General features: G+C 43.8%; 1 protein-coding gene across 3 annotated transcripts; it reads right to left on the bottom strand.

Annotated features, from left to right (window-relative positions):
• Positions 1-54,308: 54,308 nt before the first annotated feature.
• On the bottom strand, positions 54,309-113,742 carry SCRN2 (secernin 2). Of its 3 annotated transcripts, none has more exons than XM_069237510.1 (8): positions 113,541-113,595; positions 95,991-96,213; positions 91,889-92,070; positions 90,150-90,349; positions 89,072-89,287; positions 88,473-88,638; positions 87,283-87,463; positions 54,309-59,321 (listed from the first exon to the last, which is right to left on the bottom strand). In XM_069237510.1, the coding sequence occupies exons 1-8, from the start codon at positions 113,570-113,572 to the stop codon at positions 59,127-59,129; spliced, it is 1,395 nt and encodes a 464-aa protein (XP_069093611.1). In that variant the 5' UTR covers positions 113,573-113,595; the 3' UTR covers positions 54,309-59,126. The 3 variants fall into 3 exon arrangements, with proteins under 3 accessions (XP_069093611.1, XP_069093613.1, XP_069093612.1); XM_069237512.1 differs by lacking the exon at positions 113,541-113,595 and adding an exon at positions 113,646-113,742 and having other exon boundaries at positions 58,985-59,321; XM_069237511.1 differs by lacking the exon at positions 113,541-113,595 and adding an exon at positions 113,418-113,460 and having other exon boundaries at positions 58,985-59,321.
• Between the last annotated feature and the right edge of the window lie 30,437 nt (positions 113,743-144,179).

The following is a 144,179-nucleotide window of genomic DNA, read 5'->3' on the forward strand; positions in this document are numbered from 1 at the left end:
AGCTAGGAATCCCAGAACTAGGAATTCCTCTGATATTTGCTTGCTAATAACTTTGCCCTCATTTGACAAATCCCCACAAAACTTTGCAAACCAATAGCTCTTTCTATATTGGCTGATGATGGATGGGTTTGTGATGATTAGTCCAGGGGGTGCAAAGAAAGGAAGGGAGTCCTAAAACAGTTTTTCCACCAATGCATTTTCCATAGACTTTGTACTCATCTGTAGCATAAAATTGGATGAACACATTTGGCATAAATGTAGATAATGGTGGGCAGATTTATCCTTTTTGTATTACTGCTATCTCTGGCCACAGTAGGTGGTACTACTGCCGTGCATGGGATGACAAAACACAATATGATTGGTTAATGAAAGCCCTTCCAAAATAAAAAGGTAGCGATGCTGATTACAACACACTTTTGCTGTGTTGTGTGTTCCATTCTGAACTACAGAAGTTTACTGATGTTGTAGAGTATAGGGAGGAATCAGACATAGGGCCTGATTCTAACTTTGGAGGACGGTGTTAAACCGTCCCAAAAGTGGCGGATATACCACCTACCGTATTACGAGTCCATTATATCCTATGGAACTCGTAATACGGTAGGTGGTATATCCGCCACTTTTGGGACGGTTTAACACCGTCCTCCAAAGTAAGAATCAGGCCCATAGTACCTAAGTCTGTAGTGGTAGGGAAAGGTAGTTGTTTAGATGTATACCTTTTTTTAAACTTTTAAAGAGTACTGCAGAACTATTTAAAAAGTATCTATAAAGTACTGCAGTTGCAACTGCCCAGAGGAGAGCAGCCAGTTGGTGGCCATGACAGCCCACAGTAACTAGCCCTTGCAGGGGCTGCAACTGCTGACTTTACCTGGCTTGTGGAGGGATGCAGCTACTGAAGTCTTTATCCACACGAGGAAGCTGCATTTGTCGAAGTGTTGCTTGGCCCAATCATCGCTCTAGTGAGGACCTGCTAGCCTTAGTGCCAAGATTCCAACAGCAAGTACGCTAACTTTAGGTCTGCCTGAGACCACAGTAGGCCATGACTGCCACCTCTGCCCTTCTGTGCTGCCCCAGTGCCCAAGTTGGGAGAGAACTGCTCTCCAGCTGAGGGTGTGTGAACATGCTTAAAGGCCAGATGGCTGGGCCGACCTGCGAGTACTGAGCACTTCATTGTGGTAAGAACTTGAACTGAGACTATGCTCACACACACACACACATATATAGGGTGAGTGCGGGAAGAAGCAGTACGGGGCGCAGCACCAATTTGCATAACACCCAGAGATGCTAAATTGGTTTCTATTGATGGTTGTGTTTAGTATTGTGTTCTAATGTGTAACAAAGTACCTTTCTTTCTTGGAAGGATAAGCACTGGGGTGGACATTCATTATTGAATTACTGATTGATGGTTGAGCACCCCACGCTACCTCCCTGAGAAGCCTGGACTGCTCACCATCGCTTCCTCTGAGAGTGGGTGCTGAAGGGGTTGTATTTGATGACCCAGTTGGCAAAAAACATAGTAGGACAGACAATGAGACATCACAGGCAAATGAACTCAACCCCAATAGGTGAGGAACAATGTCCTCTAACTACTCTATACCCTCCTAACTAGGTCTAACACATTTCAAATAATTTACCTCGATCACACAGGTCCACTCAAATCAATACAGACATCTAAATACTCACTGGTAGCTGAATTTGACTATAGATGAATCATGCAAGCAACTTTAGTTTCTATATTTTTATCAGACAATTGTGTTGGACATTACCAGCTACCCGACCTGTGTGCAACGATAATTAAGGATCTCTGCCATTTTTGTACATATAGGCCCTCATTACAACCCTGGCGGTAAATCCTGCTTTCTGCCGTGCAGAAGACCGCCAACATACCGCTGCGGCAGCGGAATTCCGCTACAGGTATTACGACTCACAGCTCGGAATCCGCCACAATACAGACACCCACACAAGTCCGCCACACCAAAGGTCACTGATAAACTGGCGATACCAAAACCTACACCGTCAAGCCAACAGGAATACGCCCACAGTATCACGACCCACGAATCAACGCAGTGGTCTTTCAACCGCAGTAAACCATTGACGGTACACACCGCCGCGCTCCAAATACACACACATTTACAAAACACCACATTGGACAATTCAAAATACACACACCTGATACACATACACACACCACACCCACACACCCAATCCAATATAAAACACACACCCACAAACCCTTACAACCAAAATTCAGAAACAAGGCCAGAGAGAGAGACTACCTAACACAACACCAGCATCCACAGACACACAACACCATCACTCATACAACATCCACGCACCTCAAACAACACACACCAACACATCCCCTCACACATCACAACAGACAGCACCTCACACATCACCCACACCACATCATGGCACCTCAAAGACACCCCAGGTTCTCTGAGGAGGAGCTCAGGGTCATGGTGGAGGAAATCGTCCGGGTAGAGCCACAGCTTTTCGGATCACAGGTGCAGCAGACATCCATTGCAAGGAAGATGGAGCTATGGCGCAGAATTGTCGACAGGGTTAACGCAGTGGGACAGCATCCAAGAACACGGGATGACATCAGGAAGAGGTGGAATGACCTACCGGGGAAGGTACGTTCCGTGGTATCCAGACACCAGATTGCTGTACAAAGGACTGGCGGTGGATCCCCACCTCCTCCTCCACAACTAACAACATGGGAGGAGCAAGTCTTGGCGATCATGCATCCTTAGGGCCTCGCAGGAGGACTGGACTCTGGTAAGGCAAATCTTTACTACTTTATCCCCCCACCCTACCTGCATGCCACCACATACTGCCACCCTCACCCTCAAACCCATCACCCCAACAACCCACAGATACCCCACTAACACAACCCACACATCCCGAAATCAATCCCTGCATGGAACACCAATGCATGGACACCCATCACCAAAGGATCAAGATGACCAGCCCGGCCCATCAGGCACCTCAGGACAGTCGGTTCCCCTGACACAGTCACAAACCACCACTGAACCTCCCCCCTCAGGAAACACCGCCACAGCACCCACCCAGAGGGCCCATCCCTCTGTCCCCAGGACACGTCATTCAGCAGTGTGTCCACCACTACGGGGAACCCAGGCAACCCCACTAACACAGGATGATCAGGGACCTGGGGGCAGTGGCAGTGGGCACACGGTTCAGGGGACAGAGGCACAGGATAACAGGAAAGCTGGGAGGACTGCTGTGCGACAGGGGGAGGACAGGCCCAGGGAACTTACCACCATTCCCAGGAGACCATGGGCACGTTACTGGCCAAGTTTCAGGAGACCTAGTGGCTGCAGGAGGAACACTACCTGGGGATCAGGGAGGACTTGAAGTCCATCAACACCACCCTGGTCACCATTGCAGGGGTGCTGGCAGACCTTCTCAACACCAGGAGGGACACAGTGGCACACCAACGGGCCCCTGACACTAGCCTGGACGATGAACAGCCCTTCACCTCCGCCGGCGCTAGTGGAGAGGAGGAACCGCCACAGGAACAACAGGCCACCAGCACTCCACCCCCTGCAGATGGAGAACCATCCCGCAAACGGTAATCGAGATCCAGGAACAAGACAGAGAACATTGCCAAGACCCCCGCCAGGAAATAAGACCCCCCTGAATGTCACCCTTCTGTCCCACTTTGACACCCTGTCCACCTTAAACTGCCATTGTTCCACTTCCTATGCCTCATTGGACAATGCACCTGTGAAACAAATAGACTGGACTCTGCCATGGACATTCCTCCACCATCACCCCATCCCTTTTTACAACCCCCTCCACTTATTTGCACAGAAATAAACACACTTGAATCACAAAACAATCTGGAGTCAGTCTGTGCTTTCACAAATGTGTAATTTCAAAATCTCTGGAATATAGCAATGTCAATGTACTTGTTCACATATCAATGTAACACAGCTGTAGGCCAGCAGTAAACATAGCAGAGGGCGCAAAGTGGGACCCAGATCTGTGAAATGGAAAGACAAAGTAACAAGTCAGGGTCCATACACTGAGTGAAAATGACAGACTTATGCTAGCTCCAACAATAGTATGAGATGTGGGAAGCAGTTACATCTTCTTACCTGTGTCTCATTGGAAGTATTGCATGATGATGTTGTTTTGGTTGTCGACATCTTCTTCTGCCTCCTCTTCTTCACGGTCCACAGGCTTCACAGCTGCCACAAGACCACCATCTGGCCCATCCTCCTGCAGAAAAGGCATCTGGTGGCACAAAGCCAGGTTGTGTAGCATACAGCAGGCCACGATTATCTGTCACACCTTCTTCGGTGAGTAGTATAGGGAGCCACCTGTCAGATGGAGGCACCGGAATCTGGCCTTCAGGAGGCTGAAGGTGCGTTCTATAATCCTCCTACTTCGCCCATGTGCCTCATTGTAGCGTTCCTCAGCCCTTGTCCTGGGATTCCTCACTGGGGCCAGTAGCCATGACAGGTTGGGGTAACCAGAGTCACCTGCAAATGTCGAGGTTAGACACACACTAACCGTTAGGGACAACCCCATACCCAGACACCTATGTCAACTGTATTGGGACATTGGCCTCACCTATTAGCCACACACGGTGCCTCAGGAGTTGCCCCATCACATAAGGGACGCTGCTATTCCTCAAAATGTAAGCGTCATGCATTGAGCCAGGATACTTGGCATTCACCTGGGAGATGTACTGGTCTGTCAAACACCCCATCTGCACATTCATCGAATGGTAGCTTTTCCGGTTTCTGTACACCTGATCATTCCTGCAGGGGGGTAAAAATGCCACATGTGTACCATCAATGGCACCAATGATGTTGGGGATTTGTCCCAGGGCATAGAAGTCACCTTTCACTGTGGGCAAATCCTCCACCTGAGGGAAAACGATGTAGCTGCGCATGTTTTTTCAGCAGGGCAGATAACACTCTGGACAACACGTTAGAGAACATTGGCTGGGACATCCCTGATGCCATGGCCACTGTTGTTTGAAAAGACCCACTGGCCAGGAAAAGGAGTACAGACAGAACCTGCACTAGAGGGGGGATTCCTGTGGGATAGCTGAAATCAGGTCTGGCTCCAACTGGGCACACAGTTCCATGATTGTTGCACGATCAAGTCTGTATGTGGTTATGATGTGTCTCTCTTCCATTGTCGACAGGTCCACCAGGGGTCTGTACACCGGAGGATGGCACCATCTCATCACCTGCCCCAGCAGACGTGCCCTATGTAGGAGAACAGCGAGCAGAGGGTCATCCAACACTGAGGTATCACAATGTGTTATTTGCTGAAACTTTGGTAATTCGCAATGTGCTGGTATCTGTCTGTATTCCCGGCGTAGATAGGTGTGATGCAGTTATTATCCATCCCATGTGGCCCCCTGAAATGGCGGCTGCCTGACCTGTAAGGTGGGACAAGGGGAAATGAGGTAACTGCGCTGGCATTGTACACTGTCGTGGTGGGCAGTCGAAGACCGTGGCGCAATTCAGCATTGGTTAACATTGGGCCCTATGGGTCCTAGGAGCCAATGACGATGTACGCCTGCGGTGACGGTACGCACCGCCGTGGACGTGACCGCCATTTTCTATCTGTTCACTCACTTGATACCTGACCTTCAACAGGGGAGGACCTACACTGCAAGTGCTGCTGTGATCTGTGTCTGGAAGCGACAATGGCTACAGTGTCTGGGGAAAGGGCCTCTGCCTTTACTTCGGAGGAGTTGGAGAAACTGGTGGTTGGGGTCCTCCCCCAGTACACGCAACTGTGTGGTCCTCCAGACAAACAGGTGAATACACTGTGAGCATGCTGCGTGGGCAATGCCTGTTTTGAGTGGTGTGGATGGAAGATACATGGTGGGGGCTGAGGCCTGCATGTGAGGATGGTGAGTGTATGTGTGTCAGGGCATGGGTGGTAACTGGTGGGCAATGAGTATGACGGTCCGGACGGGTGAGTCATTTCCTTTCCTCCTGTACCTTTCCTCTAGGTCAGCGCCCACCAGAAGAAGGGTATTTGGCGTGCCATCGCCAAGGACGTCCAGACCCTGGGGGTCTACCATAGACGGAGCACCCACTGCCATAAAAGATGGGAGGACCTGTGCCGCTGGAGCAAGAAGACGGCGGAGGCCCAGCTGGGTATGGCCTCCCAATGTGGAAGGGGTGCCCGTTGCACCATGACCCCCCTGATGTACCGGATCCTGGCGGTGGCCTATCCGGAGTTGGATGGGTGCTTGAGGGCATCACAGCAGCCACAAGGGGGTGAGTACACTCTCATTCAGCTGACTCTGCGTGCATTATGAGGTGTCTGGGTGGGGGGGCGGGGGCTGGGGGTTCCCCTAGGCCAGGGCGAACTTGGTAGGCAAGGTCCCTTGTTAGGCAGGCTCTGTGGCACCCCAACCCCACTAGTGGTAACAGCCATCTACACCTAGTCAGGCTCCTGTGAATTCCAGGTGTGCAGCAATTGGGCTTAGGCCTCGTACCCCATGGGCATGTGAATTTGCTAGGAACTGTTAGTGCATGGCTTAGTGCAGAGGGCTACTCCCTGTGTGTTGTGTCCGCCAACGGTAGTGGTGTTGCATGCACTGAACATGTTTTTCTTCTGTCTTTCCACCCCTTTTTGTTTTGTCTCCCTGTTCTTGTGTGCAATTGCATCATCTGGCGGAGGAGCAGTGGCACCGGAGCAGGAGGGAGCTGCAACCTACTTGGCCCTGGAGGGTGAAGCAACGGAGTCTGAAGCCACCACGGAGGGGACGGAGGGCGAGGGGAGCTCCACGACGGGGACAGAAGCATACACCAGTGACAGCGGCGACTCCTCTGATGGGAGCTCCCTTGCAGTGGCGGGCACCTCTGTGCCCACCGCATCAACAGGTACAGCCGCCACCCCCCCTACCAGCACCTCCCTCCCAACAGCCCCTCAGCGTGTGTCCCGTGCCCGCTCACCCAGGAGGGTGGGTATCTCCTTCGCCCCAGGCACCTCAGCCCCTGCCCCAATCAGCCCTGCTGCCCTCAGTGAGGAGGCTATTGACCTCCTGAGATCCCTCACTGTTGGGCAATCTACCATTTTGAATGCCATCCAGGGTGTTGAGAGGCATTTGCAACAAACAAATGCATGCCTGGAGGGCATTCATTCTGGGCAGGCGGCCCAACAGAGAGCATTTAAGGCTCTGGCCTCAGCACTGATGGCAGCCATTGTCCCTGTGTCCAGCCTCCCCCCTCCAACTTCCTCCACCCCGACCTAATCCTCTGTACCTCAGCCTATCCCAAGCACACCATCAGACCAGCATGCACACTCATCAACACACAAGAGTGGACATGGCAATACCACAGCACCATACCCATGCAGACACTGCAACATCCACTGCCTCCACTGTGTCCCCCTCCTCAACGTCCTCCTCCTCCTTCCCTGTCTCGTCTCCGCTCACACCTGCATGCACTACATCCTCAGTCACTACCTCCATCATCAGCACGCCCATCACCACACACCGCTCACGTGCAATCACCACCCCCACTACCATGCACACATCCCCAGTGTCCTCTCTGGCCTCTTTTTCCGCCGGCCTGTTGGCGGTATTACTGTTGCATTACCACCGTCCGCCAGGGTTGTAATGAGGGCCATAGACATGCTTCAAGATGGCGCCCAAGTTTATAGGAAGCTGTTCACCTTAGTGGCATTTTGTCTATGTCTTCACCGTTTTCTATGTTGATTATTCTACATATGATGTGTGCCAAATGATATCAGTAAGTGATCAAGCCCCCGCAGATGGCCAAAACGCATCTGTGTTCAGAGTAAATGTGCATCACCCTCATTTGAGTGAGCATGTTTTCACTACTTGACCAGTTGCATGTGATTTCACAGCGACACACTCTCTACCCCCCCAGGGGTATCGGGCCCGATAAAGAGCACTTTGATGTGGATAAATACATATATATTTTAGAGTAGCGGTAGCCATTCTGTAGTTATAGTTAGCGTTACCAGACACTGGAATGTCTCTGATTTTTCACAATTAATAATTGCGTCCATTTGACGAATCTCCACTAAACTTTGCAAACCTATTCTTCCTTCTACATTGGTGGATGATAGTTTTGTGGTGATTGGACATGGGGTTGCCAATGTTCCCTCCATTTTTTTTTCCTCTGTGTGCGGCAGTTAAAGATCTCTGAGCACTGCAGCCAAGGCTGTGTGCACCAAGAAACTGATCGTGAATGCGAGTGTAGCGCTCAGCTGTATAAATCTGTGGCAATTACCACTCAACCTTTGTTTACAGCAATAGTGAAAACAGGTGCATTTCGCACACGTAGCTTCATTTCATAGGGTCTTGAGACAGTTTTGCAAATACAAACCCTTACAAGGACGGGCGCAGTGAATGAAATGGATGCAGTACCGTTTACCTGCGACTCTCTTCTGTAATGCCTACAGCGAGCTGTCACAGTATTTCCTAATAACACAATATTACCGGATGGTCACTGGACTCTGCTGGACAGGGGTATGTGCTCTAAAATTGCTGAGACCGTTCATAATAATAATAATAAAAACAACAATCCAAGTTCTCGAGCCCCTTAGAGCCTAGAGTTCGGGGGGAGTAGGATAACAATCTGTACAGAAATGGATAACAGGCCAGAAAGTTTCAAAATTTTCCACAAATCATTGGTTTTATAGCCTGTAAAGGGCCTACATCAATACACTTGATTTGCCACACTGTAGCCTACTTGACTGGCCCCATTGGTGTTACATGTGACAATTGGCACTTTACATTTAAAGTGTTAGTGATTGTAATATCTCCCTGGCTGAGGGCCAGAGGTGCCAAGGCCACTTATTTGTTCTTGTGACCCGGCTGCTGGTACTGCAAGTACGGAGAGCCTCGAAGTGCAGCGTGGTGGGAATTAGTTGGCTAATCCTACAACCCAACTTGCCTTTTTTTAAATAATGCCAGATGTGCACCTTTCTGATTCTAACCAGACAGTATGTCTTTCCTGGTGCAACAGGTTTGCACATGACGGTTTCCTCCTGAGGTCCACAAGCTGGCAGCCTTTTTGTTGAGGAAGGAGACCATCCACATGGAGCAGATCTGGTGGAGCCCGGGGTCGATGTCCAGACTGGGCTGGGAGGAGAGCAGGAAGCCAAGGGTGGTCCGGGTCACTCTCGGCCCATTCGTAGCCAGGGTCAAGGCGCTAGTGTACCTCTACAACCCGGGCTGGTAGCTCACCACCCCGCTGCTGGACTTGGGGTGGCTGGACAGGGACCCTTGCTGCTGAAGCTGTGCCTGTCCCCGTAGCGGATCCCGTACAGAATCATGTGAGGTCACAATCTACACTACCCCTTCTCTCACTCATTGTTAAGCTCCTGCAGCGCCCTCACTTCCTCATACTTTATAGATTGAGCAACTTTATGGCTGCTAAATCAAACTCAAGTTTTTTGTACAGTGGAGATCATGAACTTAAGTATTTTAAGGTGTTCTCACATGTAATAATACACAAGTATTGCCAAGGATCCAGTGGTGGAAGTGCATTAAAAAGAGTATGGGTACTGTAATGTTGCATGCAATTGGGCGGGGTCAGTGAACGTGGGGATGGGGTCTAAGGTGAGGCAAAAAAAAAAAATCTGTCTTTTTTTTGGTCTTTCACCGCCAGGTAGCTATATATAAAATAACATGCAGGTTAAATGAAAAATATGTTAAAAAAGTTGTTACTCAGTGGGAAATGCACCATAGTAAATTATGAAGCCTCTATTAGTTAATGCACTGCAGAGGTCTATGTGGAACCAGAAAGCCACAGAATTAAATCTTGGTTGGTGCAGTGGAGAGTAGTGACTTGTGTATTTTATGTGCTATTAGGTCACAGCCTGGGACAGAAAGCACAGGTAATATATAAGTCATTATTCTAAACTTGGATTACCCACAGTATAAGATAGACTGCTACAAATTGGGCAAAAAGTTTCAAATATAATGGTGGTTATAGAGATTTTAGTAATACCCAAACTGTACGTAATGCCATTTTTATACCTAACTGTTCCTTCAACACCTCGCCTGGGGTAGTAAGGTCGACATAAATACAATTACAATTAAAAGCACACTTTACAGCTCCATTATTAACTCTTTGAACTATCACTCAAAAAGAATAAATCTCTCACAAAGATTTGAGTGACTTGTTCAATTAAATCCAGTATGGGTTTGCAAGCATCTTTTACATTTGCAGTTTACCCTTTACATTTGCAGACTAACTTGTTGCACACATTTGCATTTCTTTCAGACAAGAAGACACCCTGGCAAGAAGACTTGCTTAGCTGTCTGCCTGGCTTTGGTTTCACAGCACAGGAGACTCACTGAATGACACTTCAGCGGAAGCATTTAAACTAGCAGAATTAACAGTCCTGGGACGACTGTCTTTTAACAAAAAGCAAAGGAACGGTTTTCATAAATCAAAAAAGTAGGGGCATGTCGTGCCCCTCCGATCAAGGCTAGTTCGACCTCTGCAAGTGCTGGGGGAAAACTGGAATGAAGAGAGACAAGACTTCTCTGGCACGGCAAACGTAGGTTTAATCACAAGGGCTGGGAGATGTGGAAGTCCAATAAACAGATGGTCCGGTACACAGAAGGTTTCTTTATTTGCGTAAGTGTTGGCAATTCAAGAAGCCCAATCCAGTCAGCAGATACAATGCGATCCCCATGTGACTCCCAAGACCAACTGCCACTCTGGCATTCCATGCACTATGTGACGATGTATTCTACATTCCATGAATACATCATCACATAGTTACTAAGTTTCCATGGACATAGAACATCCAGTGCCAGCACGTTACCACAGGAGACCCAGTCACCTCTGTAGAGCTGAAAAGCTGATCTCAAATGATTGCTTACAAGGAGCCCTTTATATAGTTACAAAAATGCTGACTTCATACATATTATCTTAAAAACCAATAACAAGTCACAGAATAAAAAGTTAATAATATACTTCCCCAAAAACATCAACGGCCATATGTATGACATGTATTTGCGGTCACAAAAGGTGAAAATCACCGTTTGCGTCCGCAAAATTGCCTGCTACAATGTACCATCCCTATTCTGAGAGTCGGTATCCAGTTAACGACTCGCAAAATAGGGAATGCAACTTGCAATTAGGAAGGGGCGTCCCAAGGGCGTCCTGAGGGCGTGCCTTCCCAATTGCAACTCGCAGGGGGTTTATTTTGTGACCGTTAATGCGGCCACAAAACAATCACAGTTAACACCAATTTCAAATTAGTACTAACCCATTCGCAAATGGGAAGGGGTCACCACGGGACCTCTTCCCCTTTGTGAATGGTAGCGAAAATATTTTTTCAGAGTAGGCAGTGGGGTACTCTGAAAAAATTAAAAGAAAACTTTTAATTTTAAGGGCTGCATTCCACAAAAAAAACCTGCTTTATTGAAAAAGCAGTCACAGACATGGTGGTCTTCTGATCCAAGCAGGCCAACATTCCTGTAAGTGTGTGGCCATTCCCAAATGGGTCGCAAATTGTGACCTGACTCATCAATATTAATGAGGCAGGTCCCTTGCGAGCCATTTGAGAATTGCAAACAGTGTGAACACTGTTGTACATTTTGATTTGCAATTCGCGAATGGTTCGCAAATTGTCGTACATCTGGCCCCACATCACTTGCATCCTTACACTCGTGACCTCTTCTCTAAGTTCCCCTTGTTGTATTCCTAAAAGAGCTTTGATAAAACATTAACCTTCCTTCCCTGAGTGTTTATTGCTGTGTTCCCAAGACTTCTTATATGACTCTGTATACTTTTGACTAAAGTTACCTTTGATCAATATTTTGTAAGTCACGTCTCTATTGACAATTAGAATGAAATAGGTACTTGTGCGCTGTGATCATAAACTCTTCAAGGCAGGTTAAACATGTTTTCCATTTAACTGAAACATGCTGAGTTATTTTCTGCTTTCTGGTGAACTCTCACCTAGTACATATAGTTCTACAATGCTCTTTACTGATGTCTGTGGTGGTGAGATTTCCTTGACTTTTTATTCTTTCCTTAACACAAGGATCACACAATTTAGTCAAGCTGGAAAGATGGGATTGAGCTCAGATTTTCTAGTTGCACAATCTTTTCCTGCTGCTTTGGGCTCAAATCTTGGAGGATGAAATTAGTGGTTGGAGGAGTGGCAGAATAAAACAATTTCTAACTTTGTGACAAGAATTTTCGATTCTACCATAGACACATACGCGAGGATTATGGTTTCTCCTTCTTTACTACTCAAAACAGCATCCAATGAAAACATTATAAACTTAATAACAAACACCACATATCCTGTGTGTCTAATCTTCAAACCACCCCGCTCTACCACAGTCCACCAATCATCTCCTCTTAGAGCCCCTAAAACAGTAAGACACCATCTTGACTGGCTCTTTTTTGGTGAATTCAGAGTCCAACCATGCACAACATGAACATCACTGAAACATCTAATCTGGGCAAAACCGGAAATCTTCCATAAGCACTTTGAAAAACGCTGTCCAGCATGGTGGAAACTCCAAAAGCTCCCAGGATAAATGTGAGCAAACTCAATTCACTCCTGTTTCTGATTCCTTTCCTGAAATCAGAAAACATTGCTTGAAACAATTCTTCAATTCAAGGGTGAGCAAAAAACATACCATAAGAATCACCTCAGTGACATATAAATAAATGCAATCAGAAACGATGTATTAAAAGAACATACATACATGAGCCAAATGGATGGGATAATCATTGCCTCTGTGTCCTTAATAGAATTGAAAATTAATGTTGCAAAGCTAGATAATGTTTTATTCTATGTCAAAACCAGAGGCTCAGATTATTCTAGTTTATAGCTGATTTACCACAACAGAGGGTGCATGAACAATAGGTTTATAATTAAACTGTTTAAACATAGAATAATATCACATTAGCCGCACAAACAATATCATCCAATCTGGAACCCAACACAAAAGTTTTGGAAGACAGAGCTCCTTTGGTTGAATGAGCACCATACATGCATACATCGATACCAGCCTGTCATGACCCATCTAACCCAATGGGCCAAAGTAGCGGCTGACACTGGTGTAAAAGGTTTCTGAAGAAATAACAACAGTTGGCCAAATGGATCTGTACGACAAACGAGGGTAATGTCCTTGTAAATTTTCAAACATTTAACCACACAAAGTTTTTGACTTGGTTTTTAGTCCTTCTTGCAATAATGAATGATGCACTCTCGGGCGAAAATAACATACCTGTTAAAACCAATGCTCAAACGTCAGAAACTCTCCTACTTAAAACAAGACATAGTAAGATAGACAGCTTAGCTGATAGCTGTTTTATAGATAATAAGACATTATTGGCCATTGTTCAGAGAGAGATAAAACGCAGTTCACATCCAATAATTGAGTATATTGAGGTTTGGGAGGATTAGACACTCTAATGCCTTTAAGCAATTTGCAGACTATAGGATGCATGCCTACCAGTTTACCATCCAATTGTGTGTGACTGCCAGATAAGGCTGAACTAAAATTGTTTAGCTACAACATAGCCCGGAAGAGGCACATTCAGAGAGTAAATTGATGACATCCTTTAAATCTGATTCCACATGATCCAAATCCAGTTGTAGGCAACAACCCACCCATTTCCTCCAAGCCGAAGCGTATCGCTTGTGGGTGGAAGGAGCCCAAGCCTGTCAAATAAAGTGGGCAGCGTCCTCCACAATTCCATGGATTTGGCTGTGTATACTGATATTTTCCAGGCCATAAGTGTTAGATGGTTCTGGAGAAGAAGGGGATGAAGCATTCCTGCAGGCTCTGATAGAAGTTCCTGATATACCGAAAGAGGGAGAGGAAGGGTCACTGATATCTCTAGAAGTACTGGAAACAAGGACAGGGACTTCCATATGGGAGGCATTACAAGCAGCGTGGCTCCCTGTCTCCTGACTTGGGCTGCCACTCTGGAAATCATAGCGAAAGAAGGAAACTCATAATTCACTTGTGCCACACAATCTTGCAGGAAAGCATCCATAGGCAATGCTGCTCGATGCGGTCTTCAACCATAGAACTCCTTCAATTAATGATTCAACCTGGAGGCAAAAAGGAGCACTTTCCAGAGGCCCAGGATCCGTTAAATCAGTTGGAAAGTTTTCTGATGGGAGTTTCCAATCGCTTTGATCCACCAAGAATCTAAAATTCCAGTCGCTATGAGGTTGTCTTTGTTTGGTAGGTAATTCGCTACCATGTGATCCGTTATTGAAGGAAAAATGCCAAAAGTCCTTGGCTATCTCTGTCAGCAGGTGTGACTTAGAGGCACATAGTGTGATGAAACAATTGTTCTTCTTGGGCAAGAAGGACTTGATTGCAAACATCCTGCCAGAAGCTCGAGACAATTGATGTGGAGGCTGAGTTTTTCTGAAGACCACTAGCCTCCTGTAGAGAACTCACCACACCTGGCACCCGATCCCTAATGGCTTGCGTTGAACCCTATGACCACACCCGGCATAGCTACAAAGATGGCTCTGCTGTTCCACGCTTCCACATGTTGCAACTACCACTTGAGCTCCGCTCTCACGTACTGAAGCAACAGGACTTGGCAGTCATAAGTCAGGCCCTGATGAAGGTAGCAAATCTTCATCCGCTGGAGTGCCCTGCAGTGAAGGGGGCCCAGGAAGAACGCTTGAATAAAAGAAGCTAGAAGACGCATTAGGCAAGCTACTGATCTCAATGATATTGTCTGGTTGCACAATGCAGACTTTAGCTCCTGTTTGATAGACTTCATCTTTGATGTTGGGAGAAGTTGGGCCTTCATTGAGTCAACCTGGAATCATAGGAATTCTGTCAGTTGCAAAGGTACCATCATTGATTTTTTTTAAATTGTTTACAAATTCTAACTATTGAAGAAGTGACGTTTTTTAGGAGAGATGCAGTAGGAGTGTATCCTTGGATTGAGCTGGGATGATCATATCGTCAAGACAATCATTCAGACCCCCAATTCTCTCATCTTTCGGTCACAAGTTTTAAAAGTTTTGTGAAAACCCAAGGGATCTATGACAGGCCAAAGGAAATGACCAGTTACTCGAACCACAGTGATCTCCACCGAAACTGAAGAAAATGTCTGTGTAGAGGAAAAAAGTCTTAAATCTAAGCGAACCATCCAGTCCTTCCCTTGGAGGAGGTTGCAAAGGGAGGTGAATCCCTTCCATTTTGAAGTGGCGATAAACCCCCATTTATTGAACTGTCTCAGGTTGAGTACTAACCTCTGACCCCCACCTTTCTTGTGAACCAGAAAAATAGTACTGCAGAACCTCTGGGATGAGGGCAAGAAGCAGCAATAGCGTGCTTTGCCAGCAGTTCTTGAATTTATGACTCTATAAAGCACATTATTTGTAGGGAAAATGGAGAGGAGGGGGAACAGAGGTCTGAACAGGATCTGCAAAAGTTCTATGTGATAACCCTGGACAGCCACCAAAACCCAAGCGTCTGAAGAAATTTTGGTCCATTTGTGAATTAATTGATGAAGTCTGCCCCAAAAGGAATTCCTGGAAAGGGGATTGCCTGCAAATTGAGAGGTGGAGGCTTGGTATCCTCAGTCAATACCTTTATAGAAGCGAAATCAGTAACACTTGGATCTGGAGGGGAAGAATCCAGCTTGGGAGTTGTCTTGTCCGTTTCCACAGTGTCGAAATTCGTAACCCCTCTGAGGACCTTGGGAGAAGGCCCAACCAGCCAAATGCCCTTGTCCTTGGCTGCCCCCCAAAAAAGTGGTTGGAATACATTATTCAGAAACGATTGGGCTTTGTCAAGGGTGTTAACAAACTTGCCAATGTCTTTAGCGCCTTGAGAATGTATGAGGGATTAGCCACGCTTTACAAACCCATGATTGATTGATTGATTTAACAAAACAGTCTCCAAAAAGGAATGGGCCAGCATCAGATGTGGCTAGCTCGACCAACCTAAAATCGATTCTCATTAAGACTGATTTACATCTTTCTGAAACGAGAGTGCAATTGGCATTGCCTAAGAGACAAACCTAAGAGAAACTGCTCTCTGGGCCCACCCAGTGAGAACGTCAAGATTCACACTGTTACCATCTTCCTGTGCACGTGGCACCAGTTCCAAGATCTTAGCCAGATGACCAGAAACATCTAAAAGTTTATCTTGGCATGCACGTTAAGCCCTGTCAATAGCTTTTTTGGGGGGGCACAGGCGTACTTTTTTTAGAAAGTGATCGTAGCACGGTCGATGTCCGGGTTATCTGCCGTCTTGTGAGGAAGATCATGTCTGGGACATTCCGCCCAAAGGCGATTATGGACCTCTTTTTAAAAACCCTAGCACAGGTGTGCTTGCATGTATTCACCCACCGCAGGGAAGTTAGAGGACCAAGGATGGACAATTTTATCTGTTTCAAAGTCAAAGGGAGGGTGGGAAACAGAGGATAAGGAGCTGCTAGGGCGGGGGCTGGAGGATCTCTTTTGTTTGGCCCGGGAGGGTCTGCTGAGGGTAGAAGTAGAAGATGAAGTGTTGTCGGAATCTGAGTCAGGAAAATTATCCTGAATACCTGTTGGGGGAGGAGACTCTGAGCTGTGGGTCAGCTCCCCCAGTATGCTTTGGAAAAGTTTAGCGACAGGCTCGGAATGGGGGAAAAGAGAAGTCTGAGTCACAGCAGGAGGGGATTGGGAGGACCCCGAGCAGAGAGGAGGGGTGGGATCAGGATGGCTTCCAGCAAATTCCTCCAGATGTCTATTAATGGACTAAAGTGCCTTAAAAGCGTTTTGTCCAAAAAGTGTTGCACAGAATGGTCAATAACCTCTATAAGGCTAAAAATTAGACAGAAGCAAGCAGCGGGTTCAAAATGAAGAAGAAAAGATGCACCTATTCCTATCACCAGCTTATATTTAGTTTTTATAATCAAAGGATATTATTGTTCATGGAGTGTGTGCACTGAACAAAGTACCTGCTGCCAAGGTACTAACTCCAAAGGATTTTGAAACTAAGAAATTCTTGAACGTACACCACCAAAAGTAATCAAATCAGTTTAGTCCATATTGTAATGAAAGTGATTTTTCTTTATTAAAGTGTCCTTAGATGTAAAAACAAAACAGCCAATGCATTTCGTCCTTAATGAAGGACTTCTTCAGGGCTGTAAACATGATAAAAACAGAAAAAAGTGTCTAAATATATATACACACACAAACATATTATTGATAATACAAACAAAGAATATATAAAGACATACAAATAATATTTCAATAAAACATATATCAAAAATGTATATAAATATATATGTAAGCAAGGGACAACAACAGCAAACAACAAACATTAGACAACAGTTGTGCAAATATTCAACAAAACTGACAAGAAACAATCACTGTCAAAATGAAATGAGATGCACAAAACCTGACATAATAAACACATTAAAACTACGAAAAGACAAACAATCCACAAATAATCATAAAGAACATATATGCAGATAATGATTCGAATTCTTGAAAAGTGATTACTGGAAAATAGAACCATTTACTAGAATTATTTTTAAATTTAAATACAGAATTAGCACATAAGGGTATTCCTATTTATCAATTAACCAACAGATAACGAAGAGAAAAGAAGACGAGTAAATGAAAAACGCCATACCTCAAAATATAAAGGTCACTCATTTTCTCCAGACATTATTGGGAACATCATACCAACGGACAGTCAGTAACCAGGTCATAAACTAAACAAAAGATATATAGTAACAGAAAAATAACAAGGGAAAATAGAGAATGAAGCTAAACATAACAAACAATTAGAAGCTAAACAAAAGAAGCAGGAAGCACATTAATTAACACATACATAATAAAAGAGAAAAGTGTAATCATCCCAATAATTCGCCGTCTGGTATTCCAAAGTAATATTCTACCTAAGAGGTGCAGAAAATTCAAAGGCGAGTATACTAAAAAGTTCTACCTCAAAAGATAAAGCGATATAAAAAAGAGAGAAAAGCTACATGTATTGTGGATTGAGCGTTATGGGACATGAATGGAAACATCTGCTGCTAAAGTTAGAAAGCAGACAGTTATAATAAATCCCCGTATATCGAGAACGTAAACGGAATGAAGGCAACAGATGCACATGTCTTCAAGAACTTACCGCTTGGTATGGGGCAATATCATAGTAAACCGGTAACTGACAGTGCAGGAATTATCGAGCCCGAATCAAGTAAGCCGAATGGCAGGGTTTGGGCATATTTATAATAGACTGCCAAATTACCAATGGCGTTACGAAACGAGCATTGCCATAGAAACACATCGGATTGGGTCCCACCAACTAACATAAAAACTGGAAAAGGAAAATAAAGCGCGGCCATCTTGAGCGCGGCCATCTTGTAGTGAATGAAAAGAAATCTAAACACAGCAACAGAAAACCAAGAGACAGGGCGGTCATCTTAGAATAGACAGATAGCTATATATTTTACAGTACATGCTATAATAAATGAAGAATAAGCACATAAAAAATAACAAAAATAAAAACAAGAAATCAAAAGGAAAGAACAGAAAAATAAAGAGCAATAGAAGAAAAAGAAGTCTGACAATAATGATATGAATGTAATAAATAATACAAAGTGAATGAGAATAAATGTAACAAATACAACTTCCACAGAAATAAAAAAAGAGTAGAAAGAGAAGAACTACACCAACAGTAAAAAAGAGAGAAAAACTGAAAATGAAAGTATGAGAATATAAAAGGCATTGGTAATACTGCACATGCCTCGAAGAAACCAAGCAACACAAGACAGTACCAATAGGATATAAAATTAAGTCTAAGCATATAGGAGTCATATGTCACAGATATCATAATGAATAGAAAGTCAGTACTGAAAGGAGAAGCACATACAGAAGTAAATGATTGGGAAAGAAAGGGAAAAAGTGAAGAAAAAAATATATGAAAATATCTAAAGAAAATTGCGAAGTTCATCATCAGAATTGTGACCCATATCCGCAGCCCGTAAGCGGCATATCCATGCTGCCTCCTTTCGCCGTAGGGCCAATTCTCTGTCACCTCCTCTACGGTTGACAAGTATCTGGTCAACCCCATGAAACCAGATTTGACTATCATTGGGGTGTTTTTCCAACATATGGAGGGACAAAGGATATTTAATATCCTTATTTTTGATTGCTCTTATATGTTCCTGTAGGCGAAGTTGTAAGGTTCTGATGGTATTACCCACATAGATTCGATCGCAGGTGCAACCCAAAATATATACAACATATTTCATTTTGCAGTTGATAAAATGTCTGATTTCATATCTTTTAGTAGTGTTATAACTGAAATGACTGATCTTATCAACTCCATAGTTGCACACATTACATTCACGACAGGTGAAAAAACCTTTCGGACCTGAAGGTAACCATGTCTGTACCTTACTAGTAGTGATATAGCTAGGACAAAGATGATCTCGCAAACTGCGTCCCCTGCGGTAGGTCACCTGTGGATTTCTGGAGATAGAGTTGTTAATACCTGGTACCTCAAGTAACAGGTGCCAGTGTTTGTGTAAGATCTTATATATGTCATTACTCAGAATCGAAAATTGGGAGGTAAACCTCAAACAATTTGATCTGTCCTTACTTTTTTTGTTGTCCTTATGATCAGTAACAAGTGTTGTCTGTCTTTTTACTGTTTCAATGCGTTTGTGGGCCTTAGTAAGATTTGCCTCACTATATCCACGATTTCTGAATCTTTGTTTGGCTGTACCAATCTGAGCTGTGAAGATATTGTTCATACTACAGCTACGCCTAATACGTATAATTTCACCAAAGAGAATGTTATTAATTACTGATTTGGGATGGGCGCTACTAGCATGCAAAACACTGTTGCAAGAGGTGGTGTTCCTGAAGCGGGTACTTTGTATCTTATTGTTTTCAACAAAAAAACAAATGTCCAGGAAATCAATCCATTCCTTACTATACTGAAGACTTAGTTTCACTTTTTATGGATTGTCATTCAGAAACAGGTGATATGCCAATAGTTCTTCCACAGACCCTTTCCACAAAATGATAACATCTTTGATGTATCTGCCCCAAAAGACCAGTAGGTCCGTCCATTGTGTGGCATGTCTACCCCAGGCATGCTCCCTCTCATACCATCCCATGAAAAGGCAGGCATAAGAAGGAGCAAACCTGGAACCCATCGCAGTCCCCTGTGTCTGCTGAAACCATTGTCCATCATGTAAAAATACGTTTTTGGAAAGGATGATGTCTATCATTTCCATCAACATGTTGTTATGCTGCCAATGTTCAGCAGTTCTTGTACCAAGGAATGATTCAATCGCTCTCAACCCAAATTGTTTGTGTATACAGGTGTAAAGACTGGTCACATCCATAGTCACAAACAAAAGTTCTTCTGACCATTCAAAATAATCAAATTGATTAAGTATGTCTTTGCTATCTTGTATGTAAGAAGGAAGGTTACGCACAAAGGATTGTAAGAACACATCAACATACTCTGACAATCTCTCAGTGGGCGAGGCATTACCCGAGATAATGGGTCTACCCGGGGGAAATCTCCCTCCTTTGTGTATTTTGGGCAATACATAAATGCATGGAAAGTGTGGGTCATGAACTCTCAAATACTGATATTCACCATCAGAAATAGGACCACTCTCCCGCCAATCATTAAGCCTCATGTTGATATAATCACTTAGAGGTTGCGTTGGATTTTCAATGATTTGTAACAGACACTATCAGATAGTTGCCTATTGATTTCCTCAATATAGTCTGACTTATCCATAACCACAACGTTGCCGCCCTTATCGGCTTCCCTGATCACTATTGTAGAATCAAGTTTGAGGGAAAGCAATGCATCCCTCTCTGATTTGGTAAGATTGTCATTCCTATATTTATAAGTATCGAGCCCCTCCAAAAGCTTTTAAAAATCATTGGAGACTTGTACTCGAAAAAAATCAATGTTGTGGTGTGTTCTTTGAGGAATAAATTTAGCCCTGAGTCTAAGACCACGATTGATACATATGTTGTCCTGAATGCCCAACTCCTTCCTGAGAGTTGCAATGTCAATATGGTCATTAACCATAAGAGACATGACCAGTTGTAGATCATGAAGATCGGAAACAGAATGGGATAAGCTAGGAGGAAGGACAGCTGGTGGAATCACTGCTATACCTGACGTGTTGTAATGGTCCTTCAATTTGAGCAAACTTACAAATTTAAACAGATCCACAAATACATCCATAGGATCATTCATTTGGGTGGGACAAAACCCCAAACCTTTACTGAGAACTTAACATTCATATTTATTAAGTATAAGGTTATTGACCATTCTGTGCAACACTTTTTGGACAAAACGCTTTTAAGGCACTTTAGTCCATTAATAGACATCTGGAGGAATTTGCTGGAAGCCATCCTGATCCCACCCCTCCTCTCTGCTCGGGGTCCTCCCAATCCCCTCCTGCTGTGACTCAGACTTCTCTTTTCCCCCATTCCGAGCCTGTCGCTAAACTTTTCCAAAGCATACTGGGGGAGCTGACCCACAGCTCAGAGTCTCCTCCCCCAACAGGTATTCAGGATAATTTTCCTGACTCAGATTCCGACAACACTTCATCTTCTACTTCTACCCTCAGCAGACCCTCCCGGGCCAAACAAAAGAGATCCTCCAGCCCCCGCCCTAGCAGCTCCTTATCCAGTTTTTTATCATGTTTACAGCCCTGAAGAAGTCCTTCATTAAGGACGAACCTCTATAAGGGTATTATCAATGTAATAACCACATACTCTGTGTCCAAGTGCTCAAATCTGACATAATGAAGGCACAAAGGGGGTTAATATTGGCAAAAATCTTACTGTCCAGTCCCCAGAGGGAAGCAAAAAATGAGTTCCAAGGAGGTGAATCCCAAGAGACAATTATCACAGCCTTGAAGACTCTAAAAACAGTCAGGACTTCCAGTTGGATTCAAAAACATCTTAGGAAATCAAATAATAAATATTTATAAATATTTGCCATAGGAATCAGCAAAGCTGATGTGAAGCCCCTATTGTTACAGCCCGGGGAGGCGCTGAGCCCTTCTCTGCCCCGAAGCGCAATCGTGGAGCTGCTGAGCATGAAGAGAGCGCTTTTATGGACACAGAAAGAGGACTACGTGTGAACAGCCCAATTGGAACGAAAGAGGCAGTCAAGATGGTGTCTCACTGTTTTAGGAGCCCAAAGAGGAGATGATTGGTGGAAAGTGGTAGGTGGGAGTGGTTTCAAGACTCATGGCACATGTAGTGTTTGTTATTACATTTCTAATGTTTTCATTGGCTGCTGTTTTGAGTAGTAAAAAAGGGGAAAGTATAATCTGAGCCTCCAGTCCTTACATAAAATTGTATTGATCATAACATTGTTTAACAATCGACACAGACTAAGTTACATGTTTTTGTAAACATTACTGGGATTTGCAGGAAAGCGATCCGAAGCTGAAATTCGAGCCCGATCCCCAAAAATACAGTGGGCAGCTGTACCTATCTGGCCTAATAAACAGACTGAGCAGACCTTCAGACTCACCAATAAACCTGAATCAGTGTAACATACTGTGGTATCTTGGGGGAGGATCAGTGCGCCCGCCACCAATTCATGCATCGTGCTCCCAGAAGCTCCTGCTGCATTCCCTCCACGCCTCCATCTGCAACACTAATTGAGCAAGCAGCATGGGCAGCAGCCACCTGCACCATGCTCTGCATCGAAGCACAAAGGCATGTGGCAGAAGAAAGCTATCCTGCCACAAGTCTTCTGCTCTTCGCCCAGACTCATAAAACCACTGCTACTGTTCCTCACACTTCAGCACCAAGAAACAAGCCTTTATGTTTGCACTGCTCATGTTTTAAAGCCAGACGCTGATAAACGGTCTAGTGTGAAACAGTGACTTGTGTGCTTTGTGAGAGTGAGTGCGCGCAGCAGAATATAATATGCTTGCATGCTACAGGGAACAATGGGGCGGGGTGCACAGAAAAGAGGGCCCATAACACTTTTTGTTACCAAAGCATTTTCCATAGACATTTGTATATCGCATAGTGTGAAAATGGCTGAATGGATTTACATAAAATTTGGCCAAATAAGACATTATGGTACGCAGATGATAGTTTTCTGTACTTCAGATAAGTAGGGTGCTTGTTACGTTATAAGTCATTGGAGAATCGGGGAAACGCCCGGTGGAAGGATGTTTGTGGCTTCCCGCAGATTCCAGAACTTTCCATCACAAATATGTGAGTACAATGTATTGTTTTAGTCGAAGTTTGAGGTTTGCAAGGATTTCTTACACCTAGGTGTCTAATTTAAAAAAAACAACAGGTTGGCTAGGTTTCCCTGGGTGCCAGCTGAGTTATGGCCTAAAATATAGGACTTCCCACATGGGAAAAAAAAGGGTAAGTTATTAGTGGAAAAATGAAATGCGTCCATGTCGCGTTTTATTTTAGGCTGTTTCCGGTTGTGGGCACAAGACCTACCCACACAGGTGAGGTACCATTTTTAGCAGGAGACTTTTAGGGCGATAGAATAGTAGAACACTTGTTATTACCAACTGGGTTTTGCTGCATTTGTGCCTTTCAAACCTAAGGCAGTGTATAAGAAAGAGGACATTTTGGAAAATACCCTCCAAATCCTACACTATTAAAGCTACTCACAAATTCAGAGGTGTAGAAATAACTACTGCTTCTAAACTCCATATCTTGTGCCCAATGTAGAAATACATAAGTTTCCTTGATACCCATTTTTCAATCAGCCTATTTCGTTATAAGAATTGGTCTAAACCCTGAACTCAATGAAAAACCATTGTATGGTGCAGCTCAGTTGTTTGCTTTGGGTACCCTGGGGAACCTACAAACTCTATGTATCTCCACAGCCAGAAGGGTCTAGCAGGCATAATGGAATATTGCTTTTGTCAATCGGCCATTGTAACAAAAAGTTACAGATGAAAATGTCACAAATGCCCGTTCCTACTCGTTTTCAATATTTCTTTATGTCAACTGTAATTTTCCTTGCGGAGAACCTTGAAGGATTAACACATATGAGTCCTTGCTGAATTTGGATTTTTGTCTATTTTTCAGAAATCTGTAGCTTTTCTGGATCACCCATGGGTTTCACACTGGTTTCCACCACAAACTGGAAGTAGGCTGAAAGCACAGAAAATAGGGAAAATAGGCTACCTCTTAGAAAAATCTCAAAATTGTGGTACAAAATTTGTTTTTTGACTCAGCTCTGCATGTTCCTGAAAGCTGGGAAGATTGTGACTTTAGTACAGCAAACCGTTTGTGGATGCCATTTTTAGGGGAAAAAACAGACACTTTTATCTGGAGGACTTTTTCCATATTTTCCACCCAAAAACCTAAAAAAAATAGTTATATGTTGCCTAGTTTCTCACCCTCCTCCAGGGAATCCACAAACCCTGGGCACATTTAAAATCCCCAGGAAGTGCAAAAAAAAAAGGCACAAATTTGGTGTGGATAGCTTATGTGGACAAAACGTTATGGAGACCTAAGCACAAACTACCCCCAAATAGCCAAAAAAGGGTTATTACTGGGGAGGAAAAGACCTAATAGCGAAAGGGTTAACAGAAAGAAGCATTGGTCAAATGATCAGCAGGATTCCAGGTCGACAGAAGGATGAGGCTGACAACTATTGGTTGTCTGGATTTCTGGTTGACTACTTAATTTTAATGGACAATCCCATATTCCAGCTAAAGAAAAGGTACTTATAGTTTGGGGGTTTTACCTTCAACAGTTGTTCCATGCAGCACACTTTTAGCGCTACCACGATGTGTGGTTGACCGCTCACATGCACAACAGTCGCGCGTTTCAGAGTAGCAGATCTGGATGCTTCGGTGCGTCATGAGACAGAAAGGTGGCTGTTAGATGAAACACATGACGTCAGTGCGCACTGGGCGCACGTGGCAGTATTTTCAAAGATACTATTCTGCATTATTTATATGCAGCATGTGTTGATTGAGTGATGCGCACACTTGTAGGCATTGAATACCAGCAGCATGTCAGGGTCAGTGATGTGCACACTAACTACTGAAGCAAAACGTTGAGTTTGCACACTTTAAAATTTAAGTTTGTTGTACTGCTGGATTTATTCAGTGATGCACACACTTTTAATGTTGTATACATTTAATCTTTGCAGTGATACACACACTTGTAAATCCTCTGGGTGCACAGCCATACTGAGTTAATTATCAGCACATCGTTTTAAAGGTATGATAGAGGCGCATTTCGTTTGACTTTGTCGGTGATGCACACACTATACACAGAAAAGTAAACCTTTATACTTAATATAAGAAAAAAAGTTTGAGTTTTAGCCTACATTGTTTTCTTTTTTCCCCAATTTTATTTATGCAAAAAAGAAAAACAACATATGCATAACAATCAGACTAGTACCATACACCATAAGCGTGTAAATAATAATACAACTCCCCTCGCTTTTCCAAGTATAACATGTACTCTATGCTAGTGCTGTCAAACTGTTCTTTCCGACAGATTTGCTATAGTTCCGTACATTAGTTCTAATTGGACAGAAGTACCTGCTTGATAGTTCATCTCTAAGTGTGAAAGTATTCGATTGTAGCAGAGGTGAGTAGGCAGGTCAATGTCTCTTTTTCCAGCCGCGGTTGGGCCGCGGCTCCTATTATCGGAGCGCCGTCCTCTGCGTTTTTGCACTTCTGTGACAGAGCATTTCGGGAAGCACATTTCGTGCTCCCGGCCGCGTCGCCCTTACCTGTATTCCTGACATTTCTTCTTGCCTGGTGATAGGGGACTCCTCCTCGTTTCTTCTTTTCTCTGTGCACTTTGCCTTTTTCTCTTTTCTGGTCTCCATGTTGTCTTCTTTTTTGTTCCTTTTTTCCCAGCATGCTTTTTTCTTTTATACTGTTACCTTTTTTCCTATTCTTTTCTATAGGCCTTCCCAAATCCAAGATGGTGTCGCTTTCTTTTCTTATTTTGTCACTTCCTGTCTCCTAGTATATAAGTCACTCAGTCCTGATCTTCTTTGCGTTGCAAACACTTCCTGTTGGTGGTGATCCTCGCTCCTGTTCGTCGTGTCTTTCTCCAGTTCATGTTGCTCTGTTTGTGATTTTTCTTCAATATTTTGCTTTTTTCACTCTTGTTTTTTTCTCTGTTTTAAGAGTCCCTGTGTAGAGGTTTTCCCCACATTTTTGTTTTTTTTCCCCTCTGGGACTCCTTCTGGAGGGTACGTCTGCTTAGGCGTTTCCTGTCAAGCAGCACCGTGGCTACTAAAAAGGGTCACCTTTATCTTGGTCAGTCCAGAACCAGCAGAAGAAAGGTGAGAAGCATCGTGCAGATCGTGACAGATTGCAACGCCAAAAGAATCTGCGTTGTGAAACAACCATGGAAGGACCACAGGGAGACGTTGTAGAGAATGCAAAAGCCATGCTGCAGACAGTCCAACAACAAGCTCAAGAAATACAGCAATTGCGGGCTGAGAATACCGCACTAAGACAAGTCTTGTCTTCCTGGTCCATGAATGTACCACCCGTGACCACTTTGACACCTCAATATTCTGGGGATCGGCATAAGATAAAAGAATTTCTGGACGCCTTAACGGTCTTCTTTGCTTTTCGACCAATACAATTTTCTTCTGATAAGGCCAAGGTGGGTTATCTAATCAGTGCCTTGTCTGGCCCCGCACTAGCTTGGGCGACTCCCTTGGTTTCTGCTGAAGATTCTGTCCTGAATAATTATCCTGCTTCTTTTAAACTCTTCAAGCAGATGTTCGAACAACCTGGGTTGGAAGCAGCTGCAGAGGAGGCCTTATGTGATATCCAGCAAGGCAATCATGATGTTTTACAATATATAACTCGCTTCAAACAGTTGGCAGCCGAGACCACTTGGGTGGAACGCACCTTTGTAACCTTGTTGCCCTTATCTTGGTCAGTCCAGAACCAGCAGAAGACCAGGTGCTCTTTCAAATTCTTCATCCAAAGGTGAGAAGCATTGTGCAGATTGTGACAGGTCAATACCATTGCATACATTGTTTTCTTACAGTATGGCTATCTAGCAGATGGCCATTTAATCTTCATTATTTTTACACATACCAGGTAAACCAGTATGAATAATTAAACATTGTAGAAAACATTTGAGAATTATCTGGTCACTATTGATGGCAAGGCACTTTCAGAAGAAAGGAAACTAGCGTTGTTATTCAGTTTTATGGGAAATGCCGGCATTGAAAATTTTAAAAACTTGCAACCAATTCCCGTGGCAAAAGGTGAGGATGTACCATGGGATGTATTCAAGGAGGAAGTTGCTAGGGTTGAAAAACAGTTTATTGAAGAACCAAATGTAATGACTGAATGTCATAGTTTGTTTAAAAGAAAACAGTCTGGGGAAGGGTAAGGGGGGGAGTGTGTTGCGTCTTTAAGGGTACTAGCTGCAAATTGTGAGTTTGGGCAAAATGTTGACACATATATAAAGGGACCAGTTTGTTTTTAATTGCGAGTCCAAGAAAACTCAAGAAAGCCTATTAGCTTGCCGGAATCCTAAACTGTCGGAGGTGCTCGATATTGCCAAGAGCAAAGAGAGGTCTATCTTGTTGTCAAAAGTGTTAACGTCTGAGGACGTTAGTGATAACTTACCAGTGTGTACTGTTCAAATGAAGAGGAAAACTATTCAATCAAATGGAAGAAAGCCAAATCTCACCTGCTTTAGATGTGGTTCTAAAACACATCTAAGTAATAATCCAATATGTACTGCACTTAAAAGGAAATGTAGTAAGTGCAGCAAAGATGGACATTTTCAAAGTGTCTGCAGAAGTTCAAAAACTGATAGGGGAGTAAGTGTTAACACAGTGGATGGCGTGAATGACAATTTGGAAAATTTAGTTTTCACATTAAATTATGATAAAAATTATTTTAGTGTACATGCTAATAATGAAGAATTTAAAGCACCACTTATTGGAGATGTTGAAATAGTTGTAATGGCTGATTCAGGTTCTCTGATCACTATACTATCAGAAGTTAGTTTTAGAGACAAGTGGAAACATATAGGTTTGAAAAGACACGCAATTAACCCTAAAGCATTAAGAAATTCTGATATTGACATGATAGAGTATTTTTGCAACACGTTTTAGTTTCAGGGTTGCGTCATACATACCAAAATATATGCTGAAATCAATGCAAAGGATATTGTTGGTTGGTATGACTTCAGCAAACGTGGAGTCATGAGGTGTCCTGGAACTGATTGTCTGATTGTTTTAAGAGATGTCACTGAATCATATAGATATTCAGCAGTCTGATGTTGAAATGGTGATTGAAAAGTATTGTGCTGTATTTGCAGATAAAGTAGGTCAAGTGAGAGGATTCACACATCGCATTAAGCTAAAAAAAAACCAAAAAGGGGCTATTCCTGTACAACACAAGGTGTGTATGGTACCATTAGGAGTACAACATCGGCTCAAACAACATTTGGATATGTTATGTGCTGAAGGTATCATAGGACCTATAAACAGTTCACAGTGGGGATTTTGGCTGTGGTCAAAGCTTTAGAAAAAAAAATGGGGACTAAAGTCTATGTGCTGATTTGAGCTCATTACATAAAAATATTGTTGTGGACCGTCAACTCTTTGCCTGGAACACAGAAGTTATGTGTTGCTGTTAATGGAGCCAAATGTGTCTCAGTTATTGATCTCAAATCAGCGTACCATGCTTTCATTACTCCATTTGGGGTGTTCAGGTTCACAAGGTTACCATTTGGGCTGGCCTCAGCAGCCAGCGTGTTTCAAAAGCTAGTAGACACGTTGTCCCAGGATTTGAGCCGGGTGCAGGCCTTCCAGAATGATATCCTGATTTTCGCAAAAACATGTGAAGAACATGATAAGTTGTTGGAGAGTATTCTTTGGATTCTTGAAAAGAGAGGGATGACTGTAACAGTGCAAGTTTCTTGTCCCCCCTTTTTATTTTGCAAATGTGTTTAGAAAAAGCATCCTTGTTTTCTCTTTGTTCCGTCCCTTTGTCCTCAGTTTTCCTTGACATTTGCAGCTCTGTAAATGCATTTTTTAAAAGTATTGTTTAGTTTTATTCTTTATTATTTTTTTAAAGTTTTGTTTCTGTAAAAGTGTTTACCTTTTTCACTTTAATGGTTTCAGGGTGCGAAACAGAAAAGCGGCAAATTGAGGGAACAGACACTATTTCCCGCATGTTTCTATCCCTGTTATGGCTTGCCAGACGCTCGCCTCCACTCTCATCCATCTCTTTTCCTGGACAGTACTTGCAACCACTTCCTACACCACTTCCTATGCTTTATTTAGGGCATTGACTCTCAGGGTTTCACCCTCATTGGAGACACAGAAATCATGCAGCCAAGGACTGTACCTACCACAAGCATGCTGCTCAGTTTCCACCCCCAGCACCAGCACAGCCAACCATGTTTTCATGCGGGAACCCCAAAAGCTTACAGAATGTCCTATCTGAGTGGCAGGCTGCATTGGCATATGAAGATCTACCATTACAGGCTCCATTTTTCTGGGATTCCTGTAGTGCTGTTCCCATTCCTAACAAAATTCAGTGTCAGATTAATTGGCTGCGACATGACTAAGGGCCAGATGTATCAAAGGGTTTTTCCCATTCTGTGTCAATGGGAAAACGTGTTCGTACATATGGCCTTTTAGCCTTGTCTGGTACGTCTTGTAAAAAAATAAGAAAATCAAAAATCACTGGGACACTTTTGACTTGCAGTTTGACCTGTAAAAATTGTTATTCAGGAGGCCCATTATCTGTAATGTTTCCATCACTGCAAATGTTTTACAAAATATACAGCACTTCTTTATGTGCAATAGCGACTTACATTTTCGCTTATTTCACAGGAACGATTATACATAATTCACCAAAACAAAAAACGTAAATCTTGGCGAAAAGATAGCAGTGTGTTGTGGACTTGGCTGGTCTCTGACATCATTGGATCGATGAGGTCAGAGAATAGAAGGGAGATGTCCTGAGGATTCTTGGAGGGACGGTTGGGAGTGGAAGGAAGAAGCGAGTAAGCAGCTGGCACTGTTGTGGATGCTGTATAATAAAGACTTACCAAACAAGTCTTGGATCCGTGGACTTACTTTGTAACACAGTGCCATTGAAATGTAATGAAGTTTCATTCAGCCACTTCTGAGATTTTTACAAAAGGTTGTCTACTGGAAAATAAATAGAATGAGAATTTCGAATTTTCCTTTTCAACTTCTTAACAGTTTGATCAAATCTGGCTTGTCCAAAGACAGAGTCTTCCCCTCCCCTGCGTGTATCCACCTGACGAAGCTCATCTGCTGCCTGTGGTTGGCAGGAAATGTTCACAAGATGATATAAGCAAGCGTCCCACATCCTAAATGTTCCACGCTTTGAGTATGAAATTCATTTAAGTTTTAGAAATATATTAACTGGATATAGTTCCGTAGGGGGCAAAACAACTAAACCACAGTAAGGGGATGTATGAAGTAGATCTTAACCATCATGTAAGATCACCTGAAATCAAAAATGATTACTGGTCGGTAAAATATTTAGGACCAGATTTACAATGCCCTAGTGCCAACTTACGCCACATTAGCATCATTTTTTTACACTAATGCGGCTCAACGAGGCAAAAATCTCAGTGCCACATGTACAAAGCTTTTTTTTTTTTTTTTCCCAGCAGTTTTTGAAAATAGCAGGATGGCATCTCCTTCTCCTGCAGGTAACAACCACAGAAGCCACTCACAGGATGAAGAAGCTCCCAGGCAAAGAAAGGAGAGAATTGTGTGGACCTTTTTTTACTATACCTGAGGGTGAAAAGAAGGTGAATGCAAAAAAAAAGTGTCTTGCAGTCTGTGCAAGAAAGTCTAGTGATGTGGGTTGACAAGAAATATGTATGTGAAACATCATCCATGAAGAAGCACTTAGAAAGCATGCACAGTGCTCGTTTAGCATGTGTGCAAAGGGAGAGAGATCTTGCCACAGGAGTGCTGCAAGTGAAGATCCACAAGCAGGAACATCATCTGGATCTGGTGTACCATCAAGTTTCGCTGTACGAGTGCCGGACTTGGCTGCAGTTTCATCAGTGCTGTATAAAGTACAAACACACTTTGTTTGTAGGCAAACAATCAGTGCAGAGTATTATGAATGCCATCAAAGCACTTAGGTGCCAGTTTTTTGGTGTTTGTTTATAACAAACTATGGCCCAGATTTAAGAGGGCCTAGGTCCATATATCGCCACATTAGCATCATTTGTTTGATGCTAATGTGGCAATATTATGGCAAAAACGCAGCACCATATTTACAAAGTGCCTCTATGCATGCATTTCGACACTTTGTAACCTCTTGCGCCGCATTGTGCCTGTGCTAGGCATAATGCATGCAAGGGGGGTTACCCCCATTACGGGGCCCACAAAAATGTCACAATTAAATCTAAAAGATTTCTTTGCGCCATTTCTAGCTGCAGTTTTAAAGCCTGCACAGAGTAGGCATTAAAAGGTGACACACCATTGTTTTCAGTGGGCCTCAAAGTGCTTTGCCGGAATAGCGACCCCCTGCGCTACATTATGCAAGTATGCAAGAGAGGCGTTCTGGCATTAGGAGGCCTGAAAGAATAGTGCAATGAAATCTACAAGATTTAATTGCACCATTTTTGGCGGCATTTTAAACGCCTGGACGCACCCATTGAGGTCAATGGGCCTCCTTGCAATTTGCTGCACTAGTGTCCAAATGTTTGAGCTAGTGCAGCAACGCGCCACAATAGCGTAAAAAATGTTGACTCTATTGGCCTAACGTGCGTCATGGTGTGCCGTATTGTATATATGCCGCACCCATGGTGTCGATAGGTGGGGGGATTATGGGGGTGGAGACGCAAGAGATCTGATGCATCAGTACTGAAGCGCTAGATCTTTGTAAATCACGGCCTTAATGTGCAATGCCATCTTTCCTTTATTTTATTTAGTTTAAATTCACAGGATGAAGCTGCTGTGTCCTCTGCACTACCTTTAGAGTGTGGAGGATGGACATGTCATGTCTTCGCACACAGGACTGGAACAACCTCTGGTGCTCAGGCTCCCACCTTAGGCTGCTGGGGAAGAGCAGAACTTCACACTGAAAATTGTCTTTTTTTGGTGACTGACCATCAGCTTACGTTGTGTCCATACATTATCATACCTGAAAGTGAAACTAGAAGGAGCCTTTCAGCTCTACCTGTTTTCACTATTTGCAATATGCTGTCCACACAGCAATTCACCCTGACATCCCCTTGTCCTAAGAGACCTGATCATAAAACAAGAAGTGGCGTTAGAAAGGGAAGAGTACTAGAAGAACTCTTCTCAGGGATCGTCACAGGCGGGGTCCCAAGCAGGAATCTAACCATGTAGTTATGTCCTTAGCCAGGTAATCAAAAGGACACTGCCCAGAGAACCTGGTTACCACGTCCTGGGTGCAAAGTCTTGGCATTTTTTGTTTAGAGATCCAGCAATGAGATCTGCTATCAGATGACCCCATTCTGAAAAGGCTTGTTGCTGAAGAACTCTGTAGTTTAAAACCCATTTTATTCACAGAATCTGCTGAGAAAGTCTGATTGGTAAATTTGCGCCCCTGGTAAGCAAACTGCTTTTAAGGACGGACCTCTCGCCAGGGTCCACAATTAGATTTGCTAAGCTCTGATAGGCACAGGTCTCAACCCCATGCCTCCCTGATTGTTCAAGTAATGCATGACAGACTTGTCTGACTCAAAGAGGATGTTGTTAATCATCAGATACAGTAAGATCTGGACATACTACTTTCAGCTAAAACTATCTGATGTGCCAGTGACTTTTGTCTTTTTGGTCTTAGATCTTGCAAGGAGATTTTGCATAGGCATTCTCCCCATCCTGACACATGCGTTTGCACTAGGGGTTCCTGTTGAAAAGGTATGCGATTGTTGCAGGAGACTGTTCCTTTTGCATCACCATGAGAGTGCTTTGCCATTATTGACAGTTGATGTTTGTGATCCCATCTTTCCTTCCATTGAGACCATTAAGTCATTGTTGAAGTGATCTTGTGTGCAGTCTTACATTCAGGACATTTAAAATGCAGAAAGCCATGGAGCCCAACAAAGAAGAGATCTGATGAGCTATTGCACAAGGAGTCATAAATGGAACTGGCATCCTCCTTGAATGATAATACACTCTCCTCTGGAGGAAACACTAATACTTTCCTCTCCGCAGGAAATACTACAATTGACGCAGTGTTTAACGTTGCTCACGGATAGGAAAGAACTTGTATGGAGTTGGTCAGACTTCTGGAGGTTCACCTGCAAGCATGAGTGGTGCAAAAGCAACATTGGTGTCTGCTAGTCTTATACCACCGTCTGTGGTATGTTGGTTTCTATCAGCTAATTGTCCATTTATGTATAAATGAATATCTTTTGTGGACTGAGATTAGCTGCCACTAATGCCATGCACGTGGGGAAAATCTGGCACGGATCTCGAACCAAATGGTAGACCTGTGTATTGGACGTGGGTATGACCCACAACAAATGAAAAGTACTTTTCGCCTTCTCACAACAGGATTGTGGAAGTAGGCATCATGAAGGATTATATCGGACATCCATCCTTCATATTTGAGATTCAGAAACATTTGATGAAACACTAGCATTTGGAATTTCTTTCTTTAGATTAACTTACTTGCCAGACACAGACAAAGGACTGGTCTGAATTCCTTCTTTGGGTCTTTTTTCTGAAACAGGAAATACCCTGAATAAATACCTTTCCCATTATGAGGAAGAGGAACTGTTTCTATTGCATGTTTTTATATTAACAAATCAGTTTCCTTGTGCAGATCGGCTAGAAGATGTTGAAGACAGATTCAGTAGCAGAGCCTGTGAACTTACTTTGACATGTAGGGAGTAACCATCTAGTAGTAGTAGGTGATCAGCTCAAATGATCCTCTAGACACCAGCGGACAAATATATGTAATAGCACTGTCTGTGACGTTTTCCCATTCTTTTAAATGTTGAATTACCGCAACCCCCCACCCTCCAGGGTGTTTAACGGAGCCTGGGGGAGAGAGACACTGGCAACTACTGGAGGGCAGTCACCAAGTAAATTTGGCCGACTGACACATTAGTCCACTTATTTCTTGATCCGCTCCTTTGCTGGTATGATTATCTATGACCTTGTTGATGCTGCTGCTCCTGTTGTTGCTAATACAGCCAATCAGGCCAAATAAGGAAGCCAAAAACAGGTAAGTTAAAGATTTTCAACTATCCATCTGGTTGTAAAGAATTTAAGTTGTAACCATGAAGAAAGGTGTAAAATAATCCAATGGCAGTAACCTGTTGCTGCTAAGGTTATTGCAGGACCACAGACTCTGACTGTGCTTCTCTTTTCTTTAGGGAAAGTAAAAGAATGACATTGTAAGCAGGAAGTTGTGCGGTAGAGCAGCTACAGCATTGCTGGGTCATTATAATCATCCAAGTTGGGCTGGTCTAAAGACCTTCTTGGAAGATCTATCAAAAGATCGTAGAGAAGAGTTTAAGGAAATAGTTCATGTAGGTCTCCTGGTCTCGAACAAAGTTACCAGTGTAGCAATCAACTCAGCAGCATACATTTTTTTCTAGCTACTGCATAACGGAGTTTAAATTCTATTATGGACACAGAAACAAGGATTATGTTTCGGTTTTCTTTACTGTAAACAAACAGCAGGCACTCAAAACATTTCAAAATACAAACCACATTTCCTACCATAACACCAACTTGTCATAGTGAAATCCACCAATCATCATGTATCTATTCTTCCAAATACTACAGACCCCATATTGCAGCCTCTTTCTTTGCTGCTTGGCAGTCAGGATATGGGCTGTCATTTTGCCTCCATGCGTAAATGTTTAGATTATGCTTACCCTAATGGCTACAGCTCCCGCCACCATGTTTATAGGAGCATTTGAGTCTTTCAGACTTGTGACATTTCGGATCTGATACACACATACGAGGAATTTTGGTTGTTCAGAACCGCAATGTGTGTTTGCAGCAGAACATCGTGACCACTTCTGCGGTCTTTTGGTTGAGAGGGAGTTGGGGACAAGACTACGCCCTTAAGGTTTTCAGTGAACCAGCATACTCTTCTTTTTCTCACATCTGTTTAACAGAGGGAGAAAGAGAGAGACCGCTGCTCACAGTCGGCCCAATACGAACAAGCACGGATTCTAATAGTCATCAGCACAATTTCTCAGGGGACCTTATCACAAAACCTCGCCACGTAAGCCCAGCTTGAGATATACAGCACAAAGTGCAGCAATTTAATAAGGATAAATCCTGGGAGCAAAGGCTAGTCCCTCCACTGTTTATAAGTACTTTTATTCTCTAGCCACCAACGGGGTGGCTCAAGTAGTGCTCTTTTAGGTTGGCAATCAGATAACTGTTTGATCTCAGTAACAATGGCAGAATCACAACCATTTGATATAGATGACTGTCAAGACTATTATGAAGGGGGTCCCTTTGGCTGTTATTTGAATATGAAGACCTGGTTGAAGCCTTGGGTAATTTGGTTCAACGGTCTATGAACCGGGTATTGGTTGTGGCTCCTGAAGCATTTACAAGTCAACTGAGGCATTATGCACAGCACCAGTAGGGCGAGGAAACTGCAGCCTTTTCTAGTCAGTTTAAGATTGCCTCTGACAATAAGCTAAGACATCTAAGTGTCCCCACTCCAAAGCGTCAGAGAAATTATATAAGGCCTAGCTATTAGACCGGCACCAACACCTTCACAAAGCAATTTGGGGTCACGGTCCACCATGTAGAAAGATAATACTGATCATTCTCGCCATTCATTCAGATTCCTCTCTTGAGCTGTTTTTTTTATCAAGCCAAAGAAAGCATAAGCGGAGAAAGAAATCATCAACTAGTGTCCCTAAAGCACAGTCACCCATGTTGCCATTTGATCCGGATGACATTATTCACTCATAATCCTTATAAGGGGCACAAATGCCAGAGGATGTGGAGTATGTGTAAGATAGACTAAGAAAGAGCTTTGAAAAGGAGGTTTGCTGTCGTCTTCGGGCAGAATGCCCTGGACCAGTTCTGCTAGGAATAGTTGGTGACACACCAGATGTAGATCTGAACATTGACACCTTTAAGAAATATTTATCCAGAGACCCGTAAAAAGGGGATTGATAGGCCCTGGGGAGCATGCTAGTACAGACCACTGGATTTATTATGTCCTTTGACCAAAATGTTGGAATTAGCATTGCAGGCGAAAAAGTAAGGTTGCCTATAAATCTACATAATTCAGCTGAATGAGCTCACTGCACCAGTTGTGCTAGGGCAATACAACCCGGAAAATCTCTAGGCAGAAAGCACTTTAATTTAAAACACATATATTCAAAATTGATGGATTTAGCCTCTGCAGCCAGGTCCAGTGGTAGAAGGTATGCTCTTTGGTGACCCATTCACCAAGGATCTCAGAAAATTTGCCACAACCTTCACAGCTCTTAATAAGGGACAGCTATCTTTGTAATAGCTTTTTCAGCCTGGTCGTTTTGGGGAAATCAGATAATACAAGGACATTCGTCAGGCAGCTCATTTCTTCAAGGTCCCCAGGGAAGATTCCCCTCTTGCAGACGTGGAGGCACATATGACTGCTCCAGAGGAGGAACCTTTTTTCCCTCCAGAAGCAGAGATGGCTGCAGTAAATTTAGCATATGAGGCTACAGCTGAACATCCTCAAGTGGATCAGGATCTGGATTAGCAGCTAAACATTATTCCCATTTCAAGTGTGATTTTGGGGCAGAGTGCTTTATTTTCTACACACCTGGCAATTGATGACACAGGATGCTAGTATTCTAAAGAAGGATCAGCATTTCAAACTCAAGTTTTACGGTACATCAATATAACAATTTGCCCCAGGTTAATACATTTTTCCCAAGAGCAGACTTTTACTGACAATGGAATTCAGGATTTTTTGGACAAAGAGGTTATATGCCTTTCTGGCCCGAATTCCAGGATTTCTTTACAGCAATATATTCCTGGTGATAAAGAAAGGAGGAGTTACAGAATTGTATCAAACCTGCAATACTTCATTGGTTGAATTTTGTATAGACATTTCAAGAAGGAGGGTATCCATCTACTGAAAGATCTGCTAAAGGAACATGCCTGGATGGTGAGATTAGATCACAAAGATGCCTATCTGACTGTTCTGATTGTGCCACACAGGTGCTTCCTTCAATTTCAATGGAGAACTCAAAGGTACAAGTTTACTGTTCTACTGTTCAGCCTCTCATCTGCCTCTTGGTGCTTCTTTGAGTTGATGGAGCCAGTGGTCAGGACACTTCAAGCCAAAGGAGTGCGACAGATAGTATATCTGTACAATCTGATTATTCAAGCTCAAGATGGATCACTGTGAGGTGGCATCTAACCCGTATAATTCATTGGCTGCAGGTCCTTGGGTTTGTGATCAATGTCACAAAACCGGTGCTTGCTCACACTCATTGTACAGAATTTCTGGGTTTTCAGGTGGATTCAGTGAAGGTTTAGTTGCAGCTTCCAATGCATAGATGATAAGCATTGAGAAAGAACTGAGGTCAGAGTTGACCAAACAACAATATCATTGATAATCCTGGCCAGGATAGTGGGTGTATTGCCATCAATCAAAGAAATCTTTCCCGGTCCTCTACATTACAGGTCACTACAGAGGGTGAAGATTTTCATAAGGGTCTGTCTTATGGGGATCAGGTAAGATTGTCATCGGCGGCATATGCAGTTGTCAGCTGGAAGTCATTATCAAATTGGACGCCAGCAGGTGATGCTGGTGAGCAAGTTGCAGCTCAGTCTCCACAGATAGCAGATGGTCTGGGTTGGAAATAACCCTTCATATCAATGTCTCAGACCTCTTAGTGGATTATTTAGCCATCAAGGCACTGTTGCATCACAAGTCAAATTGTTGCCTTCTCTTAAGGATGGATAACATATATGCAGCCCACTACTTAAATAAATTAGAGACAACAAGGTTAAGGCTGTTAGCCAAAATACCCAAGGGTTTTCAGCACCTCTGTCTGCAGCACTAAATTTCAATGATAGCACAGTTTATTCCAGGGCAACAGAATGTCATAGTGAGTTGGAGTTCCAGATGTTGAGGGACAACAGTGTTTAGAAGTTGCATCCTAAGTTCTTTCAATGTCTGATTCAAATGTGGGGCCCATGCACTGTGGATCTGGTTGCATCCAGAATGAACAGGCACCTGGAGGAATTAATCAGGTGCAGGCTAGTTCCAGTGGCCATCACAGATGACTTCCTTCAAGACTGGAATGGCTATCTTCATTATGTCTTTCACCCATTTATGATATTCTGAGAAACCAGTACAAGTGATAAGGCTGAAAGCAGGCTTGATTCTGGTGACCCAATGTGGAGGGCAAAACCTTGGATTCCAGTTCTCCTGAAAATATCTTGCAAGCTCCTGGTGAAGCTCTTGGTCTTGCCTGACCTTCTCAGAGATCCAGTAGGCAAACCACATCCACTGGTTCAGGTAGGGCAGCTGATACTCATGGTTTGGAGAATTTCAGATGTTGTTGGCAAGTTCCTGAACTTTCACAGCAAGCTGCGTCATACATTCAACAGGCATGGTCCTTCAATACTTTTAAATTATATTCTTTAGCCTGGAAAAGATGGGTATTTTGGTGCATCGAACAGGGTGTCGATTTTTGGCGGTAGACTTGTACCTGGTATTAATTTTATTTTTTGTCACAGTTGTTGACAGAAGATTTGATTTACAGGTCAGTAAACAATTTCTGTTTCTCCATTTCGGCAGGATATACCTCATCAGATGGCAAGCTTGTGGGTGAACACCCCCCACTGAGAAAGATGATGAGGGGAATTACACTTACCAATACTCTCAAACCCACATATTCTATATTATAGGATGTCAGTTGTTAAAGATGACTGTATGTTGACCAGACAATGCTGAGAAGCAATTGTCAAATTGACAATGTTGTTATGTCTGATCTCCTACAGAAGATTCTCTGATGTAAGAGTCCTGGATTTAACAGGTAGAATCTTTTCTCCTAAAAGAGTTTCAGTTTCATCGTTTGTGATATATTGCCATGCCCGGCATTTTCAAATAACCATAAGTTATGGGTGGTACAATGTTTGAAACCATATGAGGATAGTACCAGAGAGTTTAGACAAGACTGCAAGTGGCAATAATCTATTGCTCTTCAAAACACCTTTCGTCCAGCAACATCAGAGACCCTGCCCTGATGGTCACAATGGCTCTTGTCTGAAGGTGGGACTGATGTGTCCAAATTGGTGTGCTTTCAGCAAGGAGGAATATAGCCTTGAAAGTTTATTTCTTGGGTAGAAGACGTTACAAAAGCTGCTAGTTGGTCCTGTGAGTCCACGTTTAAAATGTTTTACCGTAAACCTATTCTGGATGTTAGTATTGTTGTTGTAGGAAAGCTTTAAACAAGCCTATTCTGAGCCTCCAGTCCTGCCATAGAATTTCTAGCTATTGCATTAAGAATTTAAGGACACGGAGGCGAAGACTATCTCATCCATTGACGTTTATCACACTGTGCAGATTATGCTCTGAAAAGTTTTGTTTAGTGAAAGTATTTGTTCACCCTCCTTTATTAAGTGACTCAATTGGGTGGAGACAGCAATTATGGTTATGTATTGTATTTCAGGAAACAAACAAATGGAAGAAACATTATGGATGCCGAATTGCATGTCCTCACAAAGGGATGCAGTTACTATGATTCACAAAGGAACCTGTGGATCATTGTCTCCATTAACGGTGAAGTGCTTCTAATGAGGCACAAATGAATGTTCAGAGGAGATTGACAGTGGATTAGTTCTAGTGCTTTATGTTTCTATGGACATTGAGACTTTATATTCATCCAGAATGAAAGAAAGGATTTCACAACGAAAGAGGCAGCAAGATGGAATCTGTGTTATTTGGAGGGTTAAAATCCATTGCGATTGGTGGATTACACTATGACAAGTTGGTGTTACAATGTGAAATATAGTTTGCATTTTGAAATGTTTTGAGTGACTTCTTGGTATTTACAGAAAAGAAAAGTGCATAACCTCACCTCTGTGTCCTTAAGAGAACTGAAAATTCTAAACGGGATAGCTAGTATTTTTTTTTACTCTGCTGATTGGATGGCTACACTGATAACTTAGTTCAAGACCCAGAAACCTTCATGAACTACTTTCTTAATGTCTTGTCTGCAATCTTTTGGCAGATCTTCCAAGAAGGTCTATAGGCCACCCCAAATGGAGGATCCTAAGCACCCAGTAATGCTGTAGCTACTGCTGCTGCTGTTGGCCCTGGAGTGGCATTGGAGATTTTAAGGCCTAAGCAGATCTCCTTATCACTGGGACAACAGGAGAATTTGGCCTGGGGATTTGGCTTTAGAAAATTAGGGTCGATTTCTTTAGTAAGCAGGGCTACTTTTACCAATGGCACGAATGAGATTTATTTTATCTCTGCCAACTCCATTAAGCCTGGTACTAATAATAGGCTTGGTGAGGTGCTAGGCTACGTAATCACCATTATCACTTACACCAATACTTGAGGAGTTTTCATGTGAATATGAGCTTCAAAGCACCTTGTGACAAAACATTGTGTAGAGTGCCAATGTTCTCTAGCAGGGAGAACTTTGAAAGAGAACCTCATTGTGTGTAGGAAGACACAGAGTCTCCATCAGGCATAAAAGACGTTGGCATATGAGAGGAAAATCTGGAACGGCTATGCTTCTGTGGTGTATGAGGTGGACCCAAACCTCGGGTTCAGTAGAAGATTTCCTACATATTATGGATGCTTGCCTAGATACCATCTTAGAAGCTGTTAGCACGTCCAGAGGATGCAGTGGTGTTTCTACAGTATCCTCCAGTGGGATGACAAATCTCAAGAAACTGAAAGCCTCAACATCTTATTAGGCAAGAAGATCACTTTAGGAGATAGGTTCAATGTTGAGAGCCTCCTCACCCTCTCAGTAGCCATTCCTAAAGGGGTCTCAGACCAGCCGCTCACCGCTCCACCAGCTCACTGGACAGAACAACAAAGCCATCATGAACTCTGTACACTCTGGGGGCACAGACCCCTGACCACACCAGATCTTCAACCTATGTAGCAAGATGATCAGCAGAAAGCTCACTGCCATTTGCAACTGATCCATAATTTCGGCCTCCTTTCCCGAAGTACAGAAACACACAGAAGTCAAACCCCTTCACAGGAAAACTTCAGCCGACCCCAGAACTACTACCCCATTTTGTTGCTCCCCTTTCCCGCCAAGATACTCAAAAGGCCATCAACTGCCAACTCACGCAACACCTGGAGATGGAAACCCCTTTGACCCCTCCCAATATGGATTCCGTACCAGCCACACTACCAAGACCTCCCTGATCGCTATTACTGACGACATAAGAGCCCTCCTCAATCGTGGCCAAATGGTGGTCCTCTTCCTCTCAGCAGCATTCAACACTGTATTCCACCACAACCTTATCATGAGGCTGCGTCACCTCGGATTCCAAGGAAACGCCCTTAAGTGGATCACATCCTTCTTCATCGGAAGAACTTAGAGAATCCCCCTACCTTCTTTCACCTCGGAGCCCAAGGACATCATCTGCGGTGTCCCTGAAGGCTTGTCCCTCAACTCCCCAAATGTTCAACATATACATTATCCCTATGGCCACATCGTCAGATCCCATCGAATGAACATCATATTCTACGCAGAGGACACCCAGCTCATCCTCTCAGAATACCCCACCCCCAAGAAGGCCAGCTTCCACAGGTGCATGACGGACATTGCTAAATAGATGAAAAACTGCCTAAACCTCAATACAGACAAGACAGAAGTGCTGGTCTTCAGGAACAACACCTCCACATGGAATGACTCCTGGTGGCGTTCAAAACTTGGACCAGCATCCACCCCGGCTAACCACACTTGCAACCTCAACATCATCCTGGACATCAAGCTCACCATGAAATACCTGATTAACGCAGTCTCTTCCACCTGCTTCTTAACACTTTGCATGCTCCGTAAGATCTTCAAAGCTCCCTGTCAACACCAGACATACAGACACTTAGACCCTGGTCACAAGCCGACTGGACTATGGAAAAACACTCTGTAGGAATCAACACAAACCTCCTGAGGAGATTGCAGACCATACAGAACTCAGTAGCCAGACTCATCCTCAACCTTCCTAAGTGGATCCACATCTCCCCACACCTCAGGAAGCTCCACTGCCAGGACAGGGCACATTAGCAGGTTTAGCCCCAATCTGCATTCAGGGGGAAAAAAGCCCACTGAGTATGGGGGCAGGCTTGTCCTTGCATCGGGTGGCCCTCCAATTCCCTGTGCCCTAGACAGTCTTTCTGTCACCTAGGAGAGAGGGGAGGCAGGCCCCAGGGACAAAATAATAAAAAAAATCCAAAAAGGAATAGGCCAATGGTGTCTCACATGGGATGACTTCAAAACTAAGGCGGAAATTACCACCACCCGCATGGAGGTCTTGACCGCCACATAATGAAGGCAGTGGGGACCGCCACAGGCGGCCTTACACCACCGACAGGCTACTGCCGACAGGCAGCCTGACGATGGTGGAATTCTTCATTCGATAGGGCAGCGTTGCAAGCAGCGCTGCCCTGCGGATAAAGAACCCTTGTTCTGCCAGCCATTCCTTGGCGGGGAAAGGCTGGCGGGAGGGGTGCTCCGGGGGGCCCCCGTACAGTGCCCCATCGCACCGGTCACTGCCCGATTTATGGGCAGTGATCTGTGCGACGGGTGCTGCTGCGCCCACCGCACATCAGCATGGAGCCATCGGCGGGGTCTCAAGGGGGCTGGCGGTCTGTGATAAGACCGCCAGCATGAACACGGCGGGGATTCCCACCATGTTCATAATGACCCCCTATGTCCCTAAACATTCCTGAGGACAATGTAGTCTTCCTGCACCCACCACTCACATCCTGCAGGTGTGGCTGAAATGGAGATTGGGGGTTTATTCCAATGTGCCTAAACCACAGACAGAAAGCCGACAAGATGTCAGGGATTGGGTGGTAGCCTGTCCTGGCATTGAGTGGCCTGGTCTCCTCTTGTGCTCCATACAGTCTTTTTGCCACCCTAGATGGAAGATTAAACATTTAACCCCGATCTGCCCATTCAGCAAGCAAAAGGCCTACTAGAACAAGAGTAAATTAAAAATGAAAAAGGGAAGTGGGAGAGGGCTTGCCGGTCCTGATATCTGCCTGCATCCCCAACTCTAGGACTGCAGACACTCTGGGTAGATTGGTGGTGTTACTTCAAATTATCCTCCAGGAGGCAAAAAGTCCACTAGACACCAAAGATTCCAGTAAGCAAAATGTGTTTGGGAGGAGCCTGTCCTAGCACCGGGCCCCACTGCATTCACCCCTCAAGTACCAGTCTTTCTGCCCTTCTGGAAAGGGTAGGTTGAGAGTTTTACCCTTCCCACCTGAAGGGACAGAAGACCCACTAAATATCAGAGATTAGTTTAAAAGAATAAATGGGGTGGAGCACCAGCCCTGGCATTGGGATGCAACCTCAAAACCCCCTGACACAGTCATTCTACCTCTCTGGGGGTTTCTGTGCTCTGCAGGGCCATATGCTAGAACTACAATTAAATAAAGAAAGAAAGAAATCCCACTTCCCACTCATATTGTATGGGGGTGGCTGCTGCGTTCAGGCTTGCTGCTGGCGGATATTTCCAGATAACCTATCAAGCTTGGGACTCTCTGATTAGAGGCCAAAGGCAATTCAGATTGCTGTTGTACGTGTGGATCATAGCACATGTTCTTACCCAGAATGGCATGCAAATGTCAAAATTATATTAAAAAGCACCAAATGTCCTTTCATTTTGCAAGTAGGATGACTGCAGTATTCTGACTCAAGGTCAGAAGGCATCCATGGAACCATACAAACTCTGGGCCCTTCTGAAAACTAGAGATGTATGGTAATACAACATGGTGTAGCTTGTGTGGCTCTCAGTGTGTTCCTACCAATACCTTGCACATATCAAAACTATGTGAGTAAACCCTGGGTCCAAATGGAAAATGAGAGTGATGTGGAGTAATTTAGGCATAATGATTAAGTCTGCAGGTCATTCTGGCTAAAAAAAAAAAAAACGGACTTGTAGGAAATCAGCCTTTTCTGTTAAACGTCGCCCCATATTTTTTGCCTTTTTCTGGACACTATTTTTTTTTCTGTTGTTAGATGTGTATGCACTTTATCCCTGCTCACCAGTGGTAAAGTGTCTGTGCTCCCCCTTCAAACATGGTTGACTTTGCACAGTCTTTTTTCTTTGCAATATTTTTTTTATTGAATTTTTTGTCATCTTTTACAGTGATACATTGCATATCATTCTATAAGTCCCAACATTTCCATAACTGAGAACTTAAACTGATAACATCCAGTCACACCTTCTGTATCTTTTGGGTCCCTCCCGCCCGGATTTGCCAACCAGTTGTGTAGCTGAACTATCTCTCTGTATGAGTTATGTAGTTCTTATGTCTGCCTGCTTGTATACTGTTTATTTGTTAAGTAAGCCTGTCAATCAATCGCCGGCTTCCGTGTCTGTTTCTATGTCCCATCCTTGCCATAGTTTTTCGTATTTTTTTCATACAGCCTCTGCCCTTGTATACTTCTTTTGCAATAATTCTGCAGTACTCCATTCCAGTCTCCCAGTTCCGATGCATAGGAATGTAACCTGATCCCCATCTCTGGGCAATGTCTCTTTTTGCCACCAAACAGCCCAGATTGATAAGTATTCTTTGATATTGTGTCTGGTCCGAATTTTTCCTTATGCCCAGCGATGCCAGTCATGGTGTGAGAGTCAAGGGCATACCTGTGGCTCTAACTAATGATTTTTTTCACTCTTCCCCAGGATGTTTGTGTGTGAGGGCAGCTTCATAGAACATAGCAATGTCTTCTACATCCCGCAGCTGGTATCAGACCTAGTTTATACACGAGAGTGGGTGTATAGTATATCCTATTTAATATTTTGAGCTGCTCTGATAGCCCCTTGCATTGGAAATGCTAGAGCTTCTCGCCAGTCATCTTCATCTAGGTCCCCTACATCTACTGTCCATCTGTCATGTAGTTTTTGCAGTGGGCATTGCGTATTTCGCATTACCGTGCCATATGTCTGGGATACTAGTTTTATCTCAACTTTCCCATCTAGCAATCTGATCTCCAGTGGGGAATCTTCCTGCTTCTCCTTATTGGGTGGAATACTCTTTTTAACGGCGTGGGATAGTTAGTCATATATATATTAAGCCATTGTGTGTTGGGCATCTGGAATTCTTTCCGCAGGTGTGAGAAGGGGACCACCCTGTTAGCGTCCCACACATCTGCCAATGTGGATAATCCTATGGCATCCCATCCTCTAAACCCCAGCCGTGAAGAAACCTCTTTTAGTTTAGTGCCCTTCCATAGTGGGGTCCTCGGAGTTAGTCTGTTGTGCCAGCCATTTCTCTTGTGGGTTCCTCTAGCTTTCAATCACCCTGAGTGTTGCTGGTGGGAGACTGCCTCTTTACCGTCCATGAAAATAACTAATCATCCCCATCTCTCCTCTGTCCCTCCAAAACGCCGGATTGTCCCCCTCTGTGTATACCCACTCATTCACCATGCTTGCCTGTGCCGCGTCATATTTTTTCCTACATTAGGTAGTGCTATACCCCCTTCAAGTTTGGATCTTTGTAGTGTTTTCAGAGAAATCCATGGCTGACCTCCCACCCATATGTTTCGTGTCAGGTTATAGACCTTAGTGAAGAACTTCTCTGGTAATCTGTATGGTGCACTCTGTAATATATACATAACAGTTTGGGGAGCGTTATCATTTTAAACATCGCTGCCTTTGCTAGCAAGGAAAACGGCAGCAATTGCCAGTACCCTACCTCTTGTTCAAGGCGCTACAGCAGTGGTGCCAAATTAGCCCCATAACATTCGTCAGGGGAGTGGGTTATCCAGATCTCCAAATATTTAAACTTGGTTTACTCTAGTCGGAGTGGCAGTGTGAATTGAGTATCTGTCTGACTGTCGTCCAATGGGAACAATAATCATTTGTTCCATTTTATAGCAAAGCCTGAATGTGCCCCGAATGTGTCAAATATATGTTGGAGCCTGTCTAGTGTGTGTGCCGTGTTGGTTAAGTACAGCAAAATATCATCGGCGTATAGCGAGATACAGTCTTCCTCCCCCTCACGGCCCAGCCAGCGCCACACTTGTGGGTCAGTTTTTATTCATGCTGGCAGCACTGCAATTGCCAAAGCAAACAGCATCGGAGAAAGTGGGCATCCCTGCCTGATGCCCCTCCGGTTGCTGAATGCACGTGAGGTATATCCAGTGACCCTCACACCCTGGCTATAGTACGGTCATATCGGAATCTTACCCACCATATGTATTTGGAGCAAAATCCCATCCCTTCCAATACCCTAAAGAGGTAGGCCCATTCTACCGAGTCAAACGCTTTGTTCGCATCCAAAGAGACTATTGTTTTCCCCTCCGGCGAGTCTCAGACGAAGGCCAGATTGTTGTGTAGGCCACTAAGATTCAGCCTAATCGAACGACCCCACATGAATCTAGTCTGGTCCGGACGTGCCAAATGTGTGATTACTGTTTTTAACCTACTTGCCAGCACTTTAGCTACTATTTTAATGTCTGTGTTTATCAGTGATATGGGCCTATACGAGCCACATTGATCAGGTGGTTTCTCTGCCTTTGGGATCATTATCACTACTGCGGTGCATGTCATTCCATAACATACCTGTCTGGAATGCTTCCGCTAGGGCCTTGTGTAGTGGGGCAATTGTGTGTTTACATAGCTGTTTGAATAGTTCGACTGAGAATCTGTTAGGGCCAGGAGTTTTCCCCGATTGCATTTGTCCCAAAGTAGTCCCGACCTCCTCTACCATGATTTCTATGTCGAGAGCCATTCTTTGATCCTTGTTAAGTCTGCCTATTAGACAATTGTGAATGAAAGCCCGCTCATGTACTTCGGGGGTAGTTATGCGAGAGTCATAAAAGTTTTCCAAGAATATGGCAAATGCCTCTGCTATTTTCTTACTTATTCGGGTCTTGCTCCCAGAAGACTGCACTATCTCTCTGATCGTCCCTATTTCTTTCTCTCTCCTTCCCAACTATGCTACCAATTTACTCATTTTGTTTCCTCCTTCATATAATCTTTTTTGCTTTGCTAGGTAAGACGATTTCACCTTATTCTTGGTTAAAATTTGGTTCTCAGCCCTCTTCAGTTCTACCGCTCTTATGCTATTCTGGTCGCGCTTCCTTGCATGCACCTCCTCTAGGTGCGTTATCTCTTCTTCTAGTTTGGCTAAGGTTGCATGCCTGCCTTTCCTGTCGTGTATCCCCTGAAATTATCACACATCTAATCGTGGCTTTATACACCTCCCACAATGTCCTTGTGCTCTGCACCGTTATACTGTTTTCAGCAAAGTAGTTGTTAGAGGCCTTTTGGAGGTGTTCCAATTCCTGTTTATTGGTGAAATGCCTTACTTCCACCCTCCCCATGTGTTTGGGTTTGTGGGTCAGGAGATTTAGCGTTATCAGGAGTGAGAAGTGATCGCTCAGTCCCCTAAGTATTGCGCCTCAGTGAATTTCTTGATTGATTTCCCGGTTGTGAAGTAATCTAAATGGGAATGCATTGAATGAGCTCCAGAATAAAATGAGTACCGTATCTCAGTTGGGTGCAAGCTTCTCCATATGTCCCGTAATCCCAATGTCTGTGTGAAACCCTCTAGCTGTCCTCTGGTCCCCGTTCCCTCAGTACGAGTACTATCTTTGTCCCTTTTGGTGTCAACCACCAGGTTGAAGTCCCCCCCCCAACACCACCAAAGCCTGGGGGCGTCCAGTAATCGCTCACCCAAATTTTTAAGTGTATCAGTTTGGAGCCCTGGTGGAGCGTACACATTCACCAGCATAAGATCTTCTCCCTCTAGTTCCACCCTTTTTGCCATGCATCTCCCCTGTGTGTCTGTCCAGGTGTATTGTTCATGAAATTAAAGGGACTTCATTATCAAAATTGCGACTCCTCTTGAGCCTGAGGTGTATTGTGCCCAGCTTCCAAGTCTGTATTGCTGACCTACGAGATAGGTCTGTTGTAGAAACACTACGTCTGTTTTTTTTTTTTTTTTTTACTATTTAGCGCTCTTTGGACCAAGCTCGTCTCTTATTCTCCAGGCCATTGACGTTCCAAGTTAATACTGTCAAGTGTTGCAGGCATGTCATGGTGGGTATATCTTGTGCGTTTTCATTGGTGTGGAGCCCTCATTGTGGGCCAGGCGTGACCCCAGTGTACCTTGTCGGTGTATCCTGGTAAACCAAAAACTCATAAAACTTGCCCCCCCTCCCTACCTTACCGCATAGTGATTCCTCAACTAACCACCCCCAAAACTTAGGTATGCACGAGGCTTGTTCACTAATGGGGTTGCACAATATCGCTGTGGCCTAAAAGTGCTGGTGTGATGTGCCTTTGCGTCCCTTATCTTGGCATCGTTGCCTCCAGCGTCCTCCTATTGATGGCAGAGCATGGCTCATCCCTAGCCCGTTTTCCTTTATGGTGGTATGGTAGCCTTGATCTGCGAGTATGCGCTGCTCTGGTAGTACTTGATTCGGTGATATGATATCTATCTTCACACCTCTACGCCAGTGTAGATGTTTGGTCCATGGAGTGGGGAAACGGATTTGCTATTCGCTGTCCGCTACGCAATTGGCCATTTTAGGTGTGTCTCCTTATTCCTGGCTTTCTCCCTGTTTGGCTGTGTCTTCCCCGCTCACCCCCTTCGTTCCACAAAATTCCGCTGGCGTCTCTGGGGTGTGGGTGACACAGTGTACTGCATGGGGGTGAGAAGGGGGTGGGTTGGTAGGCCCTTCTCTCGTGTGGAGCGGTCGCTGCTGTGTTTCCTTTATTTTCGGTCACACTGCATGTGAGCCACCAGTCTTGTGGGCGCTCTCTGACCCTGGACTTTGCACATTCTCAATTAATATATTTTACTTACCTACAAGTCCCTAGTACATGGTACAAAACGTACCTAGGGCCTGTAAATTAAATGTCACTAGTTGACTGTAGCACCTATATGTGCTATCTACTACGGTAACAGTGTAAAACATGGCTTCAGGTCTATCATTGTAGCCTGACTGTGGCAGCTTAATATCTGCAACGCAACCTTTCAAAACAAATCCTTTTGACAAGTCAAAACTCTGCTTCTAAATACTAATAAGTCATCCCTATGTAGGCTCTGTCGCTCACAAGGAAGGATGCTTGGTGGTTTAAAGTAGGGCATGTATAAAATGAATGCTAACGTCCTTACAATGACTAAAATCCAAATTTATTTTTTTAATGTGGAGGGCCCAGCTATCCTATGTAGAAAACCAGAGTGCAGATTAAAACACTAATACTATGTCTCCTGAATGGGACCAGCTAGAAAAATAAGTATACATCTATTTTAATAGTGATTACAAATACAATTCAATGGTGAAGTTGGATTATTAATAAATATTAAGGAACAGTACTTTTAGAAAATTATCTTTTCCGTGCCTAAAGTTCCTGGAGGCTAAATTTGCATTTGCTTCCCTGCTTCTGCTAGCCAGTAATTAGCATTTGACTAGGCATGAAAAAGGTAGGAAATGCTTCCTAGCAGCAAACAACAGACTGACCTGAATAGGCAGAGATGACTCCCATGAAACTGACAGAATATGCAGGGTGGGCTGTGGCTTTTTTTTACACTACAGTGGCAAATCCTGCTTGAATGTCAATTCTGCTTGACAGGTCTGCTAGGTTTACACATAAGACTAGGAGTGCACTTAAAAGGATGAGCAACGAGATGCCAAAACAATTCTTGTGTACCCACTGGTTGTTGGAAAACCCTACTCTGTCCTACTAGACTTCTGTATCCAAGTAAAATATTCATACAGTGGCTACCCCAAACTGGAGTTTAGTGTTAGACGTGAAAGGGTACTAGGATTACCATAATTCCCCCCCATCCCCATCCCCCCCCCCCCCCCCCCCCCCCCCACACACACACACACACACACACACACACACACACTCACTTCAGAGCCCAGGTTTAGTGTGGCAGAGGACTTTCACCATTTTGAGAAGTGCTTAGGATGTGCCTCAACAGCATTTATCCCATTGTTTAGGGCATGCCCAGGAGTCATTCCCACCCACTAGCTTGTGCCAGGTATAAATGTGGCATCTCCAGGCACCTAATCAGACACTCCTGGCAGGAAGATCAAGAAGAGAATAGCAGGTTAAGGGCTTGAGCTGCTGTCTGCAATCTTAGAAGAGCTCTGGATGACTGCACCTGCTCTCTCTTGTACTCTGAGCAAAGAAGTGGACTCCAAAGATCATAAGTCAGACCTGTTAAAGTTACATGGACAAAAGCAACAAGAGGCCTTTTCCTGCCACCGTCCAGCTGATCAGTGGCAAGAGGACATGGACTGGACCCTGCTGCTTGGCCTCCGCCCCACACTCTGTGAGTTTCTAAGTGCTCCCACTGAGTACTTTGGGGACTTTAGAAATGTACTCCTGTGGATGATTGGGATTTAAAGGAAGTAAGTCAGAAGGTGAGGGTCAAATTGTGCTTAGGTCCTGGTCTATCTCAACCATTGACTATCATTGATAGTTTGGGCTTCTTGGGGCAATTCCTGCTTAAAACGTTAAAATATCATACATCAGGGTCCCCTTAGGGGATTTTTTGTAATTTAGTTTATTACATTTTACTCTATATTTCTAATTCGTTTGTTGTTGTTTTGCATATTAGTATTTTGATATTGCATATATACGTTATACATTGCTCTAAGTTAAGTCTGTCTGCTATGTGGCATAGCTCTGTAGGGGACTGAGCTCAGGTTAGTGACTTTAAGGGTTCACTCTGACAAGGGTTGTGATTATCCCTTGGGGAATGTAGTCAACCACTCACTTAATAATCCAATTTCTTATATAACTCAATCCAGTTACTCAACCCTCAAAAGCCACACAGCCCTGGATTCCCCTGGGTGTTTAGTTTTAAGAACTGCTAGGGTTAGAAGCATTTTCCCTTGGTACCGACTGACTGCACCCAAATACCTCAGCTACTGTCATCCCAAGAATTCATGTAAAATTCTGAATGTTTCCACTGGATGTTTTTGGGCCTTTTCTGTCTTGTATGATAGGCCCAGCCATACATGTGGGTTACCGTTTTTATAAGAAAAATCTATGGGAATGTAAAATAGTGCATTTGTTATCATATACTGAATTTCTCTATATATTTGGCATTCAAATTTCCAAACACATTTTGAAGAAATGCTCTTTCAATTAGCTGGCAAACTTTGGAGTAAGGGTAACCCTTATCTCTAAACTCGGATTCTTGGGTACATCACAAAAAGGCATAGCTTTTCTTTTTTATTAGATTTTTCTGTATAAAGTGATGTATAGTCGGTACACAATTAAAAAACACTGTAAGCGGGTCCGTGTTTTTTGGGCTTTTTTTGTTTTGTTTTGTTTTACAACTGACAAAAACTATATATTGCCTGCCGGAAAAGTTGATAAGATATATTCAATCAATAAATCAATCAATCAAGGGGGCCTTGCAAAGCGTAAACTTGTCACCTGGGGCGGTCTCCAGGTGCTGGAAGGATGCTGCAGGCAGTTGAAGAGCCAAGGCTTGAGCTGCTTTCTGAAACCCATTAGGGAAAGGGAGGTGCACAAGTGGAGGTCGTTTCAGGACCTGGTGGCAAGGTGAGAAAAGGAGCGACCTCCGAAGCGTTTACGGCGGATGCGGGGGACGTGGGCCTCGGCGTGGGAGGCTGAGTGGAGTTCTCAGGTCGGTTGGTAGTAAGTGAGGCGGTTGTTGATGTAAGCGGGTCCAGTGTTGTGGAAGGCCTTGCATGCGTGTGTGAGGAGCTTGAAATGGCATCTTTGCTGGGTGGGGAGCCACTGGAGGGCCCTGAAGTGGGGAGAGATGCTGGCTCTTCTGGGGAGGTCCGAGGAGGAGTCTGGCAGCCGCATTCTGGAGCTATTTCGTTGTTCCGGCATAGAGCGTGTTGCCGTAATCGAGTCGGCTAGAGATGAGGGCCTCAGTGACTGTTTTCCTCTTAGAGATGGGGATCCAATGGAAGATCTTGCGGAGCATGCGGCGGATATGGAAGCAGGCAGATGAGACTGGGTTGATCAGTTGCTTCATGGTTAGTTGGGTGTCCACGATGATCCCAAGGTTGTGTGCGTGGTTGGTGGGTGGGGGACCATGGTGGCGGTCCACCATATGTCGTTCCAGGGGGAGAGCTTGTTCTTGAAAATGAGGATCTCCATTTTGTCACAATTTAGCTTGAGGCAGTTGGTCCCCATTCAGGTGGTGATGTCAAGGTATTTTGGAAGTTGGTTCTTGTGGTGGCAGCGTTGTCTGCGAGAGATAGGATGAGGCATAGGATGAGCTGGGTGTCGTCGGCATAGGAGACGATGTTGAGTCTTTGGGTGTGTGCGATTTATGCCAGTGGAGTCATGTAGGTGTTGAATAGGGTGGGGCTGAGGGAGGAGTCCTGGAGGACTCCACAGATAATGTCTTTGGGTGCAGAGATGTAGGGAGGGAGGAGTAACGGAAACACCCTACGTGCTCAGCCGATGAGGAAGGAGGAGATCCAGTTGAATGTGTTGTCTTGGATGCCAATGCTGTGGAGTCTAGTGATGAAAATGTGGTGGGAGTCGTGTCAAAGGCTGCCGATAGGCCGAGGAGGATGAGGGCAGCTGTATCCCCTAGGTCTAGGAGGCGTTAGTTGCTGCAATCAAGGTGGTCTCCGTGCTGTTACTGGGCCAGAAACTGGATTGGGATAAGTCGAGCTTGTTGTTGTCTGCGAGGTAGTCCGTGAGCTGGCGGTTGATGGTTTTTTCCAAGACTTTGGAAGGGAATGGGAGGAGTGAGATGGGGCTGCAGTTTTTGAGGTCGTTGGGGGTCGGCTGCGGGTTTCTTCCGGAGGGGCTTGACTTCAGCGTGCTTCAAGGTGCCAGGGACGGTGGCTGTGGAGATGGAGGTGTTGAGGATTTCTGCGAGGGAGGCTCCGATTTCTTCTCTTTCTAGGTTGTAGAAGCGGTGCAGGCATTGGTCTGCTAGGGATCCAGAGTGGCTGGAGGCCATGATGGAGATAGTGTCTTTGGTGGAGAGCTGCTTCCATTCGGTGATCTGGTAAGGGAGGGAGTAGACTGGTGGGTTCAGGTGCGGGGTAGCTGAGGTCTGAGGGATGGGGGGGTCAAAGCTTTTATGGTGAAAATAGTCCGATAGCAAGTCGCATAGGGCTTGGGAGGGATGCAGTGTGTTCTCTGTGGTGGAGGGGCATGAAAATTCCCTGATGATGCTGAATAGTTCTTTAACGTGGTTGGTGCTCGCCTCAATGCCAGTGGTGACTGCTTCTTTCTTGGTCTCCCTGAGTCCGTGGTGGTATCTGTTGAGGGCAGACCTGAAGGTGTTAAGGTTGGCGGGGCCTTGTTGGAGCGCCAGTGTCTCTCGAGTTTCCTGCAGTGACATCTGAGGGTCAGCAGTTCTGGGGTGAACCATTTGGCTTTCTTAGTGGGCTTGCTGCTGGTGGTGCTTTTTAGGCGGGTGATGGTGTGGGAGGCTGAGGAGATCCAGTTGGAGCAGTTTTGAACACTGTGCTCGAGGGTGTCCGCGAGGATGCGTCTGGCTTCTTTGAAGGCAGCATTCCAGGGTGTTTCCGTTACTTTGCTCCAGTTGCGGCAGGGGATGGTGGGGGGGGTCTCATCAGGGTTCAGGCAGTCCATTGATGGTGAAGAAGCTTGGGACTTTCTGATTGGAGGCCCAAGGCAATCCAGTTTGCTGTTGCAAACGTGGATCATAGCACATATTCTTACCCAGAATGGCATGAAAATGTCAAAATTATATTAAAAAACACCAATTGTCCTATCATTTTGCAAGTAGGATGACTGCAGTATTCTGACTCAAGTTCAGATGGCATCCATGGAACCATACAAACTCTGGGGGCTTCTGAAAACTAGATATGTGTGGTAATAGAACATGGTTTGTCTTGTGTGTCTCTCAGTGTGTTCCTACCAATACCTTGCACATATCAAAACTATGTGAGTAAACCCTGGGCCCAAATGGAAAATGAGAGCGACGTGGAGTAACTTTGGCATAATGATTAAGTTTGCAGGCCATTCTGGCTAAACAAAACAAAAAAACGGAGTTGTAGGAAATCAGCCTTTTCTGTTAAACGCCGCCCCATATTTTTTTTGCCTTTTTCTGAACACTAATTTTTTTCTGTTGTCAGATGTGTATGCACTTTATCCCTGCTCACTGGTCGTAAAGTGCCTGTGCTCCCCCTTCAAACATGGTTGACTTTGCACAGTCTTTTTTCTTTGCAATATATTTTTATTGAATTTGTTGTCATCTCTTACAGTGATACATCGCATATCATTATATAAGTCCCAACATTTCCATAACTGAGAACTTAAACTGATTACATCCAGTCACACATTCTGTATCTTTCCGGTCCCTCCAGCCCGGATTAGCCAACCAGTTGTGTAGCTGAACTATCTCTCTGTATGAGTTATGTAGTTCTTATGTCTGCTTGCTTGTATACTGTTCATTTATTAAGTAATTCTGTCAATCAATTGCCCGCTTCCGTGTCTGTTTCCATGTCCCATCCTCTCCATATTGTTTCGTATTTTTTTTTCATACAGCCTCTGCCCTTGAATACTTCTTTTTCAATAATCCTGCAGTATTCCATTCCCGTCTCCCAGTTCCGATGCATAGGAATGTACCCTGATCCCCATTTCTGGACAATGTCTCTTTTTGCCACCATACAGCCCAGATTGATAAGTATTCTTTTGATATTCTGTCTGGTCCGAATTCTTCCATATGCCCAGGTGGGTTTATGGGCCCTTCTCTTGTGTGGAGCTGCCATGTTTCCTTTGTTTTCAGTCACACTGCATGTGAGCCACCAGTCTTGTGCGTGCTCTCTGACCCTGGGCTTTGCACATTCTTAAATAATATATTTTACTTACCTCCAAGCCCCTAGTAAATGGTACAAAATGTACCCAGGGCCTGTAAGTTAAATGTCACTAGTTGAATGTAGCACCTATATGTGCTATCTACTACAGTGACAGTGTAAAACATGGCTTCAGGTCTATCATTGTAGCCTGACTGTGGCAGTTCAATATCTGCAACACAAGCTTTCAAAACAAACCCTTTTGACAAGTCAAAAATCTGCCTTTAAATATTAATAAGGCATCCCTATGTAGGCTTTGTGGCTCACAAGGAAGAATGCTTGGTGGTTTAAAGTAGGGCATGTATAAAATGAATGCTAACATGTCCTTACAATGACTAAAATCCAAAACGTGTTTTTAATGTGTAGGGCCCAGCTATCCTATGTAGAAAACCAGAGTGCAGATTAAAACACTAATACTGTATCTCCTGAATGGGGCCAGCTAGAAAAATAAGTATACAACTATTTTAATAGTGATTAAAAATACAATTCAATGGTGAAGTTGGATTATTAATAAATATTAATGAACAGTACTTTTAGAAAGTTATCTTTTCCATGCCTGAAGGTCCTGGAGGCTAAATGCGCATTTTCTTCCCTGCTTCTGCAAGCCAGTAATTAGCATTTGACTAGGCATGAAAAAGGTAGGAAATGCTTCCTAGCAGCAAACAACAGACTGACCTGAAGAGGCAGAGATGACTCCCACCCTGTGGCTTTTTTGACACTACAGTGGCAAATCCTGCTTGATTGTCAATTCTGCTTGATAGGTTTGCTGGGTTTCCATATAAGACTAGTAGTGCACTAAAAAGGATGAGTAACGGGATGCCAAAAAATTGTTGTGTACCCACTGGTTGTTGGAAACCCCTGCTTTGCCCTACCAGACGTCTGTCTCCAAGTAAAATATTCATACAGTGGGTACCCCAAACTGGAGTTTAGAGTTAGATGTGAATGGGTACTAGGATTACCATAGTAATTTCCCACACAACATCCCCAGCCTTCAGAGCTCAGGTTTAGTGTGGCAGAGGACTTTCACCATCTTGAGAAGTGCTTAGGATGTGCCTCAACAACATTTATCCCATTGTTTAGGGCATGCCCAGGAGTCATTCCCATCCACTAGCTTGAGCCAGGTATAAATGTGGCATCTCCCGGCACCCACTTCAGACACTACTGGCAGGAAGAGCAAGAAGAGAATAGCAGGTTAAGGGCTTGATCTGCTGCTTGCAATCTTAGAAGAGCTCTGGATGACTGCACCTGCTCTCTCTTGTACCCTGGGCAAAGAGGTGGACTCCAAAGATCATAAGTCAGACCTCCTGTTAAAGTTACATGGACAAGAGCAACAAGAGGCCTTTTCCTGCAACTGTCCAGCTGATCAGTGGCAAGAGGACATGGACTGGACCCTGCTGCTTGGCCTCTGCCCTACACTCTGAGTTTTTAAGTGCTCCCCTGAGTACTTTGGGGACTTTAGAAATGTACTCCTGTTGATGATTGGGATTTGAAGGACGAAAGTCAGAAGGTAAAAATCTTTGACCAGGATGGACCTGATTGGTGTATCTAACCCACGATCCACTGCGGTGAGCGTCAAATTGTGCTTAGGCCCCAGTCTATCTCAACCATTGACTATCATTGATAGTTTGTAGTAGTTGAGGTCTGTGGGGTAGGGGTCAAAGTTGCTGTAGATGTCAGCGATTTTATGGTGAAAATAGTCCGATAACGAGTCGCAGAAGGCTTGGGAGGGGTGGAATGTGTTCTCTGTGGTGGAGGGGCATGAAAATTCCCTGATGATTCTTTGCCGTGGTTGGTGCTCGCCTCAATGCCAGTGGTGAGTGCTTCTTTCTTGGTCTCCCTGAGTCCGTGGTGGTATTTGTTGAGGGCAGACCCGAAGGAGTCAAGGTTGGCAGGGGCCTTGTTGGAGCGCCAGTGTCTCTCGAGTTTCCTGCAGTGACATCTGAGGGTCAGCAGTTCTGGGGTGAACCATTTGGCTTGCTTAGTGGGCTTGCTACTAGTGGTGCTTTTTAGGGGGCGATGGTGTCGGCGGCTGTGGAGATCCAGTAGGAGAAGTTTTGAACACGGCGCTCGAGGGTGTCCGCGCGGATGAGTCTGGTTCTTTGAAGGCGGCAGTCCAGGGTGTTTCCGTTACTTTGCTCCAGTTGCGGCATGGGGTGTTGGGGGGGTGTCTCATCAGGGTTCAGGCAGTCCATTGATGGTGAAGTGGACGACGTTGCGGTCAGTCCATGTTACCACGGTGGTGTGGGAGAACTTGACTGTCGCTGGTGGAAAAAAATGGGGTCCAGTGTGTGTCCTGCGCTGTGTGTGGGGGCGCTGACCAGCTCGGAGTGGCCGAAGATGCTCATGTTTTCGAGGAGTGAGGCAGAGTAGGCGTCATCCAGGCATTCTAGGTGGAAGTTCAGGTCCCTCGGGAAGGAGCGATGGTTGGAGTCGATAGCCAGAGGAGAAATGAAGTCAGGGATAGAGTTGCAGAAGCTGTGGCCGGGGGGAGGGGGGATGCAGGTGGTCTGTAGGCGAGGGTTCCTCTGATGGTGGTTTGGTCTGGAAGTTGAGGTGTTTCATGATTGGTGTTGTGTCATCGTCTGAGGCGGTGCAGTGGGGGGGGGGGGGGTCGCGGTTGTGATGACTGGGGCAGATGTAATGGTATATTAATTTTGTAGATAGGCTTTCAGTTTAAAAACTTGCAAATGAAAATCTAAATCACGTATTTCTTGCTTCCTACATATCATCATTACTTTTCTAGTTCAATTATTATTATTTTTTATAGGAAACCCTATATCAACCTGCATAAATGACCCCATGCAGAATGCAAATGTGTGTCTATTTTTGAGAAATGTATAGCTTTCCCACCTCTTTTGCCCCACTAAGGTAGGTATGAATGCACACATAGGAAACACCGACTACCTCTGTTGATGCCCTTTTTAGTAAAAAAAAAAAAAAAAACAACAACAAAAAACACACTTTCTTGCACAACATTTCCCTCCACATTTTATGTGTGTTTTGTGTAAAAAAAAATGCAACAATTTGGTTGTTTTCTCTGGCTCCTGCATAGTAAATCACAAACCAGGAGTACCTTGACATTCCCCAAAGAGGACACATAATTGACAGCTTTCTTTTGTAGAAAGAAAGTTATGAAGGCTGAACAACAAACTGCCATAACTGTCAAAAAGGGCTCTTACCTGGGAGGGGCTGGGGAGTCGTCAGCATTAAGGGGTTAAACTGATGAGCAGTGATGTAACTGCATATGTAAAATAAGAACACCTAGGTTTTAATCCCAACTTTTTCATTTAATAAAAGTAGTTTGACCCTGGGAAAATCACTTCTCTCTGTGCTAAGTTTCCTTCTCTGAGAAAATCAGGTTCAATTAGAACCTAGCTGTGCACCAGTTTTGGAAGCTTTGCAAAAGGACTAGGCTTTCTTGTTCAGCCTGGAAATGTTTGCATCCTTAGGTCTGGTTACACACAGATTTAGCTATCTACCTCGGTGGTATCAACAACACACAAATCAAATGCCAAAGCCAGTGAGTCTGGCCTCCAACTGAACGTACCTTTTTGAAAATTCTACTGGAAATGTTTTCCTTCATTTATTTGGTGTGTCTAACTCACTAAATTAATCACTTTTTTTGTTGGCAGGCGAATACACAACTCTGGTGATACTGGAGGCAGGCTAATGGAAAGAATGGATGGCGGGCCTAGGGCTCTTTATCGGTTTTAATTACCTAAGCTGGTGACTATGACGGCCCTTTTGTGGTTCCTTCATCTTTACTAACCCTGCTTTCACCAGTCGAAAAAGGATACAGTCGGTAAATTATCATCTAATAAGTAAATTCAAAGGCATTGAAAACAAGAACCCGTGCTAGCTGGACTCCAACACATTAGAGATTCTAATTAACGTCTTTGTTAAGGTTTCTATTGACAACTCATCCTAGAGCTCAGGAGTTCACAGTGTAGTTTGACTTTTCACAGTTGTGGAGAAGGTTAAACAATGAAAAATCTGCAATAACATATTAGTTCAACCATGGTTACCCCCTTTACCATGCACCATTATGTTACCCTCATGATTTCATATCAGCAGGGTGTGTCATCGCAGAGGTTAACTTCTTGGGTGCGATAGATGCAGTGTGCGAAGGATTTCTATCGCAGAGGTATGATCAAGCAAGCGTGCCAGTACACTTCTGCTCACACCTCTATACATACACCACAATATTCCTGCACTTTTAGGTAAAATTTGATTTCAGTGTCCACACAATCGAAGAAGAGGTCACCAAGTTCATCCGCAATGAGTGTCATCTTTCCCTCCATCACGTCGTTTATAGCTTCCAGGCTCTGCTGCTCCAGCCCCCTCATCTGACGGTGGAGCGCCTCACTCTCCTCCTGTGTGAATAGGACATATGTATCAAAACTTACAGAATGAGTAAATTCTACTAAATCCAGACATTTATACTTGTAGTTCAGAATCTTCTTCCACTTCCTCAAGACTCATACGACGTGCCAAGTCCCAAACTACTGTCTGAGGCACCAGAAAATAGCTTGCACGGTAAAAGTTAATGGGAAGCATGCGCATTACGGACTCCAACTATACCTAATGACAGCGGACGATGAGGGGTAAGAGGGGAGAATGAAAGAAAGGGTCTGGAGGCTATGAAATACCAGCACTGGAGCTTCTAAAGTGCAGAAATTGTTCCTGAAGCACTAGTTAAACAAGTTTGTTAACAACTCTTTACAGAGCTTAGTCTCAACCTGAGGTAACAACCATGGAATAGTGAATAAGAGCACATCTGACAAAGCCCATATGGCTGTCTGGCAAAACATATAAATGGGAATAAGGCACAAGAAAGCAACAGATACCATCTTGGCTCTCATAGCTTGCACGGTGAGCTCCTTGGAGTAGAGTCCAGCAGCGTGGCAGAACTCAGATCAGTAGGAGACGATGGAATGAAAAAGCCTCCTTCACTCATAAGTATAATTAGGGTGAATGAGGCCCAGGACAGGTAACTCAACACCCTATTCGCGTCACCATTATATTATAGCCAGGAATGTTAAAAAAAATCAAGTTAAAGGGTGTTATGGTTGGTAGTGGTCTAATAGTGTCTACAATCCAAACCAAAAGAGAAGTGAAATTCACAAGTAATGGTATGGCCTAAGCCTGAGCTCCTATCCTAACCATCTAGCCATGTTTACTTAACCTTTAAATCCCTCCCCCACAATACACGGTTTCCAACATGAAACATATTTCCACACAGAAAGTAACACATCACATGATGTAAAATATGACAAATTACATCTATAATCATAGAACTTGCATCCACATACTTATTCAGTTTCTTATTTACATCTCATTTAAAACTTCCACAAGTGATGGTAGGGGCTGGACCTATGGGAGGGCCTTAACATTATTAATTGTGCCCGTTCATTGAACTGCCATAAATTGCAAAGTTGGAAATGAGATGTGATGTAAAACAGCACGTGGTAGAGATTTGCAGTCCGATGTAAATGAGGACGGCAGCAGTGGGTGGTAAGGTTAAGTTCTTACTAGAAGTCCTACCCCAACAAAACATGGTTGATAGCGAAAGAGTATTCTATGCTAACTCATGTTGCTTGTATACAAGTCAAAGTTTAGGGTGTCCAGCTTGGGAAACAGCGTTGGATGAGACAGATTCAGTATGGACCCTAACACTAGAAAGGATACTGATTTAGGACATGCAGCAGAGAGAACCTCAAAAGGGTCCCTGGTAGAATTTGCCACAGCTCCTGTCAAAGGGACTACCTGCTTAGTCTGTAAGGTATATCAGAGCACAGACAACCATTGAAAAGCACATTCTAGTAGAATTTAGGGGCAAACCCACCTCTGGATGAGAACTGCATAACTTTGGTGGCAGCCATGAGTCTCCTCAGTTTCCCAACAGTGATACAAGTCTGAACCAGTTTTCCAATGGCTGTAAGCCCCAACAACAGAGTATATCTCATTCAAATGTATGATGGAACAACGCATGCACTTACAATGCATGTCTTTACCACGCAGTAAGTACAATGCATGGTCATTACCATGAATGTACTTACCACTAAATGTTTTTAACCTTTCGGGTGCCTTGGACGAGGTGACCTCGTCCAAGGCACCGGTTCCCGGGTGGCTTGGACGAGGTCACCTCGTCCTACACCCGGGAACTGTTGTGCTCCCCACCCACCCCTCCAAGGCAGGGATGGAAGGGGAAGCCCTTCCCCTTCCACCCCCGCCCCCCCCCCCTCCTGTGACGTCAGCGCGCGCTGATTTGTCACAGGGCCTCCCCCATCGCGCTGGAAGCTGAGAAATGCTTTGCATTTCTCTTTCGATCACGTGGGGGAGGCCCAGAGAGGCTTCAAAGGGAAGGAAATGTATTCCCCGGGCAGAAACCTCTAGGCACCAGGGATCTTTTTTTTCAGGTGGGGAGCGACCCCTTAGGCAAGGGTCGCTTCCCTAGGGGGCAAATTATATTTAGGCCAGTTCTGCCCCCCTTGGGGGAAGATTGGCCTATTTTGATGAGAAACCTCTAGGCACCAGGGCAAATTTTTTTTGTGTGTTTTTTTTTTTGTTTGTTTGTTTTTTTAGAGATGGGGAGCGACCCATTAGGCAAGGGTCGCTCCCCTGGGGGGTAAATTGTATTTAGGACTATTTCTGCCCCCCTTGGGGGCAGATTGGCTGATTTTAGGTCAATCTGCCCCCAAGGGGGCAGAAACCACTAGGCACCGGGGATTTTTTTTGTTGGCGCCAATGTCACGCTGGGGGAGCGACCCCGTAGGCAAGGGTCGCTCCCTGGGGGGGTTTGGGGCAAATTTATTTTAGCCCATTTCTGCCCCCCCTGGGGCCGGCTGAGCTAGAGGACAAAATCCACAGGTAGGCACTTTGAAAAAAACACCTCTGTTTTCTGTGAAAAAATGTGATGTGTCCACGTTGTGTTTTGGGCCATTTCCTTTTGTGGGCGCTAGGCCTACCCACACAAGTGAGGTACCATTTTTATTGAGAGACTTGGGGGAACGCTGGGTGGAAGGAAATTTGTGGCTCCTCTCAGATTCCAGAACTTTCTGTCACCGAAATGAGAGGAAAAAGTTTTTTTTGGGCCAAATTTTGATGTTTGCAAAGGATTCTGGGTAACAGAACCTGGTCAGAGCCCCACAAGTCACCCCATCTTAGATTCCCCTGGGTTTCTAGTTTTCAAAAATGCGCTGGTTTGCTAGGTTTCCCCAGGTGCCGGCTGAGCTAGAGGCCAAAATCCACAGGTAGGCACTGTTTTCTATGAAAAAATGTGATGTGTCCACGTTGCGTTTTGGGGCATTTCCTGTCGCGGGCGCTAGGCCTACCCACACAAGTGAGGTATCATTGTTATCGGGAGACTTGGGGGAACGCTGGGTGGAAGGAAATTTGTGGCTCCTCTCGGATTCCAGAACTTTCTGTCACCAAAATGTGAGGAAAACTTGTTTTTTTTAGCCAAATTTTGAAGTTTGCAAAGGATTGTGGGTAATAGAACCTGGTCAGAGCCCCACAAGTCACCCCATCTTGGATTCCCCTAGGTCTCTAGTTTTCAAAAATGCACAGGTTTGGTAGGTTTCCCTAGGTGCCGGCTGAGCTACAGGCCAAAATCTACAGGTAGGCACTTTGCAAAAAACACCTCTGTTTTCTTTAAAAAAATGTGATGTGTCCACGTTGCGTTTTGGGGCGTTTCCTGTCGCGGGCGCTAGGCCTACCCACACAAGTGAGGTATAATTTTTATCAGGAGACTTGGGGGAACTTAGATTAGCAAAACAAGTGTTATTGCCCCTTGTCTTTCTCTACATTTTTTCCATCCAAATATAAGAGAGTGTGTAAAAAAGACATCTATTTGAGAAATGCCCTGTAATTCACATGCTAGTATAGTCACCCCGGAATTCAGAGATGTGCAAATAACCACTGCTCCTCAACACCTTATCTTGTGCCTATTTTGGAAATACAAAGGTTTTCTTGATAGCTATTTTTCACTCTTTATATTTCAGCAAATGAATTGCTGTATACCCGGTATAGAATGAAAACGCACTGCAGGGTGCAGCTCATTTATTGGCTCTGGGTACCTAGGGTTCTTGATGAACCTACAAGCCCTATATATCCCCGCAACTAGAGGAGTCCAGCAGACGTAACGGTATATTGCTTTCGAAAATCTGACATTGCAGGAAAAAGTTAGAGAGTAAAACGTAGGGAAAAATTGCTGTTTTTTTCACCTCAATTTCAATATTTTTCTTTTTCAGTTGTTATTTTCTGTAGGAAACCCTTGTAGGATCTACACAAATGACCCCTTGCTGAATTCAGAATTCTGTCCACTTTTCGGAAATGTTTAGGTTTCTGGGATCCAGCATTGGTTTCACGCCCATTTCTGTCACTGACTGGAAGGAGGCTGAAAGCACAACATTTTTTAAAAATGGGGTATGTCCCAGTAAAATGCCAAATTTGTGTTGAAAAATTGGGTTTTCTGATTCAAGTCTGCCTGTTCCTGAAAGCTGGTGATTTTAGCACCGCAAACCCTTTGTTGATGGCATTTTCAGGGGAAAAACCACAAGCCTTCTTCTGCAGCCACTTTTTCCCATTTTTTTTAAAAAAAAAACGAAATTTTCACTGTATTTTGGCTAATTTCTTGGCCTCCTTCAGGGGAACCCACAAAGTCTGGGTACCTCTAGAATCCCTAGGATGTTGGAAAAAAAGGACGCAAATGTGGCTTGGCTAGCTTATGTGGACAAAAAGTTATGAGGGCCTAAATGTGAACTGCCCCAAATAGCCAAAAAAAGGCCTGGCACAGGAGGGTGAAAAGGCCTGGCAGCGAAGGGGTTAACACGCATATGCTTTTACCACGCATGTCTTTACCACAAAACTTTTGGAGTAAAGGCATAGCTGGTAAAGGCATTGCATGGTAAAAAGTAGAGGTACATTCTATATATATATATATATATATATATATATATATATATATATATATATATATATATACACACACACACACACACATACATATACACACACACACACACCTTTTCACCCAAAAACCCTACCTACTCTAAACCCTAAAAATTACCTTACCACCCAAAACCCATTCCCACCCTAAACCTAAACACCCCTTACCACCTCAAATCCCATACTCACCCTAAAACCGAAAAATGCCCTCACCACCCAAAAAAACATACCCACCCTTAAACCTAAAAAAGCCCTCAGCATCCAAAAAGCCTACCCTAAAACCGAAAAATGTCCTTACCACCCCAAATCCCATACCCACACTAAAAATTAAAAATGCATTTACCACCAATAACCAGTACCCACCCGAAACACTATATTATTATTATATATATATCCACACACATATATATATATACATATAAATGTCACCCAACCCACTTAATACTTACCAGTACTTAACTTTAAAACCTTTACCACACATACATCTTTACTATTCGTGCCCTTACAACAAAATTTGTAAAGGCATGCGTGGTAAAAGGTATATTCGTGGTAAAGGCATGCATGGTAAATGCATATGTGTTGTAAAGGCATCATGGTAAATGCATCTTGTTGCATTTACTGCGTTGTAAGTGATGTTTCCCATCTTATACAGCACTACCAGCGAAATTTAAGCAGAACTACTGTTCTCTAGTATTATTGTGGAAACTGGAAAACATAGAGTTGATTGCAACGATTTTCAAGCGTGACAGCACACTGGTATATTTTTTTAGGAGGCCAACAAAATGACAGAACGACAACATAAAACCAACGGTACGTGCTGTGGCATCTATTTGTGCCTTTACTCGACAATGCTGTGAGTCTGACATTAGCACTTTCACAGCAGTTCTGCACAGCAGTAGAGTTACATTTCAAGGAGTATAGGATTATCAGAAATGTTAAATGCCAGAGGCGTTTTAAACCAGATATGGGTCCTGGGGGGGAGCCGAGGACGGGAGGTCCCCCCCCCCCGGGAAGGTTGTGGAGGGTGGTACAGCCCACTAGCACCGTTTGGGCGCGTTTCGGGCTTCTTATTGGTAGGCGGGTGGTTAAATAGGGGGCCATTTTGTGGCGGTCACCATTTTAGGTGGTGACACAGTGGCTGGTGGGCTGCCGATTTTTCAGTGAGCGTCAAGGCCGTTTTTCCCCTTCGCTTTTGCGGAGCGTGTAGGAGACATTGTCGACGGTGTCGTGTTTCGTGTTTGCTTATATGCGGCTGTGGCAGTCCTGTTTAGGGCTCTATTATAAAACACATTTTTGTCTGCACTTGCGGTCGTGCTTACCTGGTTGCCATAACAATGGACGACTGAGTGTCGCAGGTCCTTAGACTTCTGCGGGAGGCGCTTGGATCTCCTGGCTGAGGGTGTGGTCGGGAGCACCTGGCCGGCACGACGTGCAGCAAGCGGTGTGGCGGCAGCCGTGGTGGCCTGCTCGCCCCCCGCGCGGCACTCAAAAGTTGGAGCGTCAGGTGAGGAGTAATGGGCGTGGGTAGGGGAAGCGTGTTACCGCCTTTGGGGCCTCCGAGGGGAGGACTGCTGGCATGCCAGGGAAGCCTTCTGGCTTGCCAGTCCGGTCGCGCGTTGCAAGCGTTACGATGCGGGTGTGGCCAGCTCATGGGATCGCCGGCAAGTTTGCTTGTCCGCACCGGGGGAGAGGGTGGAGAGGACCAACCGGGGGGAGCGGGGTGGGGCGCATGCCCATACTGATGGGGATGGGCTGGTAGGGGTGTGTGTGGGGGTCAGTTATGTAGAGAGGCCTGCAGGTTTGGGGGGGGGGGGGGGGGTCAAGCATGCTCTTCAATGTGGAGGGGTGACAGCCCCACAGCAGGTATTGGTGGAAGAGAGGAGTGGTGAGGTAATGGAGTGAGGGATGGGGGGGGGGGGGGGTGATTTAGGGGGGTGTTGGGGGTGGAGGGGGAATGGCACAGTGCTGCGGGGCACAAGGGCGGAGCTCCCTCTTAGAATGGAGTGGAGAAGAGGAGGAGGAACAGGAGGTTGAAGAGGATGGTATAACGCTCAAAGTTCTCCCTCCACGGCGAACTTACAGCAAAAACGTGCAGGTGATGGGCTATGGGGCCACGCGGTGGGAAGAGGGGTCGGAAGAGGGGTCGGAAGAGGGGTGGGCAGTTTGTCAGGGGACGGAAGGGAGTGAATTTCAGTGCCGGGAGGGCGGGCGTGTTTTCACCCACGGCTCACCAGCACATCAGACCTTTTTTGGCAGGGTCAGTCCGGTGGGGGAAGCAGTGACTCAGGCGGGTTTGGGGCAGCCCGGGAACCCTGGTAGGAAGAGAAGGCAGTGCCCAGGACAGCCGGCTGGATCACACCAACGCGGAGGCATGAGCAGGACAAGAGAAAGGCCAAGGTTGGTATGACTGGGCAGCGCTGGAAAGGGTTTTGCACCCTTCGGTGGCGTGGCGCCTGGCAATCAGCAGCCTGGCCAGACCAAGCAGCTAGGGAAGTCCCCCTAGCTGCAACCACCAGGATCGGTAACAGAGGTTAAAAAAAAAGCCAGGGGGTGGGAGGAGGTTTGGCTGAGCGAGTGCACGGAGAGTGCCAGCAATGATGTATTGGATTTGGCGAGGACAGTGTTGAGGAGGGGGAGTTACGCGAGGAGGAGGAAGCGGTCTGGTGGGGTCGTAAAGGGGGGTTATCTAATGCTGTCTGTCAGTCTTTTCAGGGAGCAGACATCGGATCAGGACCGGTTGGAGCGGCAAGACGGACGGTTATGGAGCGACCCCTGTCTTTGCAAAAAGGTAAAGGAGTGGGGGCATCGTGCCCCAACATGGTGTTGGTGGCAATAGAGGTGCATGCGGATGGTGCGGGGGAGCGGCTGCACAAAGGGGTATATGTCCAGGATGTAGGGGTGAGTCCAGATCAGAAGGAAGCAGGGAGCGCAGGGCCTGGGGAGAAGGCAGTTAAATCCGGTGAGGATCAACTGACGAGAAGGTGACGGGCAAACTAAAAAGTTTGCCCTATATGGGCACAGCAAAGCCACTTGGGGCGCATCTTATGGCGGCCACAAAGGAGAAAATTTGGAAAGGGGAGTATGTTGAAATGTTAAAATTGCATCATCGGGAAGTCAGGTCCAAAGAGGGTTCAAAGGAAGAAGAATATGAATTAGCAAAATGCCCCAAGGTTCCAGTGACCATTGAGAACTGGACCACTGCATTTTTGATTTTTGCAAGCATATATTGTGAGCGTTTTCCTGACAGGGCAGTGGCGCTCTTCAAATGCATGGACGTGATTCGGAAGGCATACCTCAATTACGGAGGATATGCTCGAGTGCAATATGATGAGGAATTTCGGGCCCGTATGGCAGCGGATGCAGAGGTTCAACGGGGGGAAATCAATGCAGACTTGTGGCAACATACGATGGGACCTTCAAAATTTGGCAAGAATATTTTCACAGCGAGTGGCTTGCCTATCACGTATCGGCCCTTTCGAGAGCGCCCCACCCAGGGTGGGGCAAACAGGCACCAAGGGAGGGTCAGGAGGCAGAGCTCCCAAGACAGGAGCGTGCTGAGACTTTAATAAGGGACTCTGCGAATATTTCAAGTTCCGGCATGAGTGTTCCAAATGCGCGGGTCGACATCCCCTCATTAACTGCTACGGGACAGGCGGGGCTGGATCCTCTGATGCGTGGCAGGGAGGAAGTGGTCAAGGAAGCAAATGCCAAGCCCGCTCTCGAGGTGTACAGAATCCTTTGGGAAAAAACTATTACTCCAGTTAGATTGGATAAACTCTGTTATTGGGTGGGGTGGTATGGTAACAAACAGACAGGACAATTATTGCTCCAGGGCTTTACGCACGGTTTTGACTTAGGATACCCAGGGCCTAGACAGCGGCGTTGGGCGGAGAATTTGCGTCCCGTGCGAGGGAAGGAAGAGCTGCTGCTGCTCAAATTGGAGAAGGAGGTGGCCGAAGGGCGCATGGAATGCCCTTTTTCGGATTGGCCTCTCCCTTATCTTATTGTGTCCCCCGTTGGAGCTGTTCCAAAAAAAGAACCAGGATAATTTCGCCTCATACATCATCTATCTTGGCCGGAAGGTTCCTCCATTAATGATTTCATTCCAGAGGAGGTGACAAAGGTGTTGTATGCGATGGTGGATGTGGCCATGGCAATGGTGGTGTCGTTGGACCCCGGCACATTGATGGCCAAAACTGACATTAAATCAGCTTTTTGGTTGCTGCCGGTGAATCTCGTGATTTTGAATTGCTGGGGTGTTCAGTTCCAGAACAGGTGGTATGTAGATAAGGCGCTTCCTATGGGCTGTTCCATTTCTTGTTCTCTTTTTGAGTGCTTCAATTTTTCAGACTGTGACTGGGCACAGGGAGGGGACCCATTATTTGGATGATTTTTTTCTTCACGGGCCCCAGGGTTCCAACTGCTGTGAAACAGTACTTGGGCAATTTAAGGACATCATGGGGGCCCTGGGTGTACCCCTGGCCCCCGAAAAAACAGTCGGGCCCAGCACGGCCTTGATCTTTTTAGGTATTGAATTTGATTCAGTGGCGATGGTGGCTCGGGTGCCAGAGGATAAACGAACAGTCATGCTGGAGTTGGTACGATTGATGGTCAGGAAGAGAAAGGGGACGGTGAAAGACATCCAAGTGCATTTAGGGCATCTTAATTTTGCATGCAGGGTAGTTAGAGCAGACCAGACGTTTCTTAGGAGACTAGGGATGGTTTTGTCAGGACACAGTTTGCCGCAACATCACGTGAGACGCGGGGTGAAAGAGGACTTGAGGATGTGGGGCGAGTTTTTGGAGTCCTTCAATGGACTTCCTATTCAAACATGGCCGTTGTGCGAATGGGATGTCCAAATATTTTCAGATGCGTCGGGGTTTGGCATGTATTGGCAAGAAGGTTTTGTATGGAGGATTGGCTAGCAGCGTGGCGGTCAGGAGGGCGCAGCATTGCATTTTTGGAGTTATTTCCTTTAGTGGTGGTGGTCCGGCTTTGGGGCCACCTCTTGACGCACAAACGAGTGTTGTTTCGAGTAGATAATTTATCAGTTGTTCAGGTGGTAAACTGACAGTCTGCCAGGGAGGTACAAGTTTTGCAGTTGCTGCACGTTTTTGTTCTGGACTGTTTGCATCGTGACATTTATTTCAGGGCGCGTCAAATGCCGGGAGTCAACAATGACATTGCGGATGCGTTGTCTCGTTCGCAGTGGGAGAGGTTCTATGGGTTGGTTGCGGACGAGGCACTGTGCAGGACGACAATGCCAATGACGTTGTGGACCATAGGAGACGGAGGATGCTGCGGTTGGGGGTAAATTCTTTGGCTCCCTCCACACACCAGGCGTATGTCAGGGCGTGACTTGAATTTTTGCTATCCGGGGCTCGGAGACGACAGGTTGGGAAAGACAGAGTGGACGATGTGGTAAACTTCATTATGGATTTAGTGGGACGTCGCTTGTCCAAGGTATCCATTGCAGGGAAACTAGCTGGCATTGCATTCATGGGGAAGCTTTTGTGGGGATACGCGCTGACGGCGGGTGAATTGGGGCAGAGAACTTTGGAGGGTTGGGCTAGGGAGGAGACCACGGGGGGGGAGGTGAGACAGCCTATTACATTGAGCCTTTTGAAGAGGCTTCTGCGGGCATTGAGGGTGGTTGCTTCAATGAGGCCGAATGTTTATTGTTTTGTACCCTCATGTCGTGGATGTTTTTTGGGGCATTTCGTGTGTCAGAACAGTTGGGGTCTACATCACACCAGGGGATTCAGTGGGGCGACGTTTGCATTAGGACACAGGGTGTAGTGCTTCGCTTACAGAAATCTAAGACAGATCAGAGGGGAAGAGGCAGGCATGTTTTTTTGGCGGCTTAACCCGTTTCGGAGATTTGCCCACTCCAACTAGGTGTGGGGTTGAGGGCCATTTCACAGGATATAGGAAGAGGGGTTTTCTGTCATGAGCATGGTAAGGCGGCATCAGCCTATCAGCTATTAGCAGTGATGAGGGCAGGGTTGCAGGCAATTGGGCTGAAGGCGGCGCAGTTTGGGACTCATTCCTTTAGGATAGGTATGGCAACAGAGGCAGAATGTAGAGGTTGGAAGCAGGAGGGTTTGCTGGCTTTAGGAAGATGGAAGTCGAATGCCTATAAAAAGGTATGTGAGAGGAGGATTTAATGCGTTGGAATGGTAATTGTTTTCTCTCCTGCTGCAGGTTCAGTGCTCGGACCAGCTGTGCGATGTTTCTCAATCTAGGTCATGGGCCATTCATTTATCAAGTGGGCCGGGAGACAAGCGCGGACTACAGCTATTGGGGACAATTTGGGGTTTGGACAGGGACAGATACCATGTACGCTGGGAAGGTAAAGGGGGGATGGCTTGACAGGAACTGTTGGGGACATTGTAGTGGGTCCGGGGACGGGGGTTTTGTCCCGATGTAGTGCTTCTCCACTTAGGCGAAAATTACTTAGTACGAAGGACGGGTTTGGACATTATGAAGAGCATGAAATTCAACGGCAATGGTATGGTTGCCACATGGTGTGGACAGCCTTCATTCCTCGCAGGGTATAGAGAGGGGCGAGGAAGCCTGGGGCAATTGAGAAGGCGCAAGGAAAATTAATAAAGAGATGCATTTGTATTGCAAGGAGAAGGGAATGACCTATTTAGAACATAAGGACTTACGTTTTGAAGATAAGGAGTTTTTTCGGAGCAATGGAGTACACCTGTCCTTCATGGGCATGGGCATGGAGTTGTACCTGCTCCAGCTAAAGGAAGTTTTATAAGGTTTGTTTAAGGAGTCTTAATTAACTGAGTTGGGGATGGCCTACACTGACTGGGGCGAATGGGGGGGGGGGGTGGGGGGGGTGGGGGGCAGATAAAGGAGGGGTTTTTTCCCTCTCCTTTTTCTGGTGGCGGAGACAGAAACTGTTCACGTGACAACAATAACGGATGGACAGGAAATATCCCAAGACACTTTCAGATTGGAAAGGTGGTGGACTGCAGCAGGGAAACAAAGATAACAAATTGGGCAATAGGGGTTGGAGACTTGCAGGTTTAATAGATAGACGGCAGCAACTGACTATTAAGGTAATTGACAGCAAAAGGATGACTGGATTAACGAACTGCAAGTTTAAGGGGAAGGGAGGGGGTAGGGTAGGGTAGGGAAGGGGGGAGCGTTTTTGGTTAGGTGAATTTATGTATAGTGACGTGTTTAGTTTTGTGAAGCTGGAAGCCAGGGTATTGTTTATGAGTGCACCTGTTTCCAATAAAGCGGCCTTTTGCACACACAAAGGGTAGTAGTGGTGCTGTTTTCCCTCCTCCACAAAGTTATAATTTAAATGATAAAGCGGGAGCTCCACCTATTTATTGGCTGGCATGGTTTAAAACTTGAAGATTCCACTTCCAGCATTCACAATGCGGTCAGGAACATTCTCAAGCCATGAACGTAACACTGTTAACAGTGACAGGAATGTTCTCTTACACGATGGAGCATCGGGTCACAGTATGTGACCTAAAGCAGCAGCCATCTTGATTGTTTTTCATCACTTTCTGGCGTTTCCCTCAGCAATCATGAGGAGACTCATCAGTGGCAGCTGTTAATGGTGGTTCTCAGCGTTCCATCGGAGATCAGCAAGAAAGCTAACAAGAAAAAGACACTGCATGTGGGAAGAAACATACAAGGACAAAAAAGGGGGAATAACATCCTTATCTGTGACTTACAAAAAGATGAGCTTTTATTTACTCATGGGAAACAGCTCTTTTATTTACTGAGCTTGTGGTTTGGAATCTCATATGGTGACCGGTCCTTTCCAAGGACTCGCGCTGTGGCAGGTTTTGTAAATTTCATCAAATATGGACCTAAAACAAAACATTTTTTCCTGTTATATAGGTACTCGGGTATCAAATTGGATACTGGAGTAAGGTGTGTGTGAGCCAGTGTGGGTGTGTTGGGTTGAGGGTGTGTGGTGTTCCTGCTAATAATGCTTTAAAGTAGACAAGATGCAAAATGTCACTGCTCCGCCTTTTTCTTTTTTGTATCACCTGGCGAACCTACCATATCATGGCAAAAATGGAAAAATGTTTTTAGGCACTATGTCAGAGCGGTACATCAGTAAGTGCGGAAAGGAAAATGTCACTTTTATTGCGCTGTTTAGGGCCGGAAGGACAAGAAGTATTCGACATTTACCAGTTTTATCTGATGATGATTCCAATAGTTTGAGTGAACATGAGACATCTCCAAAAACTAGGTTTACATCACTTAAGTTGAGTACTGTGATGGAAAGGTATCATTTTGAGAGACTAATGCAATAGGTGGAAGAATTGGTTGAAGAATATATTTCAGTGTTGTGAAAACTTGCCTCAGCTTGCACCTTTGGGACAACAGCTGAAGAGAGACTGCAGGATCAATTTATGATGGGTTGCATGCGTGACAAAGAAAGGGAAACAATATGGTTAAAAGCCAGTCCCTCTTTGAGTGACGCATTGGCAATAGAAAAAGCAACTGAACATTCTCAAGCATGTGTGGAGGAGATTCGCAGGGACACAGAGTGAGGAAGTAAAAGATAATGTACAAGTTATAAAGAGTAGTGTGAAAGTGAATTTGAGAAATACACCAAAAAATAAACAAGAATGAAAATATATGAAAGGGTTCAAGAAATTCTTGTATAAATGTGAGTTATACGGCTAATTACAAAGAATGCCCAGGGAGGAAGGTCACATGTAAAATGTGTGGTAGGAAAGGTCACTTCGCTGCGTCTTGTAAAACCACGAAACAGGTGAAGATAGTGAGAGAGGTTGCATCTAACTCTGATCAGGAAAGTGAGGAGTTTATACTACAGATACAAGAAGGCTGGAATGGTAAAAATAAATGGCAGACAGGTCAAAACGTTATTTGACTCTGGAGAAATTATAAGTTTAATACCCAAAACAATTTTTGAAGTGGATTTCAAAATGACAGTGTGTTTGAAAGCATCTGATCTAAAACCTAAGAAATATGGAGGAAAGCTGATAAAGTTATTTTGTGGGTACCATTGAATTAAAAGGAAGGATGATTCCAGGAAAGATTTACGTTTCATGCAGAGGGGCTCCTTGGTCAGCTGGTTTCACTAGAACAATTTAGCAGTATATCTGGATTCAAATGAGACTTTGTCAGTAAGATAGAAATATACAATAATTGCCAGAGTGTGTGAATACTTATGTGGTAAACATGGTGTTGAATAACAGTTTCCAGATATATTTAAGAAGGATTTAGGAAGTTTAAAACATTATGTTCATAAAATAAAGTTGAAACCAGGGTCTGTACAGAATGTGTGCAAGGTGAGAGGTGTACCTATAATGGTGAAAGAGGCCATGAAAAGGAACTGGAGAGGTTTTTGAAAGATGGGATAACTCAAGAAGTAGAAGGTACGGAATTGTTGTCTCTAGTTGTAATGGCAAGGAAAACGAACAGAGATGTAAGGTTGTGTGCAGACTTGAGAGAACTTGATAAGGTTGTGGTAGTTGATCATTATCCTCTACCAAACATTACGAAGATGTTATGAATCCTTGATGGTGTGAGTATTTTTCCTTGTTAGACTTAACATCTGTGTACCAATAGATCACATTACATCCTTCTTCTCAGGATCTTACGGCGTTTATAACTCTGCTTGGTACATTCAAGTATCTTCACATGCTGTTACATCTAATATCCACAGAAGCAGTGTTTCAAAGAGATGTGAAAAATGTGTTGTGAGGTATGGAAAGACAAAGGAAGAACATGATGTAAGACTACAAGGTACTTTGAACAACAACAAAAAACAGCGTGAATAGTTTGAGGCTGAAGAATGAACAATGCAAGTTCTATATGAGTGAGACTGATTATTTAGGACACATGATTACGGTGAAGGAATTTGGCCCAAAGAACTCAGACTACTCTGCAGACGCTGGTCTGTTGCCCTCCCCAACTCCTCCTGCTGCTCCTCTGCCTCCAGGATCGAACTGAGAGCCTGACTCTCAGTTCAAGGCCCTCCTCCACCTGCAGGCTCCTGCCTGCACCTCAATCCCTGGTGGCCCAGTGGCCATCTACAGTAAATATCACCGCTCACTCACTCTTCTCTTTTAATCCTTTCTTTTACTCATTTTACTCTTTTTTTCCTCCTTTTTCTCCTCTTACTCCTTTTATCCCTTCTCCTGCCTTTCCGCCTGTCGTTCGCCCTCTCCCTCCACCGCTGACCCACCCCGCGAAGTGCCTTTCCCGCCCTCCCTCCCCTTCTTAATGGTAGCTGCAGCACAGAGGGCACGCCAAAAGCAAGCCCATCTGCACCTGCCCGCCCCTGGACCATGCCCAGCACCAGGAACCCTGGATCTCAGACGAGCCGTCCCCAGGCCACCCTCCATTACGACACCTAGACTCTCCACCGCCTCAACAGCAAACGTCTCAGCGATTGCTGCACCGCATCTCCCTAGGACACCCACGGACCTTTCTCCTGCCAGAACTGCAACTTCAGCTGTAGCCACATCTATCAAAAGAACACCCCACACCCGGAAACACCAATGCCCACCACAACCTTATCAACTGCCTCCTTCTGAACATATGCTCCCTCCATAAACACGCCAATGAACTCTGGGACCTGATCGACTCTGCGCGAAAAAACATCGATTTACTTACCGAGACCTGAACCAACCCCACCTCTAGACCAGAGAGACATCGCCATTGCTATCTCGGTCGGCTACAGCATCCTAAGGAAGGACCGTCCCTCCTGTCCAGGCGGAGGACTTGCCATTGTGAACAAATCCTCTCTACGCATCACGGCCAGCAAGAAGAAACACTGCACCACCATGGAAAACCTCAATTTCCTGATCCATGCTGATCACAACTCCTCCATATGTGGCACCCTGTTCTACAGACCACCTGGTTCCCGCCCAGCTTTCATCTACGCCACTGTAGACATCGCCACCCCCCAGGTCCTGGCATCCTCCGACTACCTCCTCCTCAACGACCTGAATTTCCACATCGAGGACCGCAATGACCGAAACACCACTTCCCTAATTAACAACCTCGCCGACCTCAGACAACTGATCACCGCACCCACGCATGCCGCAGGACACACTCTGGAGCCCATCTTTACCTCAAACAACCCGGATTACCATCAACAGCATCTCCACCCCGGACTGGACAGACCACCACTGCCTACACTTCACCATCACCACACCCAGCAGCCATATCCGTACCCCGAGGGCCCTCCACGCAAAATGGAATGAAATCACTGACGAGCAACTCACCACGACACTCAGCAAATCACCCCGCCTCCCTCCAATGACGCCAACACCGCAGCACGCAATTTCAGCTCCTGAGTCACTGCATTCATCAGTGACCAAGCACATCCCAAAGCAAGCCAGCTCGTTCACCTCCGAATTCCAAGAATCCAAGAGCACCTGCAGGCGCCTAGAGAAAAAGTGGAGAAACAGCCGAACCAGTGAGGACAGCGCCTCCTTCAGAGCCGCCACCAGCACCGCCACCCACTAACGACGCACAAAGAACGCGAAAAAAAATTACTCTGGGAACGCATCAACTCCTCCACACACAACACAAAGGAACTTTTCATGGTCATCAACGATTTCACCACTCCCCCATCTGAAGCCACCAGCATACCCCCGTCGCAAGACCTCTGCAACAGACTTGACACCTTCTTCCACTGAAAGATCAAGGACATTTACAACAGTTTCCTCCCAGAGAACCAGCCCAGCATCAGAACCCACGACCGACCACCATACACCCCACCCCGCAGAAAACACCCAAACCATCCACAGCCGGTCCACTCTCACCACTGAGGAAACTGAAAGCATCATGAACAGCACTCACGCCAGAGCACCCCTAGACCCCTGCCCCCACCATATCTACATCACAGCCATCAGATCCATTGCCCCCGAGCCTCGCAAGAGGATAAACTGCTCCATCAACAAAGCCACCTTCCCCGAAGCCTGGAAATACACAGGTGTATGCCCCCCTCCTGAAAAAACTCTCAGCCGACCCATCAGAGCTAAAGAATTTCTGGCCCATCTCGTTGTTATCCTACCCGGCCACAGTACTGGAAAAGGCAATCAACTTACAGCTAAAGCAATTCATCGAGAACAACTCCTCAGTGGATACCTCCCAGTCAGGCTTCCGCAGCAACTACAGTACGGGACAGCTCTCCTTGCAGACACCGATGACATCCGCACACTGCTAGACCATGGTCACACCACAGCATTCATTCTCCTCAATCTCTCAGCAGCCTTCGACATGGTCTCCCACAGCACCTTATGCACCAGACTTCACAACGCAGGTATCCGTGGAAAAACCCTGCAATGGATACACTCCTTCATCTCAGGAAGATCACAGATAGTTAGGCTCCCACCAAACACATCAAAACCTACAGAAGTCAACGGCGGAGTTCCTCAGGGATACTCCCTGAGCCCAACACTCTTCAACATATACATGGCCCCACTTGCAGCCATCGTCAGAGGCCACGGAATGAACATCTTGTCATACGTCGATGACACACAACTCATCATATCCCTCACTGAAAACCCTGACAAGGCCAAGAGGAACTTCCACACAGGAATGGAAGCCGTCGCTGCTTGGATGAGGGGGAGCTACCTAAGCTCAACTCTGATAAGACCGAGCTCATCATCTTTGGTAACTCCACCTCAGCCTGGGACGATTCCTCGTGGCCCACATCTCTCAGCACCCCATCTTATCCGACCGACCACGCGCGAAACTAGGAATCATCCTCAACTACTCCTTATCTATGAAACAAAAGGTAAACTCAGTCACCTCCTCCTGCTGGCACACCCTCCACCAACTCCAAAAGATTTTCAAATGGATCCCAGTAGACTGCCGCAGGACAGTCACCCACGCCTTAGTCCCAAGCAAGCTCGACTACAGCAACGCACTCCACGCCGGCACCACAACAAAGAACATCAGAAAGCTGCAACTCATCCAAAATACTGCCGCCAGAGTCATCATAAACCTCCTCCGTCATGAACATTTCTCCCAGCACCTGAGGACCCTCCACTGGCTCCCGGTGGAGAACGAATCATCTTCAAGCTACTCACCCACACATACAAAGCCATTTACAACCTCGGACTGGCCTACCTAAATCACTGCATCTCCTTCCACAACCCTGCCAGACCCCACTGCTCCGTCCAGCAGGCACTGGCCACCATCCCACGCATACGGAAAACCACCGCCAGTGGAAGGTCCTTCAGCTACCTCGCAGTTAAGAGCTGGATCAACCTACCCATGCGCCTCAGGCAAAGCCCATCACTCACCATCTTCAGGAAGAACCTTGAGATGTGGCTCTTCTGATGAGGCTCGGTCTGTCCCCCTAACATCCCCCCTCCCAAGCACCTTGAGACCCTCATGGGTGAGTAGTTGTGTTCTACAAAAACTGATTGATTGAAAGAAGATCTGTTGAAGCAATCGTAGAGATGCCTAGACCATGCAATAAAGGTGAGCTTGTGAAATTTCTAGGTATATCTGAAAGTTAGTCCCTAAATTCGCTGAGGTGTGAGGTAACATGAGGATTGTGTTGAAAAATAGGATAGAATTTATATGGTCTGAGGCATGTGAGGACGAATTTCAGAGCATAAAAGTGAATATGAGGAAAGTGTCTAATTTATGTAGTTTCGAACCTGGAGTCAAAACAATTCTAAGGACTCATGCAAGTGCAACGGGACTTGGAACAGTTCTGGAACAGATAGTAGGAGACAGAGTTAACACAATACTGTTTATTTCAAGAGGGTTGCCAGGAACTGAAGTAAATTATTCAGTAATTGAGAAGGAGGTGTTAGCAAGTGTATTCAGCAGCAAGAAAACTACGCACATTTGAGTGGCTCAGACCTTTGAGATCAAGACTGATCACAAGCCTTTAGTAGAGATTTTTTGGAAAAAAGGAATTGATGCGGAGCCACACAGAATAAGATGATGAGAAGTGGCATTGCAAGAATTCAAATTTGAAGTTTCATACTTACCAGACATGCTAAACACTGTGGCTGACTGTTGTTTGAGGCCATATGTGACAAGGAGAATGAACAGAGTGAGGAAGAAGATGAATTTGGAACACAGAGTGTGAAATTATGCACTGTATTCAGTGTTATTGTACAAGAAGAAGAGTGGAGGACAGGACAAAACAAGGATGAAGAGATGGAGTTTGTGATGTTCAAGTTGAAAGAAAGGTGGTTAAACAAGGATAAAGTTAGTGTCAACATCAGAGGATATTGTAGTGTCAGGGATAAGTTATCCTCAGAATGTGGATTGATTATGAGGGGCATTTTTAGTATAGCCGGCTAGAGGCTGATTGAACGTGTCCATGAAGGACATCCAGGAATTTGCAAAACAAAGGAAATGTCAAGGGAAAGTTACTGGTGGCCCGGTATGGATCTCATGATAGAGTGGTAAGAGGGTGTCAAAATTTTAAAATGTAGGACACAACCCATGGCTGTCAGAGGATGGGTATCTGGGCCATGGGTTGAAGTAGCACTAGATATAATTGGACCCCTTAATATTTCTAGTCAGGACAAATTCATAATAACATGCATGCATATGTATTCCGGATGGCCTGAAATTAAGGCTGTAAATTTAGTAGAGACAAGTGTTGCCATAGATTTTCTGCAGGATCTGTTTGGAAAAGAAGGGTGTCCGAGTCTCTTAACAGACAATGGGGTAAAGCTGACCTCCAAAGATATGGACACATATTTGTGGGAAAGAGGTATAAGACATAAGAAGACATCTTTATACCACCAAGCAGCAAATGGTGTGATGAAATAAATCATTCAACATTCATTGGCCAACAAATGTAATTGGGGGATTGAATTAAAAGCAAAGTACTTGTGTACAGGGCAGACACCCTATACTTCAAGAAGAGGAACTCCTTTTTATTTCATTAAGAAAGGATCACTGAACAACCAAGTGGGTCCCACATAAATGAATAAGATAAAAGCTTTAGGAAGAATTGATGATTTCAAAACTAGTAAAGGTTGAGAGGACATAGAAATGAAGGTGGTGAGGAGAAGGTAAGAGAATGTTGATAGGAGAATGGCTGTGAAGAAAACAAAGGTGTGCATTGGTGACTGGGTGAAAATTAAAAAAAATAAACAGAAAAGGGGTTTGATTTATAAGTTTAGTCAGACCATAAAAGTCTAAGGTTTTCAAGAATGCTGTTAAAACCAATGTCAGCATGTTCTGGAAAATCTAGGTTGTCAAGGGAATGTAGAGACTGGATTACTGAAATGACAAGAGAAGTAGCATTGACAACTGGTGGATGAGGCTCATATATTGTTTTACTTATTAACAAACCCTTTACAACAACTTCAGTGTGAGAACTACCTTTTCTACATATTGCATAACTGGCAAATAATCACAATATCATGCAGAACAGTTGTCCTGATGGACAAAAAATGGTACATAGAAAATATTTCATTGCTGATACATGAACAACACCGGGTTTGACACCGTGGTGCTATGCTCAGCCCTTACTTTGCTTTTTAATATATTCTGTTTGATTGCGGCTGTACACTGTTTTAAGTTTTTAAACAGTGGTTTATTGCAGCATTTGCTATGAAGGCCACAGTTCAGTGCATGTTCTGTGCTTTTTGTGGCACTTTTTTATATTGACAAGGGGTTTTTGGGCTCATTAGGTCCTATGCTGCCCGTAGATGCACTCGGGTAGCATAAGGTTATGAATTACCACTTCGCTGCCTAGGGAGTTTCTGGATGGACTGCCAGTGGGGACAAATTGTGCCGCCATTTGTTTTAATGGTCCGCGTTCTAGTGTTGAGGGGCAGAGGTTTAGGTCAGGTGACGACAGATATAAAATAATGGGCGCAGCACGGATGCGCCACTGGCACGCCTAAGGCAAACCCATCTGTGCCCGCCAGCGCCCTGGAGGCGGCCAGTGTCAGACATGCTGTTGGTCTGTTGCTCAATGACGGACTGGGCCAGTGTTCTGCCTTGAAGCTAAAAGGTATGGAGGCAGGGGTTACTAGAGCGGGCTGCTGTACGTTTCTAGTGAATTCAGTGGGACGTAGCTTGTGTATTAAATGCAGGGCTAGTTTCTCCTCCGAGAACCCAGCTGGGATAATTATGAGGCGCCTGATCAAGGGAGGAATCTTAAAGCATTTTTAATAAATGTTCGCTCCATACATAAACATGCCCTTTTGTTAAAAGATGAGAGCATTTATTTGCTCTTTATGACGGAAACACGGATGAATGAAACCTCTTATCCTGATTTACATTTAGCCCTCCCTGAGGCATATTCTTGCGTTCACCTTGATCGATTTGGGAAAAGGGGGTGGGTGGGTTTGCATCATTTAAAAAATATATTTTAATATTCTAGTTTGAACTTAGAGGAGTTGCAGGGAGCCAAAGCACTTGGTTTCAAGATTATGATTCATGGCCATTGCTCCCTCTCTGGGGCATTAGTGTAATCCAGGTCCTTTTGTGTCTTCCCCTGATCACGCTCTGACACCAAAATGTATTGCCTACTACAATTTCACTCTCTAGGAGATTTAAACTTATATTTAGCAAACTCTGAGGATCCATGGTTCAATCGGTTCAAGGAATCGGTGTTCTCAATGAATTTGTATTGTGATGCTTTGGGATCTAGACATAGAGCCAGGCAAGCAATTGATGGGATTTTTTGGAGGTCCTGTTGCCAGTACCCTGGTCGCACCACTATTTACTCCTTTTTTCATGGAAGTAAAACTCCCTAGGGAGTTTTGTCCTGAGATGGCTAGTGGAGAAGAGAGGGCTTGGGGTAAGGTTTCTGTGCCATCTCTAGAGAAGATACTGGTGAAATATAAACCAGTATTATCTGGTTCAGTTGTCAAGTTAGAGCACCATGTAGAGTTGGAAAAAGTAGCTGATGTGTTAGCCCCAAGTAGGAGGATAAGGAAAGCAGTTAAGACCTGCTCTGCCCGCTGGTTCTCGGCAGGGCTGGCCCGGAAGAGGGTGGTCTGCAAGAAGATGGAACAGCTTTGGAGCAGGCAGTATTTGGAAGAGGACACAATCATTTCTAAAAAGGCTCTGGGGATCTATCATAAGAATAACAGGAAGGCGTGAATCACTTATTATGTTCAGTGCATTGAGGCAGCAGACAATGATAGCAAAGAGATTTCTTAAATTGTAACTAGATTTGTCGATCCCAAAGCCTCTTTTTCAGACCCTTTGTGTTCGCCTTACTGATTTTCTTTTTTAGGATATGGTGTGTATGATACAGGAGAATATCTCTGGTTCCCTCCTACTCTCAGATATGGTTATAGATGTTTGGGGGATAGAAAACTCAGGGGTTTTCATTTGTCTTCTTTTCTGGTAGCATTGGTGGCCAAGGTGGAGTCCGCTTTTCCCACTGTACCCTGGGGCGCCATCAGATCCGATTCCCCATTAAATATTGAAGTCGGGGGCAGATATCATTGTTCTGGTCTTTCACCAGCTCTTTGAAGCTTCTATTCGGGAAGGGATCTTCCCAAAGGAATGGAAACAGGCTAAAGTTATTCCTCTGCTAAAAGAGGCCAATGCAGATCCAGAGTTATTGTCAAACTTTAGACCGGTCTCCCTTTTACCAGCGGCAGCTATGGTCCTTGAAAGATTAGGTTAATATTCTGCTGACCACATTCCTGGAGGTCAACAATTTACTTCACCCCTTTACATCCAATCACAGTACCAAGACTGCATTCAGATCTGCGAGTCCGTTAGATTTAATCTGGACTCTGGCCTTAACGATGCCTTAGTATTGTTAGACTTGTCTGCTGCTTTTTACATGGTTGACCACAACATCCTAGAGCTCAGGTTAAAGGAAACTGCGGGGATTGCCTCAGCTGCAGAGTGGTTGAGGTATTTTCTAACTGATCAAGAACATGTGGTGTGGATGAAACCATTTGCTTCTGAGGCTAAGGGCCTGGATGGGGCGTGCAACAAGGGTCCACCCCTAGCCCTACTCTTTTCCAATATCGATATGGCCCTCCTGGCTGCACTGGTAGAATCCTTTGGCATCAAAGTCATCTCATACGCAGATGGATGACACTCAAATGTTGTTTACATTTGATGGGGATTCTGCAGAGGCAAAATATACTTTTTCTAAGTGTATGACAGCAGTGTTGGACTGGTTGAAAATTAATCTCCAATATAATCCAGAAGAAACGGAGGCGTTATTATTCGGTCGAGATCCATCGGCAGGAACCATGGCCAGGGTAGGCTTTACCTCCCACTCCATCTTCTGCCAGCAATCTAGGGATTTTTGACAATCAGCTTTCCATTGTGGCCCAGGTCTCAGCAGCAGTGAGAATGTGCTTCTGGGTCATGCAGGTGCTGAAGAAAGGCATTAATTTGATCCTGACTGGACTATTCTAATGCCCTCTATTTGGGCTTGCCTGATTATTTGATTAACTGACTTTAGGTTGATCAAATTTCGGGGGTTCACATATGGTTCAAAATCCCAAAGAGGGCTAGTATGTCTTCTATAAGCAGGGACCCGAGTACCTGAAGGAGAGGCTGTTAGAATACTGTCCTGTTCGTTCTCTGCGCTCTGGTAAGGTCAAGCCTAATTAGAGTTCCTTGTTTTAAAAAATTATGATGTAGAGGTGCTTCTTTTACAGTTTTGGTTGCCAAAACCTGGAATCAATTACCTATGCATCTTCAGCAACTTTAGGAAAGAACTGAAGACACACTTGTTTAATCAGGCTCGTGTAGTTTAGGATGGTTGCGTTTTCTACCCCTGTCTTACCCGTAGCGCCAGGACACTTGGGCGAGTAGCTGTGCCCTTTATACATTTCTGTCATTCATTCATTCACAACAGTAGCTAATGCTTTTGGAAGATCCTGCTCCCAAAATCAAGAAACAGAGTGCACTCTTAGTTGAAAGAACTCATCAGAGTACATGGATTGATGATTATGAAGGAGGACATTTCTAAGACAAACTGAAGGACTAATCCCAGGACTGCATAAACACTTGACAAACCCTCCATTGCAACCTATAGTAACAGGACAAGGACCTTACTTTATAACAGTGGTTCTGAACATTTTGACCTCTGAGGACCCCCCACTTAATCATAACTGTAACTAAGGGACCCCCAGTGAATCATCATTAGAATCCTGTGACGCTCACTGAGTTATTACTGGGAGCTGTGGACCCTGGCCGAAGTATTTTCAGTGATTTGAATGGCAAAACAATATACAAAAGATAAAGAAACAAGCATTTGTCATACAAATACACAAATGATAAAATATTTAATTTAATTTACAAGGGAATATTTTAAAAAGTAATCATAATTTTATTAGGCAGGTTGGAATGTTTCAAAACTCAATTGAGGGAACTCATCGTCCATACAGTATTATGTTTGCAGCTGCACTGCCTCCATGACTCAGTCTGAGAATACTAACTTACTTTTTAGTCTCCAATTGCAAATTCCTTCTCCCTTACAAACTGTTTTAAAAATTTCAAGTGTATATTTTGCTTCTTTATTTACATACATTTTATTAATCTGTTACTATTATTTAATTTTCTAGGTAGTCACAGCCCCGCTGAATATTCTTTGATTACCACCAGGGGTCCCAGGACCACAGGTTAAGAACCACAGCTTTAAACTATTAGTCAAATATGCAGATAACAATTTCAAATGGCATATGAAATGGATGCCATAACTAATCAAAGATACAACAGATATCCTTTTGAATATTGATGACTGCCCAGTCACTGATGTTTGTACACTATTCAAATATGATGCTGTCAACCCTATATGCCCCAGTAGCACGAGGTAGGAAAGGAGGCAGTGGAAACACAAATTTTAGAAAATCAGTAATTCCAAGAGAAAGGAATGTTTCTGATACAGTTACTTCATATTATTCTATACCATTCACAGTTCAAGTGTGCTGGTGAGTTCCCTTTACACAAGTGGGAGTTGGGATGGTCAGTGACATGGCCCTAATGTATGAGAATATCTTCATGTACCATATCAAACAAAAACTAATATTGTCCAATCAGCAACTGAAAGGTCACACAGTAAAATGGTGGCATACTGATTATGCCTTAGGGTTACGGAGTGGCACAGAAAGGAAACTAAGAGTTTGAGAATTGCTGAATGCAACAGATAGCATGATCAAATATATGTTAAACACTGGCCAACAGGAGGTGACCTTTACAGACTTGGCAATAAGTATTAACCAAAAGAAATCAATCACAGAATTACATGTGAAGCCAACGGATAAGAACAGCATACTAGATACGTTCATCAAAATCATTAACTGCAAACTTATCTTACAGCCAACTACTTGTGCTCAAATTATTACCACAGTCAACAATATCAGTTAAGAGAGACAGAAATATGCAATATATTTTACAATAAATTCTACAAAAGAAAATATCCTTAAGACAGAGGCACAATTAAAATAAAGGATAACTGACAGAACAAGAACGCTACTGAAACAATCACAAAAAATGCAAAATAATTATTTTACCATACTCCATACAAAGTAATATAGTAACATGGATAATAAAGAGAAACTGGAATATTATAGAAAATGACAAGTTTAGATGACTTATATCCCTCATAACTTGTGTGTAGTAATGTTATCAAATGAGGAGACATAGAACACTCTGTCAGTAACACAAAAACTCAAAGTAGACCACTATGAACGAAGCAATGTAATTTATCTGTTGAAGTGCCTGTGTGGGGAACAGCCAGGATGGTTAAAACAAGAATCTCAGAGTGTAAATCAGATATATGAAACAAAAATGAAAATCTGTCAGTAGCAAGACACATTGTGACTATGTAAGTAAATTAATCTTTTTGCATGTTCACCTCCACTTTTTGGGGCTGCTGGTTTTTCGACTTTGAGAGCGCACTGAGGCATACTAACCAGACCTCAGTGCCAGTGTTTAACCCTAAACAAAAGTATTTTTAATTGGCAAGCACTACCTTACTTATAAGTCCCTAGTATATGCTACCCAGATAACCAGGGCACGTAAGGCAGAGTGTCCACCCACGACTGCAGCAGTGCTTGTGCCATCCTGCGTGTACAAAACATGAAAGTCACTTCAGCCTGCCACTGCCAGACCCGGAGAGGTTGGCCACCTTTAGGAGTGATTCCAGCTTCCAACATTACAATGGCAAAAAGTAAAAACTGCTTTTTTCATTGTATTTTGTTTTGTATGTATAGAATGGCTGGGTGAGAAAGTGAATGGAGAGTATGATAGGGGATGATTCTGGATGTGAGCAGATGACAGTGGATTAGTATGTGTGGGTATTCTTTTCAAGCATGTAATATGTTCAATATTAAGGGGGTCTTTACGATCCTGGTGGGCTTAAGACTGCCACGGCCGGGGTGGAGGTCAGACCGCCAGCCCCGTCAATTTTCCTCCACAGGAAGGTTTAGCGGTGTTGGCAGTCCTAATCCGCCAGGATTACAACCCCCTTCTCCATCAGCAGTTATGTCACGGTACCACCGTCATGTAAAGGGTGGCGGAGATGGGGTGAAAGGGGGCCCTGAACTTGGCGTGCTGGTGGACCCTACGCACCACAGCATTGCCGCCGGCTCTATTATGAGCCTGACACAATGCTGTAGGCAGTTTCCCACTGCCAGGTGTTTCCGCCCGCTGACCCAGTGGGAAACTTGTAATGGGGCCTGCAGGAAGGCAGCCGCACTGGCGGCGACCTGCCCGTCAGGACTTTGGCAGACGGGCTTTTCCGTCCACCGAAGTCATAATTGACCCCAAAGTCGGTAGTGTTTTATTAAAGTAATTCATGCAAAAACTTGGTAAAACTATGTAAAGTAATTGAGGATTAATGTTTTATTTGTCGATTGATAATATCACAAAAGAAAAAAAAAAAAAATAGGAGAATAAATTGCGTTTAATAAATTAATTTGTAAATGGAATAATTTTTTGTTTGGGGATCAGGACCATAAGCAGTTTTCAAGCATATAGGAAGAAATAACGGTTAAGTGGGACGCTGTAAATTTTGAGTTGGACCCAGGAGAGGAGTCAATGACCGGATTTGTTGGGCTAAAATGGCACAAGCCCCCACCAAAGATTTTGCCTCCAACCGTGGTGCATCATCGCCAGAAGTACAGCTACAGCTGTGTAACCACTGTAGTAAAGAGGACTACGTGGGAAGTTGATTGACATGACCAGGTTCTCCCCACATCACCCATGGACCTTAAAACCACCACAGAGACACCCTCGTCGACCACACCACTACCTGAGCCTCCTCGTGAGCATCTCTCCCAGATACTACATTGTTGTATCCTATGGAAACCTGCTTTAAAATCAATATGGTGGTCAGGTAACTGTGCAAAGTATCCTTTCTGGTCCCCTAGACCTTGTCCCGGTCAGATATGGTCACACAAGCTGGGCTGAAATACCCAAACTAACTTTTTCAAACTTTGCAAAAGTTTTCAATCTTTATGTTTGCCTAAACTTGTTTGCGGTTGCATTTAAAAGTATTTTAAAGTTCTAAAATCTGTAATTACGGCAACCTCTGGCCGATTTTGATTATCAAAGACTCTTAAAATACACTTTATTTTTATAAATGGTTGTCATGTCTTTTTATTAGAAGTGTGATTTTCCTATTTTGCTACATGGTGCTGTTAAATGCTTTACACTAAGTTCCTTTACTTAGCCTTGTTACTCGCATCCACAGCTACCCAGAATTGAGCTGCTGGTTAAGCAAACAATACTGCTCTTTCCCAAAAAGGTCTCTGAGAGTGTACTCCACAATAAGGCTACCTAGCCCAAATCATATATTACACCCAGATCCGCACAGCCTGTGAGACATAAAATCATACAATTGAAATAACAAGTCTGCAAAATTGTGGTCCAATCTAAAAGAGGAGCTAACACGCAGTATAAATTATGGTAGACACCTCACTAAAAAGGTTTCAGAGATAACCTGTGGAAATGTGCTTGCCAGACACATAGGTCTTGGAGGAAAAAGTGTTACTTGTTGCAGCATTTTCCTGAGGCCGAATTGTATTGGATTTAGAAAACAATTAATGAATATATTTTGTGGTACAATTTATAGCTGGAGTATTATGTAAAGGGAAAAAAAAACTCTTCAAACATGACAAACAGAAAAAAGATGCTTCTGAACTACGTATGTTGTAAATTAGTGGTTTTCATTTTCATTTGTAACACAAATTCTAATGTCTGGTGAATATAAATTTAAATTTTTGTGTTCCTCTGAATGAGGATGTCATGTGCTAGGGACATAACCCGGGCAAAGTCCAAGCACTGAACAACACCTGACATGGTAGAAAACAAGAGGTAGGCTTTAGAAACCATCAATGAGCAGACTGGGGGTACTGGACAAACAGGGTGCGGACGCGTTGGGCACAGACATGCACTAGACAGACTGTTTTGTAGGTGAGCACTGAAATACATTACCTGGCTCCCTCTTGTAGCCTCATAAGCTCTTTGATGTTCTCTGTACAGCTCATGTCGTCGATCAACTGTTGTCTGAAAACGAGGGAGCTTTCTGGCAGGGTCGTCTGCCCCAAAGCTAGGAGATACTACCTGGGGGGCGCATGTGACAATGTCAACAAATACAAAGGGTTTGAACACAGATCTGTGGAAGAGACACAAGTACAACATTCAGGTTCTCAACTAGCTGACAAGGCAGAAAGACAGGCACTGACTGTATGGCAAAGCAGTCTTCCCATATATAAATATTGCACTGATAGTGACCAAACCCACCGAACCGCTATCTCCCCGCAACTGGCAGAACTCACATCTCCACTCAATTACAGGTAGAGGAGGCTCCAGCAGCTTGTTAAAGATGTTGTGCCTGTTTATTTCCCTAAAAATTGTTAAAGTAAACTAGGCATTTTTATACAAGCAGTAGTCTCTGGTAAATATTTATATTTATATATAATTATTTACAGAAAGTTTGAACAATGCCAGCTTGATTTCGGTGGTGGTTTAAAATAGGGTCTGTGCCCTCAATCTTCAGCTGCTCCTCTTGGGTGCAGTGGCTGAGCACATTAATGGACTTTAGCTTTGAAAAGCATAGGCACTCATTAAGCTGAACAGCACCCAAAAGGCTAGTCTATGCCTACCTAGCTTGACCTCATTAATCAATACTGTGGGTGTCCTTGAAATCGGAATAAACAGGTGGCCTGTGTAAGACAGGCCACTTGATGCTCCTAATGGTCACAACCAGAGAATATTCTCGGTCATAATTTTCTTCTTGTAGCCATGTCTCTCTTTTCGTACTTCCTTATCCACATACAATCACACAAACACCTGTAACAGCGAGACAGAAACTGCACATACGGGCATGAAAGTTGACACTATTGGACCAACATATTTTTATACTAGCCACATAGAGTGTCAGAGAGACAGATGCAGATTTTAGCTGCAAGGCATACGTTGAACTACAACATAATGGAACCAGAAAAAGTGACAGCACAGACCATTGCATGTTGATCCATAGAAAGACAAAATACCTCCTTCTATAGGCAAGAATGTTTCACAGGCAGAAATATGGAACACAAATATGTATGCACTAGAACTTTCACTGAATAGGCTTAGCAACACAGACAATGTCTCTTTAGAAGGAAGAACATGAATCGCACCTGGAGGGGTCTGGTGTGGCAGTGAAAAAGTGCACGCATGGAAGGGCAGGGTCCTGGGGTAGCATGGATACCATGCTGCCTGTGGTCTGGAACCCTCCGGAATCCATGCATATCCCACTGGCCTTGTGTCGTAGGATATCCATGATCGTCTGCACTGTGATGTGACCTGACGGGAGAGAAGCAAGTGATCAGTCGGGAATTCACAGACCAGCAATCCCTGAGGAAACCCAATTCCAATTTATGTGAGACAGGAAGAATCTCAGTAACAGAGGGATCTAAACTTTACAACAGCTAGGGATATACTACTAGCAGGTGAAGGGGCAATGTTAATTCCTGAGGGTATTTCAGTGCCTATACTAGACTGTCCAGGATAGCTAATCCCCAAAAGGAGGGGTAAAGAGCCCTCAAATGTAAACATTTACTGGGTTATCTATGTCACATTGAAGAGAAGACTTCCAAAAGATTATAAAAATGCAAGGATTAGCTGTTATACCCTTCTATGGCAGAGTATGAATGCTCTACTTTCTCCATTACCCATGTTGGTGTGAGCACGCAGGAAAGCAGGTGTCCTAGGACTGAAGTAGAAGTCAGAGACTCACCTTCATGCTCCTTAAGTAGCTCCTGGCCAGCACGGTATCTCTCCTTGGCTGCCTCCATACGGACTGGCTGATGAACCAGAGAATACACTGCTGAGAAGTCAAAGACCCCTTGTCCATCCCACCAGCCCTGCCGCTGGGCATGGGACTGTAGCTCGTCATGCGCTACAGTGATCTCTGTATGTATTGTCAGCTGGTTGGAAATATTTGTGGCTCCCTCTGGAATTGATAACAAAACATATAGAAAAGAATTGAAGAATGTCCATTTATCTGGTCAATTCAATCACTAACTTTACGTCTAGACCTGTGCAGACGCAGGCAAAAGCACAAAAGAAAACAAGATAGAAAGGAGCCCTAACTGCTTCTCCCACCCCCTCCAAACTACACGTTGAGAAATCCCCAAATTATCCTACCCAAAGGAGGGTCTTCATTACTGAAGACATCAAGTTTACCACAACAGAAGGGATGATTACTACTGGAACAATAAGAACCATTCTAACATGAGAGGAACTCAACTATAGATAAGAATACAACAATTCTATATTGGGAGACGCCTTATGTCACAACACCACAACTGTAAAGAGAAGCCTTATATGTAGGGCAACCTCTGTACTTAAGCCTGTATATACCACAACACTTTCACCATTCATGAATCATTAGAGGAGTGTCATAACAGTTCCACTGTGGAGGACAGCCCAATTACAGAAGAGAACAAAACTATGCTACCAAGGAGGGAATGCTTACTATAGAGAAGCCATCAGACAAACATTATTACATGAGAGATCAGAACAGTGAACTCATGGAGAGAAGCCTTACTACAAAAAACAATGCAAAAGTCACACCCTCAAGCAAATTACAAAATGACAACAGTGACACCAGGGAAGGAAACCTCATTAAAAGAGATGCCACAACAGTGCTATTGTACGAAGAGCCTTAGTACAGGAAAGACACCAGTAATACCACAATATGAGGAGTCTTACTACAGGAAACACCACAACTGTCCTATGGTGGCAGGTACCATATTACAGCAGACACAAGTTGAAAAAACATACAGACCACTCACCTGATGGGTGGTGCTTACCTGGGATCCTCTTTGCTGCCCAATACTTCCCCATCGTCTCCAGCACCCAGGCTTCCCTTCTGTCACTCAAGAGGAAGGTGTTGTGGTAAATGAAGGGGGTGGGCTCCTCACGGCAACTCCCCCCTTGACCATACTTCTGCAGGAGGGTGGTGATCACACTGACAGCCTCACTTGCTGAAGCGCCTCTTTCCAATCCCAATCTAGATCAGAAAAAATCAGCTTGGGATGCATCAAAGTCTTTCTCCTGCCACAATCTACCCCAGACACAAGGTGAAGCTATCACCACCATGGATGGGACAGGCAGAACCATCACCCCAGTGTTAGAGGCAGAGCCTTTGCATAAATCCTTTAGTACATGAATGATGCATACGTTCAGTATCATCATCTGAACATCATGGGTGAGAAAGAGAAGGTTTCAATGGGGCATACGTATCAGGTTATGGTTAATTTTGAACATTGAAATGTCTAGTCTAGATCTAGATAAGTGCTAGAAGGCGCGACGGTCTACCCTCTGAAAGCCCTTAGTAGACTATTTGTTTGGAACCGAAGGGATGTTTAATTCTGTTTAGTCTGGCAGCATAATTCCTTTACTGCAGGTTAAGGTAAGGAAGGACAGTTACCTTGTGTTGTCAGAAATACACAGTAAATTTACATAAAAAAAGCACACAGAAATGGCTGATACTTTATAAGAATTTGGTTTGAATGGTTTACTAAAATATGTTTTGACATGTAAACAAATTGGAAAAGCAAAGCCATAAAAAGTAAGAAAAATGCTGCAAAATGGAAGATGAATAGGTGGCAGCAAAGGTAGGTGTACAGTTGTTTTAAAACCAATGTTGATTGCATGCAACTTACAGTTCCAACAATCTTGCAGTAATGTTTTATAAATTCATCCTCGTGGTGGTAGGATGCCTACATGCCCTAAACATGGGAGTGACCTCAAAACAAGGCCTTTTTCAGGACAATATTACTAGTTCTTAACATTCTATAATAAAACACAAAGTTACTGCATTGGTACATGCATAGTTCTATGAACGTAAGCTTGTGTATCTTGCTTCTAACAGAGGACCACAAGGACCAATAGTTTAGTAAATCAGACACACTAGGTGCAATACATGTTAACCTTAGATGCTATTAAGAACTATTTTAAGTAAGTGTTCCATGAGGTCTAGCTTATGATACAGAAAATGTTAGTGTGTTCATTTCTGTATGGCTCTTTGAAAAAGCAGCTAGCAAATTTGGGAGCACACCTACTATTATTACACTTCTGTCACAGGGTAAAAGGGTAACTCATACAACATTGGTATTGTGGCAAGGAAATACTAGGGCTTAGCACAGATACTATAAGCCCAGTAATATGCCTCATCATGGATGTCCAGGTGGTGCAGTCTTTCTGTATCACTATTTTTAGATACCCCTTAACTTTCACATTTTACCCAAGGTAATAGTAAAATACTACAGCTGGCTAACCAAATCACATGAAAGTTGCTCGCCTTTTCAAAATAAGTTGTTTAATAAAAAGACTCAAGGGGGGTATACCATCACTCTTTGCGGCTTAAGTAGTGCTGTTGGATTCTGCTTTTATCGAATAATGTACTTTATAGATTTCATGTATAAAAGTATGTTGGTTAGTTCAATTACCAGTTCTAAATCCAACTCTGTTTCCTACTAGAAGCCACTGCGGGCATTTCTTGGCCTTTTCCACATGCATACGGATAGAGACTTCCCGCAGGTGTTACCTGACTAAGTCCATTCCTAATAGGGCATCCTCTTCGGCCACAGGCTCCTTAGTCCACACAGCTTCATTGCCAATGCACACTCCATGCTCATTTGCTCCCATTTCTGCTCCCCAGATCCACGCTGGGCGGCTGAGGATCACTGCATGAGTCCTAGAGACTTGATCCACTTCCACATATGTGCACTAGAAGAAGAAATAAACTCCTTCAAGCAAGAGAAATAGGGAAAAATACAGTGCCTGCGGAGGACTAAAGAAATGGGACTATGGCTTGGAGCACATGGATTCCTTTAGAAAAAGATCGTATTGGTGATCTAGGATCCATTCAAGGCAATTAGAGAAGTAAACAACTAAGTGATGATTCCTGATGATTATTGAGTGGAAGCTGGAAATTACCAAAGCAGGAAGGGAGAACTGAAATGAGCAGAGGCTACAATCACTTGCCCACAGACCCATAAGGAAGCTTCAGAGGATAGGATCCAATCCTAGGAGAAACTGAAGGAGTACATTATGTTAAATTACATTCATTGAGCGCGCGTTCACCATTAGGTTTCATGGTGCTAAGAATAAACGTAGATGATAGGCTTGTCTAAACAGCCAGATCTATAAGTATTTCCTAAAAATTAAACAGTAAGTGAGGTAAAGAGTACTAAATTATTGGAGCTTGAACAGAAAAAATGCAACCACCCAAATGTTTCCTATTGTATTTTAGAATGGCCTTGTTGAAATAGGACAGAGCAGAAAGACTTTGATCAACTACAGCGTGTTTCAAAATGATAGATGGGTGGGCCAAAGTTGAACATAAGGAACTGAATACTTCTCTACTCTTGCAAAAATGTGGACTACTGAACCTGGTGTTTGAGTAACAGTAACAATAATCTGCTCAGACTTTATCTGCTACATTGAAAGCAGATGCACAAACAGCGTCAGTGGACCAATCCAGTACCAAGACTGCTCAGAGCGAATAGACCTATATTAAAAGTGTGAGTTATCTGATGAGGTTCAGGGAAGGGGAGGTGGAATGGTTTGGAATGCACTACATGTTAGCTAATGAATATCCCAAAAGTAATGACTTGCACATCTTTTAAAATCTCTGTCAGAAACAATGTTTAGTCCACATCGGAGTTGCTAATCTCTGTCTCACTGCCATAGACAGAAGCTTTGGTTCTCCTGTGACAAAGTCATGAGAGCTGACTGGTTCCCAGATACGTGTTCTGATGTAGATTACTCAAATCAAGTATGGTGACTGGGATTAGGACGGATTGCAGGGGAAGCACAGCCCATATGGCATAGGTCTCTTGTGACGCTCGCTACACTGTGCCTGCTCCAGTTTTGACAATGTAGGGATTTTTTGTATATATTATTTAACAGACTTAACAGAAATAACCTTTTTGACAGGAGAAAACCTTCCTTTAAAATATTAATAATCCACCCCTATGTAGGACCTGCTGCCCACAAGGTAGGGTGCATGGTATTTAAAAGTAGAACATGTAGAAAATTAATGTGTGACAATGCCCAAAAACCTATGCGCACTGTGCCTGGCCTGGTTGTTTTATGTAGAAAACCAGAGTACAGATTAAAATACTAAAACTGTTTCTCGTAAGTGTGACCAGCTACAAAAATAACTAATCAACTATTTTTAATAGCTTCTGAAAATCCAAATCATTGGTGATGTCTGTTTTTAATAAATATTAAGGAAAAATAACTTTTAGAATGTTGTCCTTTTCTAAGCTGAACTGTGATAAGGCTAATTAGCATACATCTCTGCCAGTTCTCAGCCTTGAATGGGTTGCAGAAGCAACAATACGCTGACCTAAATGGGCAGGGATGGCTCCTTCTAAACTCCCAAGAAAGAGTAGTAACTGTAGGCATCCTGAGACACCACACTGTCAAATGCTGCTCGACAGGTCTGATGCACCACCTGTAACACTTGTAGCATACTTGGAAGGGAGAGAACAGAAACCCAAGACAGTTTTTGTGGATCATCTGCCTGGTTGCTGAAGGTCTCTGGCTGTGTCTTTCTGTCTGTGGGTTTGTTGTGGGTACAGTACCTGCTTCAAACTGCATTTTAGTGTTAGATGTGGAGAGGACACTAGGATTATTACAGTATACTACCCACACACCACAAGCCCTCCTAGCCCAAGTTTACTGTGGCCGAAAACATTCACCATCTAAACAGGAAATACTGCTAAATAGGTAGGTCAGCGCCGTATAACTTTTATCCCATTGGTTAGAGAGGGGCCAGAAGTTGCCCCTACCTTCTAGCCCGTGCCGGCATAACTTTGGCACATCGCTGGTGTAACCAACCTTAGTTGGTATATCTGACCTGCATTCCATCACAGTCTGAAACTGCACTTAGGTCCCGATCTACAGTGACCATGGGCTACCACTGGTGACTTGCTCTTCTTGGCGCTAATTCTACTTAAAATGTAAAAAATGTATACCTCTGGTTCCCCATGTTGAATTATTTTGTAAATTTGGTGGATTTGTGTTCATTAAATTTTACTCTCTTTTTCTACTTTGGGTTTGGGATTTTTATAGTTTGGCATTTTGATTTCATTCCTGTTTTGGTACTGCATAGTTTACACATTGCATTAAATTAAGCCTGTCTGCTCTGTACCACAACACCAGAGAATTGAGCTCAGGGTAATTTTGTGACTTTGAAGGTTCACCCTGACAAGGGTTATGATTATTCCTTGCAGTGGGTAGTACTCTTTCTCACAGGACCCTTCTAGGATAGACACATCCATAAGTGCTCATAAACAACTGCTAGGACATCTCTTTTTGAGTTCAAAATTGTGCTTTAATACCATAGCCATTGATTGACTCAAAAAAGAGCTTAGGGTAAGCCTACCTAGTAACATTTTTGTAGGTGAGGAACAACCACTACGATGATTGAAATAAAGCATGAGTGTGAGGAGTGTCTTACTTACGTATACAATCAGAGTAACATTCTGTTAACCCTACTTCAGACTAAGGGCCTAATTACCAACTCCTGACAGGGTGGCTACCACTGTAGTGGTGACCTCCCCACTGGACCTATTATGACTTTCCTGATGGGCTGACCGGCAGAAACCAAGGTTTTCACCCAAAAGCTCAGCGGGAAAGTGGCAGCAGCATTGTTGCCGGCTTGTAATCGACATGTGGCAATGTTGCCACATGCAGGGGGCACCAGCAGGCTCGCAATGCTCACTCTCTGCGCAGCAGAGAGTGAGCATTGCGAGGGTGCTGGGCAGGGGGATCCCTGCACTGTCCAGGCCAAGTGCCTGGGCAGTACAGGGGCCACCTCTATGATCCCCTGCACTTGTTCTCTGCCAACCTTTTCATGGCAGTGAAGCAGAGAATCAGGTCGTAATCAGCAGGATGGCGCTGCATGCAGCTCCACCCCAGCTGATTGTGACCTGCATCTGCTGTAAACCCGTCAGGATCACCAATCCCGGTGGAGACGGCGGTACCCTGGAGGTCTGCCACCAGGTTCGTAGCCTGGCGTTTGGACGGCCACTGCGGTTGTGGTCCTGACCGCCACTGCAAGTCTGGCGGACTAGTGACTGCAAGACTTGTAATCAGGCCCGAAGTATTTGGTTGAGTTATTTTAATGAGAAATATGCTCTATGTTACTCTATAAATTTCTCTCACTCTTCCTTTCTTTTGCTCATTTGCTCTTATGCCAGACCCTTACTAGTGCTCATGGATTCAATTTAAATGAACATTCAGCCACCAGTGCTTTTTTGGATAGTTAGTCAACAAGGCACCTGCAATCTGGTTTGAGATCATGGAAAAACTAAAGCAGTGTCCTACCACATTTCAGGGAAGAGAGAGATATTGCAAACCACTGACTAAAATGTATATTTGTTACCAGGTGAGGGGAAGGCCATTCAGATTTCCTTTAAAGACCTGTCCTGTCTGAGTGTGGTGAAACAAATGGTTACATGGAAGTGGAGGATTTCCTGAGCAGTCGGAGGGCACCAAAGTGGGTGTCTCATATCCTACCAGCAATAAAGACACAAGAAAGTTTCCCTAGAAATCTGATGTCACCAAGAGCATTCTTGAAAACGGTTAAAACAAAAGAGCAGGAAATACAGGGCAGACAAATATAGTATACTCACCATGACCTTTTCTCCCAATCCATGATCAGCGGCAGGAAAATAAACTACCTCCTGCACCTCATCTCTTGGCCGATCCGAGTTCTTACCAAAGATGACTGTTTTGGATGAAGTAGAAGGAGGAAGAGCAACAAAGCAGTCACAAGAGCGGGGTGGTTCTGAGCAAAAGGAGCCATGGAGTACAGGTGCTGAACTATCACACACTTCTAAGCCACAGGCTTCCATTCTGGTAAACAAGAGAAATATGTCACAAACCAGGTCACTGTCTCATACCTTGACATAGAAGTAATTACTCTGAATAGTTTTTCACAATGTTATCCACACTTCAATCTCCCAAGGAAACCCATAGTATAAGACTATATTTCTTCCTACCAACTGGCAAATACCAAGGCAGCCAAGAGACTCAGACCGCCACTTTCATGTACAAATAAATTCAGAATACAGGGGAAGATGTTTTGGGGAGCTGTGGAAGCCTGAATGAAGATTGGGGGGGGGGGGGGGTGAGTGAAGAAAAAGAATCTTGTATGCAGAGGCATTCTGGAGGTTTATGGCTCTTATAATGCACGCTCATCTCTAAAATGTTTCAATACAGATGATGTTGGTTTTCTAATCATCAATACTTCACACCAGTATTTGGACAAAATACAGAGTTTTAAATATTGGGAGACAGAACTATTGGACCAAAAATATTGTGATACACAAATATCATGATGCAGAATTATCGTAAAGAATATATTTTGTCAGATAAGTAATATTGTTATTAAGAATATTGTTGTTAATATTGTTTTCAATAATATAGTTGTAAATAATATTGTAGCTTTCTAGTGTGTTTTTCTTCATATATTCATTTAATGTGTTACTATTGTTTGTATAATTACATTTTAAATAGTTTGCAGGATTTGTATAGTGATTATAGCGTTGTAGCGGGTTGTTGAGTTTGTAGGGGAACAGGGTGTGAAGCTAATTATGTAATATGTAATTATTAACTATGTGATTGATATTAATTATGTATGTTATGTAATACTGATTTAATTTACTTATGTTTTAGGTGTTGGTTGCTGTTTGCAGGGCTATAGGGTGGAAAGTTAATTAGGAAATATGATTTTGCCATTTAATTTTTAATTAATTATTTGAGTGCTTATTAAATATGTACATTATGTGATAATTATATATTGTAGTTATATTTTAGTTCCTGGTTGCAAGGTTTGTAGGCATGTAGGGTGAGAGGTCACTTAAGTAATGATTAAAAAAGAATTATTCATGTTTAATTAACTATTTAGTTGATTAATAATTATATAAATTGTGTCAAACATATTTTAGTTATCTTTTAAGCGTGGGCTGCTGAGTTTGTAGGGTTGTTGGGTGGGAAGTTAGGCAATTATTAACAATTAAGTATTACTTGTTAATTAGCTATGTAATTAGTTATGTAATAGACTGCCAATTGTGTAACACTGATTTATTTTAGTTATATTTTAGGTGTAGACTGCAAGATTTATAGGGTTCTTTTGTGAATTTGGTTAATTGGTGTATTCTGCTAAGCAATAATCTTTGTACTAAGAGTTTTATATTTTTCTAAATTAATACTGTTATTCAAATACGTAATGTGCTTGAATGAAGTAGTTTACTTTAGACTGGAGTGGGAACAGAAAATGTAACCCCTCTGAAATTCAATGCTTTCCCTACTGGTGCACAGACTGGGGTGTATAGTGTATAGGGAACATTGCAATTTTTTAAAACACTTTATTTATTTCTCAACAAACATAGGCATTGTTGTCAACATCATATACAACAGATTATATGCATCTTACCCAGTGTGATCGGGTGAGGGGAGGGATAATGTATGTCAGTACTGTAGGGGTGCATTACAGCAGAACAACAAAGTTGCAGATAATTACTGGGGTTTTGTATTCCCACTGAGGCAGCACAGGAATAAGATGGGGTAGAGTCATTATGTAGATGACATACGGTGTCATGATGACGTGACCAGTGGTGAGCCGTCCCAGGGGTGCCAGCCTCCAGTGTGAATATGTAGTCCATCAGTGGTTACCAGATGTCCTTGGGTCTGGATGAAGGGGGTTGCAATGTTGCATATGTCTCACTTGTGCAGTAAACGACGGATCAGTTCATGTAGCCCATCAGTTGTAGTGGGGACCCTGCTACTGCCCAAGACGGTGCTTGGCCAGCAGTTACGCTATTGCCGCAAAGCATCTTATGCACACTGGCAAGGGTTTGACATATCTCATCAACATCGCCATTGGGTCCGGGGCAACTGTGAACTCCATCGTGGAGAGAATGTCTAGAATCTGCAACCAGTATTGTCTGAATGGCAGGGCAGTTCCATGTTAGATGAGCGAAATCCGCATATGCAGCATTGCATTTGGGACAGGGGTGAGGTCGTGTAGGATCTATTCTCACCAAATGTAGTGGTGTTGTGTATGTGGAGTAGGAATTTATTATGTAATAATTTGTGTCGGGGAGGGAAGACACAAGCTTGGCCTGGGTGCAGCAGAAACTCTAAACCTTATCAGATATGGGCTGATTAAGATCACATTCCCAGGCCTTCCCGCTCCACCTCGGCCCATTGGTCTTAGTGTTAAGCAGGATCGATGGCGGCGGGAGACAAGCGTTGAACCATTGGGTATGATGGTAATTATCACGTAATGTGTCCCGTAGTCGTCTGACAATAGCCACTAGGTGCTTCCAATAGGATGCTGGGAATTCAGGGATGTGGAATTCCTATCGCCCGGGACATCTTGTTTGGGGTCAAGGGCAACAAGTTTTTATGTTTACTTTGTCCTTGGGACAAGTAGGCCCAACCCCCTGCAGCACAAACCCTTTGGCTGCCTGTTTACAGAGAGTTGAACTCTCTGCAGTTGAGCTAATGTGTTTCCAAAGGATAATGCTGTTCGAACTTGTATTTATGGTTCATTATTTGAAAGCCTTCATTATTAGGGTGCGTGCTGTAAATAAATGTTTTAAGGTCACACTTCACTACTGACGTTGGTTCCAGTACAAAAAAAAGAAAACGTGTACACACATGTTTGAAAAGTTTAGGCTAAGAGGCTAAGTATAATGCTCCCAGAATGCTCTCTGATTATATGCAAATGAAGTGTCATTTAGTAAAACGTGTTGATGCATGCTAGTATTTCCAAAAAATATTTCTAATGGAAAATCAGTGTAACCATTTTCAACACGATTATGGGAAGCATGAAAATAAACAAACACTGACAAAGCCAACTGATCTGACATATGTTTATAAGTCTTTTAGTTTCATCAATGCGTGTCTTGTTTTGACATGGCTTTTGTAACACTTTATTGTTGTGGGAGCTACCAGGCCCTCAACATTGTAACAAACATTGGCAAAACCCCCCCAAAAAGTTTTTGAACTCTTAAAGCACACGTTGCCACCAGCGGCATAACAAAGGCCCCGCAGCCGCCCTCCAGGGGGCCCCGTCAGCACAGCACCTGCCCTGAGTGAGTCTGGAGAGGGGGCTCCTCCATGTTCTTTGCAAAGGGGCACCCTCCAGTTTCGTTACGTCACTGATTGCCACTGTAGTTCCTGACACTGAACAAAACTACTTTGTGTGGCAATATGCTCCTTGTGGAAGAGCAGAATGCGATCACTCACACTAAAGCCAGCCGAAAGAGAGAGAAATAGACGTTTAATAAAAACAAAATGTCTTTGTTAACACCAGACCTAATTAGGGACCAAGACCCACATCTAGGTAGCTTTTTGCATGTCGCAAACAGCGACTTTTGCTGTTTGCGACGTGCAAAAAGCACATTGTGATGCACAAACCCAGTTTTGCGATTCAGTAACCTGGTTACCGAATCACAAAACGGATTTGCGACTCGCAAATAGTAAGGGGTGTTCCCTTCCTAATTGCAACTCGCCGTGCAATGTAGGATTGTTTTGTGACCGCGAACGCGGGCGCAAACCAATCGCAGTTTGCACCCATTTCAAATGGGTGCTAACACTTTCGCAAAAGGGAAGGGATCCCCATGGGACCCCTTTCCCATTGTGAATGTCACTGTAAAAAAAAATTCAGAGCAAGCAGTGGTCCTGTGGACCACTGCCTGCTCTGAAAAAATGAAACGAAAACGTTTCATTTTTCGTTTTTTGTTATGCATCTCGTTGTCATTTAAGGAAAACGGGCTGCATTACAAAAAAAAACTGCTTTATTGAAAAGCAGTCACAGACATGGTGGTCTGCTGTCTCCAGCAGGCCACCATTCGTGAGGGGGTCGCAAATTGCGACCCACCTCATGATTATTCATGATGTGGGCATTTGCGAAGCCCTTGCGAATCACAGATGGTGTCAAGGACACCATCCTACATTCAGGTTTGCGACTCGCAATTTGCAGGTCACAAATCTGAACCTACCTACTTGTGGCCCCAAATTCTTAAAGAAAGTCACAAAAGGGCACCCATGGTATATGTCGTACCCCTATAAAATATTTGTGAACTGTATTTTAGCGTGGGTAAATACGATGTGTAGATTTGCTCATGTGAAAATCTATTGAGCATTTGCAAGTTCATTTTCCCTCCAGCCACTTTCTTCCCAACCCTGGAAGAAGTTCTAATTCTGCCATTGTCAGGAGTAAATGTCCAACCTTTCTTATTATGGGAAAATATTAGAGAGAAGCTGGTAAAAATCTTAAAAACATGCAGGTTAGTAGGTTTGCAGACTCAAAGGCATTCCAGCCCTGGAACTATTGCTTACTGCTTCCTCCAGCCCCAGTATGCAGATCTGCAGAAAGGTGGCAAAATAAGGACATTTCTACAATAGGGATTGAAACTCCAAGTATTCAAGCCCTACTATGGTAGTAGCCCTGGCATAATCAGAGAGGCAATTAATTGCTGCCATAATTTGTCGCCACACTACATGGCACCAAAGGGACAAGTAGATCTTTTTACAGGACAAGTAGATTTGAGAAGCAACCTGTCCCCTGGACAAGTAGATATTTTAATAAATTCCACACCCCTGGAATTAGTCAGAGACAACATGATTCGCCCAAAGGCACAGCGTGTTCAAGTAGGGAAGCTGAGACTGAAAACGTAGGTCTTCTGATGCTGAAGTCTACAATTTAGAGTTGTAGGCCTGAAAACAATCATGAAAATTTTACCAGATCTGCAGGTCTAGTGACTTGAATAATCTACTCAATCGAAATGTAATATACTTGACCTATAAAATGGTCTCAAATTGTGTAATCCTTGGCAGATGCCTCATTTCACAGCCACTTTTTTCTTCATTATCACATATGAGAGCACCTTCAAATATGTGCTCAGCATGTCTACTACAAAATGATTTTGTTTGATTTAATAGACTAAACTTTTGTGCAACATGTAATGGGAATCTAGCCCACATATAACCACTCACTTGTCCTTTAGTTCACTAATAGTATTGCCACCAGGGCGGGGACAGGAAGGTTTCCCGGTTCAAGTTTAAAAATGCTCACATTAAATAAATCTATACTAAAGCACTGTGCGTTGAGAGTACTGTCATTTACAGATAGCAGTTTTAAAGATAAAACTATATTGCGTACAAATGATAATGTGTGGACATTGGGCTTCAGCAAATATCGAAAAATTTGCACATTACCAAGTACAGTGTTCTGATCTGAACCTATTAACATCTTTGTTTCCGTCACACTTCAAAATTACCAAAAAAGGTGCTTTCCTAACTGCTATTTTGTAAAATATTTGTGCAGTTCATTTTCAAGCTACTTAAATCTTGTGTGTTAGGAAAAAAATGGACATCCTTTAGTCTTTCATTTCACACTCCCTTGTTAAATCGTTCACTTATAAATAAAAAATTCCAGGATAATAGACAGCAAATTGTAAGAGCATAAGCTGACATTTGACCTCTGTCTTTGAATTCACAGCAAATATAACAAGATAAAAACAAGGTTTAAAAGGATCTCTATTGCTCTTTCATTTTCTGAACGAACAGAACACCTGTTCTTTGCCAGCTCAAGCTCCCTTGCCAGAAAGGTCCGGTAGGCCCTAAAAATAGCCACGCCCTGATAAAATCTGACAAGCTATTGCGAGTGGGAGAGTACATTTTTCTAACCCTGGGAAGCTGAGATTGGATCGCAGATCTTCCAATGTTGTCCACAACTTTGTCACCATACTGATCTCCTTCTCTAATTCACTCTCCCTAGACTCTTTTCCAAATGTGAAGTTAAAAGGACAAACAAATCGTCCAGTTTGTCCGCTTAACTGAGTAGAAGTGGGCACATTTCTTCTGAGCAGAGAATTCGGAGGGGTAATACCTCTTCCGCTAATGCATTAATCTCTCTGGCTCTGCCACATTACTGACTTGCTTGATCAAGTAGGTAACGGCAGACCAGAGCTGCATGGGGCCTGACCACAGCAGCTTTCAGTTGGGAATCACGTGAGTGCAACACTGGAGGTGACTGACAGCAATGAGTGTTGGAGTAAGGAGGACGCAGCTGTTTGATGTTCAGCTCGGCTTGGCATCCTACCTGTGGAGCCTAGAGCCGGTTGTCGAAGGACTGAGGCTGCATCAGGCTAGACCAGATTGGAACTGCATCATGGGAGGTTCTCTAGAGGCTCATGAAGTTGGCTCGGGTGTTCATGCCGTGGCCTCCTTAGCCAGTGCAGTTTTCTTTGCTTTCCTCTATATGTTGAGTGGCACTAGGCAGACCGTTCTCTCTCCCCCAGTGGCAGTGACTGCAACCCTCTGCCCCCTCATTCACCCAATGGCGTAGCTCTCTCCCAGAGTTCGTAAATGCAGAGGTGTCTGAGTCTGGGCTTGCGCTGAGGTGGAGGTAGGGTGGTGGGGAACTCCTGTTAGTCATAGCGTGGTTGGGTTTGGAGATGAGGGTTCATCAAGTCCATGTTGGTCAGCTGGTGGCCTAGGTGCAGCTTGCAGTAGAGGCACTCCAGCAGTTTTCCGCTCCCTCTCTCACCACTTTTAACCCTGAGTATCCCAGCATTATCCAACACTGAGTCTAGTGACACTGAATCTGTGGCCTTTACAGGGGACAAAAATCTTGCAGGTTGCGAGCATCCAGAGATCATAAAATAAGCTGTGCCCAGCCAGATAAAGCGAAACCTATTAAATCCCCAAAATATATCTTTTTAGAATGGGTTAATGATAAAGCCCATGGGGCTGAGGCTAAATATCCTGAGCCATTAAGACTGTGTACCGATAAGCAGAGTACCATCTTCCACAAAACTAAGCTTGTCAAACTCAGCACTCTGAGAAGCATACGTGGAGCCCAACACAAAGTCAACAAGCTAGGGAATATCACAATTATTCAAAAGACGACAGGGGTTGAGTACATGAGCAGAGATCCATTCATTACAACAAAATACATGAAAATGAATTTTAAGACTGGGGGTGGCTCCCAGGGATACTTGTGTTCACTACTGACAAGTGTTAGCTGATTGAGGAACTCTGGCATAAACAGCCAAGTGCTGGATCCTTTTAATTTAGTCCGTAGAGATCCAGGCGGTGGACAGTCTAAACCAGTGGTTCCCAACCTGTGGTCCGCGAAGCCTTCTCAGGGGGTCCGCGAGAGCCTAGAAATTAAAAATTATTCATTAATATTGACAAATTAGGTCCCCAGCTTCCAGTAATGACTCAGGCGGGAGTCCCCGAATTCTAATGATGATTGAGGGGGGGTCCCTGGGTTCCATTAATGTTAAAGCGGGGGTCCACAGAAATCAAAAGGTTGGGAACCACTGGTCTAAACAGTCATGATGCAACAAACCAAAGCCAGAGCAAAACTCCTGAAGTCTGACCAGGCATCACCCTGAGCCTCGTGGGGAGAGGGGGGGGGGGGGGAATAAGGCATCCCTTAAAAACTACTGGAAAAGTGCAGTGTCCCAGTCAGCAAGAGCAAACATGCAAGCAAGAGTAGCCCTGCATTTGAGAAAGCAACCTCAAAGCAAAGGGAGAAATTCACTACTCAGTTCATCAATATGAGCAGATCTATCTCTATTGGGGTAATGCCATATCTAACTGCACTTACCTCTCCCTTCCCGCTCAATTGGAATCACCGTCTAACATCAAAACCACCACTGACGACAAAATACAGAGTGGAAAAGGTCTTATGGACCATCCTCTGAATTAAATCTGGAGATATTGCAAACATCTCAGGACAATCTGCTCCAGGCGCCTAGATCAAAGTCAAATATGCAACAGTAAGGCAATCAATTTAAGTGTGCGAGGCCCTATAGTTAAACCTGTCCCTCGGGCCAATCAAGACCTGTGGTCCGATGGTGCCGGCATACTCAAACATCTTAATTCATGCTAAAGTGCACACCATAAATCCTACTTATCAGTTAATGACCACTCCGGTCTCAACAACACCCGGGTGTAATCCTCCAACTAGAAACATTTGAAGCGGCCAGAAATTTGAAAAGCAGATCAAAATAAGCACAGAAATCAGGAAATACATGAAGACACAAATTTAGATGCAACTCTAAAACAAGTGGGTACCTCATGCTCATAGCCTAATAACAAATGGGAGGCGCTGAACAATACTGTTATGCCTGAATTCTCAACAACGAGAAACCAATAGAGGAACAAGAATCTGGTGAGGCAGCTACTACTCAGAGCACAAGTATAATTAACACAGGATATAGTGAAAAAAGAATAAGAACTTTAAAATTGCAAACAGTGGCATAGTGAGAATTCATAAATCAACTCAAATCAAAACAATGAAAGGAACAAGCCTGGTCACCACTAAGACATCTGGATTTGGCACGCTTCGATTGCCATGAGAGAGAGAAAGGATCCCCGTGGAAGACTGAGGAAAAACCAGACCTTGAGCAGCAACCTGAATACAAATCCCTTAAAATGAACGCCCAAATAAGCATTCTTTTGAAAAAAGCAACACAGTGATAAGAATAATACCTGCTGGCAATACCCATTGGGCCAGAAATTAATGAGAGATTCTTTCTATGGAAACATCATTGAAAAACTGGGGACACTACCCAACCAAAATATTACAAACTTTGATATCAAAATGGATGAAGATCGAAAGAGATCCTGAGGAGACATGTAACAAACAGAGAAGGAATTAAATAACCATAATACTTGTGAAGGTACTTTGGATCAAAGTGATATTTGGTCCCAAAACAATCAAACAAATTTTCCATCTGGAGTGGAGATAATAAATTGTTCATTAAACAGGAATTAGGCAAAATTTATGAACCTGCCACTTCGCTCATCAAGAAGAAATCTTCCCCATGATGAGAAATCATGATGGGAATGGGAAAAGGTTTACCCATGGAGTATCCAGTGAAGTGAAGGAACATGAAAATAAGAGCCTGAAAGGAAACAAATGGTCTGGGGTAATAAAGTGCAACCAAACCTCTAGGAAAAAAAAAAATACTTGAGAAAACCTTCAAAAAGAACAGGAGCTAGGTCAACAACGACATATTAAAAGTATTTTCTATAGACCACGAATGATTCAGCCCTTGGAACCTGACATATCACTTACAAAGACAGCCAAGACAGAAGGTGCAACTTCGCACCAATCTTTACCCTCAATTCTGGTAGAACCTATCTTCGAACAAATAAGAATGCAAAACAAAAAACAAAAAAAACACACACACAAAAACAAACAAAAAAACACCAGTAATTATTTGTTGAAACTTGTAAAGACTGTGGTGTGGCAGATGATGGGAAAACCACAAAAACAAACTTATTAAGCAAGACAACTCCAAGAAGGATAACAAGTTATCAGAAAGAGCCATTCATTCTAGCAACAACCGCAACAATAAAGTTGCATCTCAACATGCGGGACTACAAAGTGTACCTACCAATCCACAGACTATGACACAAAATGCTGAAAAACAATGCGACTTTAAACAGGCTGTTCAGGAGTTTCAAACCTTATTTCCTGGTAATTGAATGACGGTCAAAGAAAATCCAACTATCTGTGTTTCAAATACTGGCACTTCGACACATATTGGTATCTACAAAGGATCAATGCCTCCCAAACAAACTCAACTTCAAGGGAACCAATTCCTCTTCCACAACAATTGCCACAGCCAATGTAACAGTGCTAGACACCACAATGAGGGGGTCACTGAGCTGAAGCAAATGTAGTTCCTCCCACTGAAAGCAGGGAGGTACAAATCAATCCTCGGATAGTTAATTCAGATCCAAAGAAATCTAGCATGTAAGAGGATTCCAACAGCAAGGTACAGGCCGAGCCCACAAATGGCTGTACTGTTCAACATCATAGTGACGACCTTTACAACATACTAAATAGGAGAACTCTCCTATGCCTCTTTGCAGCGATTCTAGCATTATCCAACAATGAGTCTTGTGACACTAAAGGTGTGGCCTTTACAGAGGACATAAATCTAGCAGACTGCGAGCATCCAGAGATTACTAAAATAAGCTGCCTCCAGCCAGAAAAAGCAAAACCTATTAAATCCCAAAAATATATATTTTTATAATGGGGTAACGATATAGCCCATGAGGTTGAGGCTAAATAACCTTTGCCATTAGGACTGCTTAAAGATATGCAGAGTACCATCTTCCACTAAACTAAGCTGGTCACACTGAGCATTATGAGAAGCGTACGTGGAGCCCAAAACAAAACCAACAAGTTAGGGGATATCTCAATTATTCAAAAGAAGACAGGGGTAGAGTATCTAAGCAGAGAACCATTCATTCCAACGAAGTACATGAAAAAAAAAGTTACGACTGGGAATGGATCCCAGGGATACTTATGTTCACTACTGACAAGTGTTAGCTGGGTAAGGGACTATGGCATCAAAGCACCGACAACAATCAGCTTACACTACTTTCGTGGAACATGGCTGCAATTAACTTAAAACCGACACTCACATGATGGCTAAATATATTTTCCATAATTTGCCTGCAGGAAACTTGGACCAAGAACAATGTGGCTCTAAAAAGCTTCAGTCCAAAGATAAAACCAACTGTGAAACTTTTGGAGCATGGAAGATTAAATTATGAGTTCTTGCAACATATATTTCCACCATAGTTAACTTTACATGGTTAGCAACGGAAATTGTCTTGAACTACATTTTAATAACCAACACTGTATTTCATAATGGAAACAAAACAAAAATCCTCCTCTATAATGTATATATACACTCCAATCCGGTAAGAAAGAGATTAACCCAGGATATACTGTCGGAGCACCTAAAGCGCCACCAGTTGGTTTATCTGGATCATGAAATCATTGTAACATGTGACTGAAAAGAAGTGTTCACGCCAGTGTGTCTGCTAGAGCTTACTCTAAGAAAACTAAAACAAATGATAAGATTCTGGACATGCTGTCTAACACAGCAACAATGTGATAAGAAGTGATAAAAAGATCTGGGCAGCATTATTCAACCAAGAGCTGGTACACTTTAACGGACGTTTCTTGACAGATATCTCAGCACTGTGAAACCACATAGTTAGAAATTCCATCAAAGTGTTGGATTATGCATTTGTTACCCCTCGTCTTTTGAAATTGACTCTTTGACTTTCAGATAGTACCCTGCGTCAAAAGCAATCACTATCCGCAAGTGACAAGTAATAACTGGGATTTAAATTATAATGAACTATTTAAAGCAATTTCTCTGAAGATGAGGATGCTAGCCCGCACAAAGCAAGATGGAATGTACATTCACAAGAAAGGTATGGTCACTGGAAACTTTCTCAGGGGAAGGATCTGTTAATTGCAATCTGTGATCCGAATGGGGATTCAGCAATAACTACATTTTGGGACATTATTACTTCATAGGTTGATTGATATCAGCCAAAGAGCAATCAAAGGAGACTGTAAAATTCTCACATGAACAGGCAGTGTAAAAGTTTGAACATACATTAAAAATGGAGGAATTATGAAGATTGGGAAAAGAAATAATCAAACTATCAAAATTGATAAAAAAAACATAGCCAAGCAGCTGGCAACTCAACCATCAAGGAATTAAAGCACAATTATTGTGTGAGATGTTGGAAACCAAGACAGCATTCGAGGCTGGCAGATGGTATAACAACAGTGAAGGGCCCCACAGTCGGGACAAGACAGCACTCTAGAGGCTCATCCACAAACTAGAATTTTCCCTAATTACAAAAAATAATATTGAGGTGAACTCTCAGGAAAAGTACCTATTACAACTTTATTATGACCACCCAATACCTACAGAGCCACCACGATGCCCCACTGCCAGCCCCATACTCATTAATCTTAATGAGGACGTCTCTAGAAAGAATGTAACCGAGGCTCACCAGCTGAGGGTGGATCAGTTACACAATACATACCTATCACTGGCGGTGTTTAAAACCGGTTGTGGTAAAAACCAGATCGCCATGAGAAGCAATGGCAAACCCAACCCGAATGGAGTTCCATTGGCAGTTTTCAAATATGATACAGGTACCTGATGCACCTCCGTTAACCCTCTACAAAGGAATTCTGGCAACTGAGATAATTCTGGAAAATTGACAGGGCTCAATAATGCACCCTTAATTTAACATTTAATTAAGAGAGGCCCCTAAATAACCCTCGGAACTACAGACTGATAGCTCTCCTCGACACGGAAGCAACGTGTTTGCTAGATTGATTCTGGCCGAACTGGATATTGGGTTAACAAACTTAACATCCTGCCAAACTTCAGACAGGCTTTAGAAAAGGCTGTAAAATTCTGTTAGCAAATAAGGCAATATACCCATAAATCCTCACTGTATATATGCTTCTTAGACTACAGTGTGCTTTTAACAAAGTCAACCGGGGTACACTGTGGAGAGAATTGAAGGCCTGCATCTGATTCTTACATACTGACACTTGGGTCAGTGTAAAATTGAGCAATGGGTCAACGATCTCCAAAAATTATTTCAACTAACTGGGCAATGAAAAAGGGCTGTGCGTTGGCACCTGTGCTTTTCAATCAATATACTGTTGACCTGTTACCATTACTGGTCAATTTAAAAACCTTTCCCAAAAAATTAGGGGCACAATATTTGCCTCTCCTACGGTTTACAGACAACATGGTACTGCTGGATTATAAAGCAACAGGCTTTCAAAGGGTCCTAAACAGTCTCCAGCAATACAATAAAGTGAATGAACTAAAGTTAAACCTCTGAGGAAAAAATTGAAATTTGGATATTCCAAGACCAAACACAATAGGTGATCAAACGATATCCACTACAAACACCTACTTAGGAATATGGTTCGACTCCAAACTAATTTTAAGAAACCAGCTCAAGGTGATGCTCACTATCTGCAAAACCAACTAAGAAAATTAATAAAAGCTTAAACAGATCAAGAGCCACTAGTATGCCAGATGTATTTAGAGCAAAACTGCCACCCACAATTTTATATTGGTCTCCAACCTAGGAGTCTAAGCTTCAAGCAAACCTGGAGAAAATCTATTCTGGCGCCATCAGGTCAGTGTTTGGTTTACCAAAGAGCACATCCACTGTCATCATAGGTGGGAATTTGGCAATATTAACCTAACAACCTCAACAGATACACAGTTCATTGAGTACTGTTTCAGAGTGAGAAGTGCACCTCCGGAGTCCCTAAAATACCTGATCTGGAAAGAACAGCAAGACTAATCTAAAATTCATAATACCAATCGGGTTCCAAAGCTGAACAACATTTTAAGTGAGCTACACTTCAAGGAGATCTGGGATAATAAGAATGAATGCACTGATTTTAAAGCTCAAGGAAGGCTGGCGGCAAGGTGGTCTTCACATGTGAAAAATATTGAGGCCGTTGGCAATTTCTCTAGGGTGCAGCTACTATTACCTCTCAGGATGTGGAATTTCTATTGCACAATACCCTGGGCATATTGTTTGGGGTCAAGGGCAACAAGTTTTCATGTTTATTTTGTCCTTTTAACAAGTAGGCTCAGCCCCCGCAGCACAACCCCTTCGGCTGCCACTTTACAGAGAAGAAAACTGTCTGCAGTTGAGGTAATATGTGTGTCCATATGTTAATGCTGTTCAAACTTGTATTTATGGTACATTAATGACAAGCCTTCATTGTTTGGGTGAGCGCTGTGAATAAATGTTTTAAGGTCACACTGCACTACTGACAGTGGCACGTTTTAAAAGTTTAACATGAGACTACGAATAATGTTCCCAGAATGCTCTCTGTTTAGATGCAAATGTTTGCAGAATCTTGTAAGTGAAAGTGATGATTCTTTGCTTTCAAAATAAAATGTTCAGAAAAAATGCAAGTAGGAAAAATACCGTTTCGCTACTATGAAATTTAAGGAGCTATTTCTTTGAAGCAACAGTTAGCAAAATGTGTTGATGCCTCCTAGTATTTCCAAAAAATATTCCTAATGGACAACCAGTGTAACCATTTTCAACATAATTATGGGAAACATGAAAATAAACAAGCGCTGGCAAAGCAAACCGATATGACATTTTTTGAGTGTCTTGGGTTTGTCAATGCGTGTCTTGTTTTGATATGGCTTTTGTAACATTTTATTGTTGTGGGAGCTGCCAGGCCCTCACCACTGTAACAAACACTGGCAAAAGGAAAAAAAAGTTTTTGGTCTAAAAAACCACACATTGCTACCAGTGGTTTAACAAAGGCCCCGCAGCCCCCCTCCAGGACCCCCCCCACAGCAAAGCACCTGCCATGAGTGAGTCTGGGATGGAGGGGCACTCCATGTTCTTTGCAGGGGATGGCCTCCAATTTTGTTACACCACTGATTGCCACAGTAGTTCCTGGCACTGAACAAAACTATTTTGTGTGCCAATATGCTCCTTGTGGAAGAGCAGCAGAATGCAATACGTCACAGTAAAGCCATCTGATAGATAAATAGAAGTTTAATAAAAAACATATATCTTTGTTAATGCCAGACCGAATTAGGGACCCAATTCTTAAGGAAAGTCACAAGAGTGCACCCATGGTATATGTCTTTGAATTAGTGGCTTTCATGAATGCACAAGAACTTACAGAAGTAGTCAGGGAAATCGTACTTTGAAATCGATGTGTGAACTGTATCTCAGCACAAGGAAATATGCATGTGTAGATTTGCTCATGGGAAAATCTATTGAGCATTTACAAGTTAGCTTTCCCTCCAACCACTTTTTTCCCAACCTTGGAAGAATTTCTACTTCTGCCATTGTCAGGAGTAAATTTCCAACCTTTCTCATTATAGAAAAAGATTAGGGAAGAACTGGTGAAAATCCATAAAACATGCAAGTTAATAGATTTGCAGACTCAAAGGCATTCCAGCTCTTGAACTATTGCTTACAGCTTCCTCCAACCCCTCTGCGGAAAGGTGGCAAAGAAAACTGTTATAGTAGGGATTGAAATTGCAAGTATTCAAACTCTACTATAGTAGTAGCCCGGGCATAATCAGAGAGGCTATTATCAGTTCTTACGTAATGAGATTGCTGCCATAATACGTTGCAGCACTACATGGCACCAAAAGGACAAGAAGATTTTTTACAGGACAAGTAGATTTAAGAAGCAACCTGTCCCATGGACAAGTAGATATTCTATTAAATTGGACTCCCCTGCCTCACCTACTGATGTGAAACAATCTCTAAAAGACAAATATATGTCAGTTACATTTTTTGCTGCTACTTCTCAAAATACTTGAATCCTGGAAAAGTTGTACTACATGCACATGCTGTAGTGGGTGTGGACATTGCATGGAACCACTAATATATAATGTGTATACGTCTATTCCTGTTGACACCTAGAAGAAAGTTTCTACGCCCCCATATGCCCATGCTTTAACCATCTCAGTGTAAGAAAAATCACTGCAGCAATTACAGTAGGTCTGCTGGTGGCAGACCTACACTTAATGAGCGGACTAGTAAAACATATTTGGAATTAGCAACATCAGAGCTGCAGTAGGTGGAAGTATTTCACCCATTCCCCTTCCTTTCTACTTTACTGAAAATCTTGTCCCTTTGGGACAGGCTTACAAAAAGTGATTTGCATTAGGCCAATGAAAGTAACAATGGTTAAGAAAGTGGAAAATCTGAGTCACAGGAATACACAAGTGTGTGGCAATGTACTCTACAGCTTAAGTGACTTTTTATGCCTTTTTCTGTCCATTCCATCAAAGGCCTAGGACTCTGGCTCATGGAGCTCGACAGGTAGTAAGCAAGTGATTATAACGAACATGCATGCAAACAATCTGGGTCAAGATGGTCTTCTGGGGTATGGATAACAACTCAGCATGAGAAACTCTTCAGTCAATCAGACTGTTCAAGCACAGGGCACCTTAGTTTTCTAACATTTCCTGGATGACGAGCTGTTAGACTTGTGACTCTCTACCCAAGCTTTTTAAATCTATTCTAGCACTTCCAAAATGGCTCATGGAGTCCCTTTCAGCTCTTGGCATTTTAATCTTGAGTTCAAATGGATTACAAATGCATACAGTACTTCATATACTTTTTTTTTTATGCGCTTAAATGGATTTCAAAGAATTGGTATGTAACACTTGAGCTTACTTTGGCCATATAAACATATGGCACTTTAATGCTAATTTTTTAGACTCCCACCTGTCATAATTTGAAACGGCACGTTTATTTGTTCCTTACAGGCCCCAAATGAATACGTTATGTAAAACCACTTAGGGTATAACAAAAGAAGTAACTGAATGAGTGTTCTTGGCCATAATATGAACAAGTGTTTTCTGCTGCCTGGTTTATCAGATAACTTCATATTCTAATACTTTTAAAACTGGTAAGTAGACCTCTATTCATTGATATAATAGATGATTTTAATTATTTTTATTCTAAAATATGAAATCTGATGTTAACAGGGAAAAGTGTGATCAGTCGTCGCTTCCTTGCTTGATCAACTTGTGCGACCCTAGCTATTTACTTAAAATACATCAATTCAGGGTGTGCGCTGTAGAAAACACTTTCTTGTGCTTGGTCAAATGAGCGAATATGTTGCACCACTTATTTAAAAAAACACGCAAAAAAACGTAGGCTAAGTAGAGGGGGCACATGACACCTAACCTGCTCTCACGGTTTGCTAATGGGATCGCAATCAGGACAGCTTTAGAAACGCAAGTCTAATAACTGCCACTTAATGCAATTATGTAATCTAATGTATTGAAGTGATACGCTGCTGCAAGTCTTTTACTATCTTTACATTACGTTTGTCGCATGATTTACGTGGCAAAGATGTTCATGGCGTGGCTTGTGCAAGGGCTCTTAAAGCTATGCCACTGGCTCGGCTTGACTCTCCCTATTATTTTGCTGGTTCGTCCAAACAGAGTACATTTGTAGCTCGCATACAGACGTAAGGATCTTTCGCATAACTACCTAGTAATAATCAGGTTGTGACTGCAATCGTATTTAAACAATGATTACTACTTCTGACGAGGCGTTGAAGCGCTTGAATCGAGAAGTAACGGGGTGATCCCTGCAAAAAAAATAAAAAAGATGTGGGTTCTCACTAATGCATCTTTCCTCGGTTCTCTGCCCCTACCGACCTGGTAAATCTGCAGTCATACAGTGCCCTTCACAAATACCGCCAAACGAAAGGACTCATGAGAGGCAGTTAGATACAATACAATTTAACAAAAACTAGAATCTCAGCGCCCAACGCCTCTCACCTGCCTAAATCGGACGCCCCAATCTTCGTCATCTAAGCACGGATACAGCGCCCCTGGCGGTAAATTTAATTAATTGCTATATAATCATCGCCAGTAACCACTTACGTGCACCTTGGCGTCGTGAGGCAGATACAGCGCCGCCGCCATCTTGAATGGAGTATTTTTGGTCAGTGGAGAAATCATTCTGATTCTTGGAGGCTTTGAACACGTAGTTAGAGCAAAACGCCGATTGCCTTCCCGCAATGGGAGATGTTGACACACGACCTTAAATCGCAGCTGTTGGTAGCCACCGTACAAGAGGGAGCAACTGAAAAAGAATGTGTGTGTGTGGGGCTTTACCTTAAATATTATCAACCAAGTGATTTGGCAATTGTTTTAAAGCATTTTTAAATGCCACGGTGGGATCCATAATAATAAACGAATGTCCGCTGACATATTTGAATTTGGAGACTGCTGCACATTAATTGCTGTACTTGAACGGGGCCATGGTTTCACTCTGAGCGTGTGATGAGAACGGCGTTTAATTGGAATGTTGTCGGCCATCTTTAAATGCTGGGCCGGTCCCTCCATTGATAATTACTACTGACAGGTCAACAACATTTTCAGATTTCATTTGTTTAAATATTTGCCATTAAAGTCTTGGAACCTTGGCATCATTCTTAAGGTGGGAGTCGCCTAGATTCTTTCTGTTATAAGCCTGAAGGAATGTAATGTCATTTCTATGTTTTATTGAGTTATAATGTGTTTATCAAACAACTCTTTTTGTACATAGGCATTTTTATATTATAGCGGTCTGTAGTGTAGATAACTGTTACAAACGAGTCTATAGTTTCTAAGCATTAGACTTTCATTAATGGTACACTCCCGGTGTCACCTTGGAATGCAGAGACAATTGGATCAACCAGGAGCTTACCTTAGAATGTTGAAGTAACAGGACTGGAAGGCGGCAGATGGCGAGTGAGGAGTTGTCATTATAAATACATTTTCCTCTTCTTTCAATTGTCGTGTGTGTCTTTACAACACTTAATTGTGGTGATGAGGATGGGATACCTGTGCAAGGGGCAGTTGAACTCCTCACTCCTGATATTCCTTGCCATCGTTGGAGAATACTTCCTGAGCCGCAGTGAGATCCTGCTTTCTTTCAAGTGCGGCATTATCGGAGTTGTACCGGTAGCCCCAGCTCCACGGACAGAGCTTGCTGAAGGTGGGATTTGCATTGTTTCAGTCCCAGGGGGTATTTGGGGGCATCGATTCAAGGCCGAACAGCGAGGAGGAAATCATCTTTTCTGACGGGACATCAGCGCTTGAAGTCACGGAGCTGAGTGGTGTCGCTCCGCATACGTTTTCGGCTCGACTCGGATGACGGTGAGGAACTTGGAGGTGGAGCAGGGCGGCGCTTGGAGGAGGCGTATTTCCACGGCACTTGCGTACAATGTAAGTATTGAGAGGCTGACTTCCTTCATCCTTTCCTTGTGTTTGTTGGCAGGCATATCCGGGCACGTCTACAACTGCCGGCAGACTAGTGGAGTGAGATGTGAATTGGTGGACACGTTGTACACCAGAAACGGAGGAAAAGCGAGTTGTGACCTGCGAAGTACAGACAAGTCCTTATGCGTGGTGGATTTTGGTTGTGGTGTTTCCATATGGGTTAGAGTGACGTGATACCACTGCACTATTAGGTTAGTAATATACAAATCTGAACAACGTTATGGACAGTTTTTTGGGTGAACTCTGGCAAGTGGGGCAGTTTGGAATCTGTAAATTATAGGTACTTATAAAGAGAAATTCATCTCCGTTATAACTGTGCTGTTGCTGGTATGACATTGTTTAAAAGGATTTAAGGGAGGCAGGAGTAACTAAAAAAATAATAATAATAATTTAAGGAATTATTGTCAGGAGGATTGGATGATTACTATTTTCAGTTAGATTACAGTATTGGTATAACAGATAATATGGCAGCGCTAGCATGTCCCAACCTCCTCCTTTCCTTAACGAAGTGGGGGAACCTAGTCTACCTTGGAAGGACTGGGTAAAGCTGTTTGAATCTTACCTAATTGCTATTGGAGGAGAGAAATTCACACCTTTAAGGAAACAACACATTCTCCTACATAATTTAGGTATTCATGGGCAAAATGTTTATGATAATTTATCCGTTCAGGAGGAGGAGGAGGAGGAGGAAGGAGATGGATTAAATGATTATGATGTAGGAAGAATAGGAATACATCACATACAAACAAACACAAGTTCCCAAATCCCAATACAAACATTTTAAGCTAGAGATAGTTGTAAACCAAAGTAAGTAGTCAAAGGCTTAATACATGACATGTTAAAAAAGACAGACTGTGGGTTCAATAGAAAAGGCAGGTCATATTTAGGACAAACAAACATTTATTACTTAGGAAACTTATACATATGCTGCATTGTTAAGTTAGCTGTGCTGAAACACACAAGAGGCCCAAGCCACATTAGAATAAGAGTTTTTCTTTAAAGCTGCACCAACTGTTGCTTTCAAAATGTTCACTTAGCACGAACAGGGTGGAATAAAAGGGTGTATCTTTCCTTAGCACAGGGGTCCTAAAAACCACAAGTCATTCATATTGTGGTAAGGGGAACTGTGTAAGGGTCAGATAAGTATTTGCAAGGCAGGGCTACCATAAGCAGCACGCAACATATAATCTCTTGTTGTGCAGAAAGACAGATATAGTGAATGACGTCAGTGTAACTTACCCACCCATGAGGTCAACAAGTGCAGGTGATTCTTCCCAGAGGTACCTCATTATCTTATCTGTACTGCTTGTAGTTGCTTACGTCAATGCTGAATTCTTGACCACAGTTTTTTGTGTTTTTTACAGTATAAATTCTACTGGTGTTTAAACCAGAACTTTGAACTTCAGTCATGGCCTCTATGTGAGACTGCCTGTTCGTTCCCAGCTGAAAATCGATTAAACTTACATTATATTGTCAAAATGATTTGTTTTATTTTATTAACAGATTTCCCTCTAACATATTGGTGAGCCAGCCAGGAGCTCTACTTTGATCTCACCAACTGCTAGACTGGGTGTCCTGCCTGTCTCCACGAGGTGATTTGTGCACATTTTAAAGAGGTAAGGGAGATGCCTACATTTAAGTAAAAATCTCTGATTTCGTGGGGACAGATGGGACTCAGGTGATGGTAGTGAGGTGGACAAAGTACGAGGTCTGTTCCTTTTATTTTATAAAGACATTTACAATTTTGACACAGTAATGTATGTAATTTTTGTGTTTGCATGCACGATTGTGTATGAATTGAGATGATATTAAGGGATCCCGGTGGTAAGTCCGGAAGATACAGGGAGCTTGACTAAGTAAGTCAAAAGTGGTCAGGAGTAGTGTTGGACTTGGGGGCTGAGCAATCAGTATATGTTTTAAAGAACACTCATGTCAACCCAACCCAGATCTTAAGTCTGGAAGTCACCATTTTTTAGTTGAAAATAGTGAAAAGTTGTCCCCTCTATGAATCCGGAGGGAAGTGACCAGTAGTATTTTGTTTGCCCTAGTATGAAATTAAGAATTACTGTGTATGTATATTAAAATTTACTGTGTATGTATATGCATGTATAGACAGAAATGTGGCCACATAATAATGTCAATAAATACGTTTGTTATTTAGTGTATAATTTAGGAATGAGTATCAGAACTCCTATTCTTATGAAGGTTAAGTTATAACAGTATAATCAAAAAGTAAAGTAATTTACTGGATTGGGCAGGTCCCAAAAAAGTCAACTAATTAATTCCACATCCCTGAATTAATTATTCATTTTTATAACGGTCAGGCTGTTGTCCTCTGCAACATAACTGACCTTAGTAGATTAGCAATATCAATACCATAGAATCATTTTTTAAGTCAGAAGTTTATGAATGCCTAGGTATTTATAGTATATCACCTCTAGGCCTTAAAACAACCTACATTGACATAAGAGAAATGCCTGTTAGACAATTATAAAAAAATATTCAAAGAACTAATACAAGGACATTATCCTTCAAGTTAAAAGTAGTGTAGGAGCCTCATGAACCCCATAACAAATATTGACACTACTAACTGTTATCCCCATTATGAAACTATAGAGCCTCAAGATTGGAGGCTAGATAAATTATCAAATAGTAAAGACTGGGACATACACACATATATTGAAGGTATACAAATAGAAGGAGAATTATCAGCTACTATACATACAAATATATTTAACTACCTTTCAGATAGATGTGAACAGGATCTTCGCATAATTAGAATAAAAGAGTTTATTTTGAAATCTACAAAACCTGTTGCAGTTGTCTTTCCAGAGTAAGGCACTCCTTTGAAGGCCTCTAAAAATAAATACATTTGGTTTTAATTTTTTCATATGCGACACTGGAGCCACCTTGTGGCAAGAAAGTGAATATATTGAAGTTACTGCAATTTTTCAGTGGAACCATGGGCAACAGTCATGTGAATTCCCTGCAATAATAACAGACTCATATTTAGTATTATACCTCCTACTGTATGCATTTATTAGGGGCCTCCCAGTGTGGAATTTAGGATATGAGTAATTTATAAACATGTATATATATCACAGTAACATTATTGTTTGTTGTGTCATACAAACAAACCACTTAGGCCACACATAAATGCACCTACCATATATATCTATATATAAATGAACAAAGTCTTTCAGAGATTAGGGAGATATATATGATGTTCACATTCACAGCCTAATAACAGTTTATGTGAAGTCTGGAAATACCATAGGAAGTAAATAGAAGTCCATTTAGAGTGTTTACCATATAGTTTAAAGGATTAAGTTCACTAAACAGACATGGGGTCTCCTTTAGAACACATGGTTAAAGTGTTCTCAGGAGACAGGGGCAGGATAGGAAAATACTGTAAGGAATGGCACAAAGCAACATTATAACTTGCGCATGCGTGGCCTCACAGAGGGCACATTTGATAATACAATCATAGAACACATGGCCACCTTTCTACAGAGTAAATACAAGGGAAATAAACTAGAGAAAAGGAAAATCACACTAGACCTAGGGAGGGTCTTTTGTGAAACAAATATGAATGAGTCAAATACAAAGCCTCAAACCTTCCCTTCGGCTCCTCCACCCCCTATCAAGATGTGCAATTAAGGTTAGGCAGTGCAAAGGTACAGGGCATGTATACATTGCAACCTGGTTCCCCACACTCATTACCGACCTCTTCACATCTCCCTGCTGTGGGATATACAGACCCAGAGTATAGCCCACCATTAGAATCTTTTTCTAAACATAGAGAATATGTTCACCCATTTCCATGTCCTCAAATGGCCAGTACACCACGGGAAATGTCAGGTGGGGACAGTACTAAATACATAGGGACAGTAGATGCCACATTTACACTTAATTTGGAGGACGAGATGTCCCCCACTAGGGAGATTGAAGGTATACCTTCTGAGGGATCAAGAGTGGTACAGAGAATGGAGTGGGCTAGAAAAAAAGGAAGGTGTTTTGAAAAAAACGAGTACCAATATTAAAAATGAGACAAGAAGGTTAGCTTTCACACAGAAAGTCCTCCCACAGAGTGCTGGAGGTTCATGCACTCAGGAGCAGAAGAGAATAGTGTAGGCAAGTGGGTCACAGAGCAGGAAGATGGACGGGTAGACCAAAGAGCGACTTGGGAAAAGGAGAAAGGGCCCCTGAGGCAGTCGAGGGCCCTCACTAGGCCACAAATGATTGAACAAGGACTAGAGGACACAGTCTCCACACATAGCAGCTTAGGTGAAGATCTGGATTTAGAAAAATCCTACAAAGGATCAGAGGGGGCATTAGATGACATCATTGAGCATGTTAAAAGAATGTCCCTTCTTGAGGACCATAACAAGGAACAGTCACAATATGCCTGTGAGGGAGAAGAAAACAATAAGACAGGACAGACTTTACAAAAGAAGCCAAGAGAATTACAGAGATTAGCATTTGATGGGGCGCATGCACGCCCATATGAGAGAAAGGGAACATATGATATGGCAGGAAAAATGACACTGAGGAAAGACATGGCACATGCATTCCCTGTATGTCCTGGCAATAATTTGATGCCCAATGAAATAGTAGCTAAGTATGAAAATAGTTGGTATAATGTTGTCCCTTTTACTGACAACCTAGCAGGTTGGACAGAAGGATTGGCATCACAGATGACACCATGGCCGCAAGAGGGTTCCTTTGAACCCTGAGACATGGCTAATGCAGAAATGTGCATTTTTTAGGGCACAGGGGATCCTTACTGGGATTATCCCTATATGCAGAAAAGTTCAAGGGTGTGGCAGAGATATGCTTGTAAGTATGACTCTCGTCGCCCTACTGGCAATAGGATTACAGTCCTGTCACAACTGCCCTTGATATTCAAGGGCCCAGGGGCGCCTCAATATATACCATGGCCCCAGATGGACAAAGAAAATCTTTAAAAAAGACAATTGCCACAACTTGCTGAGGGTGCTGGGAAATGGATAGAATCTCTGGAGAAACATACTGCAGGGATTACTCTTGCAATAGGGGACATTAAGAGTTAACTAACTTCCCTTATAGGAGATGAGACAGACCTACTGTTCACAAAGGCAGGAGTAAAGGATGTGACATTGACCAACCCAAAATGTGATGGGGAACCCTTTAATAGAATAAGGGGATTGTTTGGAAACAGCCGAGGAAAATGTATCCAGACAGGGCAGACATTGGGTCCCTTATGGCACAAACAATGCAGCCAAATGAGGACCCAACCCTATTCCTTAGCAGAATGAAGGAAAAATGGACACAGGAAGTGGTGGAGAGTTGGGATGTAACTGGACAGAATGCAATACTATTTTTCAATATAGTGAAAAAGCGTCTGCCAGCTGAAGTGCAGGATAAATTAGATAATATAGTTGCCTTAGAGGCCAAACCATGGACAGAGATACAAGCACACATAATACATTTTTGTAAGAAGAGACAAGAAAAGGAAAAGAGGGAGAAAGATAAAATAGAGAAAGCAGCAGCTAAATTGGTCCACCAGAAACTAGCCAAGAAAACAGAGGAAGGAATTGCCACTGCCACCACACGGTTAGCTGCAGTGTCCCTGGGAGTGCCCCCTTCAGGCACCCCAATGCAACCCTACCAGTATGCCCAGAGAAGCAATACCAGGAATAACGGAAGAGGAGGGCGAGGAAGGTTTGGGGGAAATAGAGTATCAATGGACATACGGGGGTAAGACATACAGGTGCTGCAGTAGTCAGAGCGATGCAGCACAACTCTTCAGACAAACTGCAGATAACTGAACAGATAACTTTGCTATCTCAATATTCAGCCCAGGCTGCTGAATTAGTAGCTTTAGTGGCAGCCCTCAAACAAGGGGAAAGAGAAACAATAACAGTATACTCTGATTCAGCCTTTGTCACTACAACAGTGCATTCCAGCATTATGCAGTGAAATAGACAGGGATTTCTCAAGTCTGATGGACTTGTCATGCACTGCCCCCTTTTAGAGGACTTGATACAAGCTTTAACACTGCCACATGCAGTTGCAGTAGTGAAAAGCACAGCCCACACTAATGCTCAGGATTTTGTGTCCTGTGGAAATGTCCTGGCTGATTGGGCAGACAAAGATGCAGCAACACGCCCTCTTAGTGATACACATACCACAGTTTTGTTAGCTAGTGAAACATTGACACCTTCAGACCTTTTGAATGCATCAAGACATTACACAGAGACAGCTCACCTGCATATAAGAGAGATACAAGAAAATGCAACAGAGCATGAGAAACAGTTGTGGGAAGCCAGAGGATGCACACAAACAGGAACAGATTTAATATACAGACAAATATCAACAGGGAAGCCTGTCATGCCCCAAGCATTGCTACTGATAGCTCTAAACCAGCTACATCTTCCTTCACATACTGCTACAGACAATATGTCCCTCCAAATACGTCAGGATTGGTTTGTCCCTTACTTACATGAGATGATTACAATGTACATACACACCTGCACAGTGTGCCAGCAGTATTCACCAAGTCCCACCTTTAAGGTAATAGCTTCCACAATACCTTGCCCACAAGGCCCCTTTAAGGAACTGCACATTGACTACATTGATATGATTGACATATGCAATCATTATCGCTATCTTGTAGTTGTAGTCTGCCCATTCTCAAGGTGGATTGAAGCAGGACCTTGTGTTAACCGTAATGCCTAAAGTGTGTTAACCCTCTTTGCTTTGAGAAATACCCCAGGATCAGATCATCATTTAACTCCCCATCAAATAGCGACAGGTAGAACAGTGAGCAAATTTGTGCCACCAACCAGACATAAATTGGAGACTGAGAGTGCACCTGAAGTTGTACAAACTGAAATGAATGAATACATGTCTGAGCTAACCAAAGTTGCAAAGTTCTTTTCTAAACAGGTTACACGTGCAGCCAAGAAGCGCGCCAACGCATTTCCTATAAAAGATCAACAAACACCATTACCTTTGGGAACTTTAGCAATTTTGCAAGACAATGGAAGAACTGCAAATTTAATGGACCCTTCCCAGTGCCATCCATCCCTTTGGACACCGAGCAGGAAAAAGAGGGGGGAGAACAGGAGAAGCAACCGGAGTAAAGCCTCCCTCTAAAGCTTCAATCTTAGACAATTCTTCTTTTAAGTTATGTATTTTATGTTTGTTTTTCCTCCTCGTTGCACTGATATTGCTGCTTTTAGCCCTTGGATATTTTATTTATTTTTTGATCCTATATCAATTATTACACGCATGCATAGAACTGTTGATAATAATACTGACCATCACCCTCTCCTTACTGCTTTGTTTGACAATATGTGGTATCAGCACATGCACAGTATAGACACATCCACGTCCAATACCAGTTGTTATGTATGCTCTCTCATCCCCCATGCTGCTGGAGTAGATAGATTGCATCTCCCTAAAGAGGTATCCCCAAACATTACACATTGTCTCCTGCACTTATTTTTATGCAGAATGAGAGCACAGCTACAGCCAACTCACGTTAGTCCTGCTACTGCACGATTTAACACAACTAGATTTGACACCACCCCAGAAGTCTTACAAGTCCGGACAGAAAAGCAAGAGATAATGGAAGAGATATCAAGAATGAAGGAAGCAGTGCAAACAAGGTTTCACCCAGATTGGGAAAAATGGGTATTATGTTGAGGTATTTTTGGAAGGTCTTCCCCATCATCTGAATGTAGTAACTATTTAGCTAAACCCCTGCCCCCGTGATTGCGCAGGCAGGCCTGTTCTTAGGATCACAGGATCAGTATTTGCCCATGACAAATGGTACCGAAACACAAGGTCCACTAAGCTTTAAAAAGATAATAGGCCAATGTCAGGAAATATGGGATGCGAACATACAGAGATATACATGGACAGGGACTACCATACACCCTAGAATAGCAATGAAATTAACACAATTTTCTCTTTGTTTCAGAGGGAATGGGATAATGAAGGTGGGGAGTAACCTCAACTGCAACATCACCACCTACAACGCTGATATGCAGGGCGGCACCTCCAGCCTGATGGATCACTACTGGATGTGTGGGGCCTGGCTCCACATGCAACTACCCCCGAACTGGAATGGCCTCTGCTCCCTAGTGACTTTGCACACCCCCTACCTGGTGATACCAGGTGTGGACATCTCTCAGTTACATGACCATCCCATGAGCCGCCCAACAATCTTGCTTCACCATTACCGGACAAAACGAGCTGCTGAGTTTCTTGGTACTGAAGTGTGGAAAGACGTTCCACAGGAACAAAGACTATTTAATGATGCCCAAATATTTTTTGGTAGCATCCTACCATTCATTCAGGCGAAGGCAACTGCACGCTGGCTGCAGATCACGCGCTTTGAATGGATGAATACCATAAATGCAACTGAAGATGGGTTCAGTGCTATCAAGGAAGAACTCCGAGCCCTTAGGCTGATGTTAATGAAACACAGATATGTATTTGATTTAATGACGGCCATGGAAAGAGGGTTGTGCAAGAAGATTGGATCTTTATGTGCCGGCCAATGATGCGGACAATGGGACATTAACTCAGGCCATTCAGACTTTGCATGATCTACAAAAGAAAATAATAGATGAGGGGGGTGCCCCTGATGGGTGGTTCGAGGGCCGGACCGAATGGGTGCCGTCCTGGATTTCGGGGTTGTTCAAGGCCTTGTTGCCGTTGATTGTGTTGTTGCTTTTGATGTGTCTTATTTTTCAGGTAATAATAGCATGTTGCAAAAGGATGACAGCTAAATTGGGAGGGACAGAGTAGTGGGTATATGGTGATTCCCATAGTTTCATTAGTAGATGGGAAGGTAGGAAAAGTAGTTGAATAATCAATTAGAGGGGGGAATGATGTAGGAAGAATAGGAATACATCACATACAAATAAATATAAGTTCCCAAATCCCAATACAAATATTTTAAGCTAGAGATAGTTTTAAACCAATGTAAGTAGTCAAAGGCTTAATACATGACATGTTAAAAAAGACAGACTGTGGGTTCAATAGAAAAGGCAGGTCATATTTAGGACACACAAACACTTATTACTTAGTAAACTTATACACATGCTGCATTGTTAAGTTAGCTGTGCTGAAACACACAAGAGGCCCAAGCCACATTAGAATGAGAGTTTTTCTTTAAATCTACACCAACTGTTGCTTTCAAAATGTTCACTTAGCGCGCACAGGGTGGAATAAAAGGGTGTATCCTTCCTTAGCACAGGGCTCCTAAAAACCACAAGTCCTTCATATCGTGGTAAGGGGAACTGTGTAAGGGTCAGATAAGTATTTGCAAGGCAGGGCTACCATGAGCAGCATGTAACATATAGGGGGTCATTTTGACGTCTGTGGTCTTTTTCCAAGACCGCAGAGGGACCGCCGTGCGGAAGACCACCAGTGGTGGCGGTTTGCCGCTCGGCCTATTATGACCGTTGGCAGCTCTCCGTCCTTTTACGGACAGACAGCCGCCAACAGCCATACTGGCGGGAGGCGGGGAAGTGGAAGTTGCTACACCTCCACCGCCACGCCAACAGAACACCACCCAGTGAATCACGTCCTGTGATTCGCCGTGGCGGTGTTCTGTTGACGGTGTGGTGTTGGCGGAGCAGCCCCCATGGCTTCCGTCCCCTCCCGGAGGATCGTCGGACCAGGTAAGTCGATCGTCAGTGAGGGGTGGGGGGTGAGGGGGTGTTGTGTGTTGTGTGCGTGCATGGGGGTGTGCGTGTGTGTATGTAGAGGGGGTGTGTGAGTGCGTGTATGCTTGCGGGGGTGTTGTGTGTTTGGGAATGAGTGCGTGTATGTCTGTAGGTATGTCTGTATGGATGTGTGTGTGTATGTTTGAATGTGGGTGTGCGTGTCTGTCTGTGTGTGTGGATGTTGGCATGTATGTCGGTGTGTGTGCGTGTATGAGTGTTGGTGGTGCCTGCGTGCATGTGTGTATGAATGATGTTATGTTGGGGGTCGGGGTGGGGACAGGGGTCCTGCCGCCTTTGGGGAGTGGCAGGGGTGGTGGGGGGGTAGGGGAGGGAGTCAGGGTGGGGGTGGGAGAGACCCCCTATCAGTGTCAGGGAAGGAATTCCCTGGCACTGATAGTGCTCACCGCCATGGATTTCATGTCGGTTTCAAACTGCATGAAATCCATGGCGGTCAGCAGGGCCCAAATACCGCCGGCGGTATAGTGACGGCCGCCGGGCTGGAGACCCAGGTCTCCACCCCAGCGGGCGGAACGGAGAAGCAGCGGATGACCATGGCGGTAACCGCCATGGTCATAATACAAAAAAAAAGACCGCCAGCCTGTTGGCGGTCTTACTGCCGCTTCTCCGCCTTCCGCAAGGGTCGTAATGACCCCCATAATCTCTTGTTGTGCAGAAAGATAGATATAGTGAATGACGTCAGTGTAACTTACCCACCCATGAGGTCATCAAGTGCACTGGCTTCTTTCCAGAGGCACCTCATTATCTTATCTGTACTGCTTGTAGTTGCTTACGTCAATGCTGAACTCTTGACCACAGTTTTTTGTGGTTTTTACAGTATAAATGCTACTGGTGTTTGAACCAGAACTTTGAACTTCAGTCATGGCCTCTATGTGAGACTGCTTGTTGTTCCCAGCTGAAAATCGATTAAACTTACATTATTTTGTCAAAATGATTTGTTTTATTTTATTAACAGATTTCCCTCTAACAATTACGAAAAAACTCTCAAGAAATTAGGATGCCATTTTGGTTTGAGAGTCAATGTAGTTTTAGAGAGGCACAAGTTCTTTAGTAGGACGCAGGGCAAAGATGAGAAAGTTTCCAGCTATGTTGCATGTTTGAAGGGGTTAGCCACCACTTGCGAATTTGGAAATCTGGAGGATTCCCTTATTAGGGATCAATTGGTGAGATGCACCAGTAATATTAAGATATAGGAAAAACTATTGATCCTAAATCCAGCTTTAAAAGAGGCTGTTGGTGTTTCAAAGAGTATTGAACACACGGCAGAGTGTATGAAATTAATCAAAAACATTTCCATTGATGATGAAGTGAAGGAAATCAAATCTAGTTCCAAACAGGAGTGTAGAGAATCTAAACTGGAGGATGATGCTAGAGTCCATGAAATCTTACTTAAAAAAAATAATCTTGAAGGTGGTAAAAATAGATGCTTCAGATGCAGTAATAGCCGACATCTAGCTAACAACCCAGTGTGCCCGGCTCGTAACTGTATATGCCGGAAATGTGGAGCCAGGGGGCACTATGCTTGTGTGTGCAAGTGTGACAAGAGTGATAGCAATGAAAGGAAAGTGGTGCATAAGGTGGAAGACTCCCAAGATCTACAGGGAAAATTTGTGTTGCAAGTAAAAGAGGATGACGGGATCAAGTGTGGAAATGAATCATACCCTTCTTGTGATATTACTCTGGATGGTGAGAGTGTAAGAGTGTTTGCAGATTCATGTTCCCCATTCACTTTCATAAATTATAGCATTTATGAAAACAGTTTTTCGTAAGAAAGGGTATGTGTTACAACCTGTGGACATTTCTCCTGGTGGGTATAATAACAATCCTATAGCATTGAAGGGCATGTTATGCATGCAGATAACATTTAAGGGCAGGCAAACCACAGGCAAGGTATATTTTACCAGTAAGGAATCAAATTTGTTAGGGTGGAAACACTAGAGAGATTTGGGCATAAGGCTAGACCCTAACATGGATGAACCGGTTCTATTGGTTGATGCTTCAAGTTGCGAGTATGGTGTGTGTAAGGAATTTCCGGAAGTATTTGAAGAAAAATTGGGTTTGTTGAAAGCCTACCAGCATAAAATCATAGTAAAGGAAGATGCAGTCCCAGTGCTCACAAAGTCAGACCTATTCCGTTCCTGATGCAAGATCCTTTGAGACAAGAGTTAAACAGACTAGAACAGTTTGGGGTCATAGAACCTATTGAAAGCTCCTTATAGCTGGCTCCCATTGTTGTTGCTCGGAAACCTGGAGGTAAGGGTATACGTGTGTGTGTGGACTTGAGGGATCTAAACGCCAATATTTGGGTGGAGAGGTTTCCCTTGCATAGGATTAATGAAATGTCAAGCAGCATGGGCCCAGCCAAACTTTTTAGCATCAAAGACTTATCCTCGGCCTACCACCAACTCGAATTGCACCCCTCTTCACGTTCTCTCACTTCTTTCATCACACCGTTCGGGGCTTTCAGATTTTGCGGGATGCCTTCTGGCCTGGCATCTGTTGCGGTCGTTTTCCAGCGTATTATGCAAAGCATTTTACAAGACATCGACCAAATCTTATGTTTCCAGGACGACGTACTGATATATGGTAATAGCAAAGAAGAGCACGACGATACCTAAAGGAAAGTATTCAAAGCACTAGGACAAGCTGGTATGGCGATTAAAAGAGAGAAATTTGAATTCTGTGTAGAATCGGTAGAATATCTGGGACACAAAATCACGAAAGATGGTGTTCAACCTAAACATGATTTAGTAGTGGCAGTGAAGGAGGCATTGGCACCCACTAACAAAAAAGAACTTAAATCATTCTTAGGTTTAGCTGAATACACGGCGAAGTTTGTGCAGAACTTTGCTGCTGTTACAACCCCTATGAGGATATTATTAAAAAGGGATGTTCCTTTTGAATGGAATACAGAATGCCAATCGGAGTTCAGCAAGGTGAAGGAAGCTATTGTTCATTTCCCACATTTGGGGAACTTTGATCCCAAAAAAAAGACGTGGGTAACAACTGATGCTAGTGGTCAAGGGCTGGGGGGACATTGTCTCAGAGTGTTAACTGACAAAAAAGAATCGTAGCATTTGCGCCTAGATCCTTATGTAGGGCAGAAGTAAACTATTCCACAATCGAAAGAGAAACCCTACCATGTTTTTGGGCCATAACTCATTTTAAATTCTTCTTGTGGGGTCTACCTTTTACGATCAGGACAGATCTCAAACTTCTCATCAACATATCTACTACCAAGGGTAGAGAACGTGCCACTCCACGCATAGCTAAGTGGATGATGGGCCTCAAAGGTTATCTGTCTAGATCCCCAAGGGGTGGTCTGATGGAGGAGGAGGTACAGGACTGTGAGTCAGGGAAGCAGGCGCTAGAACCGGTATTACTAGTAGAACTATCAGGTCTCACGAAAGAGGAATGGGTGGAAGAGACCAGGAATGACCGGGTGTTACAATTGCTCAAGGAAAAGATCATCAAAGGGTGGCCAAATAAACTAAAGGACATAGAAGAAGATTTGAAGGGGTACTGGGATGTCAGGTCGGAACTTCACATTTCCAATGATATGGTAATGAGAGGAGAGAGAGCAGTACCTCCTAGCAAATTGTGGGACAAACTGGTGGGGCTAGCGCATGAAGGACATTTAGGACGTAGTCTCACAAAAAACAAGTTGCAAGCCACATATTGGTTTCCTACAATGGATCGTTTGGTAGAATGTGTGGTAAGAGACTGTGCCACGTGTGCCTTGAGTGATAAAACGAATATGACACGGAGGACGCCTTTGTCACCTATGAGTGTCCCTGTGAAACCTTGGGATAAACTAGAATTAGACATATTAGGACCTATAAACAATTTGTTTGGCAGGGGTCATTATATCTTTGCATTGGTAGATTACCATTTGCATTGGACTATGAATAAAATCGTGAACCAGATAACAAGCTCTGAAGCAGTTAACTTTTTATCAGAAGCATTCATGAGATAAGGGATTCCCAGTATGCTTGTGACTGACAATGGTATACAGTTGACTTCTGATGCCATGAAGGAGTTCTTCAAGAAGTGGGGCGTTCAGCATTTTAGAACAGCTCTGTACAATCCCTGTGCGAATTGTCTGGTTGAAAGGGTTAACAGAATGATTAAGGAGTGTCTCCAAATGGCATCAGTTTCAGGAGTGTCAGGGGAATCAGCACTAAAACAAATGTAATGGTCTTATCATACTACCCCTAATCCAGTTACGGGGGTGTCGCCGTTCCAGTCTCTCAAGGGAAGGCATCCTGGAACCAAACAAAATCCTAATTGGTTGAAGGGTGGGGAGCAAGTGTGTGAGAAGAGGGAAGTGGTCACTGAATGTGTTCGACAAAATCAGGAGAAATGCAGAAGATGGTACAATGATAAACATAGTACTAAGGATAGATTATGGCTGGTAGGCAATAGGTCAAAGTCGAACTTCCCGTTCCCACGCAAAATACTTGTAGCAAATTTGCTAGACCACTTAGAATTAGAGAAGTTTACAAAAACGTTGTTAAATTGGAAGACAGAAGAATTTGGAGCATGGACTGAATTGTGGATCACCAAGAACCAATGGCTAATCTGGATCGTAACTCCAATGTGGAAAATAATAACCCTGATCTAGTAGATGTATAGAACCGGTACCAAAGTGCCAGGATCAAAAGAAGGCCATCATGGCACAGGGACTATGTATTTCTGCATTAAGGGGGGAGATATGTTATAGGCTTGAAGGAATGTAATGTCATTTCAATGTTTTATTGAGTTATAATGTGTTTATTAAACAACTCTTTTTATACATAGGCATTTTTATATTATAAGGGTTTGTAGTGTAAATAACTGTTACAAACAAGTCTACAGTTTCTAAGCATTGGACTTTCATTAATGGGACACTCCTGGTGACACCTTGGAATGCAGAGACAATTGGATCAACCGGGAGCTTACATTAGTATGTTGAAGTGACAGGACTGGAAGGTGGCAGATGGCGAGTGAGGAGTTCTCATAATAAATACTACATTTTCCTCTTCTTTCAATTGTCGTGCGTGTCTTTACAACACTTTCCATTCGAAGTTCTTACCGAGATACCAAAATCTTTTGGTGCAGAATTGAACTTCAAAAAGCTCCATTTGTTGCGGTGTCTTTTTTTCCAGTTTTACATAGAGCAAACTCGAACCGAAGGTGATGGAGGTCTATAAATGAGCACCAGTTCATTACAAAAGGACACAGTCATTTTTGAGGCAGGACGGAGAGTAAGTTTTGCTATATCAGGACCGGAGGCTCGGAATATGATTCTCTTTGTATGCTTTATTTTATCCAGCAGACAATAAGAGAAAGTTTACAAATGAAACATATCCCATCGACCCCTTAACATCACATGACCAACCATAGATACGGCCTCCACATACGGTCACAACTATCAAAACACTTCCTCTTTCTTTGCTGCTCCCGCAGCCAGGTAAGTGCCATTTTCTTATTTCCTAAAGTTATTATATTGTGTATGTGCTTAGCTTTCGGTCGTGCTAGTGCTGTTTTAGTATAATTGTATAACTGTAATATTATTTGCCAATTTCAGCGCTCCAGAGCACTCGTCCAATTTGTGGATTGGGAGAGGACTGCGGTTTACGCGACCACAGTCCTATTTTTAGTCCCATCGCGCCCGCTCCGCTCATTGTGCGCCTCATTTGAACGCGGCGGTGATCGGAATCAGACACGTTCTGACCAAGGAAGAGGTTCCCTCTTCTGAAAGGGCCCCAACCCAAATTCTTGTGGATCACACTTATTATAAAAGAAAAAAAGGGTCCTGGTGTGCCATAAAAGTTATTCTTCTTGCCTCCTCACACCCTGTTGCTTGAAATTGCATTGGGCTGTACAAATTTGCACAGGCTTTGCCTAGAGTGCTGCATATTATCATTCTACGCCTGCTGGGGTTGTGCACTCCCCCGATTGTAGCCCTCAGCTACCCTTATGAAATGCAGTCCCTCTGGGACCTTTTGATTTATGAATAATGGCTCAATTCTATACCTATGAGAAGGATGAGTATTTTGGTGACAACACTTCTTCATTAGAAGAGAGTCTAGTGGGAGCTTTGGACAATAGTGTCCAGTTATCAGTCAACAAAGCATTGGGTCCTCTTACCCACCATTCTGAGAGTTTTGCTCACCATAAAGGCTGGTTACTCACCTCTCGCACCGTCAGATGGGCCTCATGCTGAACAGTATAACCCTTCTAAGGGTAAATCTAAAGACAAGAAATGGCCCCATTCTGAGATATTTGAACGCTTGTCAGCATCAGTCCAGGGTGACCATGGTTACAGTACTTCTCAGGCCCATTAATGGCAGGAGGCAGGCTCTCCCTCTGACAAATCAGATTTCGATGCCTCACCCAATTTCAAATCGGACTCAGATCAGAAAGACCGTCCAGGCCCAAGTAAGCGTAAACGGGCAGACAGGTCCCAAGAACAGTCAACTAATATGCCCAGAGTCCTCAATTTTAAACCCAAAGAAATAGTACACCCTCGTTCCTCCAGGTGGATGCCCCCCCCCCTGAGATGGCAGGCTATATCCAGGAGCACATCAGGTTGGGATTTGATAAGGAAGTTAGAGCCAGACTCCGGGCAAAGTGTCCCAGACCCAACCTACATGGGAAAATCACTGATACTCCTGAGGTTGACTGCACTTATGAAGAAGTGGTCTAAGGACCTTAAGAAGGGACTTGATCAAGCCTGGAGATCCTGTCAGGATAAATTGCTGGATCTTTAGGTCTGTTGGCAAAGATTGTGGAGCTAGCATTTCTGGCAAAGGAGACAAATGCTCCTATTGTTCCAGACATTTTAGCTGGATGACCTCAAAGGACTATTTTCCAATTAGGTAATGCTATGTAGTGATCTCTACTGAACGACGTTAATCAATCTTGATAAGAATAGACCCTTAGTTAAACAAACTCGCCTCCTCAGCGGCAGGCTCTTTGGCGCAGGGACTTCTTTTCGGAGCTCCCTTTATCAAGGATCTCTCCAAATTTGCGACCACGTTCAATTCTATGGACAAGGCCCAAATGTTTCTCAAAAAGGTGTTTTGCGACACTCTTTTTCAACTGGCTGGACAAATGCGGGTCTGATCGTCAGGCCATTTCTACTACCTGGGCCCCCACATGATTCAGCAGGCCGTGAATGAGGATATGACAGAGGACAGTCTGCCGACGCTACCTTCTATCCCACCCGCTTTCGAGGTGGACACCAACATTATCGTGAGAATTATGCCAGAGGTTAGTAAGGCACCTCTCAAGATTCCTCAGCTCCAGGAGAGAATTATTCCTTATTCAAAGGTGGTTCTGGGAAGCAGAGTGCATTTGTTTCTTGCCAATGGCAGGACTTGACCAAAGACCTTAGGGTCCTCGAGGCAGTGCAAGGCTGCAAACTCAAATTCTTCAATCCCCCTTTCAGGTCTCTCTTCCCCCTCAACTCCATTTTTCTCATTGAGATCAAGAGGTTATTTCCCTCAAAATTCAACCTCTTATTTCCAAAGGGGATATTTGCTGTTCTTTCCCTCATCCCGGGGGGTTTATCAGTCCAATCTTCTTAGTGCACAAGAAAGAAGGAGGCTCTCACCTCGAGTTAAATCCAAGAGAATTCAATGCCTGGGTAATTTACAGGCATTTTAAGATGGAGGGTATCCATTGCCTAAGAGATATTCTTCAAGAAGGAGATTGGATGGTCTGTATGATCTGAAGGACGCGTACCTAAGTATTCCGATCTTTCCTCCTCATCGGCGCTTCCTCCAAATCCTTTGTTTCAATCAATGTTTCGAGTTTCAGGTTCTCCCTTTCTGGCTGTCATCAGCCCCATGGCGCTTCACCAAAGTGATGAGGCCAGTAGTTGAGTCTCTTCGCTCTTGTGGGGTGAGGTTAATTGTTTACCTCAATGATTAGATTCTTCTGGCGCAAGATCCCACCATTCTGATCATGCATTTATCTTGGACTATTCAACTTCTACAGAACCTGGGGGTTTTGCTCAACCAGACCAAATCATGCATTCTCTCGTCTCAGCAGGTGGAGTTTCTGGGCTTCCAGATAGACTCAGTAAGGTCTCAGTTGATCCTACCTACAAAGAAAATGTGCAGCATATAGAAGGAGTTACGTCCTCTGCTGGACAAGCAATTTGTTTTTCTGAAGAATTTAGCACAGATAGTATGACTTCTGGCGTTGTCTATCCAAGCTATATTCCCGGGCCCTCTCCACTACAGGGCTCTTGAGAGACTCAAGATTTCTTATCTCCAGAAGGGGTTATCTTATTCGGAGAATGTTCCCATGTCAGAGGAGATGTCTTGGTGGCTCGAACACATGGATTCCTGGAATGGCAAGGTGATTGTTGGCAGCTCTCCAGATGTCATCCTGGAGTCGGGTGTCATCAGATGGGGCTGGGGAGCCTGTTGCAGGGTCGTTGGTCAGAGGAAGAACTTTGTCTCCACATACATTGTCTGGAACTGCTGGCAGGCTCGTTTCGATCAGGAGCCTTTCTTCCTATCACTCAAATTGTTGATTTCTGCTGTGGATGGACAACATCTCAGCAGTCAGACATGTCAACAAACTGGGTGGTATGAAATCACACCTTCTGGTGGAGATTGCCAAGGATTTTGGGCATTTTTGTCTTCAGCACAGGATTTCGGTGATTGCGGAACAACTCAGTGGCGGACTGGAATTCCAGATTCCTCTGTTATGACAGTGATTGGAAACTGCACCTGAGAGTGTTTCATTGGATCAATCAGTGATGGGGCCCATGGTCGATGGACTTCTTCGCCTCTCGCCTAAATCGTCAGCTACCCAGGTATTTCAGTTGGAGACCAGATCCAGAGGCGACAGCCATGGATGCATTTCTGCATAATTGGTCCAACCATCTGGGTAATGTGTTTATCCCCTTTCAGTTTGATTCGGCAAGTTCTGGCGCAGGTTTGTCAGCAATGGGCGGAGATAACCCTGGTGACTCCTCTTTGGAGAACACAGTCTTGGTTCCCTGTAGCTCTGGAACTCTTGTGCGATGTCCCACGCCTGATTTGGGTTCGGAGCAACTTGTTGTTGGACCCATTGGGGAATCTGCACACATTGATTTCAACAGGCAAGTTACACCTGGTAGCATGGAGAATTTCGGGAGATGCTGGCTCATGCCAGGCATTTCTTCCCAGGCTTCCTTCTACATTAATCAGGCATGGTCATCTGGCACCTATAAACGATATTCCTCCGCTTGGAGACAATGGGTGCATTGGTGTTCAGAACAGGATTCTGATCCCTTTATTGGCCAATGTCAATTTGGGTAATCAACTTTCTGGCTTCTTTGGCAGCATCCGGGCTTGATAATAGGTCTGTTAACAACTATCATTCTGCTATTTCGGCTGGCCATCTGCCTGTTTCTGGCAGAGCAGTTGGTGAACATCTGGTGGTATGTCTAATCCTCCCCATCCTGGTTACTCTACCCTTTGGGATTTTAATGTGGTATCAATTCTATTCAGGGCACGGAGGCGAGGATTATCCCACCCTTTGGAACATGGTGATCCTTCTTACAAGTTAAGTGCTAATTACTTGTATCAGATTAAGTATTATTTTCTCACCCTCTTATGACATGGATTATGGATTGGAAATATATTCGGTATACGGATTGTTTCATGTCTTAAATGGATATTATGAGTTCTTTATGTGTCAGATTTTTTCTATGTTATGAAAGTACAGAAGTCTGCAGATTCATTGGAGTGTTCCTCTGGCAATGTTTGTTCTTCTTTTGCTAGAACTCTCAAGTTTGTTTGGAACTGCTGGTTAAGTTCCCTTGGATGGATGGCGTCAAGTTTCCTCTTGGATATTATCTGTTCAAGAACTTTTTGGTCCTTGTTGTTTCTAATTTTGTCTTGCTCTAATCATTTCGACTCTGAGTATTTTGCTGTGTTCTGTCCTTTTATGCATAGAAAGAAGATGTGTTTTGATAGTTTTCACCCTATATAGAGGCCGTTTCTATGGTTGGTCATGTGATGTTAAGAGGTTGATGGGATATTGTATTGCTACATGCACTACGTGCAAGGTGAACAGTGGTGCAGGGTAAGAACAATGAAATATACTATGGACCATTGGCCTCTGCTTCCATTTTACATTGGTTCACGACTCCATTTTGTCGAGTCTGGTTCTGTGCATAAAGCACTGTTCTGTGTTTTTCCAGAAGCTTCTGCAAGCTGCAGGGTGGGGTGTTTTTCTGCTCAACTTCGCTCCATCTGCCTCATACGAAGGGCGCTATTTACATTCCACGAGCTATCAGTTAGGACAACAGGGGGATGCGCCTGTACTCAAGGAGGAATGCAAGCTTCACCTTGGAGCCCTCTTCTGGGAACCTGGCCCGTTCCAAGGAGATGTCTTGAAGGGTCAACAAGGTACCACCGATTGCACAATTTGTAAAGGAGGGGGTCTTTTTCTAGAAAAGACTCCTGGGCGTTGGTAAATACTATAAAGGTCAGGAGCCTTGATGGACTGGTTTAGGAACTCTCTTCTGGGTTGGACGCAACGCCAGGAAGACTGAGGGGGTCATTCCGACCCTGGCGGTCAAAGACCGCCAGGGCCGCGAATGGCGGAAGCACCGCCAACAGGCTGGCGGTGCTTCCCTGCCCATTCTGACCGCGGCGGTAAAGCCGTGGTCAGAAAACCGGGTCCGGCGGTTTCCCGGAGGATTTCCCCCGGCTGGGCGAATCCGCCAGGGCAGCGCTACAAGCAGCACTGCACAGGGGATTCTGACCCCCTTCCCGCCAGCCTGTTTCTGGCAGTTTACACCGCCAGGAAGAGGCTGGCGGGAACGGGTGTCCTGGGGCCCCCTAACAGGGCCCCAGCCGCTTTTCACTGTCTGCCTAGCAGACAGTGAAAAGCGCGACGGGTGCAACTGCACCCGTCGCACACCTGCAACACCGCCGGCTCCATTCGGAGCCGGCTTCAGTGTTGCAGGCCCCCTTCCCGCTGGGCCGGCGGGCGCTAACAATGTTAGCGCCCGCTGGCCCAGCGGGAAGGTCGGAATGCCGCCAGCGGTCTTTGGACCGCGGAGCGGTCAAATGGCGGTTCCCGCCAGGCGGGCGGCGACCACCGCCCGCCGGGGTCAGAATGACCCCCTGATTGTCCTGAAGGAGACTCCCTGTGCCAGTCGATTTGGGTTCTCCGGCTTTGTGTGCGGCGGAGGGATGCAGAATCTCTTTTCGGTGAAGCCTTTCAATTTATAAGCATTGAAGCATATTGTGTGTGCGTGTGTTATATGCACTTATTCTTGCAGTTATTTTCATGTTATTTTTCATGATATCACAGAGTGTTTATATTCTCACAGTTATTCTCATGTTATTTTTCAGAATATGTTAGTGTGGTCAGTTTTGCTATACAAGAACTTGCCCCATAAATAAACTTGATTATTGTACTTACTAAGGTGTGTGTGAGTGATTGTTTCACATTGTGCCCTAAACTATCCTGAAACGCATAGTTCTGTTATTCTGAAGAGTGAAGCAACACAGATATATTTTGTTTTTAAACTTTCTTTTATTGGCTGCTGGATAAAATAAAGCATAGAAAGAGAATCATAATCCTCGCCTCCTTGTCCTTAATAGAATTGAACATTCTTGTTGCATAAGCTATAAAATGTTGTATTCGCCTGAATCACAGGATGTTGAATGTTGAGCCGTTGCCGAGACTCAAACCTGGTTCCAATAAGCAATGGCAAAGCAAATAGGTCTTGCATATGCAAGAGGTATTGGCTTTGCTAATGTAAATTGTGAATTGTAAATGTATCTATATAGTGCTTATGGTATCTATATAGTGCGTATTACTATTGATGAGGCTTTGAAGCCCTTTTTCAGTGAGTAGCATACTACAAATTTTTATCATTCTTATTTTTAGGTTGAGCGTAAAAGTTCGTTCTCGTGAATACTTTTAATATACTTCTTGTGGCTTAAAGCGATTTTATTTGCTGATTGCAGTGTCCTTTAAAAATTTAAACTCAACCAAGAATGGGTAGGGACTAACTTTGTTGGTAAGCATACATGCCAACCCTCCTGATTCAGGCAGGAGACTACTGATTTCAAGGCTTGTCTCCCGCCTCCCGATTCCTGCATGCAGAAACCCCATTCAGAGTTTTGTACTGTCACACACTCTTCAATTGCCCCCCTCTAAGAATTACCTTTGACATCAAAAGTTAATGCTTTATCCTTAATTCTTTTGGGGGGGAGTGGAGTTTAGAGAATGTGACAGGCCTCAACTTTTTATTTTTGGCAGTTTTTCTTAGCAGAGACAGAAAAAGAGTTTAGACCTCTGTTTTTGTTTGCCAGAGTTTAGAAGTATGTTTTTGTTTGCGCTATGGTTTTAAACTGCCAAAAATGAAATGCTAATTATCTGTCACCATAGACACCATTAGACCCGATTCAGCCAGATTGCCTCTGCTTCAATATAAGTCCGCTGAGGAAAATACATTCTCCTGACTATTTTTTGAAAATCTCCCACTTGCCTGCTCTAAAATGTTTGCATGTATGGGTAAATTATATGTTTTTACTCCTATGCAGCAAAAATGCCCATGTGGTCTTGAGTCCAAAACAACCTCTTCAGTTGTAAAAAAAAACAAGGAAATGAAATTCCACCCAGGAATCACTGATAGACAAAATTAGGATTGTGAATCATTTGATGCCGATTTCAGTGTTGTTCATGTCATACAAAGCAAAAGAAAAAACAAGCATTGGCATAGCCAATAGGTTTAGTCTTTGGGACTTTATAATTGTTTAGCCATGCAGCACATTCTCCTGACATCAAAGTTTGTGGTAAATCATCTATGATATACTGGTCCTATTACTACCAGGCATTAATTAAATTCCTTTGACAGTGTTGACATGTGTATTAGTTCGAGCGGAAAGACCGGAACTTGAAAAACAAGTTGACACCCTGGGTAAAATATTTGATCCTTTAGAGAAAAAGTTTACAAGAACGGAAATGTGTGCAGCTTTTGCAGTTTCACACCATCACTATGCACATTGTGACATTTATTTCACCAGAACTGCCGCCCTTGTGCCATGTTAGCACCAAAAAGGCTCCTACAGTGGCACCAGAAGTTGAATGTCTGTTTATTGGTTGTAAATATTGACCAGATAACCTTGATAATCACAGGCTGTGTGAATATTTAGGGACCGTTTGTTGCATACCTAGGTTGGAAGTCTAAATTCCACATGTATTTTCATTATTTTGAACTGGACAAAGTGACCTTGTCTAACTAGAGGAAGGTAGAGGTGAAATAATTAAAACCTCTCCCACCCAACACCTTTGATAAGGATGAATGTATTTACCTCTCACACTATGAGTGAAACAAGCCCCCTCCTTAATTTAATTCACACAAAGAGGGCAGAGAAATGCTGGAAGGCACTGTGTTGGGATAGGAAAGAACCTGGCTGCCTTTTTGTGGCTTTAGAATTAGAACTGAGATAAAATTAGGGGTAGGTTGCTATCTCCCCTAGCAACCCCAGGCACGCCGATGAGTACCTAGAACCTAGTGTGAAGGTGTGCGAAAATGCAAATGAGTGTGTAGTGTTGTTTGCGTGTGTGTGTGCATGTGTGAGAATAAGTGAATGATTGGAAATGTGAATCCGTGTCTGCGTGTCGGTTTAAATGTGTGTACGGATGTGTGCATGAATGAATGAATGCATGCATGTATGAATGTGTGTATGGCATTGTGAGTGAGTGTGTGAATGCGTGTTGTGTGCCTTCGAGTGTGCGTGTATGGGGGGAGGATTGGAAGGGGGACAGTGTGGATGGAGGGGGGGTGGTGGTTGTCTGGGGAGTCTTGAGGGGGTGGGTTGGTCTCCTACCAGTGACAGAGAAGGAATTCCCTGTTACTAGTAGGGCCTACCCCCATGGTTTTCGTGGAGTTACACACACCACGAAAACCATGGCGGTAGGCAGGGACATAATGCCGCAGGCTGGAGAATAGCTGCCCCAAAGGACACCCCATCTGCCATTCATTTGTGACTTAAGTTCAAGGAGGGTCTATCCACATATGGAACTCCATGGATGTATCATGCTGGGTGGACAGGGTTGCCAGAGAGCAGATCTGTTCCTGAATTACACTTTCATGATGAGGGAGGGGGCAGGGACACACTTTGGCATTGGCCCCGGGCATCTTTTGCAATATGCAAGTGTGGCCCGGGCAGTCAGGGAACTGTGGATGCCCTTCCCACACGAACCTAATGAATCAATCGTCCAGAAAGTAGTGCTGGACCTTGGGTCCACCAGATATATAATCTCCAGGCTATATGATGCGCTAAAAAGCAATAGACAGACAGACGTAACACCTGCTTGCAGTAGCTGGAATGGAGTCCTGAAATTTCCCCCTTTCGGAGGGCAAGTGGAGGCGTGCTTGGGCGCAGGTGCAGGACCTGGCCAGCAATGCAAGAGTTAAACTGACACAATTTCACTACTTACATAGGACGTATCTGACCCTGCAACATCTGCACTGGGTGTATCCAACATGCTCTGCTGGGTGCCGAAGGTGTGTTGCATTCGTGTCCAACTTTGAACATCTCATGCCAGTTGGTGGTGTCATTTTGGAAGGAGGTACTACAGGAAGTACAGAGGGTGATGAGTGTAAAAACTGAACTAACAATGCAACAGTGCCTACTCAGACTGTTACCACTTCCTAAAAAAGACAGCAGATGTGTCTAGTTCTTGCCAGATACTGTATCACTATTCATTGGACAAGCCCAGCACGATAGACAGGAAGTAAATGGAGGGCTGATTTATTGGAGTTAGCGGTAGCTAAGGACAGTTGGCTTTGGAGGGTCCATTAGATGATAATGCAGAGAGGGATCTAGAGATCTGGGGCACAATTGTAGACCTTCTGGAGCATGAGGGTGGGGCGGCGGATGGTGGCTATACCTGGAACTCACTGGGGTCTGTAGCAGTGGCCATCCCAACTGAAGTTGATGACTAAGATGAATCCAGGCTGCCTACCAGCAACGACCCCCCCTCTCCCTATCTCGTAGTGTAGGACAAAGGTCCTCAGAGGCTAGAGAGGTGTGAGATGGGCACAGGCTGAGAGTTGATTGGTTGGTCTGAAGATGCAGACCAGCTGAGCGCCCCTTCCTGCTCACAAAATGCTCAGGCAATGGTCTGACACATGTTTATGGAGGTAAATACGTGTGTGCCTGAGTCTTCTTTTCCCTTTTTTTTGCAGTTCGATCTGATTGTTCTTTGTTTTGAATCAGGGCATTGCCCTGATGGCTCTTTCTAATACAGATGTATGTATCATTTTTATTTACAAAATACAAATAAACAAATGTCCCAAAAAAAAGTTTGAGCAGGATCTGAAAATAGGCTGCAGGGGAGGTTACTAATGAGTGCTTTGTATGTTTTTTGGCTTGTCTTACTTGACAAGCTTTAAATTTTCAAATCCTATCACTAGGCCTTGTTTTGTGTATGTAAACCTGTTCATGTCTTTCTTTCCTTATTAGGTCTTGCCTAGGGAGCGCCTGCGTGCTGTCTCTTTGAGACATGCTGTATCTACAGTATGGGCTTCAAGCACCACCCATCTTTTTCATTGGCTCCTTTAACTGTCCTTTGTAAAAGCTGGCTTTTGTTTGGTGAATACGCTTAGTAGTCCCTCCTTTTGGGCTTTTGTATCCTTCCAGAGGACTGCCCCCGTTACATGTGCTCCTACTCTTGAGGTTATTTACGATACTTTGAGAGCACTCTTTTTTTTTGGGCCTGCCTCTGCTTGTGTTAAGTGTTCCTGTTTTGTTTACTTTGTGCACCGGCTTAGTGAAAGGTTTGCGTCTTCTTCATTTGCAGTGCTTGATCTCACTCTCTTGTTTTTATTTACTTTCGGAGCTGTGTTTGTGTTTTGGTTACTTTGGGCAGGATGTTCAGAAAAGAAAGGAGCCCCGTCACTTTTTTGCTGCACCCCCACCGGGCTTAATTAGGACTTGTTCTGAACAGCTGTGAATGCTCGCTCCTACTTGGGCTGCAGCTGCCTCCTCCTCAATCCTGCTTTTTAATTAACCTGTTCACATTTGTGAATGCTCCCTCCCTCCCACGTGCAGCTTTTTGAGGAGGCGGCCAGGTTAAACAAACATGCTTTGCTGATGGCTTTTTTTTTTTTTAAACAGACACAGCATTCACATTTAATTTTTATTAACATTACAGGGTAGAGTTGATGCCAAGACCCTGCTCACACCCCATTGCCACTAAATGTGAAGGAGGTAGAGGCAAGAGACTAGCTGCAGTTTAACTCTCTCAGACACTAGCATCGTCCTCCCTTTCTGCGCTCCTCCTCCTCTAGCCTCATTTTCTCTAGAGCTCGAGAGCAGCAGCTAGTCAGCTGCTCGGCACCCCACCACCCCCAGGTCTCTACTCCCCAACCTGGATCCACAGACAAAAAAAACTAAGCACCCATCCAAACCACACCCAAAAACACTTCTCCAAAAACACTGGTCAAGAATTCGGACCATCACTTTCCCGCCACCCCACCTGGTGACGCCCTGACTCTAGAATCTGAGCATTTACAGCCCCCTTCCACTAAAGTTAGCTCTCCCTCCAGAAAGTTTGAATGATGTCAGGCTTCTCTAGAGCACTCTTCCTCATCCTAGACCCCTGCAGCTCCATCCCAGATAAGCTTGCTACGGGCAGCCGCCTGAAAGCCTTGTGGTTACAACAATGCACTGCGAGAAGGGCACAAAGAGCCAGAGACCACATTTACTCCAGCCTGACCAGAGGAACCATACGCTACATACAAACAAGCAGTGCAGAGCACCTTGTCGGGCACTTAATAATCTTTGTCAGCAAGAGTGCAGTGCATGATTAGGAGCTGAGATGCCGGTGCGTTCCCAAAATTGGATCATAGTTGTGTTTTATTGTTATCCTAGAGTTGGAAAGACTTGTTCCACATGCTTCCAAAGGCAACTTTAAAGTCACATATGGGTAGGTTCACTTAGTACCCAACTAGAGAACCGTCATTTTGAGGTAAGTGACATCTGTTTGTTAAACTATTCTGTGTTTTTAGTCCGTTTTCAAGTGATGTTGACTTGTTTTTTGCAGTTTTCTATATAGCCTGAACTCGACCAGAAGGTATTGGACTGCTTTACAAGAGCAACACTTACATATTACAAGATCATGTTCATTTTGCTTTAGGCACAGGGAGATTAAGCAACTTGCCCAAAATCACAGGGTGTTCAACTGACGCTGGGATTCCAACCAAGTTTCCTGCTTCCAAAAGCGGCAGCTGTAGCCCTTAACCCAAATCTCTTCCCCATCCCTTTCCTGTGTTGAGCTCTTTGTTTGCACACTACTCTTTACCTGCTTTCACCTACACGCTTCACTTGACCCAAGGCACTAACGCGATTTGCGAGCCGCAAAACCTTATGCACAACAGTGTCCCTGACAATGTTTGTGACTCGCAAGGGGGTCGCAAATGCCCACCTCATGAATATTCATGAGGTGGGTCGCAATTTGCGGCCCCCTTGAGACTTGCGGCACTCACAGGGATGGTGGCCTGCTGGAGACAGCAGACCACCATGTCTGTGACTGCCTTTAAATGGGAAACGAGATGCATTACAAAACTAAAAAAATGAAACGTTTTTGTTTAATTTTTTCAGAGCAGGCAGTGGTCCATAGGATCACTGCCTGCTCTGGATTTTTTTTTTAATGCCATTCACAAAGGGGAAGGGGTCCCATGGGGACCCCTTCCCTTTTGCGAATGGGTTAGCAACCATTTGAAATGGGTTCTAACTGCGACTGTGATGGGTGCTAACTGCTGTTCGTGGTCACAAAGCAATCCTGCATTGCACTGCAACTCGCAATTAGGAAGGGGACACCCCTTCCTAATTGCAACTCGCAAACCCGTTTTGCGATTCGGTAACAAGGTTACCGAATCGCAAAACGGGTTTTGTGCATTGCAAAGTGCAGTTTGCACGTCTCAAACAGTGAATTTGTGCAACTTGCAAACACTCAAACACACATGCGCTCTGAGGGGAGTGCACAGTGCACTCCCCTCAGTGCGCATCACAGTCCGTGGCCCGCCCCTTTTAATACAAAACACTAATAAACATAGTTTACTATCGTTTTGATTTAAAGGGTTTGCAGCTGCTGCTGCTGGGGAGGGGTGGGGAAGGAGGCACGCTCCTCCGTCCTTGTGGAGGAGCCACCCCTGTTTAGCTGTCAGAGTGTGCATGTGTGTTTTTGGCAAAGCAAGGGCTCTGGATTTGAAGGTTAAGGCAGTGCGGGTTTTTCAAATTACTTGTCACCGGTTCATAAAGGTGTTCAGACTACATTGACACCCAGTCTTTGTTTCATTTCAGAGCACATAGAGTGATTATCACACATGTGCCAATTTTAGTTATAATAATATGGGAATGTATATGAAGGTGGTACACATCTGTCCAAAATATCAACAGCTCTAAAGGAAAAGAAAATTGTGTTTACAGAGGTGGTCAGGGATGGGTCTATTTGGGTGTCTGGATGGTTGAAGTGGATGTGACAAAGAAGAAGAGAAAATGAAACACACTTAAAAGGGGAGAGTGAAGAGACTGTGATGAATATGAAGGATATTGTAAGAAAATGTATTATTATTTGCAGTGGAATAATCACAACTCTTGGTAGAGTGACCCCTTAAAGTCACTGAGTTAGCCTGACCTCAACCCCCAGGTAGCTATGTCACAAGCTTAACAGGACACCTAACTATTTATTAACTGTTCATTATATCAAGCTTCATTTAAGGCAAGATGTAAATTATTTATGCAGTACCAAAACAGTAATAAAGTCCAAACAACAGGCAAGAACCTTGAAACCAAATTAGAAAAATAGAATAGAATTCAATATCTGATACCAAAAGAAAAACAAATCCAATAATGGTACACCTATTTAGAGTTTAAAGTTAAAGTTTTAAATAGAAACAATGCCAAAAAGAGTTAAGTGCCAATGATATGAAATTCTATGGTCACATTAGATCAGGCTCTAGGAGTGATTTCAAGCTGACCACGATGGAGTACGGGTCAGATACACCAACCAGGTATGTTCCAGTCAAAGATTTTACCTTTTTACAATTTTAATACGTCACAACCATAACAGAAATCTCCTCCACGTTATTACGATTCGATTATATCCTATGGAAATATGACAGATAGAATATCTGTCACGTTTGTGACTGAGTATTCCACCCGCCAAGATCGTAATCAGGCTCGTAGTCTTTAAAGTCCCAATGTTTCAGGGTTTGTTGAGCAACTCCTATGAGTCACTTCTAAGGCTCCAAGGAACTCTGGGTCAGAACTTAGCAGCCAGACTGAGTACATCAGAGTCCAGCAGCAAGGTCCAGTCCAGGTCCAATTGCTACTGGTCAGCTGTGCACTCTAGGAAAAAGGCTCTTGCAGTTTGGAGTGTACCTTTA

Source organism: Pleurodeles waltl, chromosome 6, assembly GCF_031143425.1.
Source record: "Pleurodeles waltl isolate 20211129_DDA chromosome 6, aPleWal1.hap1.20221129, whole genome shotgun sequence".
NCBI classification, from domain to species: Eukaryota; Metazoa; Chordata; class Amphibia; order Caudata; family Salamandridae; genus Pleurodeles; species Pleurodeles waltl.

Coding starts and splice junctions, on each gene's coding strand:
- SCRN2 (XM_069237510.1), bottom strand. CDS start 113,572: ATGACGAAGATTGGGGCGTCCGATTTAGGCAG. Junction 96,214..113,540: donor GGGGCGTCCGATTTAGGCAG/GTGAGAGGCGTT, acceptor CTTGTTTACCAG/AATGGAAGCCTGTGGCTTAG. Junction 88,639..89,071: donor GCTACTTAAGGAGCATGAAG/GTGAGTCTCTGA, acceptor CTCTCCCGTCAG/GTCACATCACAGTGCAGACG.